General features: G+C 35.7%; 1 protein-coding gene across 1 annotated transcript; it reads right to left on the bottom strand.

The window, feature by feature from the left end:
- On the bottom strand, positions 24,785–127,276 carry BMT2 (base methyltransferase of 25S rRNA 2 homolog). Its single transcript, XM_021079235.1, has 5 exons — positions 127,020–127,276; positions 110,366–110,507; positions 85,537–85,707; positions 47,138–47,252; positions 24,785–28,000 (listed from the first exon to the last, which is right to left on the bottom strand). The coding sequence occupies exons 1-5, from the start codon at positions 127,177–127,179 to the stop codon at positions 27,371–27,373; spliced, it is 1,218 nt and encodes a 405-aa protein (XP_020934894.1). The 5' UTR covers positions 127,180–127,276; the 3' UTR covers positions 24,785–27,370.

Below are 129,233 nucleotides of genomic sequence, written 5' to 3'. Positions count from 1 at the left end.
TATACTCAGGGTACCACTCTGTGACTCTGTGTCACTACTTGGATTCAAATCAACAACTTCTACAAACTAGAGAATAAAGTCTACAGGCCCTCCAGGGTATGACCTAACTCCTCCCACCACCCCCTTTGCCTGGTGCATTTCTCTTAAAATTAGAAGTATTAGGGTCAGTTCCTGACAACTGGTGCATAGACAGCCAAACACCTGGATATAAAACAGCCACCTGGGAACCATCTCAGTGACAGATTTCAAGCTGCAGTTATTGACAGTGTAATGCTCCTAAGAGCTGTACCCTCCATTCTTCAACACTTGCTTCAAAGTCTGGGTGCTCCAGGCCAGGAATTTCACCAGAGGACTTATTTCAGACTAAGAACACCTGTTGAAAATATAATCATGGAGTTCCCCCTGTGGTGCAGTGGATTAAAAACCTGACTGAAGCAGCTCAGGTTGCTGCAGAGGCATGGGTTCGATCCCTGGCCCGGGATAGTGGATTTCTTTTCTGGTGTTACTGCAGCTGCAGCTTAGATTGAAGCTGTACCTGGCCTGGAGAAATTCCATATGCCATGGGTGTGGCCATTTTAAATACATATATATATATATATATATATATATATACACACACACACACACACACACAAACAATCATGATAAAAAAACCAGGGAAAGGATGAAGGGGCAGCACCTGTGGCAAGAGAAATGGATGATCGATTTCAGTCCTCCATGGCAGGGGGTCACAGATGACTTCTACATTATTTCTTTCTAAACTCTCTTGTTTTCCTCCTACTTCTTTCCATTTTTCAGCCCACGTTCTCCATAGATGATCTGCTGGGTCAGATTCCTTGATATTTCTGCATAATACTTTGAGAATACAAAATGCTTTCACCTATATCATATAATCTATACAAAAAGACATTGATGTAAATATTTTCATCACCATTTTACACGTAAAGTAATCAAGGGTTGAGAACTACTGAGTTACTACTTCTACTAGTGCAGTGGTTCTCCAAGTGTGGGCCCTAGTCCAGACACATCAGCGTCACCTGGGAACTAGTTAGAAATGCAGCTTCTCAGGCCCTACCTCCACATCTGCTAAATCTGAAACTCAAAGTGTAGAGCCCAGATTTTAGGATGAAATTCATGTGTGTGTGTCAAAAAAATTCGTAACTGTTGCTTAACGGCAGTTATTGCTCTCTCATGTAAAAGCAATCTAGAATTAGGGGTTCCAGACCAGGTTTGGAGCTCCTTGGTGTTAGAGATCCTGATTCCTTCTGTCTCGCTGTCCTTTCACTCAGGCCATGGCTTCCTCCTCAAGTCAAAGACGGCTGCTCAGTTTTTAGCTGTCACTTCTGAATTCCTGTCAACACAAAGGAAGACAGACAAGAGGCAAAAGTTCTCCCTGCACCCTTACTTTAATGACACTTCTTGGAAGCTGTATCAGCCACTTCACATTGACTAGCATTTAGCATTTATGGAGTCTGGAAAATGTGGTGGGGTTTTGGCTGTCCATATGCCCATCTAAAAATCAGACTTCTCTTTCTGAGAAAGAAGGGAGAATAAATAATGGACAATAAGCCGTTTTTTCCAGAGTTTAACTAACTTTGCTTTTTTCCTACCTACCAAATCCTTAAGCGAAGTACTAAGCATTACTGTTTGAACCATTTTTGCTTTGGTATTGTAGTGATGCACCTTATTTCATTAGCTTTTCTACTGGATTAGTGATGGCAGATCTTTGATCATGTGGCTGAACCATGATTAGTTAACCTTTTCCTTAATTTGAAAAATTAGGATGTTTTTATTCTTGCTATTGAGAAATGCTACATTGATGAGCACTTCAGCTCATTGCCCTTGTGATATATTACATTTCTGATTATCATTTTGGGATAGATTCCTAGATAGGTTAAAGAACATGAACATTTTTAAAGGTCTTAATTCATGCTGCTGATTTTCGTGCCAGAAAGGAACCATCCCTTTTGTGCTCACACTGTCAGTGAACTGCATTTTTAGAAAGAGAAAATTTGGTCTTTTTAAGATTTTTGCTAATGTTCCTCTAACATTTTGAAAATTAATGCGGTACTCTCACAATCTAAAGATACCAATGAAGAGTTGGATAGCAATTTGATTCCCATTCCTTTGTAGGTAAACTGTCTTTTCTCTTACTTAAAAAAAAAATTGCTGGGAGTTCCCGTTGTGGCTCAGTGGTTAACGAATCTGACCAGGAACCATGAGGTTGCGGGTTTGATCCCTGGCCTCACTCAGTGGGTTAAGGATTTGGCGTTGCCATGAGTGGTGGTTAAGTCCAAGACACGGCTTGGATCCTGCACTGCTGTGGCTCTCTGGTGTAGGCTGGTGGCTACAGCTCTGATTGGACCCCTAGCCTGGGAACCTCCATATGCTGTGGGTGCGGCCCTACAAAAGACTAAATAAATAAATTAATTAATCTTAAAAAATTGCTTTTATATTAATCCTTCTGAAATTTCATTATGTTTAAGCTTAGGAAAATCCTATATTTTATTCTTGATTGATTGATTTTTTTTTTTAAAGGTCGAATTCCCAGGATAGGGGTCGCATCAGAGCTGCAGCTGCAGGCCTATGCCACAGCAACACAGGATCCAAGCCGCATCTGCGACATACACCATAACTCACGGCAATGCTGGATCCTTAACCCACTGAGTGAGACCAGGGTCAGACCCAAGTCCTCATGAATACTAGTGGGGTTCCTTACCACTGAGCCACAATGGGAACTCCTATTTATGTATTCATTTATTTATTTTTTACAGCCATACCTACGGCATATGAAAGTTCCCTGGCTAGGAGTTGAATCAGAGCTGCAGCGAGGCCTACTCCAGAGCCACAGCAATACCAGATCTGAGCCATATCTGTGACTTACTCTGCAGCTTGAGGCAATGCCAGAAACTTAACCTGCTGAGTGAGACCAGGGATCGAATCTGCATCTTCACAGAGACTACATTGGGTCCTGCTGAGCCTTAGTGGGACCTCCAGAAAAACCCTGTATTTTTAATTTATCCATCTTTTTTTTTTTAATTGAAGGATTCTAACCATTCTTAAATTCTGGAAAAATATTGGCCGTTATTTTCCTTTCTTCCATTTTCTCTTATCTGGAACTCTTATTTCTAATATATGTTAGAATTTTATCTAGACTTTATGCTTCCATCGTATTTTTTACTCTTTTTTTTTTCTTTGTGCTGTTTTCTGGAAGAATTTTTCAGTTTGATTTTATAGCTACTAATTTACTACTCAGGCTATTAAAAAAAACTTTTAGGACTCTTTTTATTTCTTTTTTTTCCCCTTGAAATACCTATTATCCTTTTAAGATCTATTTATCACTTTATGGCATTGCCCTCCTTTTAGGATTAAATGTACATATTTTTAATCCTGTTCTGACTGCTTATTTTGCTGTATTTTAGCATCTGTTCTTCCATTTGCTATATTTGTCATCTGTCTTTCACAAAGTGTTGACTTTCTTCAAGTGTAAGAAATTGTTGCTTTTCCACAGTAGCTTTCCTGCTCTGACCCCCCAAGCCTTCTTTTAATCTGATAGAGTTTTTTTGCTTGCGGTCCTCTTTTGAGAGTTACCTCCCAATTTTCAATGCAGCTATATTTATATTAAGTTATATAAAACATATTCTCTATTATTTTTCTGGACTCATTTAGGAAGGGGGTATTTTGGCATACACTAATTTTACCTTCTTGAATTTTGTTTTATACTTTTTATAGCTTTTTTTTTTTTTTTTTGGTCTTTTTAGGGCCTCATCCAAGGTATATGGAGGTTCCCAGGCTGGGGGTTGAATCATAGTTGCAGCTGCCAGTCTACACCACTGACACAGCAATGCCAGATTCAAGCCACATCTGCAAACTGCACCAGAGCTCCCAGCAATGCCTGAACCTTAACCCACTGAGCAAGGCCAAGGATCAAAACTGTGTCTTCGTGGATACTAGTCAGATTCATTTCTGCTGAGCCACTATGGGAACTCCCCCCCACCCCCTACTTTTTGTCTTTTTTAGGGCCACACCCATGGCACAGGCATATGGGAGTTCCCTGACTAGGGGTGGAATTAGAGATGCAGGGGCCGGCCTATGCCACAGCCACAGCAACGCCAGGTCCAAGCTTCATCTGTGACTTACACTGAAGCTCACTGCTTCAGTGGATCCTTAACCCACTGAGTGAAGCCAGGGATTGAACTCAAGTCCTTATGGATACTAGTGGGGTTTGTTATAGCTAAGCCACAGTGGGAACTTGTTTTAAATCTTCTAATTGAGTATTACTTTATTAGAAATATATTTCATTTTTTAAATGGGGCCATCTCACTGAACTTTTAATATTATACTTAGCATTTTTTTCTAAAAATGATGCTTACTTATTTTCTTCCCACTTTTCTTATTTTTCAATCAAAATGTAAAGCATTGTTTATTAATTTTAGTTTGACTTTAAATAGGTGGTAAAAATAGGCCATTTTTGTCATGTTCCTGACATTACTGGAAAAGCTTTTGGTAGTTTCACCATTGAACATATTCTTGACGGTTAATTTAAGAAGGATGTTTAATGAATATGTTCTTTCATTCTTCCTGAGAAATTTTTCATTGTACGTTTTAGTTCACAAACTGGTTTTGAATTCAATCAAATTCTGTTGAAGAATCTTTTGAGGAGTTCCTGTCCTGGCTCACTGGAAACAAACCTAACTAGTATCTGTGAGGATGTGAGTTCGATCTCTGGCCTTGCTCAGTGACTTAAGGATCCAGCATTGCCGTGTGCTGCAGTATTGGTCGCAGATGTGGCTCAGATCTAGAGCTGCTGTGGCTGTGGCTAGGTCGCCAGCTGCAGGCTAGATCTGATTTGACCCCTAGCCTGGGAACTATGCGGTGGGTGTGGCCCTTAAAAAAATAAAAAAGAATCTTTTGGGATGATAGATTGATCTATCATATTAATTACTATCATATTAATTACTAATATTAATATTAATCTATCCTTGCAATTCTGTAATAAACCCTCACTGGTCTTTTAATTAACCATAGGATTAAATACCCAATATTTTATTTTGGATATAATTTGAAGAGAGATTTGTACATGATTTTATCTTCTAGTATTATCTTTTAGATTTTTGTGTAAGTGGTATATCTGTTCTATTTAACAAATTTCATAGTTTTCCTTATATTTTTATATTTTGCACAACAGATTATTTGGTATGGAAATCACCTCTTAAGTTGGAAACAACTCAATCCTGAAAAATTTGGAACTAGAGTTTATTGGGGTTTGTGGGCCTTTGTTTTGTTTTGTTTTTGAGAGGTATTTCTTCATTAAAATATATATTTTGGGGTTTCGTGGGCTTTTTTTGAGAGGTAGTTCTTTATTAAAATATATATGTGTATTTTTGAGAGGTAGTTCTTTATTAAAATATGTATATATTTTTTAGAGGTAGTTCTTTATTAAAATAAATACTGGTCTTTCAAGATTTTACTCCTTTTGGGTTTCTCTTAGTAACTAATATGTTTTCATAATATTGACCATTTGATCAAGATTTTGCAATTTTTTTAGATAGTTTAAAAGTGTGTCCTATATTTAAAAATTTAATTTCTGCGAAATCACTTGATATCTTCTATTTCCTTGGTCCCCATGTACTCTCCAAAACACCTGTATTCCACTAATTTATTTACCTCACGTCTTGGCTTGGCCATTTGCTATTTATCTTGAGAAAGAGTATAGGGTAGTGGTTAGGATTAAGCATTTTGGAATGAATCTGTCTGGAACACTTAGTTCTATGAGTTTCTCCATGTGTAAAACGGAAACAGCATTTCTTCATGTGGTTATCATAAGTATTAAATGAATTAATATTTGTAAAGTATTTAGAATAATCTCCAACAATTAGTAAGCTCTCAACTGTTAGCCATTTTCATTTTAATTTAGATCGTTATAGCCTCTCAGGGCTTCTTTCCATTTTTCCCTTCTCTCATTTTTCAGATCAGCTCCTTAATACTCAGCACTCATCTATAAAGGCATAAAGCTTTTTAGGAAGCAGGTTTTAGGAAGCAGGAAGAAGGCTACAAATACTCTTAATGTCTTTTATCTTTATCACATCTAATCATAAAAAGAGACGAAATAATAACCTTTGACTTTCACATGTAAAGTGATTTAGTCCAACTTTGCTTCATCTTTTCCTCTCCCTTGTCCATTTATTACTTTCCCATATACCCTAGGAATTTAATAGCTTTCTTTCAATTTTGTGTTAGTTATGCATCATTTATATGTTATTTATGCTTTATTTATTTGTAGGTGTTCACTTTCTTTCCTTTCATACTATACCCCCAATTATATATATGGCTCAGTGGCCCCAAAACTATAAGGAACTGTCTGAATACACAGAGTTTGAGGCTGCGCAGAAAACCTACCGAATGACAAGTTCTAGAGGTGCTGCTTCCATACCTCTTTAAAGGCCTCATTTCCAGGTGATTCCAGTTTAATGCCATGTTTGGGACTCATTGCTGTAGCCAATAGAGAAATGAAACTAAAAGCCAAAACCGGTGAGGGGAGCGGTGGAGGTGAAGAGGTGGTTGTTGGATTGACCAAGACCCCTTCTCCAGTCGCTTAGAACACCAATATTCTCCTAGTTCTAATCCTACATCTCTGACTACTTTTTCTTCACTTTATTTCTTTAAATTGCTTAAAAAACTGGCCCACTTTCTCTTGAATAGATTATTCCTAATGCCATTTGGTCCTCTTTTCCTTTTTTTCGTGCCCTTGGCTAGATCTTGATGTGAATTTCACTTCAGTGCAGCTGATTCCCAAGGCCATGTGCCTCAAGTTTCTCCTGAAATCCAGGGCCTGTTTTAAACATGCCTAAATGCTATTTCTTCCAAACTGAACTCTTCCTCTCAGCTCTCCTTCATGTGTTTTCTCCTCAGAGCCCTGGTTCTGCTTTCCTCTGTTACCACTGTCTCTACCATAATTCATGTTCATTTTTTTGGAAAGGACTACATAGCCTCCCACTTCTTCAGTGCATCCTGGTATCCAATTAGCCTTCTGAAAATATCATTCTACTCTTAAAAGATTCTTAAACTCGGTCTCTTTCACTTGTTTTTCACTATTTATAGAACTCAAATACCTTAGCCTGATAATCAAGACCCACCACAATTGTTGCCTTATTATTATACTCTTATTTCCAAGTAATTTCTCTTGTGTGCCATGAGCTCAATCAAATAGAAATAGTCTCTTATTAAGAGCCCTTATTTACCCCCTTTGTGTTCTCATCTCATTTCTCTACCCGGAATACTTTTTTCCTGTTTTATTTGTCCTAACCTTAGCTTTTCCTTCAAAGTTCATTTTAAATGCCACTTTCTCTAGGAAGTTTTCTCTGATTGCCTCAGGTGAAAATATTTTCCTCCTTTGATTTCTCATAGATTTTTATCTGTTAGGTGACTGCAGACACTTTACCTTTTTTGTATTTTCCTTTTCTGTTGTTGTTTAATTACTTTTAAAATGTACGAACTACACTAATTCACACAATTCAAATAAGTTGCGCTACACAGAGTAAAAAGTGAAAGTTCTTTTCAGCACTTTGCCGGAGCCACTCCCATATGTACATGAAAACTGTATTACTTTTTCATCTACTATGTCCTTCTAAAGTCACCATTTCTCAGCATGTTGGCCGTAAACTCCACTCCGAATCTTGGGGCGGGGGGGGGGGGGGGGCTTTTAAAGATGGAGGCACCTGTGCATCAACCCAGCCCTGAATCAGAACCACATCAAAGTGGGACCTAGGAAGCTACACTTTGATCCATTCTCAGTCAAACTTAAATTTTGTGAAACATTAATCTTATCTTCTTTCCATGTGTTAATAGGAATTCTTACACAAAAGTATAATTTGGTTTTGTTTGATCGTTATATTCCTGTTACCGTTATTTGACTTGCTTTTTTACTTTTAGTAACTCATCTTAGAGATTTTCTCAAGATAGGACACAGAGATCCCTGTGGGGTTTTGTTTTTGTTTTTTTTTTTTTTCTGTTTTTGTTTTTTGTCTTTTTGCCATTTCTTGGGCCGCTTCGGTGGCATATGGAAGTTCCCAGGCTAGGGGTCCAATCAGAGCTGTAGCCTCCAGCCTACACCAGAGCCACAGCAACGAGGGATCCGAGCCGCATCTGCAACCTACACCACAGCTCACGGCAACGCCAGATCCTTAACCCCCTGAGCAAGGCCAGGGATCAAACCCACAACCTCATGGTTCCTAGTTGGATTTGTTAACCACTGAGCCACGTTGGGAACTCCCATGGTTTTTTAAAAAAGTTTTAAACAAGTATATAAGATCATTGTAATTGATTCATATTAACTGTTTTTCTATTGATGGACATTTAGTCGTTCTAGTTTTGCTGTTATTAGGAATTGTGCTTCAGTGAATACGTAAAATTTGCAGACATGGTGATATGTTTATGGATTAGAAATTGCTGGATTAAGTGCATATTCAAACTGTTGATATTGCTAAATTTTTCGCCAGACTTCCTTTTTGAATTTATACTAAATTTCTCCCAATTGTGAAAGAGAATATTCTGATTCCCCACACCCGCATCAGTACAAATTTCCATTTTCATTTTTGTCAGGCTGATGGATGAATTAGAGTATCTCTGTTGTTTTAATTTGCTCTTTTTCTCTTTATTAGTGAGTTGAGCCCTTTGTCATTTTATTTTTTCAATTTGTATTTTTTCCCGTGTGAACTGTCAGTTCCTATTTTTGTTCATATTTATTACCATTTATTCAATTGTCTACCACCAGCATTATTGTTTATTCTTTCTCTGCTGACTCGAAATGTCATGTTTGTCTTATTCTAAATTCCTATATGTACATTGAGCAGTTTCTGGAGTTTATATTCTGTTTATCTTTTTGCACCTATACCTTACCATTTATAGTATTATGACTTGTACATTTTTGTACCAGCATTTTCTTTATTCTTTGTTAAAAGATTTCTTGGTTTTTCTTGACTACTTTATCTCTCACATGGAATTTTAATCAGGTAATAAAATTGATACAAAAGTCTTATTTGGGTTTTGATCGAGATGGGGAAATTTGACATTTTCCAAATATTAATATTTCCCCAAGTCACAGATTTATCTCTGATATTTAGTCTTCCCATCAGGAACTTGACGATGCCTGCAGCTATTCAGTCTTACATTATTTGGTAAAGTTTTAGTATTTTCTTTATAAAGGTTTCAATACTTTTTAATATTATATTTATTGCTAAGTATTTTTCATTGTTTATTTTTGCAACATGAATGGGATATTTTTCTACTAGGTAATTGGTTTTTAATGATTCATAGGAAAGCTAACCTACTAAACTTTCTTATTAATTCGCATAGTTTTTTTGGTCATTTCTCTTATACTTTTTAGTCAATGATATCATGTATAATGAGCTTTATCTCTTCTTTTCTAGTATTATACCTCATTAATTTATCTCATTTTACTAAATTAAGTCTGTTTGTATTTTGAAGACATCTAGTGCCACTGGGCATCATTATTCTTCTTTCTACCCTTAATGAAAATTTCTTACTTTTTGTTCATTAATTATGAGGTATTCCTGTAGGTTTCTGGTAGATTCTTTTTGTCGTCTTAAGGAGGCTTTCTTCTATTAATCTAAGAGCTTATTCATGAATGAGTGTTGGATTTAAAATATGCTTTTCTCAGCATCCAGATGAGTATATGGTTTTTCTCCTTAATTCGTGCATATAGTGACTTCTATCATTACTTACCTGAATTCATTCTTGAAAGAAAAAGAACCCTCGTTGGTAAGAATTAATTGTGTCAATATATTACTTTCACTTGTTTTTTTCCCAGTGTTTTTTATTTATTAGTTTTGCATTAATAGTTGTAAGTAAAATGGCCTGTGAGATAGGTAGGATAATAGCATTCCAAAGATGTCCTAATTCATGGAACATGTGAATAGACTGCTTTACTTGGCAGAGACTTTACACATGTGATTTAGGTTAAAGACCCTTTGCTAAAGTGGTTTTCCTGAATGATTCTCATTGGCCCAATCTAGTCATGAGCCCTTAAAAGGGGAAAACCTTTCCTGGCTGCAGTTAGAGATAGATGGAGAGAGATACAAAGAGGTGCAGAGTTCTGAATCTAAGACAGACATGTTCTGACATCGCTGGTTCTAAAATTGGAAGAAGGGAACTGTGAGCCAAGGATTGCAGGTGGTCTCCAGCTGGAAAATGCAAGGAAAGGAATACTTTGCCAGAGCCTCCGGAAAGGAATGCAACTTTGTGAACACCTTGATTTTGGCCCAGTGACACCCCTGTCATACTTCTGACCTACTAAACTGTAAGACAATGAATTCATGTTTTTTAAGCTACTAAGTTTATGGCAATTTGTTATAGCAGCAATAGAAATTTAAATACAGTTTGTAATTATATCTATGTGCTCTCCAAATCTGAATCAACTATAGTTGAAAGTTCCCTTTTTCTTTTTGATATTTCGAGTTCTTTTTAATGCTTTGGAAGAAATTTTAGAAAAAAATCATTAGTAGATGTTTAATAAAATTCACCTGTAAAACTACTGCTTAATGTTTTCTCCTTTTTAAAGGAGAAAATATTTTACTCTTTTCAATTTTTTCAGTGATGTCTCCTTTTCCATTTAAAAATTTACTTATAGTTGATTTAGAGTGTTCTGTCAATTTCTGCTGTACAGCGAAGTGACCTAATTAAACACACACACACACACACACACACACGCACACACACTCGTTTTTCTCACATTATCCTCCATCATGTTCCATCACAGGTAATTAGATACAGTTCTCTGTGCTATACAGCAGGATCTCATTGCTTATCCACTCCAAATACAATAATTTGCACCTATTAACCCCCAAATCCCAGTCTTTCCCACTCCCTCCCCTACCCCCTTGGCAACCACAGGTTTGTTCTCCATGTCCATGAGTTTCTTTTCTATAGATAGGTTCATTTGTGCAATGTATCAGATTGCAGATATAAATGATATTGTCAAATATGGTATTTGTCTTTCTCTTTCTTATTTACCTCACTTGCTATGAGAGTCTCTAGTTCCATCTATGTTGATGCAAATGGCATTATTTTGTTCTTTCATATGGTTGAGTAGTATTTCATTGCATATATATACACCACATGTTCTTGCTCCATTCATCTGTCAACAGACACTTAGGCTGTTTCTATGCCTTGGCTCTTGTGAATAGTGCTGCAATGAACACAGAGGTGCATGTATCTTTTTCAGTGAAAATTTTGCCTGAATATATGCCTAGGGGTGGGATTGCTGGGTAGTTGTATTTTCAGTTTTCTGAGGTACCTCCATACAGTTTTCCATAGAAGTTGTAACAATTTACATTCCCATCAGCAGTGTAGGAGGGGACCCTTTTCTCCATACCCTCTCCAGCATTTGTTGTTTGTAGGCTTATTATATTCTGACCAGTACGAAGTGGTATCTCATTGTAGTTTTGATTTTTATTTCTCTAATAATTGGTGATGATGAGCATTTTTTCATGTGCCTGTTGGCCATCTGTATATCTTCTTTGGAGGAATGTCTATTCATGTCTTCTACCCATTTTTCAGTTGGGTTGTTTGTTTTCTTGTTGTTGAGTTGTACGAGTTGAAGATGAAGCCCTTGTTGGTTGTGTCATTTGAAATTATTTTCTCCTGTTCCATAGGTTGTCTCTTTTTTTTTATGGTTTCCCTTGCTGTGCAAAAGCTTGTCATTTTGATTAAGTCCCATTGGTTTATTCTTGTTTTTATTTCTATTGCTTTGGGAGAATGACTTAAGAATAGATTTGTAAGATCAACATCAGAGAATGTTTTGCTTATGTTCTCTTTAAGAAGTTCTATGGTGCATTGTCTTATGTTTAAGTCTTCAAGCCGTTTTGAGTTAAATTTTGTGCATGGTGTGAGGTGTGTTCCAGTTTCACTGATTTGCATGCAGCTGTCCAGTTTTCCCAGCACCACTTGCTGAAAGAGACTGTCTTTTTCCCGTTTCATGTTCTTGTCTCCTTTGCTAAAGATTAATTGACCACAGGTGTCTGGGTTTCATTCTGCATCCACCATCATGGTCCATTGGTCAGTATGTCTGTTTTGGTACCAGTACCACACTGTCTTGATTACTGTAGCTGTGTAATATTGTGCGAAGTCTAAGAGAGGTATGCCTCCTGCTTGGTTTTTGTTCCTCAGGATTACTTTTGGCAATTCTGGTCTTTTGTGGTTCCGTATAAACTTTTGGACTGTTCTAGTTCTGTGAAAAATGTCGTGGGAGATTTGATAGGGATTGCATTGAATCTGTAGACTGTTTTGGGTAGTATGGCCATGCTAATGACAGTAATTTTTCCAACCCAGAAGCATGGAATATCTTTCTGTTTCTTTGAATCCTCTTTAGTTTCCTTGATGAATGTTTTATAGCTCTCAGCATATAAGTCTTTCACCTCCTTGGTCAGGTTTATTCCCAGGTATTTGATTTTTTTTGGGGGGTGCACTTTTAAAAGGTACTGCATTTTTGTATTCCTTTTCTAAGATCTCATTGTTAGTATACAGAAATGCGACTGGTTTCTGAATGTTAATCTTATATCCTGCTACTTTGCTGAATTCATTGATCAGTTCGAATAGTTTTTGTGTGGAGTCCTTAGGGTTTTCTATGTATAGTACCACATCATCTGCATCGAGTGGCAATTTTACCTCTTTTCTTCCAATCTAGATACTTTTTCTTTTGTTTGTCTGATTGCTGTGGCTAGGGCTTCCAATACTATGTTGAATGAATGTGGTGAGAGTGGGCATCCTTGTCTTGTTCCAGATTTTAGTGGGAAGGCTTTCAGCTTTTCCCTGTTGGGTATTATATTGGCTGTGGGTTTGTCATAAATGGCTTTGATTATGTTAAGCTATGTTCCCTCAATACCCACTTTGGTAAGAGTTTTGATCATGAATGGACATTGAATATTGTCAATTTTTTTTTCTGTGTCTATTCAGATGTCTTGTGGTTTTTAACTTTCTTCTTTAATGTGGTGTATGATGTTGATTGATTTGCAAATGTTGAGCCATCCTTGTGACTTGGGATGAATCCCACTTGGTTGTGGTGTATAATCTTTTTTTAAATGTTGTTGGATTTGGTTGGCTAAAATTTTGTTGGGAATTTTCGTGTGTATATTAATAAAAGATATTGGCCTATAATTTTCTTTTTTGGTAGTATTCTTTGTCTGGTTTTAATATTAGAATGGTAGTGGCTCATAGATTGTCTTTGATAGTGTTCCTTCTTCAACCTTTTGGAAACTTTAAGAAGGACGGATTTAAGTTCTTCTTTCTATGTTTTGATAGAAGTCACCTGTGAAGCCATCTGGTCCTGGACTTTTGTTTGTAGGGAATGTTTTTATGATACATTCAACTTCCTTTCTAATGATTGTTCTGTTCGGTTGGTCTACGTCTTCTTAATTCAGTTTTGGTGGGCTGAATTTCTCTAGAAAGTTGTCCATTTCTTCTAGGTTGTCAAATTGTTCACAGTATTCTCTTACAGTGCTTTTTTTTTTTTTTTTTTTTTTTGTATTTCTTCAGTATCCATTGAGATTTCTACTTTTTCATTTCTATTTTATTTATTTGAGTTCTTTCCCTCCTCTTGGTGAGTCTGGCCAGAGGTTTGTCAGTTTTGTTTACCCTTTCAAGAACCAGATTTTGGTTATATATTTTTTTTTCTACTGTTTTTTTTTGAAATCTTTATTTTATTGATTTCCTCTCTGATCTTTACGATTTCCTTCCTTCTGCTGACTTTAGGTTTATTTGTTCTTCTTTTTCTAATTCTTTTAGGTGGTGGGTTACACTGTCCATTTGAGATTTTTCTTCTTTTTTGAGGAAGGCCTGTATTACTATGAACTTCCCTCTAAAAACTGGCTTTGTGCCTTCCCATTAATTTTTCGTGGTTGTGTTTTCATTGTCATTTGTCTTGACATACTTTTTAATCTCCCTTTTGATTTCCTTGTGACCCATTGATTTTTAGTAGCATGTTATTTAGTCTCCATGTAGTCAGTATTTTTTTTCATTTCCTGTGGTTGGTTTCTAGTTCTATGTCATTGTAGTCAAAGAAGATAATTGAAATAATTTCTATACTCTTGTATTTCTTGAGGTTATTTTTGTGCCCCAGTATGTGGTCAATCCTTGAGAATGTTCCATGTGCACTTGAAAAGAATGTATATCCAGATTTTTTGGCTGTAATGTCTTAAAAATGTCAATTAAGTATAACTTTTCTATTGTGTCATTTAGGGTCTCTGCCACCTTGCTGATTTTCTATCTAGAGGATCTGTCCACTGATGTGAGTGGGGTGTTAAAGTCTCCTACTATTACTGTATTCCATTGCTTTCTCCTTTTATGTTTGTTAGTACACATTTGGGTGCTCCTGTATTAGGGGCATGTATATTGACGAGTGTAATATCCTCTTCTTGAATTAACCCTTTTTTCACTAAACAGTGTCCTTCTTTGCCTTTCTTTATGGCCTTCGTATTAAAGTCTATTTTGTGTGATATGAGTATTACAACTCCTGGTTTCCTGTCTTTTCCATTCACATGAAACATCTTTTTTCATCCCCTCACTTTGAATTTATATGTGTCCTTTGTCCTAAGGTGAATCTCCTGTAGGCAGTGTATTGTAGGGTCTTGTTTTTTGTCCAATCTGCCGCTCTGTCTTTTGACTGGAGCATTCAGTCCACTGACATTTAAAATAATTATTGATAAATATATGTTTGTTGCCATTTTAAAGCTTATTTTCCAATTGATCCATGTTTCTCCTTTGTTCTTTTTTTTTTTTGGTTGGATGATTTATTTTATGCTTGTTTTGTGAATGTATCTTTTGGTTTAGACTTGTGGTTGCCTTATTTTTCAAGAATATTTGTCCCTTCCTATATCTGCTTGTTTTAGCCTGGTAGTCAGGTAGGCTCAAACACATTGTTAAAAAAAAGTCTAGATTTTCTTAATTTCTTTCCCCACATTTTATGATTTCAGTATCCTTTTTTAACATCTTCATGTTTATCCTTTTGCTGTTCCTTATGCTTATTGTTGCTTTTACAATAGGCTCCCCCCCCTTTAGGATTTGTATACTGACTCATTTAAGTGATTACTTCTCAACTGTGATTTCCTCCATCCTATTTCCTCTTACTGCTTTTTTATTTAGATGAGCCCTTTCAGGATTTCTTTTAGAGTGGGTTTAGTATTGCTGTACTCTTTTAGTTTTTGTTAGAAGGAGAAATAAAGAATTTCTCCAACAATTTTAAATGATATCCTTGCTGGGTAGAGTATATTCTAGGCTGCAGTCTTTTCTCTTTGAGAGCTTTGAATAGATCTCTCCACTCTCTTCTGACCTGTAGTGTTCTGTAGGGACAAGAGCTGATGGCCTTACGTAGGTTGCCTTGTAATTAATTACTTGTTTTTTCTCTTGGTGCTTTTAGAATCCTCTCTTTGTCTGTAACGTTTGTCATTTTTATTATACTGTGTCTTGGTGTGGGCCTGTTTGGGTTCCACTTGTTTGGGGCCCTCTGTGCTTCCTGATGTCTGTTTGCTTTAGAATTGGGAGGTTTCAGCCGTAATTTCTTCAACTATATTTTCAGTCCCCTTTTCTTTTTCTTCGCCTTCTGGAATCCCTATTATGTGTAGATTGGCCTGCTTTGTATTATCCCATAGATCTCTTATATTGCTTTCATGTTTTTTCATTTGGTTTCCTGTCTGCTGTCCAGATTGGGTCATTTCCATTATTCCGTCTTCCAAGTCACTAGTTGGTTCCTCTGCATTATTCATTCCGCTCTTCAGTGGCTTTAACTCAGTTAGCATCTCTGCAAATGAATTTTCTAATTTTTCTTGGCTCCTCCTTAGAGCGTCTAGTTCCTTTCTAAAGTAATCTGCAATATGGTCTATGTCTGCTCTTAACTCTTTCATAGTCACCCTTAATTCCTTCAGTATTTTCACTGTCTCCTTTTTGAACTCAGTGTCTGTTAGACTGCAGAGGTCCGTTTCAGTGTTTGCTCCTTCAGGTGAGTTAATTTGTTCTATTAACTGGGAAGGGTTCCCGAGCTGCTTCATTTTGCTTATATTTTTCTTATTCTGTGAGTTTAGGGAAACCAACTACTGCAGTCTTGGAGGGCTGTTTATATGCACGAGTGCCCCTGGGTATTTCGTGTGGTCTTCCTATTTATCTTTGGCATGGGAGTTTGGATGCTTGTGGGCTCTTTCCTCAGTGTGAGCAGGCTGTTGTCCCCTGGTTAGGGTGCTGTGTGTGCTTCTGGGGAGATGGAGGCAGCAGTCAGGTCTAGTAGCCAGTGCCTGGTTGCTGGGCCCTTGGCAGTAGCAGGGACCCATGGGAAGGTTGCACAGACTTCTCCTAGTTGCAGGGCTGTGGGAAGTGGCAGCTAGGTTCAGGAAGGTGTAGGCAGCACCCAGAGCGTTTGGCAGTGTCAGTGACAGGATGTGTGCATTCCCAGGGGCGTGAGAGCAACAATGGGTGGTGCTCATTTGCCCTGCTCTCCTCTGTGTTGACCTCTGCGATGACTGAGTCCACAAGTGATACTTTCTCATAGACCCCTAGTGATGGTGGGCCATACCCACCTCTGGAGTCAGAGGTGACTGCAATGGTTTGCCCAACCACCTTTAGACCATGCAAGAAGTGCCCCATTGTGCTTAGCACATGCAGGAGGCACTGCTGCCCATAGTCTATGCATGAGGTGCCTTGCCATCCATAGCCCCACCCTCTGAGAGTTCACACATGCAGAAAAAGATATTCCTATGCGGTCCACCCCTCTTCCTCTTGCCCTCTCCAACCGTGGCTCCTTGCTTCTCCTGTGGGCCCAGACCTCCTCCCTGTTTCCCTCTGTTGTAGTGCTCTGCTCCACAGCCCTTGGTGTACCACTCCCTGGCACTCAGGCTTTCTCCACACAGCCAGCCCTAGTCCTCTCCAGGACCCTATCCGGAGTCTGAGTCTCAGTGCCCAGCCTCTTCTGAACATCTCAGGCTGTGGTATCTGGGGAGGTGCTACCAAGAGACTTTGTAGCTCTCTCCCTGCTTTGCCCTCCTCAGTCCAGCTACTATGCTTTTCTCTGAGGTTTGCAGGTCTCTCCATCTCAGCTGATCCCTTCGTCAATTAGGTGGCCTCCCAGGGTGTGAGTTTCTTTCCTCTTTCTCAGCTCCCTCTAAGGAGTGCTGGTCCTGTCCTGATTCCTTTCTCTGTCTCTTTTTTCCTTTTGTTCTACCCAGTTATGTGGCGGGTATTTTGACCTTTTGAAGGTTTAAAGTCTTCTACCAGCATTCAGTAGATGTTCTGTGTGAATCATTCTACATGTAGGTGGTTTTTTTGGCGTGTTCTGGGAGATGGTGAATGACATATTACTCCTCTGCCATCTTGATCCCACCTCTATCTTGTATAATAATTTTCATGTATGTATTTTGTCTTTCCTACTAGATTGAAAGTTTCTTGAAGGCATAATCTGTCCAATTTATCTGATATCAGAACTCCTATGTAAAAGAATGCCTTGCGCAAAGTAATGAGAACACTTATATGCACATGTCATTCATCTTTGCATCCTCATAGCACTGTGTGTACAAGGCCCACTCTTTTTTTAATCATTTTTTCTTTTAAAGTTTTATTAAAGTATCATTGATTTACAATGTTGTGATAATTTCTGCTATACAACAAAGTGATTCAGTTATACACTTACACATATTAATTCTTTTTCAGATTATTTTCTCACATAAATGATCACAGAATATTGGGTAGAGTTCCCTGTTCTATACAGCAGGTCCTCATTGGCCATCCATCTGTATCCGATAGTGTGCACATACCAACCCCAAACCCCAATCCATCCCTCTCCCTCACCTGTCCCCCTTTGCTAACCATGTTTGTTTTCAAAGTCTGAGTCTGTTTCTCTTTTGTAAATAAGTTCTTTTGTATCCTTTTTTTAAAGATTCCCCATATAAGAGATATCATATGATTTTGTCTTTCTCTGTCTGACTTACTTCACTTAGTATGATAAGTTTTAGGTACATCCGTGTTCCTGCAAATGGCATTATTTCATTCCATGAGATATCTATATAGATACACCATACCTTCTTTATCCATTCGTCTGTTGATGGACATTTACATTGTTTCCATGTCTTGGCTATTGTAAATAGTGCACAATGAATATTGCAGCATGTGTATTATTATTTCCTCTGGATAGATGCCCAGGAATAGGATTGCTATATTATATTGCAGTTCTATATTTAGTTTTTGAACAAACCTCCATAATGCTCTCCACAGTGGCTGCACTAGCCTACATTCCCACCAATAGTGCAACAGGGTTTCTTTTGCTCTGCACCCTCTCTAGCATCTATTGTTTGTAGACTTTTAATGATGGCCATTCTGATTGATATGAGGTAATACCTCATTATATTTTTGATTTGCATTTCTGTAATAATGAGTGATGTTGAGCATCTTTTCGTGTATTTTTGGTCCTCTATATGTCTTCTTTTGTAGAAATGTCTATTTGGATTCTCTGCCCATTTTTGATTGGGTTGTATTTTTTTTAATATATAAAGCTGTATGAATTGTTCATATATTTTGGAGGCTAATGCCTTCTCAGTTGTTTTAGTTTGCAAAGATTTTCTCCCATTCTCTGGATTGTCATTTTGTTCTGTTGAGGTTTCATTTGCTGTACAAAAGCTTTCAAGTTTAACTAGGTGTCATTTGTCTGTTTTTGTTTTTACTTCCATTACTCTAGGAGGTGGATTCAAAAAGATATTGCTGCATTTTACATCAAAGAGTGTTCTGCCTTGTGTTTTTCTCTTAAGAGTTTTATAGTATCTGGTATTACATTTAGGTCTTTAATCCATCTATTTTTGTGTGTGGTATTAGAGAATGTTCAAATTTCATTCTTTTACATGTAACTGTTCAGTTTTCCCAGCACCATTTATTGAAAACAGTCTTTTCTCCATTGTATAGTCTTGCCTCCTTTGATGTAGATGAGTTGATCATAGATGTCTTGGTTTTGATGATTATAGCTTTGTACAGTGTCCATTCTTCATGAAGTCAGTTTCAAAAATACATAGTCATTCAAACAACTATATTGGCTAGGCAACTCAGGCAATGTGGTAAATGAACATAAACATCAAAGCTCGATAGACCCAAGTTACATTTTGTTTGAGGGTCTTTTCTAACTCCATAAATTTGGACAGTTGTTTAACATTTCAATGGTTGTTTCCTCACTAGTGCAATAATGACAATGGTACTGACTTTGTAGGCTTGCTGAGAGGATGAAAGTGCGGCACTGTTTGTGGCATGCTTACTAACCATAATACCTGATATGCAATAGTTTCTGAGTAAATGATTGTAGTTATTTTCACTATCACTGAAAGGATTTTATTTAGAACTGAGTGGTATTTTTCAAAATGTGTCTTTTCTGTTGCTCCTTGGTAATTTTCTAAGCTGTTGGAATGTCAAAATGGGATACTAAGTCTTCAATTTGTTCTTGTGTACAAGGCTTCTATAGTGCCAGAGCTAGATGGTGGATCCAAATACTCTTCATGGATGAGGTAACACCTATGATTTGGAATGTGAATAGAAGCAACAGTAGGTATGTTTAAGAGTTAGAAAAGTCAGTACTTCTGTAGCTGAACTATGTTTCAAAGATTTTATTCCCATTTAATGCTATAATGTGCCTAGTATCTTCCCCCTCAGATAAATCGGTAATTCTCCTAGTTCGTGTTAACTGCCATTGTTTATATTTATAGGAACTCCTTCATGCTTAATAATTAGATATTGTGTAACCACTTTAGTATGCTTTGCTCCTCTTGATGGTAAATATAAATCATGTTTTAAAAAGACCAAGACAATCTTGTGTTGACCTTTGTTTTGTCCTTGCCATTGAAGCTTTGCAGGGTAGGTTGTAATGAACTGAGTATCTTTAATGTCATTTGCTGGGAATTCATAAGGAAGAAAATCCCAAGATAAAATTAACACCATCTGACTTGCTCAGTTGGTTCTAAGGAGTGGATATCAGGGATTTTGAATTGGATAATGACAGTGGAGATGTCATGGTCATGATGAATGGTCAATGTGTGTAGAAGGCACCAGAACAGGCAAATCTGAGAGCAAATAACAGGGCCATTAAAGCCTCTTTGCTAAGATAAATATTAATCACTATGTGTTGTATCCATACCAAGTGACAATATTGTGTTGTTAACTTTATAGAAATTGTTTTTAAACCTATCATCAACCTTGCAAAATGTGTGGATTAAGAAATAAGTCCTGAAATAATTTGCCCAAGATGTCATTATTTAATGGCAGAAACCTATCTGGATATAAAGTTAGTGGAAAGTAGTTGGAATCATCTATCCCTTCCATGAATTAAGAAACTGCTGGAGCACTGCTTGTGGAGTTGAAGAGATCAATTCATTAAATCTTCCTTTTAAATATGGAGTAAAGCTAATGATGGCTTACAAACTTAAATTCTTTTATTGGCAGTGAGAGGGAACTGGGGATTGGATTCCACAGAGACATGGTGAGAAAATAGGATCTGAAATTAAGGTATAAGAAATCTAAATGGGTAGGAGTAAGCAGAGGGAGCAAAAAAGAAATTATCTAGTATTGATCTAAGCTCCATTGTATACAAACCAATTCAGACTTTTCTGAAGTATAAATTTAGCTATAGCATAATTCTGAGAATACATTAAGTAATTAACAATATAAAAGAGAACTAGACAACTACTGCCCACCCCACCAGCAATAAATTTATAAACTAAGCATTGGTAGTGATCCTGTGTCCTCTTGCATTCTATAAGGTAAAATGAATTCATTTGCAAGTATTTGATTACCTGTTTGTACAAGGCACTTTCTAGGCCAAAGATACAAAACAGGATGGATGAGGGCCGTGCCATCATGTATATATATGTATACACACACACAAACAAGGAAAAAAAAAACTTGGAAAAAACAATACAGAGACTACTTTAGATCATGTGGACTAGGGAGGTTCTTCTCAGGAGGTGACATGTAAGCTAAGATCTGGTGAACAAAAATGAACTAGCCATGCAAATCCAATATAAGAGCAAGAAATTCTAGTGGGAGGGACTAGGTTCTACAAAAGTGGGCACAGGCTTGTTTCCCAACCCCAAACCTCCAGGATTTTTAACATAGAAGGTGAAAGAGAATGTAGGAGGCTGAATTGGGAAAGGCAGGGAGGAGCAACTTCATTTACATTTGCTACTTTCATGTTGAAGCATACTCATATTTAAGTAAATTACATCTAGATTGTGTTTTTTTTTTTGTTTTTTTTTTTTCTTCTTATTTTTAGGGCCTCACCTGCTGCATATGGAAGTTCCCAGGTTAGGGGTTGAATCAGAGCTACAGCTGCTGGCTTACACCACAGCCACCAAAACTCTAGATTTTGCATCTGCAACCTACACCACAACTCATGGCAATGCTGGATCCTTAACCCACTGAGTGGGGCCAAGGGTCAAGCCTGTGTCCTCATGGATACTAGCTGGGTTTGTTACAACTGAGCCACAACGGGTATTCCCATCTAGATTGGTTTTGAATGGTGTGCCAAAAGATCACATGAACAGATTTCATTGATATGTACCGTCACATACTGCAGTGCAAGAATATGCTATTCTTGAATTTTAAGGATTTTCTTGCCTCATATTAATGCTAATGTATTTCTTTTTTTTTCTTAATTTACATTGTCAGCCCTGAAAAGTAAAGCAGATATCTATTGCTTATAGTACCTAGTCAAGTGTAATAGTGTGTTAATTACACTATTAACTAGTGAAGCCTCAGTTGGCGAATCAAGCATGACTAAGGAGGAGTTCCTGCTGTGGTACAGTGGGTTAAGGATCTGACTGCAGAGTCGCAGTTCTCTGTGAAGGTGTGGGTTCAATCCTAGCCTTGCTCAATAGGCTAAAGATCAGAGGTTGCTGCAGCTGTGGCTCAAATGTCCCCCTCCCCCCAAAAAAAGGCAGGGTGGGGATGGGGGCAAGACTAAGGAAATGGTTTGTGACATTCTAACTCCCATAGCAATAGACACCATTCTCCAGGCCACCAGGGTCCCTCCTACCTTAATAATACTGTTGACACAAGCTCCAGACCTTTTCATATCAAAATGTTAACTTTGAAATTTCCAGGTCTCTTGCACTCTCGTATTTTAATATGTGCTAATGCTTCAGCAGGGCTGGAAAACATATAAGCTCCTTTTACAGTTGAGCCATTAATTAGCTCCTGTTTCTGTCTCAGGTTGTTTCTCAAGTATCCTTTTACCTGCAGGAGGCTGCAAGGATTTAGCCTGCTTGTCTCTCCTCTTTCCAGCAAATCATGCATCTATTCTTACTTTCAGGCCTGGCTTTGGGAAACATGTTCTCTCATTCCTAGTGAAAAGGCCTGTGGCAATTTAAAAACTATAATTGTTTTCTTGCTGGCTTCATCTTTCCTACATATTTTAGCCTGTCCCTGCAAACTCTTAACAAACAGGGGATGAGTTATAGCACAGGAGCTTGAGGGAGAGCTAAATTAATACTGGCCATTGCCATGTCTGTATACTTTTTCCTTGGTAGAAGGCAATGGGAATAGCTAGAGTGGCACTGGTTAACTGTAAGAAAGATTGGTAGGTAGGTCTGGGGAATAAATGTAAGTGACTTAAATGTGGATTTATTAATAACCCCATGTAGAATATAACTATGACAACAAATCTTTTACTTTTATATATCTGATTTGCCACCAGCTCAAAGGTGTATGGAAAGAATGGTGACATCAGGAGACTACTAAAAGATTTACTTGGTTGTGACTGCCTTCCGTAGATAAGACATACATGCAGTAAAAAGAGGCACGTATATTCTCCTGGTTCTTCTTGTAAAGAACTGCAAATAAGCAGAGGTCCAGGAAATACTACCAGGCATTGATTGTTCTGTCTTTGTGTGTGTTGTGTGTATTTGCCATTTTCTTGGGCTGCTCCCGCGGCATATGGAGGTTCCCAGGCTAGGGGTCGAATTGGAGCTATAGTCACCGGCCTACGCCAGAGCCACAGCAACTTGGGATCCGAGCCATGTCTGCGACCTACACCACAGCTCACAGCATTGCCAGATCCTTAACCCACTGAGCAAGGAGAGGGATCGAACCTGCAACCTCATGGTTCCTAGTCGGATTCGTTAACCACTGAGCCACAACGGGAACTCCTGTTCTGTCTTTTGGGTACTGCTTCCTGCTACTTTCATGATTTACATGGGCATTCCAATACAATATTAATAAATTTGTTTTATAGTCTCGTAATTATTAGTGACGAATTCAAGAACCAGTTTTGTAGTCAATGCCCATGCCCTAATTCTATTTTCTTTTAAAAACATAGGTACCATCTTTGGTACCTGATGGGCCCAATCTTAAAAATGTTTAAAAATATATGATGCAAAATAGTTGTCATTGCTTGTCTTTAATAATGAAAAATATTGGTAAGTGTTTTATATTATTGCAAAAAGTGAAATAGCTTTCTATTAATTGAGCAAAGGTGTTTAAAAATAAAATTGAGTTGAACACTGCTTTTGAAAACTCAAATTTACCACTCGCTATTGCCATTCGTAACAGATTCTTATTTGAAAACTACATATTAAACTAGAGCTCATTCCGAAACCAATTTGGGATAAACTCAGGTTTGAATGTGTGTTTTAACAGAAATTAAGAGATTACAATTGTTACACTTTGAATTTAAGACAAAACAAGGTTTAGAAAAGCTAATACTCATCTCCTTTTTAACATTCAGAGGTCCCTAATTAAATTGTTAGCTATTGTAACATGTTTATTAGGTATCAGGTAATGTAGACCACCACTAGTAATCTTGGAGCTTTATGTTCAGTGGGTCATGGACATTAATTTTTATTGTGAATATCATGGAAGTTACTACAAATCTGGTTTTTGGGAAAAATGAAATTACTATAGTACAAAAATTCTTCATAATAAATTTTTTGATTAGTAATTTAGAGGAATTTTTCACCTTCACTAGCTAACAACTTGCAAAAGCAAGTCTACATTCGGCTTACCTAGGATGTGGACTCCGGAAGAGGGATACATACCATTGCAACACTGTGCTCAGAAAAGTGAGGGAACATGAGCAAAACGCTCTCTTCCATAAATCACAATTTATTTTTAGTTGGCTCTCTTCTAGAGGGATAAGTAGTACATTCCTTTAATCTATGTGTTTGTAATTTGCTAGTTTTTGCTGTTAAAAATTTGTTTTTGCCTCCTGTTGCATTTTTAGGAAACAAGGGACTTAGTTAAGCAGGGGCAGAGGTGCAGGATCACTAGGACATCATTCGTAGATACAGATGTTGGCTTCGTGTAGAATGTCTACTGTCATCGTTAGATCATAAGTTCCGTGAAAGCATGGGACTGTGACCACACGAAGCCCTGCTGTTTCCCCAGTATACTGACAGGGTAGAATTCAAATATATGTTCAATGAATAAAGAACTCTTTCACATCATGAGAAAGCCATCTGCTGCCCTAAAAATAACTGACATACTTAGGTAAATGATCTCAGATATAATTAGCTTTCAAGCAAAGTAGAAGATGATATGGTTGACATATAATGAACTAGAATTTATGGTGGCTGTTGTCACTCTATTTACTGGTGAACCAGGACAATGGGGAAGTTCCTTGAGCTCTCTGGATCTTAGTGGATGAATTTAAGGGAATGGACTAAGTCATTTATGTTTTTAAATTGCTTCCCAATTTTGAAATCATTTAGCAAGGTAGGTCACATACCACAAAACTTTCTCTTCATAAGTAACAGACAATGAATATTAGAAAATTTAAAATTTTTAATAAATGTGCTTTGTTCACAAAATGTGAAAAAATACAACAAACACAAACATACATTTTCAGGTAAGCCACCTCCCACCACTTGGCAACTATGATATAAACCACTTGATCTAATCATAATCCCAAAGAATACAAGCAAATGATCATTTGTTTTTGAAGCATCGAATTATTTTGGAGAATACTGTTGTGAATGTGACAGGAGGCCCTTTAACATCTTTATATCCAAACAAAATCATTCTTAAGAGTACCCATACAGTATTAGAAAGCTCTGTTAACTTCTCTTGTCATTACATATATAATCTGGCACCAAGTCACATGACTACTTATATTTTAACATTTATATTTCAAATTGGCTTTGGTGGAATACATATTAAATTCTGCGCCAACCTAATTTCAAAGAAGATGAATTTCCAGTAACAAATGAGATATATAAATCCAAACAAATTTATACTAAGTGGGATTACAGATTTTATAAAGAGATTTTTTTCTTTAAAGTACTACTTAAAATACATCATGCACACTTTGGAGCATAAGCAGAATCAACATCTGTAAACAATCAGAAGAATTTATAGCACCAACATTTTAGCTGTAACACAAAGGCTAACTCCAAGGTCATAAACTCACACCGGCCTGTCAAAAGAACTGTTTTCATTTACTTTCAAAGCGCTTTTGTTTGGTATTTGTTTTCTTTGCCCTTGAGATATTATTTACCCGAATCACAGGGAACAAACTCTATGGTAAAGGAGGTACTACCAACACGTATTTCTGTGTTAACTTGAACACTCCCCGACGACTTCTCCCCCCGCCCTTCTTTTGGGGGAGCTACAATACTTGACCTGTAGTGCTTAATTGGAAAGGAAGTCATAATTATTCCCTAATTAATTAAGGAATCTTGTGCTATTGAAAGTAAATGAAAAACTTCAAGTTACTTCTGGCATATATGAGCAACCAATATTTATTGCATTTACTCAACTGACTTTTAGGTTAATTACAATCTTGTTACTTAAATTTAGAATGTGAAATTTAATTTGAAATATCGGGTACACACACTCACCATTTATATCTTAAAGGGTAAATTTTGTATTTCTAAATAAAGTTTGACATTCAAAGTTAACTACAGCAATTCACAATAATCACAAAAACACTTTTACCAGGGTAAAGAAGTGCAGTTTATGAATTTAGGATCAACTATTGAAAATGCAAGTTTTCTTTAAAAACACACATACATAACATTAACCATGAAATCTGAAACTGTGATATTTCAGTGCAAAAACCTCAGTATGAGGTAATTTTAATGTAATAACCACTTGAAAAAAAAATCCACACAGTGGCACTCTTAAAAATGATAGTTTACATGACAATTGCTGGCTGACAAGACAATGTGGACTAGATGTTCTTAGCCATTTAAACTAATCTTGTCTTGTTGGACATATTTCTGTTATCATTTGCTTCTGATTCAGAAACACAGAAAGGCATTTATCAATGTGGAAAGGGAAAACTCCCACAGCCAACTAATGGTTTATATATTCAAAGAAATTTTCTGCTAGGATTTAGATAGAAATTAGAATACCGAAAGGTCAAAACCATTTTATGAGATTACTAGCAGGTTAATTTAAATTTTTTAATATAATTCCAGACTTGTAGTGCAGCACCTCCTTAATGGAAAGGTGAGGACCTTATTAAAGTTGGTCTAGGTAGAATATAAGCTCTCTTACAAGTGCAAACCCTTTCACAAAGGTGTTTCAGGTCAGTATTGAGTATTACATTGTTCCTTGCTTAAATAGAAAATTTTTGTAAATGAAACCTAAATTTAAAAAAGGTAAAAGTGAATTTTCATAGTTAAATGCATTTAACAACAAGGCTCAAGTCAAAAAGAAAGATATGAAAACTCTATTTTGGCAATGCTGTTTACTCTACTGTGCTAATCAACTGGAATACATACTTTGGGGGAACTCTCTCCCCCATGTCTGATGCTGCAAAATGAGCAAGAAAGAAAGAATAAGAATTATCAATTACAAAAAGTTCAGGGAATATTGGATCAAGACAAAACTGAGTCAAAATGGCTTTCTGTAACAAGTAACACGTTAGAAAAAAAGAGTAAGATAAGTGCATCACAAAACTACTAAACCATTCTATCTCTGTGTCACATTTAACTTGTGAGTCATCAAAGTGCAACTACAGCTTTCTACATGTCTTAGTTTCTCATCGCAATGGTTTGAAGTCAACACTGAAAAGATGAAAATAAGAAAAATACATAGCAAATTATGCTTCATTTTTCACAATAGCACTAGAGAGAAAAATGTACCTTTCTATGATATCTTAGTGCTAAATGCTAAAGTAACAGTGGTTTCTGCTATGACAGGAATCACTCTGCATGAAACTTTAAGCTTTCTATATAAGAATAAATTTTAAAATCCAGAAGTAGAAAAAAATAGCAAACTCTGTAAACCTTTGCATTTCCTCTATGCAAACCAGGTTTTAAGTACTGAGTTCATGTTAGTATTTCTGATTAGTGTAAGCAATTAAGTTGAGGAGTCTGGAGTGAAAGAGCCTTTTGCTTTTATACTAACTTAAAAGTAATATGGGATCTTCTAGCTCATAGAAAGGAATAGAGCTGGCTTGACTTTCTCCAGAATCTGAGTCATATGGAGCATCAGGGAGCTCTGTGAAACCATATGCTAGTTGTTCATCTTCTATATCTGATCGAACGTAGCAGGAAGGGTTAGAATATTCCTCATCTTCTATACTGTTGAAATCTTGAGGAATGTATAGCATCCCTGGGTAGTTCCTACTAACCAAGTCACTTGTGGTTTTTAGGGAGGTTTTTCTAAATGCCATCAGATGCATATGTGAAAATTTTGAATACTTGAAACGTTTAAAGCCCAGGGACTCGATAGCAATCTTCCAGCTTTTCATCATCATAGCATGACGGTTCTGATGGGAGGAATCAGGTGTGATGATGAGCAATAAACCATTTAACACTAACAGTTCATGGGCTTTCTTGCAACAAATCCATCGCTGGTAAGGTGATGGAAAATAAGAAAGAAGGAGAGAGAAAACAACCACATGGAAAAGTTCTCCAGGAAGAATATCAATAGGATTTTTTAGCTGCTTCAAAAAGGCATCTATAGCATCTTGAGCAAGCTGGAGTGGTTGCTGAAGCTGCAAGTTCAGGAAGTCACATTTATATACACTCTGCAGAAAGGGAAAAAGAAGTCATATTAAGAATTTTAAGATTATCTATACCTAATTACATAGATTTTAAACCACACTATTTCAGAGCATTTCTATATAATTCAAGCTTTAATAGTGTATCTTTCCCTTTTAAATTATTCTATTGGCACAGACTTAGTCAATCAAAACTCTTACTCAGAAAAATCTCAAAGCATAATTAAGCCTAGAGTCTTTCCAGTATTCATTTAAAAATATCTTTTTGTGTAAAAATTAATTAAAAATTAGAAATAATTTTTAAGCATATATTTTTAAAATAGTAAGTTTATTTGAAATTTAATGTGGATAAGAGCTTACAAGATGATTTGTTTCCTAACATAATCATATTTATATTCATTTAAATATTTATAGTTACTGAAACCAGGCTAACATTAAAAATAAACAAGAAATACCATGAAATAAAGATGAAACAAAGATGTACAAGAGGATAGTGAAAGTAGCATTAAAGATCTGCAAATGCAAAATACCAATTTTTTTTTGGGGGGGGGCTTTTTAGGGCCACAGATGAGGTATATGGAAGTATCCAGGCTAAGGGTTGAATCTGGGCTACTGCTGGTGTACACCACAGCCACAGCAATGTGGTATCCTAGCAGCCTCTGCAACCTACACCACAATTTACAGCACTGCCAGATTGCCAACCCACTGAATGAGGCCAGGGATTGAACCTGCATCCTCAGGGATACTAGTCATATTGGTTTTTGCTGTGCCACAATGGGAACTCAAGCAAAATACCAAAATTTTTAAGGTCATGAAAAACATCTTTTCAACCATTAACTTTATCATCTCAAAAGTAATTTTAGTAATACATTTATCCTATTAAAAAGTTAATCTCTTGAACCATATTGTATATTAAATTTATTAACTAAGTCAAATGACTGAGATAGGAATAAACAGCACTGTATAATTTGCTGATTAAAACTCATTGGAAATAATCTAGAATAAGAAAGCAGTTTAAAATTAGATAAATTAGTTACCCTTACATATAACAATAGTTAATTATCAAAGATATGAGCTAATACCTTAGTCTCTCATTCTTGTTAGTATGTAGACAACTGGTCACATACGGATCTGGACTATGTATTAGGGACGGTGATAGTCCAGATCACCGTCCCTAATAGATAGGGAAACAAAATTCTGTTATAAGAAAAAAGATTGTTTTTCTTCTACCTTTTGCTTTTTTTTTTTTTCATTGACGTATAACTGAAATATAACTAACACACAAACAGAATTAAAATGTACAGTTTGGGTAAGTTTTAACATTTATACACTCATGAAATCACCACTATAATTACTACTATAACTGAATTGTTTTTTTTGTGCCCCTTAAATAATCCTTTCCTTATATCCTTTCTGTTCTTTCCTTTCCACTAGGCAATCACTGATGTGATTTCTACTACTATAGTGTGTATTTTCCAGAATGTTTACATAAATGGAATAATACAGAATATTATACTCTTATTTTGCCTGGCTTCTTTTATACAGTACAATTATTTTGAGATTCATCTTTTTTCATGTACTGATCATTCATTCCTTTTTAGCACTGATATATATCCTACTATATCAAGGATATATCATTGTTTGTTTATCCATATACCTTTAATAGGTAGTTTGGTTGTTTCTAGTTTTTGGCTGTTAACACATAATGCTGCTATGAATGAGCATTCCTGTTTATCTTTGAATGGACATGCTTTCATTTGTCTTAGGTAAATACTGAAGAAAGGGGTGGCTGGAGCATGTAGTATATGCATATTTAACTTTTAAAGAAACTCCACAACTAGTTTCAAAAGCACTTATTCAAGGTTTTACATTGCCACCAGGAGTTTATGGGATTTCCCGTTCCTCCAAATCCTCAACAACACTTGGAATAACCAGCCTTTTAAATTAATCATAGCCATAGATGTATAGTAGTATACTGAAGTTTTAATTTGGATTTCCCTAATGAGTGGTGATATTTACCTTTTTTACATGTACTTATTTACCATCTCAGTATCTTCTCTGGTGAAAGAGCTATTAAAATCTTTGGTTGAATTAAAAATAGAATTCTTTTAAATTTTAAAAATCTATATTCTTATTGAATTTTGAGAGTTCTTTATTCTGGATACAAGTCTTTAACCAGATATATGACCTGAAAATATCTCTCTGATTATCACTTGTCTTCTCTTTCTCTAAACAATGTCTTTTTCTTTTTTACTGAAGTATGGTTGATATTTTACAATATTAGTTTCAGGTGTAGAGCATAGTGATTCAATATTTTTGTAGATTATACTCCATTAAAAATGATCACAAAATAATAGCTATATTCATTCCTCAGTGCTGTACAATATATCCTTGTTGCTTATCAATTTTATACATAGTAGTTTGTATCTCTTAAATCACATACTCCTATCTTGCCCTTCTTCTCTCTCCCCACTGGTAACCACTAGTTTGTTTTCTGTGTCTGTGAGTCTGTTTCTGTTTCACCACATATATTCACTTATTTCATCTTTTAGATTCTACATATAAGTGATACTGTACAGTATTTGTCTTTCTCTGACTTATTTTACTAAGCATAATATTCTCTATTTCCATCCAAATTGCTGCAAATGGCAGAAATTTCATTTGTTTTTTATGGCAAAGTAATACTCCTGCATGTGTGCATGTGTATTATAGCTTGATCCATCCATCTAATGATAGATACTTAGGTTGCTTCCATATCTTGGCTATTATAAATAATGCTGTTATGAATACTGGGGTACAACTATCTCTTCAAATTAGTGTTTTCATTTTCTTCAAATATATACTCAGAAGTGGAATCACTGGATCATAGAGTTTTTTTATTTTTAGTTTTCTGAGGAACCTCTGTATTATTTCCCTTAGTAGCTTCACCAGTTTACATTCCCACCAACAGTGTAGACAGGGCCCCTTTTCTCCATATCCTCTCCAACATGTGTTATTTGTAGGCTTTTTGATGATAGCCAAAAGTATAAGGTGATATTTCATTGTTACTTTGATTTGCATTTCTCTGATTATCAATATCACACACATTTTCATGTGCCTGTTGGCCATCTTTATGTCTTCTTCAGAAAAATGTCTAGCTCTTTGGCCCATTTTTAAACTTTTTTTGGTGTGTGTATTTTTTTTTTCTTTTGATATTGCATTATATGAGTTATTTACGTTTTGGATATTAACCCCTTATCAGTCATATCTCTTGCAAATATTTTCTCCCATTCTATAGGTTTTCGTTTCCTATTGCCAATGGTTTTCTTAGCTGTGCAAAAGCTTTTGAGTTTGATTAGGCCCCATTTGCTTATAATTGCTTTTATTTCTTTTGCCTTAGACGAATCTAAAAAAAAAATTGCTATGATTTATATCAAAAAGCATTCTGCTTATGTTCTTGTCCAGGAGTTTTCTAGTTTCAGGGTGTACATTCAGGTCTTTAATCTACTTTGAGTTTGTTTTTGTCAACAGTGTGAGGAAATCTTTAATCTCATTGTTTTACATGGAGCTGTCCAGTTTTCCCAGCACCACTTCTTGAACAAAATATCTTTTCTCTGTTGTATAATTCTCGCCTCTCTTGTCATACATTAATTGACCATGTGTGTGTGGGTTTATTTCTGGGCTCTCTCTTCCATTACATTGATCTGTGTCTCTGTTTTTGTGCCAGTACCATGCTGCTATGTAGCTCTGTAATATAATCCAAAGCTGGATAGGGTTATACCTCCAATTTTTTTCCCCCCTCAAGATTATTTTGGCAATTTGTGATCTTATGTGATTTCATGTGAATTTGAGGATTAATTGCTCTAGTTCTGTGAAAAATGTCATGGGTGTTTTGATAGGAATTGCATTAAATCTGTAGATTGCTTTGGGTTGTAAGACTCTTTTAACAATGATTTTAAATGAGATTTCTCTTTCTGGAAGTTCATTATTAGAGTATAGGAAAACAAAAGATGCCTATATATACTAACCATGTATCCTGGCAAATTTACTAAATTCATTTTTTAGTTCTAATAGTTTGGTGGTGGAGACTTCAGGGTTTTCTGTATAAAGTAGCATGTGATCTGCAAGAGTGACAGTTTTACTTCTTCCCTTCCAACTTAGATGCATTTCTTTTCTTTTTCTTTCTTTTTTTTTTTTTTTTTGCAAGACTGTGTGTCTAGGACTAGCAATATTATGATAAACATAAGTGGTGAGAGTTTTTATCATAAATGGATGTTGAATACTTTTTCTGTGTCTATTGAGATGATCATGTGACTTACTGTTTTATTAATGTGGTGTGCATCACATCAACCTGCAAATAATGAAATATCTGTGCATTCCTAGAATAAAGCCCACTTGATGGATGACAGTATATGATCTTTTTAACATATTGCTGAATTCAGTTATCTAATACTTTGTTGAGGATTTATGTATCTATATTCATCAAAGATACTGGCTTGTAATTTTCTTCTTTGTAGTGTCTCTATTTTTGGTATCAGGGTAATGGTGGCCTTGTAGAATGAATTTGGGAGTATTCTGTCCTTTTCAGTATTTTAGCTAGTTGGAAGAGGAAAGGTATTAGCTATTCTTTGAATGTTTGGTTGAAATCCTCTGTGAAGCTCTCCATTTCTAGGCTTTTGTCTGATGGATTTTTTTTTTTAATTACAAATTCAATTTAGTTACCAGTAATCACACTGTTCAGATTGTGTTTCTACTTGATTCAGCCTTGGCAGGCTGTATATTTCTAGAAATTTATCCATTTCTTTTAGATTGTCCAAAATGTCAGCGTATAATTATTCATAGTATTCTCATGGTTTTTTTTTTTTTTTTTGGTATCTCTATGGTATTGAGTGTTACTTTTCTCTTCTTATTTTGTTAATTTGGGTTCTTTTTTTCTTGGTGAGCCTGACTACAGGTTTATAAGTTTTGTCTTTTCATAGAACCAGCTCTTGGTCTCACTGATCTTTTCCATTATTTTTTGGTCTCTATTTTACTTCCTTCCTCTCTGATCTTTATCATTTCCTTCCTTCTGCTGACTCTGGGCTTTGTTCTTTCTCTAATTCTTTTAGGTGGTACACTAGGTTGGTTTTTTTGAGATTTTTCTAAAGGAAGGTCTGTGTTGCTAAAAACTTCCTTCTTCGAACTGCTTTTGCATCCCATAGATTTTGGAAAGTTGAGTTTTCCATTTCCATTTTCCTCAAAGAGTTCTCTGACTTCCTCTTGGATTTTTTAATTGACCCATTGGTTTTTAACCAGTATGTTGTTTAGTCTCTCCTTGTTTGTTCTTTTCTCATTTTTCTTCCTGTAACTGATTTCTAGTTTCATATATTGTGGTCAGAAAAAAATGCTTGTTATAATTTCTATACTCTTATATTTGTTGAGACTTATTTTTTGCCTAACATGTGATCTATCCTAGAGAACACTCTATGTACCTTGAAAACAACATCTATCTTGCTGGTTTTGGATATAATATCCTGCTTATATTGAGTCTAAGTGGTCCACTGTGTCATTCATGACCACTGTTATCTTACTAGTTTCCTGTCTGGATGACCTGCACATTGATGTCAGTGGGGTGTTCCTCTAATAGTATTTTATTCTTGTCAGTTTCTCTCTTTATGTTTGTCAGCATTTGCTTTTTAGGTGCTGTTGTGTTAGATATATATATGTTAATAAATGTAACTCTTAACCAGCTATAATGGAAAAAAATAAAAATCATTAAAAAAAAAGAAGTATGAGAAGGAAGAAACTAATCAATAAAAAAAAATAAATTTAACTCCTCTTCTTGTATTGATCCCTTTATCATTATATAATGTCCTTCTTTGTCCTTTGTTATAGACTTCGTTAAATTTTATTTTGTCTGATACGAATACTGCTACCCTCATTTTCTTGTCGTTTGCATGAAATATATTTTTCCATATTCCCTCACTTTCATTCTGTGTTTGTCTTTAAAGTCCTTCATTGGCAGCATCTAGATGGGTCTTATTTTTCATCCAATGAACCATCCTATGTCTTTTGATTAGAACATTTGGTCCACTGGCATTTAAAGTGATTATAGCTAGGCATGTACTTACTGCCATTTTATACTTGTTTTCTAGTTGTTTTCATAGTTCTTCTGTTTTTTTCTTTTTTCTTCTTTTGTGGTTTGATGAAATTTTAGTGTTAAGCTTCTGTTCTTCTCTTTTTAATTTCTGTATATCTACTTTAAGTCTTTTATTTATGGTTACCATAGTATTGATGTGTACTGACCTACATCTACTTAAACTGGTAGTCATTTAAGTTCACATTCTAAAAGATGTATATTTTTTAACTCCTCTCCCATACATTTGTGTTTCTGATGTTATATTTTACATCTTCACAATTCTTTAATTGTTCATTGCAGTTACTGTTGTTTTCACAATTTTGTCTTTTAACCTTCAGGCTGGCTTATTTAAGTGGTTGATCCTCCATCTTTAATATATATTTGACTTTCCTAGTGTGATTTCCCTTTCCTCTATATCCTTCTTTTCCACTTGGTGAAGACCCTTTAACATTTTTTAAAGGTACATTTAGTATTGATGAACTTCTTTATTTTTTGCTAATCTGGGAAGTTCTTTATCTTTCCATCTACTCTAAATGATAGTTTTGCTGGATATCCTAAGTTGCAGGCTTTTCCCTTTTAGCACTTTGAATATATCATGCCATTCCTTTCTGGCCTGCAAAGTTTCTGCAAAGAAATCAGCTGATAGCATTATGGGGATTCCCTTGTATATGACTCTTTGTTTTTCTCTTGATGCCTTTAAATCCTATCTTTAACTTTTGCCATTTCAGTTATGGGATGTCTTGGTATGGGTCTATTTGGGTTCAACTTCTTTGGGATCCTCTGTACTTTCTGTACCTAGATATGTTTTCTTCCTCAGGTTTGGGAAGTTTTCAGCCATGATGTTCTCAAATACATTTTTGATCCCCTCCTCTCTCTCTTTTCCCTCTGGAATTCCTCTAAGGCAAATGTTGGTATAATTAATGTTATCCCAGAGATCTCTTATACTATTTTAATTTTTAAAAATTTGTTTGTTTTGCTCATCTGATTGGGTGTTTCCATTATTTTATCTTTTAGATCAGTTATGTGTTCTTCTGTATCACTTAATCTGCAGTTCATTCCTTCTAGTGTGTTTATTTAAGTTACTGAATTCATTTCTGACTGGGTCTTTTTAATATTTTCAAGTTCCTTGTTAAAATTTCCACTGTGTTCATCTATCCTTTTCCTTAATTCAATTAAAAAAATTTTTTACCAATGTTTTGAAATAGTTAAATTGCTTCTTTTTCTTTTTTTTTATTTTTTTAAGGGTTTTCTCTAACTCATTCAATTGAGAGCACTTCCTCTTCCTTTTCATTTTGCTTAACTTTCTTTGCCCCTATGAACTTAGGTGGAACAGCTACTTATTGTGGTCCTGAAGTGGTGTTCTTATATGGGAGCATCCCTCTCCAGAATGTGCTCTGTGCTTTTGGTGGGAGAGATGGATCTGACAAGGATGGAAGTCACATCCTTCCTCAGTATGTGTCAGCAGCTATGACCTTGGTAGGGACTAAGGCTGGAGACAGAGGGGCTACAGTAAAGTCAGGTGTGAGGTGGGGCTCCACCTCTTTGCTCAGTGGCCATCACCACTGGATTAAATGTGAGCTTTCTCCTTTCCCAGCCTCAGAGTGGAGGAGTACTGAAGCAAAGGCGTGCCTGTGTGGGATCTCAACTCATGGTTACTGCAGAGATCTGAACTGTCTTCCACGTACTGCCTATGCAGGTCCCTGCCACTGTTTTTCTCATTATGCTCAGACATAGCCTTGGCTGCAAGTCCCTTTTGTCTATCACAGTTGCTCACTGCCCCTAGCTACCCCTGCCCAGCTGTGGGGTTGCACTGCAGGGCACATAGATTCTTGGCATAAGTCAGGGCATAAGCTATGGTAGGGCAGCTGCTAGAGTTGTGGGCTGCTTCTCATGTGCTGCCTGATCCAACAATGGTTGCTGTTGCCACACCTAAGCTCTGTCCTGGGAACCTCTGTAACCCATGACCAAATTTTCTCTCCAGTTTTGGCAGCTCTAGGTCCTGTGCCATGTTGCAGCATCGAGTTCATGAGGCTAGAGCATTCACTCATTTTGGGCTAGGGAATGTGCTAAGGCAGTCATGGGAAACCTGACAGGTACTAAAGTCTTTAAACCACCCTCTCTGTCCTGCCTTGGGGGCAGGCCAGCACAAATGTGTTCCTCACTAGTGTATTCCAGGCTTCCCAGCAGTCTCCAACCAGCCAAGGGAGAGGTTCAACTTCCCCGTGTAGGAACCTAGAACTGGGACACTCAAAGCTTTTTCTCTGAGCCCCCTCCTAGAGGAAAAGGTCTCAAACTGATCACTTTTCTTCCCTTCCTGTCTGATTATGTCAGAATTTTTCTTACAGACTTGGTTGTACAGGAGTCCTTGTGTCAGATTTCAATTAGTTTCAGTAAGAATTAGTCCACATGTAAATGAACTTTTGATAGGTTCATGGGGAGAAGTAAGTTCTAGGTCCTCCTATTATTCCACCATCTTGATTGATGTTTCTCTTAACAGTGCCTTCTGAACAGCACTTAAGTTTTAAGTTTTTATAAAAGCCAATTTATCAATTTGTTCTTTCATGGACTGCTTTTTGTCAAGGACAGAGTATATAAGAAATATTTTCCTTGGTAGTTCTCGTCATGGCGCAGTGGTTAACGAATCCGACTAGGAACCATGAGGTTGCGGGTTCGATCCTTGGGCCTCACTCAGTGGGTTAAGAATCCGGCATTGCCGTGAGCTGTGGTATAGGTTGCAGACGGGGCTCGGATCCCGAGTTGCTGTGGTCTGGCGTAGGCTGGCAGCTACAGCTCTGGTTAGACTGACCCCTAGCCTGGGAACATCCATGTGCCACGGGTGTGGCCCTAGGAAAGAAAAAAAAAAAAAAGTTTCCTAATCCAACATCAAAAAGATTTTCTTTGATGCTTCCTTCTAGAACTTTTACAGTTTTAGGCTTTTCACTTAGGTCTATGAGCAATTTTGAGTTCATTTTTTTTGTATATAATGTGAATTACAGGCTGAAGTATTCCCTTCTATTTATGGATATCTAGTTGTTCAAATACTATTTGCTGAAAAACTACCCTTTCCATCTTACTTAAAAACTGGTATTCCATAAGTTTAGCCCTATTTGTAGATCCTCTGTTTTACCTTAATCTTGACTCTAATACAACACTGTTTTCATTACTCTAGGTTGAAACTAAATTTCAAAATTAGGTAATGTTACTCTCCAACACTGTTCTTTTTGATCAGGTTTGCATGAATTGACAGATCAAATTTGGGAAAATGAACATGTTAATGAGTTTTTTTCCCCCACCAATAAACACTGTAAATCTCTCTACTTAAGTCTTCTTTACTTTCTCTTAATAGTTTAGTTTTCAATGTGCAAGTCTGCCGTATTTTTGTCAGCTTTATATTTCAAATAAATATATGCTCATATATTAAATACTTCATACTCCTGATGCTATAATAAATGGTACTATCTTAAATATCTACTTGATTGTGGCTAGTATATGAATTGATTTTTTTGGTACATTAGTCTTCTATCTTGCAATTTTGTTAAACTCACTACTAGTTTTCTTTTTTTAATTATTTTTATTTTTTTCCATTACAGCTGGTTTACAGTGTTCTGTGAATTTTCTACTGTACAGCAAGGTGACCCAGTCACACATAAATATATATACATTATTTTTTCTCACATTATCATGCTCTATCGTAACTGACTAGATATAGTTCCCAGTGCTATACAGCAGGATCTCATTGCTTATTCACTCCAAAGGCAACAGTTTGCATTTACTAACCCCAAATTCCCAGTCCATCCTACACCCTCTCCCTCTCGCTTGGCAACCACAAGTCTGTTCTCCATGTCCCTGATTTTCTTTTCTGTAGAAAGGTTCATTTGTGCTGTATATTAGATTCCAGATATAAGTGATATCGTACGGTATTTGTCTTTCTCTGACTTACTTCACTCAGGATGAGAGTCTCTAGTTTCATTCATGTTGCTGCAAATGGCAATATTTTGTTCTTTCTATGGTTGAGTAGTATTCCATTGTGTATCTATACACACATCTTCTTAATCTAATCATCTATCGATGGACATTTATGTTGTTTCCATGTCTTGGCTATTGTAAACAGTGCTGCAATGAACATACGGGTGCATGTGTCTTTTTCAAGGAAAGTTTTGTCTGGACATAGGCTCAAAAGTGGGATCACTGGGTCATATGGTAGTCCTATATATAGTTTTCCATACTGTTCTCCATGGTGGCTGTACCAATTTACATTCCCACGAACAGTGCAGGAGGGTTCCCTTTTCTCCACGCCCTCTCCAGCATTTGTTATTTGTGGACATATTAATGATGGATATTCTGACATGTGTGAGGTGGTGCCTCACTAGTTTTGATTTGCATTTCTCTAACAATCAGTGATGTTGAGCATTTTTTCATGTGCTTGTTGGCCATCTGTATATCTTTCCTGGAGAAATGTCTATTCATGTCTTTTGCCCATTTTTCCATTGGGTTGTTGGCTTTTCTCCTGTTGAGTTGTATAAGTTGTTTGTAAATATGAGAGATTAAGCCCTTGTCAGTTGCATCATTTGCAACTATTTTCTCCCATTCTATAAATTGTCTTTCTGTGTGTGTGTGTGTGGGTTTTTTTTTTTTTTTATGGTTTCCTTTGCTGTGCAAAACTTTGTCAGTTTGATTGGGTCTCATTGGTTTATTTTTGCTTTTATTTCTGTTGCTTTGGGAGAATGACTTAAGAATAGATTTGTAAGATCAACATCAGAGAATGTTTTGCTTATGTTCTCTTTAAGAAGTTCTATGGTGCATTGTCTTATGTTTAAGTCTTCAAGCCGTTTTGAGTTAAATTTTGTGCATGGTGTGAGGTGTGTTCCAGTTTCACTGATTTGCATGCAGCTGTCCAGTTTTCCCAGCACCACTTGCTGAAAGAGACTGTCTTTTTCCCGTTTCATGTTCTTGTCTCCTTTGCTAAAGATTAATTGACCACAGGTGTCTGGGTTTCATTCTGCATCCACCATCATGGTCCATTGGTCAGTATGTCTGTTTTGGTACCAGTACCACACTGTCTTGATTACTGTAGCTGTGTAATATTGTGCGAAGTCTAAGAGAGGTATGCCTCCTGCTTGGTTTTTGTTCCTCAGGATTACTTTTGGCAATTCTGGTCTTTTGTGGTTCCGTATAAACTTTTGGACTGTTCTAGTTCTGTGAAAAATGTCGTGGGAGATTTGATAGGGATTGCATTGAATCTGTAGACTGTTTTGGGTAGTATGGCCATGCTAATGACAGTAATTTTTCCAACCCAGAAGCATGGAATATCTTTCTGTTTCTTTGAATCCTCTTTAGTTTCCTTGATGAATGTTTTATAGCTCTCAGCATATAAGTCTTTCACCTCCTTGGTCACGTTTATTCCCAGGTATTTGATTTTTTGGGGGGTGCACTTTTAAAAGGTATTGCATTTTTTTATTCCTTTTCTAAGATCTCATTGTTAGTATACAGAAATGTGACTGGTTTCTGAATGTTAATCTTATATCCTGCTACTTTGCTGAATTCATTGATCAGTTCGAATAGTTTTTGTGTGGAGTCCTTAGGGTTTTCTATGTATAGTACCACATCATCTGCATCGAGTGGCAATTTTACCTCTTTTCTTCCAATCTAGATACTTTTTCTTTTGTTTGTCTGATTGCTGTGGCTAGGGCTTCCAATACTATGTTGAATGAATGTGGTGAGAGTGGGCATTCTTGTCTTGTTCCAGATTTTAGTGGGAAGGCTTTCAGCTTTTCCCTGTTGGGTATTATATTGGCTGTGGGTTTGTCATAAATGGCTTTGATTATGTTAAGCTATGTTCCCTCAATACCCACTTTGGTAAGAGTTTTGATCATGAATGGACATTGGACTTTGTCAAATGCTTATTCTGCATCTATTCAGATGATCATGTGGTCTTTTACTTTTCTTTTATTAATGTGGTGTATGATGTTGATTGATGTGCATATGTTGAGCCATCCTTGTGAACCTGAGATGAATCCCACTTGGTCATGGTGTATGATCTTTTTAAATGTTGTTGGATTTGGTTGGCTAAAATTTTGTTGAGAATTTTTGCTTCTATATTCATCAAAGATGTTGGCCTATAGTTTTCTTTTTTGGTGCTATCTTTGTCTGGTTTTGGTATTAGGGTGATGGTGGCATCACAGAATGTCTTTGGTAGTGTTCCTTCTTCTTCAACCTTTTGGAAAACCTTAAGAAGGATGGGTATAGTTCTTCTTTGTATTTTTGGTAGAATTTGTGTGTGAAGCCATCTGGTCCTTGACTTTTATTTGTAGGGATTGTTTTTATTGACATATTCAATTTCATTTCTAGTGATCAGTCTGTTCAGTTTATTTATTTCTTCTTGAGTTAGTTTTGGCAGGCTGTGCTTGAATTAGTTTTGGCAGGCTATAAGCGTCTAGAAAGTTGTCCGTTTCTTCTAGGTTGTCAAATTTGTTGGCATACGATTGTTCATAGTATTTATTCTCTTATGGTTTTTTATATTTCTGCAGTATCTATTGTGATTTCTTCTTTTTATTTATTTTATTTGGGTTTTTTCTTTCTTCTTGATGAGTCTGGCCAAAGGTCTGTCAATTCTATTTACCTTTTCAAAGAACCAGCTCTTGGTTTTATTGATTTTTTTTTTTTGGTATTGTTTTTTGAATCTCTATTTTATTGATTTCCTCTCTGATCTTTGATTTCCTTCCTTCTGCTCACTTTAGGTTTTTTTCGTTGTTCTTTTTCTAATTCATTTAGGTGGTGGGTTAAGTTGTTGATTTGAGATTTTTCTTCTTTTTTGAGGAATACCGGTGTTGCTATGAATTTCCCTCTAAGCACTGCTCTTGTGGCATCCCATAGATTTTGAATGGTTATGTCTTCATTATCATTTGAGGTATTTTTTTATTTCTGTCTTGATTTCCTCACTGACCCATTGGTTTTTTTTTTTTTCAGTAGCATGTTGTTTAGTTTCCATGTAAACTCACTAGTGAGTTCTAATAGCTTCTCTGTAGATTCTACAGAAGAGTCTAATAGATGATTGATATCATCTGTGAACAAAGACAGTTTTACATCTTTCTTTCCAATCTGGATACCTATCATTGCTTTTTCTTGTTTTACTGCACTGGCTAAAACCTCCAGAAAATGCTAAATAGAGGAAGTGAGAGTAAATATCTTTATCTTGTTATTATTTCATTTTTATTGAAAAAGTCTTTTTCTTTCACTATTTAGAATGATGTTAGCTGTAGGTCTCTTTCTTAATGTACTACTTCAGTTTTTGAAAATTTTAATGGTATATGTACGTTTATTTTTAACCATTTTTAAAAACAGAAGAATAGTTCATTTACAATGTTGTATTAGTTTCAGGTATAACAGCAAAGTGATTCAGTTATGTACATACCTAGGTACCTATAAATACATATATATTTCTCTTCAGTTCTTTCCCATTATAGGTTATTACAGGCCACTGAATATAGTTTCTTGTGCTAGATAGTATAAAGGTCTTTGTTTATTTTATATATAGTAGTGTGTATATATTAATCCAAAACTCCTAATTTATCCTTCTTCTCTCCCCACTGTCCCTTCTGGAAACCATAAGTGTGTTTGCTATTCCTTTCCTCTTTTTTTTTTTTTTTCCTTCTTTTTTGGCTCCCCCATGGCATATGGAGTTCCTGTGCCATGGATCAGATCCAAACTGTAGTTGCAACCTATGCCACGGATGTGGCAACACTGGATTCTTTAATCCACCGTGCTGGGCCAGGGCTCAAACCTGCATCCTGGCACTGTAGAGCCACTGCCAATCCCACTGTGCTGATCCATGTTTGCTATTTCTGTTTGTTGTCTATTTCTGTCTTGTAAATATGTTCATTTATATAACTTTTTTAGATTCCCCATACAAGTAATATCATGATTTTTTTTCTCTGACTTACTGCACTTAATATGATAATCTCTAGGTCCATTTATGTTGCCACAGATGGCATTATTGCATTCTTTTCTTACGGCTGAGTAATAGTCCACTATATGTATGTGTATATACATATATGCGTGCACACACACACACACACACACACGCCATACCTTCTTTATCCATTCATCAGTCAATGGCATCTAGGTTGCTTCTGTGTCTTGGCCTTTGAAAACAGTACTGCTTTGAACATTAGAGTGTGTGTATCATTTTTAGTTAAGAATTTTCTCCAGATATATGCCCAGGAGTAGGATTACCCGATCATCTCGTAACTCCATTTTAGTTTTTGAAGGAGCCTCCATACAGTTCTCTATAGCAGCTGCACTAATTTACATTCCCATCAACATGTAGGAGGGTCCCCTTTTCTCCACACTCTTGCCAGCATTTGCTATTTGTAGACTTTTTTTTTTTTTGGTCTTTCACGTCTTTCTTGGGAGGGGGGAACATCTGCGGCATATGGAGGTTCCCAGGCTAGTGGTCTAATCAGAGCTGTTGCTACCAGCCTACGCCAGAGACACAGCAATGCCAGATCCGAGCCGTGACCGTGACCTACACCACAGCTCACAGCAACGGTTGATCCTTAACCCACTGAGTGAGGCCAGGGAATGAACCCGCAGCCTCGTGGTTCCTAGTCATACTCATTTCTGTTGTGCCATGACGGGAACTCCTGTAGACTTTTTAATGACACGACATTCTGACTGGTGTGAGGTGATAACTCATTGTAGTTTTGATTTGCATTTCTCTAATAATTAGCAATAATGAATGTCTTTTCATACACCTATTGGCCATATGTATGATTTCCTTGGAGAAAAGTCTATTTAGGTCTTCTGCCTCTTTTTGGAATGAGTTATTGTTTTGATATTAAGCTATATGAGATATTTGTACATACTGGAAATTAATCCCTTGTTGGTAACATCATTTGCAAATATTATCTTGCAGTCCATAGGCTGTCTTTCACTTTGTTTATGGTTTCCTTGACTGTGCAAAACCTTTAAGTTTAATTAGGTCCCATTTGTTTGTTTTTATTTCCATTTCTTTGGGAGATGGATCTAAAAAAAATCTTACTGCATTTTATGTTAAAGAATGTTCTGCCTATGCTTTCTTCTAGGAGTTTTATAGTATCTGGTCATAATTTTAGGTCTTTAATCCATTTTAAGTTTATTTTTGAACAGGTGTCAGAGATTGCTTTTTGAACATTAAACCCATTTTGTACTCCTGGAATAATCCAAATTTAGCCAAGTTGTATATTAACCATTTTGAAATATTGTTGGATTCAATATGGCAAAATTTTGTAGAGAACTTTTGTGTTTATGCTCATAACGGATATGTCTCCTAAGTTTTTGTTGTTGTTGTTCAGTAAAGTCTGTCTGGTTTTGGTATCAGGATAATGGCTTCATACAATGATTTGGGAAGTGAAGCCATTTGATCCTGGAATTTTTAAACTGCCAATTCAAATTTCTTTAATACATTCAGGTTATCTATTTCTCCATGAGTAAGCTTTTGGTAGTATGTTTCTTCCAAGGAATTTGTCCATTTTGTTTAAGTTGTGGAATGCACTGGCGTAAAGTTTTCATCCTATTTATTATCCTTTCTTTTAGTATTGGTAACATATGTGATGGCACATATTTCTATTTCCTATTGGCTAGTGATTTACCTGTTTAATTGATCTTCTCAAAGAAGTAGCTTTGCTTTCTCGTCAAATTTTCCTACTGTTTTTTGAAAATTTTATATTCCAATGATTTTTGCTGTGATCTATATTATTTTCTCATACTTTGGTGTGGTTTGGGTCATTCCCACCCCCAAATGGAAGGTTGATGGCATTGCTTTGAGACCTTTCATCTTTTCTAATAAAGGTGTTTAGCACTGAAAATTTCCTCTAGGTACTACTTTCGTGATTTTGGTGGCATCCTATGAATACTTTATGTTTTTGTTATCTTATGTCTTTATTTTCATTCCAAAATATGATCTAATTTTCCTGGTGAGTTTCTTCTTTGCTGTTCTAAGTGTTCCATCAATTACTGACAGGGATAATGAAATCTTCAACTATAATTTTATAAATGTCTATTTGTCACTGCTACTTAATCAGTTTTTGGTTTATGTATTTTGAAGCTCTGTTATTAGGTGTATAAATGTTTAGGATTGTTCTATACTCTTGATGAATTGACCTTTTTGTCATTGTGAAATGACCATTTTTATTGCTGGTAATATTTTTTGCTCTGACAATTACTTTGTGAAACAGATACTATTTTTTCTTCTTTTTTTTTTTTTTCTTTTTATGGGTACACCCACAGCACAGAGAGGTTCCCAGGCTAGGAGCTGAATTGGAGCTGCAGCTGCAGGCTTATGCCACAAGCCACTGCAACAAGAGATCCAAACCACATCTGCAACCTACACTGTATCTTGTGGCAACACTGCATCCTTAACCCACTGAGTGGGCCAGGGATTGAATCTGCATCCTCATAGAGACTACATTGGCTCCTTAGCCTGCTGAGCCACAACAGGAACTCCCCACATCGTTTTTCTTTTGACGAGCCTATTTGTGTCTTTATAATTGCAAGTGCATTTTTGTTTGTTTGTTTGTCTTTTTAGGGCTGCTCCCATGGCATATGGAGTTCCCCGGCTAGGGGTCAAATTGGACCTGCAGCTGCCAGCCTAAACCATAGCTACAGCAATGCCAGATGTGAACTGCATCTGTGACTTAAACCACAGCTCATGGCAATGCTGGATTCTTAAACCACTGAGCAAGGCCAGGGATTGAACCCATGTCCTCATGGATACTAGTTTGGTTTGTTACTGCTGAGACACAATGGGAACTCGGAAGTACATTTTTTTTTATGGCCACACCTATGGCATATGGAAGTTCTTGGGCCAGGGACTGAATCCAAGCCACAGCTGAGACCTACACCACAGTTTCGGCAATGTTGGATCCTTTAACACATGGTGCAGGGCCAGGGATTGAACCTGCACCTCTGCAATAACACAAGCTGCTGCAGTCAGATTCTTAATCCACTGTACCACAGTGGGAACTCCTGAAGTGCATCTCTAATAAGCAAAGTATTTTTTTGACACTTGCTACTTTATCCAATCTGAATATCTCTATCTTTTAATTGGCATATTTAGGCATATCTATTTAATGTGATTATTGGCAAATTAGGTTTAAATCTACAATTTTGCAATTTATTTTCTATTTGTCCCATCTGTTCGTTGTTTCCCTTTTTCTCTTTTCTGCCATCTTTTGGACTAAAGAAATTTCTTTATGATTGTGTTTCATCTTCCTTTACTGGCTGATTACTTCTTTGTTGGATGCCAGACATGGTGAATTTTACTTTCTGGGTACTAGATGGCTTTATATTGTTATATTTTCTTATTTCATTAAAAAAAAATCTACTGGAGTTCTCGCTGTGGCACAACAGGATTGACAGCATCTCTGTAGCTCCAGTACACAGGTTCAATTCCTGGCCTGGCACAGTGGGTTAAAGAATCCAACACTGCTGTATCTGTGGGTCGCAACTGTGGCTAGGATCTGATCCCTGGCCCAGGAATTCCATATGCCAAAGGGCAGCCAAAATAGAAAAAAAAATAAAAAAAAAAACAAAACGAAAAAACCCCAAAAACTTAATTTCTTGAAGTATAGTTGACTAACAATATTGTATCAATTTCTACTGAACAGCAAAGTGATTTAGTTTTTTATATACATATATTTCAAAATTAGTTATAGGACTCTAGAACTGTAAAAGTCTGATTCTACTACTGAACTTAATGCATAGTAATTCTTTCACTTTAATGACTTCACAGTTGAAAATTTATTGCCCTATCCATAAACAAACAATATTTTAAGAATAATATTTAAGCCTGAGGAGATCAAATGGTCATCATGTCTTAGCAGGCCCTGAAGGACATCTCTAAGGTGTGTCTTGAGGAAGGAAGAGGACAGACTCCATATACAAAAAGCTCTACTTTAAAACTAGAGCTTCTGACTACACAGGAATTGTCTGCAGTGGTGAGCTAAGAATAGCTACTTTACTATAAAGAAAGTATGTGTCTATCTTTAAAAGTGGAGGTATTAGTGACACTGTTAGCATTTTCCTATTCATCAGTGTTACTCACATAGATTCAATACAGACAGTCAAGCTCATCAAAATTAAATAAAAATTCACATGAAAGTTGACTCTCCATGTAGCAACTTTCAATAATAATAGCAAACACTCCTTTAGTGCTCACTATAAAGCGCTTTGCTCAGTGCTTTAAATACTTTTCCTGAAGTAAACATGATACCAATTCTATAAGGTCTGGCCTATTAGCAACCCCACTGCACAGATGAGAAGACTGAGGTTCAGAGTCAAAGGTTGAAAGTAAGATCTCAATCTTTTATTCAAAAAGTACTTAATGAGTACTTAATATGCTAAGCACTCTTTTAGGTGCTGGGAATATATAGTGGGAGAGAAAAAAAAATCTCTGACTCAAAGAGTTTATACTCTAACACATAATCTCTTTGTTAACAATAAAAGTGTAATTTATAAAGGAGTTTTTGTGCCTGGTGCCCCATATTCAAAGCAAAATGGCAAACATTATGAATTAATGTCAATGAGGGAAAAAAAAATCTAAAGGTAGAAGAAACATTCTTTGTAAAAAGTTAAGTAATTTTATCTACTAAGTACAAATGGCTGGAATTTAATAAATTGTGGCTGTCTCCAAAGGCCCTGCTCTTTCCACTATTCTGTAATGTCTCTATATCACAGTGTGTTTTAGAAAGAAATGCATTAAAAAAAAAAACCCAAATAAACAGCCCAAATACTATAGCTATCTGGGAATCTTTGCAATCTACTAAGGTTTCTTGATTGTAATAACAGACGATAAACAAAGAACAAAACAAATTGAAGACAGATATGTTATTATTCAAATTAACATAGGCTAACTAAACGCTCAAATTTTGACAGAATATCCACTTAGTTTGGAATTGAAATAATCTCTTATCAACGTGTACACAGGAAATATATTTGCCTTTTCAGAAATGTAAAGACAGTGCTTTACTTAGTAAACAGACACGTAAAATATTCAAATCTCAAAAAACAAAATAGACAACTACACATACCTCTACAGCAGGTACAATGTCTATGCCAACAGTCAGAAATTCTTCAAACTTCAAAAATGGGTTAAAGCAGCTGCCAACATCAAGTAATCTGATCTTTCCTGAGGTTTGTAGCAACCTAAAAACAATTATTTTCAGTATGCTTTTATAAAGTGAAATACAGTTTAAGAGGAAATTAAAACATTTGAGAATAAAAACAATCATATTCCTTTACATGTTTAAAAATTACTGAGGGCCCTGAAGAGCTCTTTTGTGTTTGTGGGTTCTATGTATCAATAATACCATATTTGAAATTAAAAACTGAGTGGTTTAAAAACATTAACTTATACAACAATAATACTATACATTAAATCATACTTTTAAAATAAAAATCTAGATTAGCAAATAGTAAAAGTGAGTTAATGTTTTACATTTTTTTCAAGTCTCTTTAATGTCTGGCTTAAAAGAAGACATATGGATTCTCATATCTGCTTTGCATTCAAGGTAACATCTCATACCATGAAGTTTTTAGAAAATTTAACCCTATACTCACAGGAAAATGCTAGAAAAGGAAAATGACATTTTAGTATTATTTTCAAAATAATACCCACCCCCCACACACAGAGGCCACCCTTTGAAAACTGTCTTTGTAGACGAAAGAATTCATTCACAAATTAATTCTTAGTAGTCAATAAAATGATTTCTTTGGACTTTAATTTGTCTCAATGATTTTATTTTTTTCTATTATCTTGAAGTACATTGTTCTGCCAATTTCTGCTATACAGCAAAGTGACCCAGTCACTCACACACACACACACACACACACACACACACACACACACTCCATCATATTCCATTACAAGCAACTATAGTTCCCTGTGTTATACAGCCAGATCTCACTGAGTATCCATTTCAAATGCAGTAGTTTGTATTTACTAACCCCAAACTCCCAGTCGATCCCACTCCCTCCCCTCCGCAACCACATATCTGTACTCCAAGTCCATGGAGTTTGTTTCTTTTCTGTAGAAAGGTTCATTTGTGCTGTATATTAGATTTTAGTTAAGTGATATCATATGGTATTTGTCTTTCTCTTTCTGGCTTAATTCACTTAGTATAAGAGTCTCTAGCTCCATCCATGTTGCTGCAAATGGCATTATTTTGTTCTTTTTTATAGCCGAGTAGTGTTCCATTGTGTATATACACCACATCTTCTAAGTCCATTCATCTGTCAATGGACATTTAGATTGTTTCCATGTCTTGGCGATTGTGAATAGTTCTGCAATGAACATGCAGGTACATGTGTCTTTTTCAAGGAAAGTTTTGTCTGGCTATATAACCCAGGAGAGGGATTGCTAGATCATATGGTAGTTGTATATGTAGTTTTCTGAGGTACCCCCATACTGTTTTCCATAGTCATTGTACCAAATTTACATTCCCACCAACAGTGTAGGAGGGTTCCCTTTTCTCCACACCCTCTCTAGCATTTGTTATTTGTTGACTTTTAATGATGGCTATGTCTCAATGATTTTAAAAGGACCAACCAAAGAGAAAAGCAATAACAGAATAGTATTTTTTATAAAAACCAGATGTGACCATTAAAGTTAGTCAAATGCAACTAAAATGGATCTGCATAGCAAATAAGGATGAAAGAAAAGAGTGGATTTTTGCTGGTTTGAAGCCTGTAGTCCTAATGTTTAGACAGTAAAGCAATAAAGAAAACCAACTTCAGATATATGCCATTTTCATTATCTTACTATCAATTTTCTTTTAAAAATTATGAGTAGATACTGGAAACATAAAGGAAAGAAATACAGGAAAATAAGAGGGTGAAAACAGAATCTTGGTTCTATTTCTTTACACCTTGACTAACATACTGACTTATGGTCCATTAGAGAGGTGTTAAACTACAGACTGTAGGGTAAGCTCCTGGAAAAGGTACTTAAGTCAAAATAATACAATCTAATGATTTTTTTTTCAGAAAAGGAATGCAAAGAATTGGGATTATAAGAGCCTGATGTCCTACTATTTTTTATACAAGTGTCCATAATCACCATTTAATTATAAATGAACTATATATAAGACCTATTTGAATACAGTACATGACACTTTATAGTACCATAAAAACAATATAAACCAATTAAAAGATTTTTATCAATAAAATTTTAAGAACATGTCCAAAGAAGGAATTATGAGGGTATAAGGAAATATAAGGAATAGCTAGAAAATTTCTGAGCAAAAAGAACTGCTCCTAGGGCTCAAGAGGTAATTTTCTGTACTGCAGCCAAATTAGGAAGTAGATTACTATGTAGTTTAGGTGATGTATATAACAAATAATAATCTTTAAAGCTGAACTAAGTTTAGCAATATTTGAAATACCACAATATTCTAGCTCCAAGGAAGAAGGGGATCAGTGAACCTCTGTGGCACAGGTTCCAAGTTGCTAAACAGAGCAAAAGACCCAGTAGATAGGGGCAACAGAAATGTCACTCATGAACCTGACATTTGCTCCTGAATTAACAAATCTGAATACTCAAATCATAACTAGTTGAAATACATAAGAATCTATAACAATGTGTAATACTAATACATTAGTAGATTACATGTTAAGAACCAGAGTTTTGGAATCACAGAAACTAAAATCCAAACCTGATTCTGTCCTTTATCTGTGTAATAGGGAGTCAACAATGGTACCTTCACTTAAGACCTGTTTCCAGGACTAAATGAGATAATGCATTTATAATGCTTGACCCAGTATCTAGAACATGGTAAATGCTCAAAAAGTGGTAGGTATTACTGTTGGCTATTAATATCATGTTCTATGTTAAATCTTTTGTGGTTTGTCCACTAATAAGTGATCTTCCCGAACATAGTAAAAGCAGAATTTGCCTCACACTAAATTCTATACTCACAGATTCTAGTAAACTGAGTAACAAAAAATTTCTGACGGTCTTTTTAAAAAAAAGTGCTTCTTGGATCCAGCATTGCCAAGCTGTGGCTTAGGTAGCAACAGTGGGCTTGGATCTGATCCCTGGCCCCAGAGCTCCATATGCCACAGGGTGGCTGAAAAAAAAAAAAAAGTGTCTCTTATAAATAAAAACTTCCCCCTGGATGGAGCATCCCCAATTACTCAACCTAATCACCAATAACTTAATAACATGGACTAACTTAATAACATAAACTCTCAGTAATACACCTAATCCATTTCAAACTTGGTTAAGCTCTGTAATTATTTTTTTCATCAAACATTTATTTACAGTTTAGAGACGAATCACAAAATGAACAGAACATCCAAGTAATTACCACCAAGGTCAAGAAATAACACACTATCTGTATCCTAGAACCATGATTCTCCCTGACGCCAACCCACCCCATTGTAATGGTAGCTACTGTCTTGATTTTAGTGATAATCATTCCTTTGGTTTCCTTTTATAGTCTTACTACCTATGACTGAATGTTTTCTGAATAGTATAGTTTGGTTTTATACTACACATTTGCATTCATGGCTTTCTTCTTTCATTTAATATTAAGTCTGTGAGTGTCATCTGTGTTTCTATAGTTAATTCACATTTATTGCTGCATCGTAGTACCTTTATACAACACATCTCATTGTGATTTTGATTTAAGTGGCACTGAGTCTAAACATCAATTAACATCTTTACAGTATTGAGTCTTTTAATCCATGGTCATGGCACAGTTCTCCATCTACTTAGTTTTTTTCTCCACTGTCTCCTGATAGCTTTAACAGTTTCTCTTAAAAGGTTTCCATATATCTTCTGTTGGATTTACACTTCTTGTTAATTCATTTTTAATGCTATTACTGCTTTTCTTCTATGGATAAACCTTACTATTTTTTAAAATTTAATTTTTCAGTGTTGGTTACAGAAATACAATTCATTTTTTATAATGATTTTGTATCTAGTAACTCCACTAAGTTTCTGTTATTTTAACTGCTTATCTGTATACTGAGTATTCTAAGCTAAGTGCATAGTTACATAACCTATGAAAAATAATATTTGTATTTCTTCTTGGCTATCCATCTACCCACCTGTCCATTTATATTTGCGCCTCACTCCTTTGCCCACAACTTATAATACAGTATTAAACAGGACAAATACAAGCAGGCACTATTTTGTTTCCAGTCTCAGAGGGAATGTTAAGTACAATACTTACCATTAAATATAATGACTCTTGCAGGTTCTTTATAGAACCCTTTGATAAAGCTGAAGAAGCTTCTTCCATATTTTGCTATTTTCTTTTAAATAAAAATTCACACAAATATATATTGGATTTTATCAAATGCATTGTATCAAATGCTGCTGAGATACGTGTACTCTGTCACATAAACAGATTAAAGTTTTATTAATTCTGCATTGTTATATTAATCTTTAAATTATTGGGAAGAACCAAATTTGGTTATAGTAAATTATTCTCTTCATAATTTAAAGGATTTGTTTCATGTATTTATATATAGTTGGTTCTCACTATATGTGGTGGTTCTGGTTTGTAAAGTTGCCACAATCTTTGAACCATGCTCCTAAGGGCAATATAAGGTTAGGCCTCTGGTTATAACATTTACATCACCAGATCAATACAAAACTTGGATTTATGTGTATTTCTGATTAAAGATACCTTACTTATATATATTATGGTACATTAACCCTAAACTCTCAGCCAACAGAATTATAACTCATGTCTAACGGAAGCATATCTTTTCTTTAAGGCATGATTCAGACTTTCTGTGCTTAGATAGACTTGACAGCACTTTAACATTATGCTTAAGGGTCATTTAAAAAGTGACATCAGGAGTTCCTGTCATAGCTCAGTGGGAACGAATGTGACTAGTATCCATGAGGACGCAGGTTTGATCCCTGGCCTCACTCAGCCGGTTAAGGATCCAGCATTGCCATGAGCTGTGGTGCAGGTCACAGACGTGGGCTCAGATCTGGTGTTGCTGTGGCTGTGGTGTAGGCTGGCAGCTGTAGCTCTGATTCAACCCCTAGCCGGGGAACTTCCACATGCTGCGGGTGTGGCCCTAAAAAACCAAAAAAAAAAAAAAAAAAAAAAAAAAAAAAAAAAAGTGAAATCATCAACAAAAAGTTTACTGAAAAGACTGAAAAAGGAACATTTTTATACATGACAACTGAAACAATAAGGCAGAGCTTGCCTTATTTGACTTCAGCTGGGAAGGTGTGTTTGCGATGACTCAAACTTTTTGCCACTCTGCATGCCCATGAACGACTCTGAAAATGCCATGAGTACTAATCTCAGAGTTAAATTTCAGCAAGTAGATGAATTTGCAGATACTGAATTTTTGAACAATGAGGATAAACTATATGTATGTGTGTGTGTGCACATGTATATAAAAGAGTTATATATAAATTAGGGTTTTTCATCTATGTTCATAAGTGAGACTGGACCATAATTTTTTGTTCTTGTACTGTCCACAGAGGGTTTTAATATCACGGTTTATGCTAGACTCTTAAGAGCATAGAAGAATTCCTTTCATTCTATTTTTAAAGAGTATGTGTAAGAATAGAATTCATTTTTTTCCATGAATGTTTACCACAACTTGCTGGTAAAGACATTTGGGCCTGAAGTTTTATTTTTTGAAAAGATTTTTACCCACTGATTTAATGTCTTTAATAAACATAGGTCATTCTGTCAAATTTTGAGCAATAAGTTATTCATTATACTTCTGTTATCTTTTAAATGTCTTCAGTATGTATAGTTTCATTCACCTTTCTGAATCCTGAAGTTGGTTATTTGTGACTTTGGTTTTTTGTAATATGTCTCACTCAGAGCTTTCAAATTTTAATATAGCCCTTATAAAATTTCAACTTTTATAAAATTTCAACTTTTATCTGTTGACTTTTTCCATCTTCTTGCTTTTTACTATTTCCTTTTCACTTTTTTAATTTTTAACTTTTTGAGGTAGATTCTTCTTTATAATACATGTATTTAACTATAAATTTTGCTTTAAGCAATGCTATAGTTATATCCATAAGTTATAATGAAAAGCATTTTTATAACATTTTTTGAAAAAGTTTATCACAAAAAGGTGTTATTTAGTTGAAAATATATTCTAATTTTTATTACAATTTCTTTAGCTCATGGATTTTTTGGGGAGGTAAAGGTTATTTACTAATGTCAAAACTTTTGAGTATGTCCTAATTGCCATCTGGTACCCGTATCTAGCTTAATAGCATTGTCTATACAATTCAACCCTATGAGTCTGACATTTGCTTTATAAATTAGCATTTTAAATATTTGATATAATTTTTAAAATTTACAAATTTTCATTAAAATTGTATATAAATGTTATATATATAGCTGAAATGAATATTACTTTGTAGTCTGGGGGTACAATAGTTTATATATGGCTATTATTTTGTTAATTATATTGTTCAAATACTCTGTAGTCTTACTGTGAAATGCTTGTCCTCTGTTATTGAGAAGGTATGTTAAAAAAAAATCTTTCAACTTTTTTGTTGGTTCCTAGAAAAGAAGAACAAAATTGATAGAGGCTCAAAGAAAAAAGGGAGAGCGCTTAAATAAATAAACTTAGAAATGAAAAAGGAGAAGTGAGAATTGACACCACAGAAATATATAAAGGATCATAAGAGAATATATGCCAATAAAATGGACAACCTAGAAGAAATGGGCAGATTCATACAAAGGTACAACCTTCCAAGACTGAACTAGGAATAGAAAATCTGAATACACCAATTACAAGTACTCAAATTGAAAATGTGATTTAAAAACTTCCAAAAAACAGAAGACCAGGATTTTATCACTTCACAGAGGAATTCTAGCAAACATTTAGAGAAGAGTTAACACCTATTCTTCTGACATTCTTCCAAAAAATTGCAAAGGAAGGAACACTCCCAAGCTCATCACCCTGATATCAAAACCTGACAAAGATACCACAAAAAAAGAAAACTATAGACAAATATCAATGATGAACATAGATGCAAAAAAAAACCTCAGGAGAATATTAGCAAACCTAATCCAACTATATAGTAAAAGGATCATATACCATGATCAAGTGGGATTTATCCCAGGGATGTAAGAATTCTTGAGTATCCACAAATCAATCAGTGTGATACACCACATCAACAAACTGAAGAATAAAAACCATGTGATCATCTAGATAGATTCAGAAAAAGTTTCTGACAAAATTCAAAACCCATTTTTTATAAAACCTCTCCAGAAAGTGGGAATAGAGGGAAATTGCCTCAACATAATAAAAGCCATATATGACAAACTCACAGCTAACATCATTCTCACTGGTGAAAAACTGAAAGCATTTCTTCTAGGATCAGGAACAAGACAAGGATGTTCACTTTCACCATCGTTATTCACTATAGTTTTGGAAGTCCTAGCCATAGCAATCAGACAATAAAAAGGAATGAAAGAAATTCAAATTGGAAAAGAAGAGAATTCAAATTGGAAAAGAAATGAAACCATCGCTGTTAGCAGATGACATGATACTATACCTAGAAAAACCTAAAGATGCTATCAGAAAATGGTTAGACCTCATCAACGAATTTGGTAAAGATGCAGGATATGAAATCAACACACGGAAATCTACTGCATTTCCATATACTAACAGTGAAAAATCAGAAAGAAATTGGGGAAAAAAACATATCTACCACTTCATCAAAAAGAACAAAATACTTAGGAATAAACCTACCCAAAGAAACAAAATGACCTTTATTCTGAAAACTGTAAGACACTGATAAAAGAAATTAAAGATGATACAAACAGATGCAAAGAAATACCATGCTCTTAGAATGGAAAAATCAACATTGTTAAAATGACTATACTATTCAAGATAGTCTACAGATTCAGTGCAATCCCTATCAAATTACCAATGGCATTTTTCACAGAACTAGAACAAAAGTTTAAAAAATTAATATGGCTACTACTGAGTCATAAATAAGAACAAAATAATGTCATTTGCACCAACAAGGATGGAGCCAGATTATCATACTAAATGAAGTAAGTCAGAAAGAGAAAGACAAATACCATATGATACCACTTACATGTGGAATCTAAAATAACGGCACAAATGAACCTATTTACAGAACAGAAACAAATTCATGGATATAGAGAACAGATTTGGTGGCGTCAAGGGGGATGGGGAAGGGAGTGGGATGGAGTGGGAGCTGGGGGTTAGTAGATGCAAACTATTGCATCTGGAGTGGATAACCAAATGAGGTCCTGCTGTATAGCACTGGGAACTATATTCAATCATTTGTGATGGAACATGATGGAAGATAATATAAGAATATATATATATATATACACATAGATGTATAACTGGGTCACTTTGCTATATAGCAGAAATTGACAGAACATTGTAAATCAACTATAGTAAAAATGTAGAGAAAAAAATGATAACTCATAAAAAATAAATAAAAATTGTATGGAAATACAAAAGACCCCAAATAACCAAAGCAATATTGAAAAAGAAAAAAGGAAGTGGAGGAATAAGGCTTCCTGATTTCAGACTATACTACAAAGCTACAGTAATCAAAACAATATGGTACTGGCACAAAAACAGAAATATAGATCAGTGGACAGGATAGAAAGCCCAAAAATAAACCCAGACACCTATGGCCAACTGATCTATGACAAAGGAAGCAAGCACATACAGTCGAGGAAGGACATTCTCTTCATTATGCTGGGAAAACAGGGCAGCTACATGTAAAAGAATGAAATTAGAAATTCACTAACACCACACACAAAAATAAACTCAAAATGGATTGAAGACCTAAATGTAAGGCCAGATACCATAAAACTCCTAGAGGGAAACACAGGCTCTGTGACATAAATCACATCAATAGCCTGTTTGATCCAGCTCCTAGAATAATGATAATAAAAACAAAAATAAACCAATAGGACCTAATTAAACTAGCTTTTGCACAGCAAAGGAAGCCGTAAAAAAACCCAAAAAGACAACCCACAGAATGGGAGAAAAATCTCTGCAAACGATGTAACAGACTAGGGCTTAATCTCCAAAATATACAAACAACTCATACAACTCAACAACAACTAAAACAATAACCCAATCCAAAAATGGGCAGAAGACTTAAACAGACATTTCTCTAAAGAAGACATAGTTGGCCAGTAGACACATGAGGTACTACCTCACACTGTTCATAATGGCCATCACTACTAAGTCTACAAATAACATGCTGGAGAGGGTGTGGAGAAAAGGGATCCCTCTATACTGTTAATGGGAATGTGAACTAGTAGAAACCATTCTGGAGAACAGTATGGAGGTTCCTCAGAAAACTAAATATAGAACTACTATATGATCCAGCAATCCCACTCCTGGGCATCTATCTGGACAAAACTGTAACTCAAAAAGAAACACGTACCCCTATGTTCATCGTAGCACTATTCACAACAGCCAAGAGAGGGAAACAACCTGAATGTCCACTGACAGATGAATGGATTATGAAGACATGGAATACTACTTGGTCATTAAAAAAACACAACAAAACAAAACAGAATAATGCTATTTGCAGCAACATGGATGCAACTAGAGATTCTCATATAAACCAAAGCAAGCCAGAAAGAGAAAGACAAATACCATATGATATCACTTATATGTGAAATCTAAAATATGGCACAAATGAACCTATCTACATAACAGAAACAGACTCACAGGCATAGAGAATGAACTTGCGGTTGCCAGAGGGGATGGGAAAGGGAGTGGGAGTTCGGGTTAATAGACGAAAACTATTACATTTAGAATGGATAAACAAGGAGCTCTTAACTGTAAGAACTGTATAGTTCTTGATTGGGAATGATATCCAATCTCTTGCGATGGAACATGATGGAAGATAATATGATAAAAAGAATACATATATACATATGACTGGGTCACTTTGTTGTACAGCAGAAACTGGCACAACATTGTAAACTGACTATACTTTAATAAAAAAGAAATAAAAATTGTTTAACAGAGAATATTAGTAGAACAACAAAAATCTTCCAACTTTTTTTTAAAGAGGAAGAAAAAGAAAGATCTCTCTAAATTTATTTGAATGATAGTATTTTTCAGTTTTGCAAAAAAACAAAAAAACAAACCTCAGGAAGGATAAACCAGAATTAGAGGATTTGGAAATGAGGTAGATGTTTTAAGGAAGGGATGCAATATCTGAGTATACCTTTCTTTGTAATTTTAACTTTTCTAAGTTGTTAATGTTTCACATATTCAGAAAAGAAAATTAAATCACAGGAATGGGAAAAAAAAAAAAAACCCAAAACAGTAAGAAGAGAAACTAATATACCTAGTTATTATCTAGTAACATAGAAGAAAAAAAAATTCAATAACTCTGAACACAGTATTATGACTATAATAATTTCAGTGGGTGATATTTTAAGGAAAAAAACCTGCAAAGAAATACTGAATTTTACTTTGTTGTTACTGTGGTACTGGTGCAGCCATTTTAAAATTATTTTGTGTGTACTGAAGGGCTGAGCATATAGAGAAATAAACTAAAGTTGGGAGATTTGAAATCAAAATAGGGTAAAGCAGGGAAAGAACCCTTTAGTAATGAACTAGAATTAAATATATATAATATATAATAGAGTATAGATGCAATGATGTCCCAGTAGCACTGAGGATACATAATACCATAATTTGGTCCTTTGTGAAAGAAACTCACACTTCTTAAAGAAAGGCATTCCAGGATTAAAGCAGAGAAAGCAAAAGATGAGCCTATATTATCTTGTACAAGAAAGTAAGGTAATGCTCAAAATCTTATAGGGACATATTAAAAGGTCAGAGAACGTAGCTTATATAAGTTTCCAATGGCCTAATCTGGGATGACTGCAGCACTATAATAATGATAGGAATGAATTACAGTACATTGAATTTTTTAAAAAAATCTATCAGTTAATAGAACTTTAAAAAAGAACAGGAAAAGGAGAAAGATTTTTTTAAGAAGAATACTAACATTTCCTGAGTATGACAACAACTGTATTGTGGTTATGCAGGCAAATGTCCTCTATGTATCTTTGGTGATACATGCTAAAGTATTCAAGGTTGAAGTAACTCAAATGGTTCAGAAAAGAAACAAAAAGAAAAATATGTCTACACATACAGACACTGAATTATTGCACAAGTGTAGCAAAATATTAACTGTTAATGAATGTCAGGTAATAAACATATGTAAAGGTATTAGTTGTTACTACTCTTAAAATTTTCCTTAGAGTTTTGCAATTTATTAAGCTGTAATATTGGGTGAAAAAAAAACTCCCCCAAACAACTGTAGCTTGGTCTGTCAAATTTTTTTTTTTTTTTTTTTTTTTTTTTTTTGTCTTTTTGCTATTTCTTGCGCTGCTCCCGCGGCATATGGAGGTTCCCAGGCTAGGGGTCCAATCGGAGCTGTAGCCACCGGCCTACGCCAGAGCCACAGCAACGCGGGATCTGAGCCGCGTCTGCAACCTACACCACAGCTCACGGCAACGCCGGATCGTTAACCCACTGAGCAAGGGCAGGGACCGAACCCGCAACCTCATGGTTCCTAGTTGGATTCGTTAACCACTGCGCCACGACGGGAACTCCTGTTCTAAGTTTCTTTCCTCCCCTCCTTGCTCTCTTTTGAATCACCTGGGAGGTTCAAAATTACTTAAAGATTCTGATTTAACTGATATAGGATAAAGTCTGGGCATTTTCAAAAGCTTTCCAGGTGAGTGTATTGTTAAATTATTGTTAAAATTATTCTGTTTCATTTTACTGATTTGAAAAATTCATAGTTTCTGTTCTTTTAGAAAAATGTATACTTAACTACAGAAGAATCTTAGACCTCTCTCAAAACATACAAATGCCTGAGATGACAATTCTGTTAAATTGTGGGTATGTTAGTCTTTTTGTATATTTTATAAATGTTTGTCTAGATTTACCAACATATTTACCATTTTTTTTGTTTTACTTTTCATTCCTTTTTTCATTTCAGACTTTCCATCTGCGATCATTTTCGTTCTGCATGGAATGTATCTTTAGAATTTCTTTTAGTAAAGGTCTTCTGTCCCATTCTTTCCTCTGGTTCTGCAACTCTGATAGGCAGTTAAGACCTTATTTTATCTTCCATGTCTTTAACAATTTTATTTTAATTTGATTTTTTGTAAATTGTATTTTCTTGTCTATATGTAGTATTCTGGATAATTTCATTTACTCTGTCTCACCCAGTTCAATAATTTCCTCTTTAATTCAGGTCATTAGCTGAGTTATTTATTTTAATTATTTTATTTTTCATTTCTATAAGTTTTCCTTTTTTTTTTTTTTCTCTCTCTTTAGGGCTGTACCAATGGCATACGGAAGTTCCCAAGCTAGGGATCAAAATCAGAGCAGCAGCTGCCAGACCATACCATAGCAACAGCAATGTGGGATCTGAGCTGCATCTGCAACCCACACCACAGCTCACACCTCATAGCAACACAGGATCCTTAACCCACTGAGGAGGCCAGGGATCAAACCCACATCTGGGTACTATTAGGGTTCATTACCACTGAGCCACAATGGGAACTCATAGAATTTTCTTTTTAATTTTGGCTTTCCAAATGGCTTGAAGATCCTTAAAGTTTCTAGTTTTTGCAGAAACTTTCAGGCAATTTTTTTCTTTTTAAAAAGCAATTTGTGGGAACAGGATCAAGATGGTGGAGGATTAAGACATTGTACTCACCTGCTCCCACAAACACATCAAAAAAAAACCCCATCTACATGTAGAATGATTCGCACAGAACACCTACTGAATGCTGGCAGAAGACCTTAAACATCCAAGAAAGAGCAAGAAACCCTCCACATGACTGGGTAGAAAAAAAAAAAGAGAGAGAGAAAGGAATTAGGATGGGACCAACACTCCTGAGGGTGAGCTGAGAAAGAGGAAAGGAACCCATACCCTCAGAAACCACTTAACGGACAGCGAGATCAGCCAAGACGGGGGGATCTCAAAGCCACAGAGAAAAGTGCAGCAGCTGGACCAAGGAGGACAAAACAGAGAGAGAGAGCTGCAAAAAGATCATTGGTACCACTACCCCCAGACACCAGAGCCTGAAGTGCTCAGGCAGGGGCTGGGCACTGTGACCCAGGCTCCAGAGTTCATTTCTAGAGAGAGGAATACGTTGGTGGTGTGGAGAGAGCTTGAGGGAGCCAGGAAGCAGTGCACCAAGGGCTGGGGAGGAAAAAGCCACAGCTGAGGGAACCTGGGAGGTCTGGGCTCTCAGGAAAAGCAAGGCACCATTACTGGGGAGGGCAAGAGGAGGGGGATGGACTGACATAGGAATATCTTTCACTGCACATGAGTACTTTTGGAAGGTGAGGCTACGGGCAGGGAGGTGCCTCTTACATGGGCTATGGGTGATGGCCCCTCTTGCACCCACTATGGGTGGTAGCACCTCCTGAGTGGGATAAGCAGGATGGGGTGATTCTTGCATGGGCTACAGGTGGTAGGAGCAAACCACCACAGTAATCTCCCAGAGGTGGGTGTTGCCACTAGGGGTCCATGAACAGGCACCTCCTGTGGCCCCAGTCATCTCAGAGGTCGGCACTGAGGAGGGCATTGCAAACGCTCATTGTTGCTCTCACACCCCTGGGAATGCACACATCCTGTCACTGACACTGCCAAATGCTCTGGGTGCTGCCTACACCTTCCTGAACCTAGCTGCCACTTCCCACAGCTCAGCTGCCACTTCCCACAGCGCTGCAACTAGGAGAAGCCTGTGCAACCTTCCCATGGGTCCCTGCTACTGTCAAGGGCCCAGCAACCAGGAACTGGCTACTAGACCTGACCGCTGCCTCCATCTCCCCAGAAGCACACGCAGCACCCTATCCAGGGGACAACAGCCTGCTCACACTGAGGAAAGAGCCCACAAGCATCCAAACTCCCATGCCAAAGATAAATAGGAAGACCACACGAAATACCCAGGGGCACTCGTGCATATAAACAGCCCTCCAAGACTGCAGTAGTTGGTTTCCCTAAACTCACAGAATAAGAAAAATATAAGCAAAATGAAGCAGCTCGGGAACCCTTCCCAGTTAATAGAACAAATTAACTCACCTGAAGGAGCAAACACTGAAACGGACCTCTGCAGTCTAACAGACACTGAGTTCAAAAAGGAGACAGTGAAAATACTGAAGGAATTAAGGGTGACTATGAAAGAGTTAAGAGCAGACATAGACCATATTGCAGATTACTTTAGAAAGGAACTAGACGCTCTAAGGAGGAGCCAAGAAAAATTAGAAAATTCATTTGCAGAGATGCTAACTGAGTTAAAGCCACTGAAGAGCGGAATGAATAATGCAGAGGAACCAACTAGTGACTTGGAAGACGGAATAATGGAAATGACCCAATCTGGACAGCAGACAGGAAACCGAATGAAAAAACATGAAAGCAATATAAGAGATCTATGGGATAATACAAAGCAGGCCAATCTACACATAATAGGGATTCCAGAAGGCGAAGAAAAAGAAAAGGGGACTGACAATATAGTTGAAGAAATTACGGCTGAAACCTCCCAATTCTAAAGCAAACAGACATCAGGAAGCACAGAGGGCCCCAAACAAGTGGAACCCAAACAGGCCCACACCAAGACACAGTATAATAAAAATGACAAACGTTACAGACAAAGAGAGGATTCTAAAAGCACCAAGAGAAAAAACAAGTAATTAATTACAAGGCAACCTACGTAAGGCCATCAGCTCTTTTCCCTACAGAACACTACAGGTCAGAAGAGAGTGGAGAGATCTATTCAAAGCTCTCAAAGAGAAAAGACTGCAGCCTAGAATATACTCTACCCAGCAAGGATATCATTTAAAATTGTTGGAGAAATTCTTTATTTCTCCTTCTAACAAAAACTAAAAGAGTACAGCAATACTAAACCCACTCTAAAAGAAATCCTGAAAGGGCTCATCTAAATAAAAAAGCAGTAAGAGGAAATAGGATGGAGGAAATCACAGTTGAGAAGTAATCACTTAAATGAGTCAGTATACAAATCCTAAAGGGGGGGGAGCCTATTGTAAAAGCAACAATAAGCATAAGGAACAGCAAAAGGATAAACATGAAGATGTTAAAAAAGGATACTGAAATCATAAAATGTGGGGAAAGAAATTAAGAAAATCTAGACTTTTTTTTAAGAATGTGTTTGAGCCTACCTGACTACCAGGCTAAAACAAGCAGATATAGGAAGGGACAAATATTCTTGAAAAATAAGGCAACCACAAGTCTAAACCAAAAGATACATTCACAAAACAAGCATAAAATAAATCATCCAACCAAAAAAAAAAAGAACAAAGGAGAAACATGGATCAATTGGAAAATAAGCTTTAAAATGGCAACAAACATATATTTATCAATAATTATTTTAAATGTCAGTGGACTGAATGCTCCAGTCAAAAGACAGAGCGGCAGATTGGACAAAAAACAAGACCCTACAATACACTGCCTACAGGAGATTCACCTTAGGACAAAGGACACATATAAATTCAAAGTGAGGGGATGAAAAAAATTATTTCATGTGAATGGAAAAGACAGGAAAGCAGGAGTTAACAATACTGATATCACACAAAACAGACTTTAAAATGACGCCAGAAAGAAAGGACACTATTTAATGTTAAAATGATCAATTCAAGAAGATATCATACTCATCAATATATATGTCCCTAATACAGGAGCACCCAAATACAGAGAACAAATACCAACAGGTATAAAAGGAGAAATAGATGGGACACAATGGTAGTAGGATACTTTAACACCCCATTCACATCAAAGGACAGACCCTGTAGACAGAAAATCAATAAGGCAACAGAGACCCTAAAGAACACAACAGAAAAGTAAAAATAAAGAAACGGGACCTATTTAAACTTATAAGCTTCTATACAGCAAAGGAAACCATAATGAAAACCTACAGAATGGGAGAAAATACTTGCAAATGATGTGACCAACAAGGGCTTAATTTTCAAAATATACAAAGAGCTCATACAACTCAACAACAGAAAAACAACCCAATCAAAAGGTGGGCAGAAGAACTAAATTGACGTTTCTCCAAAGAAGACATAAAGATGGCCAAGAGGCATGTGAAAAGATGCTCAACATTGCTAATTATTGCAGAAATGCAAATCAAAACTACTGAGTTACCACCTTGCACCACTCAGAATGGCCATCATTAATAAGTCTACAAATAACAAATGCTGGAGAAGGTGTAGAGAAAAGGGAACCACCCTACATTATTAGTGGGAATATAAGCTGGGTGAAGCCACTACAGAAAAAGGTATGGAGGCTAATTCAAAAACTAAAAATAGAGTTGCCATGATTCAGAATTTCATTCCTGGCCACATATCCGGACAAAACTATAATTCAGAAAGATATATGCACCCCTGTGTTCACAGCAGAACTATTCACAATAGCCAAGACATAGAAACAACCTAAATATCCATAGACAGAGGAATTGATAACGAAGATGTGGTACATACATACAATGGAATACTATTCAGCCACAAAAAATGAAATAATGCCATTTGCAGCAACATGGATACAACTAAGTGAAGTTAAGTGAGAAAGACAAATACCATATAATATTACTTATATGCAAAATCTAAGATAGGACACAAATGAACTCACCTACAGACAGAAACAGATTCACAGACACAGAAAACAATCTTGTGGTTGCCAGGGGCGGGGGGGAGAAGGAATGGAGTAGGGATAGACTGGGAGTTGCAGGTTAGCAGATGCAAACTATTACATATAGAATGTATAAACAGTTGCTAAAATGCAAATAATAACACCTTCTTCATAGTGTATAATGATTAAATGTGTTAACTTCATACCATAGATGGGGACAAGGAGTAAATAATAACAGTTATCGAAAGTTTGATACAGTTAAAAAAAAAAAAAAAAGCTCTGGAGACAGATAATCAACAGGATTCTATCTTTACTTGTGCTTTACTACCAAGTAACCTTAGAAATTTTACTTAAACTATTTGCATCTCAGTTTCCTCATCTGTAAAATGAAAGGACTGGAGTAGATGGCCTCCAAAGGCCATTCTAATTCTAAAATTCTAGGATCAGTTCTTGATAGAATAAAATACCACTCTTTACCATTTGAAACCTGTCTATGTCAATATCCAGCTGAAAATAATCAAATTAATAAAAACCAAGACTCATTAAAAAATTATTACCTAGTGAATTTTGCTGAGGGCCAAATTTCATGAAAATCTATTCTGTCAGATTATTAGTAGACACCCAATAACAGCAAAGCTCTAAGGGGCACTTTTTCAGTGTGCCATATACAAGATAAAAATTGGCATAATTATGGCATGGTCAGATGCAACAAAAATGAATCAAAATCCTTCGCTGCCCCAACATGGAGGCAGAATGGAAAGGGGCACTACACTTAGGCAGTAAGAGACTCAGCATTAGGTTCTCTACCAATGGTTCTTAATCTTTTCAGGTACCAAACTTCTTAGAGTAGCTGATGATATCTATGATCTTTTCCCCTAGAAAGCAATGTACATATGATACACAGATCATCTGAATTTCTATGCATAGGCAGTGATGATGAAGACCAGGCCTTACAGAATCATTATCTTGGCCTGGTATAGTTTAGTTGCAAGGAACCACTTAAACTAGATTTAAGTAAAAGGCAGGGTTTTTTTTTTTTTTTTTTTTTTTTTTTTTTTTTCTTTTTTTGTCTTTTCAGGGCCACACCTGTGGCATATGGAAATTCCCAGGCTAGGGGTCAAATCGGAGCTACAGCCACAGCAACTTGGGATCCGAGCCGTGTCTGTGACCTACAACACAGATCATGGCAAGGCCAGATCCTTAACCCACGGAGTGATGCAAGGGATCGAACCTGCATCTCCTGGATACTAGTTGGATTCGTTACAGCTGGCCCACGATGAGAACTCCAAGGCCAATTAACTTTATTTATTTATTTATTTATTATTTTCCCACTGTACAGCAAGGGGATCAAGTTATCCCTACATGTATTCTCCGATTAACTTTAAATATGAAAAGACATCTTGAATGCAACTTTAAGAAGCAGAGTTGGTCTTCATGGGAACAGAAAAGTTACCAAGTAGATATTCTTCTGTCTCTTTCTTTCCTGAAAGCTGCCTCAGTTAATCACAAAAAATCCTGAACTTAATGACTAAAAAAAGACATGGTCCTTTATCCCTAGACTATACTATTAAAGTATAATTATTTCTCACTTCAGCTTAGAGTACTTAGTATTCACAAACACAGGATATGAGATAGAACTATTGAGTAAATCTGTGAACTCCTCTCTAAGTTAATTCTGAGCTTTCTTTATTAGGATATATGCTCTTTAAATTCCCTTCTAAAACACCTATAACCCTCAGATAGCCCTTCTCAGGGGTTCTTATAGCTGTATCATTGTCTCCTGAAACATACCTTCAAAAATTAACACCAAACTCAACCAATGTAGACAATCTGCTATCATTAAGAATGTTTAAAAGGAATGTGATGCATACATTGTAATTTCATTAAACAGTTGTGATAAATGTTGTGGTCTATGGCAGCATTGTTGGCATACGTTAATGCTCTCTGGAGTCTACCTTGGGGCACCGGTACACATTTTTCTAAATGTGCACTAGGCTGTATGTAAACCCTATACTTGAAAGCCATTTTCTTTTTGGACATACAAAATATGATCCCAAAGAGACTGAGAAAAAAATATATTATACTTTATGAGAATCAAAACAAAAAAGGAATGGCTGAATTTACTAATGTTGTTGAAGCAAATATTTGGAAAAATTAGTTTCTGATAAGGAAAATCTATATAACAGGTCAAAAGTCTGATTAGTTAGGAAACAACTGATTTTCTAAAGGACAGCTAATTGAAATACAGTTAGACTGGTTCCTAATTTCAGCAAATATGCAGTCTCTTCATTTACATTCTGTGAAGTAAATGTACTGATTAGAAAACAAAGTTTGGCTAGAAAGTTTGTTATGTTTCCTCTACATTTTAATGCCTCTTTGAAATGTTTATTTACATTCCTTAGTAAATTTTCATTTTGCTTCTTTGGACAGAAAAACTTAAATAATACAGAATCTTAAAACTGTATTATTTGAAAACATTTTTAAAACTTGAGATTTTATAGTCTTCTAACTTCATTTGCCAGTTTTTCAAAAGTGTTAAGAAAAATCTTATTATATGTAAAAATGTATAGGCTTGTTCAAATGATAACTTTCTATTTAAATTTCCTATGCTGGAGTTCCTGTCATGGCTCACCGGAAACGAATCTGACTAGCATCCATGAGGACGCGGGTTCTATCCCTGGCCTTGCTCAGGGGGTTAATAAGGATCTGGTGTTGCTGTGAGTTGTGGTGTAAGTCACAGACAGGGCTCGGATCCCACGTTTCTGTGGCTGTGGTGTAGGTCAGCAGATATAGCTCCAATTCAATCCCTAGCTTGGGAACCTCCATATGCCACATGTGCGACCCAAAAAAGAAAAAAATTTCCTATGCTGTTTTTTACTCAATACTGTCTTTGTTCTTTTTTCTAAAACAGTTAAAATACAAGATCATATTTCTTTACTCTCTCAATTCCCACTCTGTTGGTTAAGCAGTTTAAAAGAATTTCCTACAAAGTTTTGTCTGGCATGCTGCCAGTGTCAACAACAGCATCTTGAACTTCTTAAGACATATTAAGAGGGAGCTGTAAACCATAGTTTTTTTTTTTCTCATTACTTAAGAAAACCTGGCAATATTTACCTAAGTATGCAGTTTACAACATTTTTTTTTTTTTTTTCCAAGTGCTCTCTCCAAGTCTGTAGGTATTTTCCAGAGTCCATTCAGGAGACAGCAAAAGTAGATATGTGAGATATCAGAAGTCTTCAACTTCTATACTCTTTGACCAGGTTGTAAACTGTTTCCTCTGAAGAGAAGATTCTATGGTTTAAGTGGTTGAAATCATTGACCTATTTTCTTGAGCAGAAAAAATAAGTAAATGTTTTTTTGAGAGTCAGTATGTAAACAGCACTGTCACTCCTTGAATTCATGACAGTCATATGCATGAGAAACTTTGCTAAAGCCAACTTTTGGGGCTAATAGATGACAAATAAATGGGTAGAATTTATTACTAGATACCTTGGATCACATAAAAATCATTAGTTCCACCTGCCCTCTTGTCTCAATCACTTCTTAAAGGAACAGAAAAATTGGTTAAAAAAGAAAACTACTGACTCTGATTAAAGACTTGGCTTATTATTATTTATTTAGCAAGTCATTCTTAGAATTTTGTACAATCCATTTCATTTCTATATATATCACAAATCCTTGGAATTATGACTGCTAGAGATTATTGCTTTTGATGGCAATGTGTAAGGCCAGACTTCAGCTTCCCCTCCATATTTTGGTAGCAAAGAGCAAAAAACGTATTGGAGGGAGATTAAGTGTGTGAGTAAAGGTTGTTTATGGGCTAAATAATCCACACTAAGTAGATGAAGTCAGGCTTAACAAGGAAAAGAGAAGACAAGCGTTGGCTTATGGCATTAATATTTCATAGCTGAAGGGACAATTTTTCCTGAAGTGCATTTCATCAAATAGTCATGCAAGATGCTCCTCTGTCAATAGGTCAATGAATGTGGAAAATATGCAGCTCTTTTTTAAAGAGCTATAGGCATATGACTATATAATAGCTCTATAACTAAGAAATAATTTTAGCTTAATGTCCAAATTAATTTTGTTAATAGACTCCTCTTTTAATTATGTATTACTTATTTTACAAAACTGCTCTGGGAAACTTTTGAGATCAGAGATAGGGGATTCATGAAAAAAGTATAAATACCTACTTTTTAAGCAAAAAATCTGAAAAACAAAAACAACCAAAAAGATAACCCAGAAAATCCATATACAGAGATCAGAGAAGGGCATGATCATTGTAATTACAGAATAATGGCTGTTACACATGAGTAATGTAAAGTTCTTATATCTCATGTATTAGCTTTTTATCACTGTGATTAACTACCACAAGCTTAACTTTAAAACACAACCTAATTCTATGAGTTAGAAGTTCAGGCATGCCTAGGGTGTAATAAAGTTGAAACCTAGATTTTAGCAGGTCTAGGCTCTTATTTGAGGGTTCTGTGAGAGGAGAATCCACTTCTAGGCTCATTTAGGTTGTTGGCAGAATCCAGTTCCATGGGGATGTAGGACTGAGAGCCCTGTTTTCTTGTTATCTGCTCAGCTTCTAGAAGCTACCTGTATATCAAGGCTCACAGCCCACCCCATATTTAAAGCTAATAACAGAATGCTGAATCCTTTTTATACTTTAAATCTTCCCCTCCTCTTCTGTTACATTTGGGAAAAGTTCTCTGATTTTAAGGGCTCACATAATTAGATTAGGGCCACCAAAATAATCTTCCTATCTTCGCCAACTGATTAGTAACCTTAATTACATCTGTAAAGTCTCCTGACAGCAGTACCTAGATTATTATTTGACTGAACAAACAAGAAATGAAAATTTTGGCAGCAAGAGGTGGGTGGGCATCTTCAGAATTATGCCTACCCCATCATACTTGGGGAAAAAAGCCTTTATATTAGCCACTAATAATTTTAGAAGTTTATTCAGAATATTTGCTTGTGCAGTTAGATAGAGGCAGGAAAAGAACTGAGAGCTTTCTGTGCATATATATATGTACACACTAGCTCCTTATAGATCACTTTGAATCCTATATTGCTTATTTTGAAGCCATAAATATAGACAAGTATACAATTAACTTGGAAATTCAGTTAAAATGAAGAACTTCATTTCATGTTAAAAATGAAGAAAAATCACAATGGCAGTAGAAATTAATACCTGAACTACAAGTTAAAAAAAAAAAAAAGAAATTGGAGTTTATTATAAGGATTAAAAGGAGCAAATATGAGCCAAGTAATACTGGCATCTCTGCACAACATATTTTTTGTTAAAGGACAGTTTTAAAGTTATTTGAAAAAGTTGCATTCAATATAAACTAATTTTGTATATAACTGCCCAGAGAGGTTTTCCAAAGCCAAGAGAAGCAACCTGGCTGTGCAAATGCATGGGTCACACATGTTGTAAATCCTGAAGTACACACACTGTTAGCAACCTATTACAACCACGATGGCACCTCCAATAAGATAAGCATGTCAGTGTCAGGGTGGGATGTGAGCAAATGTTGGGCCTCTAATAGCAGCAAATGGGCAGGGGAGGTGACTATTGAGATGCCAGCATAGCTGGGACAGAACAAGCCATGTTTTGAATGTGTGGGTACTGTTTTATGAATAATGGTGTTCTCTCCCACTGCTCCAAGGTAGGGCAGGAGGCAAGACCACCCCACTCTCAATTAAGTCAGTATATATGCCTACCACGTGAATAGCTTCTCCTTGGATGTGGTGAGCTTTTATGTTATACAACCTGAATACTATTTGTGGCAACTTTTGTAACTCATTTAGTAAAACAAAATAGAAATGTTTAGCAAGAGCACTGAAATATTCATACCTTTAATTTGCAACGTCATTATAAATTTTATCTTAAGGGCAAGAGGGCAGAAGATATCAAACATGAGTTTTATGAATTATTATTACAACTATTAAAAATAAATAAATATAAAGACCACAGAAGACATGTATGTTTACTGTGCTGGTGAAAACGGAACAGAATTTTGAAAGCAACAATGTAAAAATAACATATACGTGGAAGGTAACAATAATTTTGAGATGGTAAAATTACTAAAGAATGTTTTTTAAATGTCTATAATGATTTTTTAGTCTGAAAATTTATCTATCTTTTTTAGTCTGAAAATTTATTTATCTTTGCAAAAAGATAAATTTTTGATGAGTCATTAATAATCATGACATTCAAATTAGTGAAGTTTTACTATATGTCAGTCATTTACTTCTGAAAGCTCATTTTTTAATTAAATATTTGTAAATATTTTCTTTGAGTTCTAACAAGTAAGGCTATTTGTAAAGGGCATCCATTACATGTTCCTAAAAATGGGGAATATATAAACTCATCTCTTAGTATGGGAAGCCAATATTAGAACTTACACTAATCTGTGATTTTCATTTCTGTAATAAATTAAGCTTCACTGATATAGGAATTGACACTGACGCCCTATAATGGTTAATTTTATGTTAACTTGACTAGACTACAGTACCCAGAGATATTTGATAAAACATCAGTCTAGGTATTACTGTTAAGGTATTTTTTAGATGAGACTAACACTTAAATTGGAAGACTCTGAGTAGAGAAGGCACCCTCTATAAAAGTGCATGATCCTCATCCAGTTGAAGGCCTTACCAGAAAAAGACTGAGGTCACCTGAGGACGTGGGAATTCTGCCTCCAGATTACCTTTAGATTCCAAGTGCAACATCACCTCTTCCCTGGGTGTCTAGCCTGCTCTCTTGCCCTACAGATTTTGGACCTGCCAGCCCCCACAATCATGTGAGCCAATTCCTTAAAATAAATCTCTCTACACAAAACCACTGACTATATTGGTTCTATTCCTCTGCAGAACACTGACTAATACACATACCCCCAGAGTCCCTGTATCTGGTGGTCAAGCTTCCTGTTTTTGCATAGGGTTACCTGAATTCTAGATGAGAGTGAGTTCCAAAACATGGAGGAGTATCAGTGGCATATCCCTACTATTCCCTAGCAGCATACCACAACATATTGAGTTTCCTTGCCCCCAGGTAAGTCAATAGATAGACTGAATTATTAGTTTTAATTAAACGAAGCCTCATGAAACAGTAGCTTATCAAGATTCCTGGTAAAGAAACTTAAAATTGAAGATAACCTAAAAATGCAAATACGAGGGAGTTACAAAAAAACAGATCTGACACTTTTATTCCTAATAAAACACTTTTTTTTTTTTTTTTTTGTCTTTTTGCTATTTCTTGGGCCGCTCCCGTGGCATATGGAGGTTCCCAGGCTAGGAGTCGAATCGGAGCTGTAGCCACCGGCCTATGCCAGAGCCACAGCAACGCGGGATCCAAGCCGCGTCTGTAACCTACACCGCAGCTCACGGCAATGCCAGATCATTAACCCACTGAGCAAGGGCAGGGACCAAACCTGCAACCTCATGGTTCCTAGTTGGATTCTTTAACCACTGCGCCACGACCGGAGCTCCCCTAATAAAACACTTTTTAGCTACTGAAGCAAAAAAAAAAAAAAAAAAGACTAAATCAGATCTGGCAAGAAATTGGATAAATTCAAAATTATAAATAAAGTTAACTGAAATGCATATTTATATTCACTCATGACCTTGTCCTAAAGTGATATTTTTTTTCTAAGTGATATTTTAAAATACTTTTTATTTCAATTATCTCATCTATTATTTATGAAATAAACATTTTTTTTGGTAATCTACACTTCAGTATTTTTTAACAACACAAAATTTTATGATAGGGCATGATTCTTTAAAGGCAAGGGTCTAGTGTATGAGTGAGAATATATTTTATATGGAATGGAAATCTTCTAAGAGTTAACAGAGTCTTATCTGTCTCCTTAAAAGTGACTTAAATGAACATAATCTTTTCTTGACATTAGGGGTATTTATCATAACTACCAATCATTTTAAAAGATATACAAGGGCTCTGCCCCTACCAAAAAAAATACTTACGTCTCTAGAATAATCCTGCTGCTTTTCTCTAAGACAGTTGGTCTTTTCTCTCACTGTCACATTTTGTTATATATCTGACTCTTCTATTTTTTTTTTTTTTTAGGTTTCTAATCTGTGACACTGAAAAATTCTCCCTTTCTCCTTCTTCATTTTTGTGTATGAAGGCGCATTCCATGGCAATTACTTGAACTGATCTCATCTTTACTCAGAGTGGTTAAATACAAGTCTGCTAAAACTAGATATAACAGTTTTTTATTAACTAGGTAAGAAGCCAAATAGTACAGATATTAGACTACCACCATTGTTTTCTAAAGATATAAAGTGTCATATACACCTGCCACCCCCATCTTTTAAAAACATTTTCTTAGTCTACTGCTAACATTTTAGTCCTTTGTTTTACTCCTCGAGATCAGCCATAATCTGCTGTATTTATCGCTCCATTCTACTCAAAATGTTTGGGGCCAAAATTGCCTTACTCAATGGTACACAGAACTGAAAAGATCTCATAGGGATAAAAAGAAAATAAGCAGAGTACTACTAATGTTCCATTTCTAACCTCATTAAATTATCTTTGTTCTAAAGCCACAGTTAATCATGAAATTGGCACTACTTGAGATTTTGGTTAAAATGAATTCTACAGTCCCTTCTAACAGAATCCATTCATTCACTGATTTATTGTGTTTGTTTATGTGCAAGGTTACTGTATTAAGCCCCCAAATCATAGCAGAAAATAACAGCGTTCAAACATTTGTCCTTATGAAGTTTTACACACTAGTACAATGATTTGGAAAATTATAATGATTAGGAATATTATAATGACCCTGGGGCAGTTACTAAGTGAATAACTTCACTCTTCTATAATTCTCTAATCCTTTTTTAAAGTTCTCAACTACTACTAAAGCCTAAAGAAAGCTTGTCCTTTAGACAGACACAGGTTCTCTTCTGATTGTATGACACAGTAATTTACTTAGAATACTATGAATTCTGTCACACAAACATACCTTCCCAGGTTTTCAAAATTGTTTCTACCTCTTGTGAACAGGTATTCAATCTACAGTTAATCCATGGCAGTACAGAGATCTTGGGAGGAATACACTTTTCCTCTTAAATGGTTTTTAAAGCAAATAAATATTGCCTAAAGCCTTAGACAATGTAATTCTGAAATATCTTGCTACTCTACACTCATATTTATAGTTTAAAAGTTCTATGCTTTGACTATCTTTATTGGATTAGGTAGAAATTAACACAGGTAACAACATTTTTTTGAAACCCAACCACCACTGCTTTGGAAAACTGAGGTAGAAAAGAATGCAGCTATTTAAGGTTCTTTATCAACTGACATATTTCAAAAAAGGCTTCCACCTGAGGTTCACATTTCTTCTCTGGTCATGTTCTTAAGGCCACACTCTTAATTTTAAAATACTCTCCTAAAGTAAAGCAATTCCCTTGTACTTTCTGTATTAGATTACTCAAATGTTTCCATATTTTTCTTTCACTTATTCAGATATATACTGTACTTGTTATGTGCTAGGTATTCCATAGGTGTTGATGATACAGTAGTATTGTTCTTAAATTTACACAGTGGGAAAATAATTTAGGTAACTGCTGCATAAATAAAGTATCATGAATGTCATATATTATTTAAGTAGGGCTGAACTGAGGGAGAATGGGAAATATACACAATAAATAAATACAAAGTACTACATGAGGACTACCACTTTTAAAAAAAAAACATAAATAATACATGATTTAGCAACTGAAGCATCTATTCCCTCTTCCATATACAGTTACCACCCAATACAACTAATTTGGGCATTATCAATATTTTAAGAATAAACTTAGTAATAATGCGTTATTAAATTTGGTACAGGGAAACACTTTGGAGTTTTGTGCAACACTGTGACTAATCTAAATATTCCAGCTCTGATTTTGGCAGATCTTCAGGTACTCAGTCTCCATAAGCCAAGTGAGGCAGTAAGTTCCAGTGATCAGCAGCCTGTGGCTAATAGCTGCTGCCTGGTGAAACATAAGAGGTCAGGAGGGAGTGGGCTGAAACCCAGGAAGGTAGGTGTTTATTGATTACAGAGTTTCAGTTCCTATATTATCTCTTTAAATAGCAGTTTCCCCTTTAGTTTCATGGCAGAAGGTTTAAAAAGCCAAAGACTCTAACCCTACAGGTCTCGAACTACAGATCCTGTCCAGGCATAAGTACTAGATCTCAGAAGAGTATTATATTTCCTTTCTTTGTTTTATTTAACAACAGTCTTCAAATTTATCCATACTTTTATTTTTTCCTTCTTAAACATGCCTTTAAACAATGTTACAACTACACTTTCTTAAAAGAATGAGACTGTAAGCAAAGTGGGAAACTGTTAATAACACCAGATGAAGGTATTTAACAACTGGGCTTCATGTTTTCCCCTGCATATGCCATCAATATTTATACTACTTACTGCACTGTCCATTATTTCACACAAATAATTGGAAAATTAAAATGACACCATAATAAGAAGCTTAGTTATCAGTTTTAGTACAACTGAGACAGAGATAAAATTCATTAAGCCTGCTTAAAGCAGTGAATTTTCAACCTCCCAGTTTCATGCTTACCAGGTATGTGAGAGGCTAAAATTAAACTGTGTCCTCAATTTTATCATTATTAAAGAACATGTATAACATACTGGAAATATATTGTAATATATTGATGTATAATGCTGATTAAAGCATGAGATATAATTAAGAATTTTCTTTTATCTTTTAAGGGAATGGGAATAATAGACCTTTTACAACTGTCCAACTATCTTATATGAATCCATCTGACTCTTTTAAATATTTTCTAAGGAACTTTCAATGTATGAAGAGTACCTGTCCACAAAGAGGTTAAAGTGTCTACAGGTCCAATGCCATTTAGTACACCGAGACGGCAAATGAAATCAGTCTGTTTCGCATTTTTTTCCTTGCTACCGTATATTATCTGGACGTATAAAAATATTTTTAGAATAATATTCCTGGTTGGATAAATCATAAAACATGGCCTAATAATTCTGAAAAGCACAAGATCTATTTTTCCTATACTTACCATAAAAGAACTACATTTAAATTAAAATGCAAATGAGTCAATTTGTTTGACTATATAATATTGTTAATATTCAAAAGCAAAACATGGAAAATAATGGCTTTGCTCTAGGAACACTCTATTCTTGCAAACTACTAAGTAAGCAACCAAGAGTAACAAATATAGAAATATGAAGTTGAAGTAAATGTAAACTAAGCCACCTAATACTTTTACATACATTTATCTCCCTTGGTATTATGCTGTGTTTTCAAAAATCTTACCTTCTTCTATTTTCCATGTTAACTAGCCTAGAAATAGAACAGAATTCAGTAAATATTATTTTTTGAATGACTGAAAATACACCTGCCTAAGTGTTTTGGTTGCTGGGGCTACTTAACACTTCACCCTGCTAGTCACTGCTTCTGTCATTCAATTACAGACTTTCAGACTCAATGTTTTCAATTCCAATAGTCTCAATCTTTTTTGTTTGCTTGCTCTTTTAGGCCATTAAAAAAATTACCCAGTTTTTATTGTTGGGGGAAGTGGAGCAATCTGAAAGGTTGTATGTTTACTTATTTATATCTCCTTTGTCTACTCTCTAAATCTGTCTTTTCTTATTGTACATTCTAACTGAGCTACGGTTATACTGTGTTTTTACAGAAAGGGTCATCATATAGTTTATAGTGCAAACTGCAATGCTTCTTAAAATAAAAGGAAGCGCTATTAACAAGCATAAACCAATACCGTTTAAGACAATCCATGGCATATGATCACTGTATTTAGTGTAACAAATTAAAATTATAGAAATTAGCATTCCACCAGTTAAAATTTGTCTCAATTGATTTTCCCTCTTAATAAGTGTTAGGACACTTCAAAATAAGACAATGAAGAACCCATGTATGTTCAATAATACTCTAGCATGAAATATACTTTCTCTGAATTCTCTGAAAACCATTACTACATGTACAGCATAAATAGTTAAAATCTGCATAGTACTATCCTTAACCATAACAGCTATCACAGGAATATTTTGACACTTTCATATCAAAATGACAAAGTGACAAATAATTAATTATACTTAGCAAAATGCAAGTAATTTAAGGAAAATGGCAAAGAAAACATAAGTATCATCACTCTTCAACACTCCATATAAAATCAGTAAATGTTTTCTAAGGTTCAATACCAAAAACCAAATTATCCCAGTGAACTAGGAACTATGGAATTAACTAATGGAAAATGTATTCTGAGTGTAATGAGTGATTTTAAAAATTAATAAAACTATGGAGCAGAAAGACTTATTATCTATAGATGGGGAGATAAGAATAAAACTTTTGAATAAAGTATTTCTTTGGAGAAGTACAAAACAAGAGATTTTTTACTAAGAAAGTGATTCTCCTCAGGATAAGGAGGTGACAATTTCAAGTTGCAGCAAGAACAACACAATTTGCTTTCAACCCACCCAATTCTATACATACACATACATCTTCTGTTCCCTGACTTTAGCCAACTGCTAGTATCTTTCCATCCCCTAATTTAGTAAATGCTGTTGTATAGCAGTAAAAATAAATTCAGTTATATTCTTATTTAAGTCATTCAAGATAATAAAAAGTTTACTCTATAGACATACAAAATAACATGTGTGTTGTAGTCACTTGGGGATAACTCTTCAATTTCCCTAAAGACATTATCCTATTTTTCCTTTTCACTTGTTACTATGCTTCTCCTAACAGTACCATTACTATAAGCCCTGAAGGACTTCTCTCAATGTGTATCCAATGAATGATTATCCTTCTGAACTCTTATGTCTATTAAAGTTTCCTTTTCATTCTAATTACCCAAAAGCATTCCCTAAAGTCTCATAATTGAGGTTTCTCTCTTTCCACTCTATAGTCCTTCTCCAGACTGATTAGGTAATAATCTGTATATTCATATGATATCATGTAGTTCCAACAATCAAAATAAACAGCAAATGCAGATAATTCTAAATATATTTTTGATTAATTTTTTTCTTAGCTCTAGACTTACATTTGCAACCATATGCAACAATAATAATAAACATATGCTACTGAATTCATTAATTTGCCAAATATCTATTAGGTGCCTTGTACATGCTGACACTGTGCTAGGAGCCGAGTTACCCACAAAGTAGATGTGGACCTTTTCTTCAGAGTTCACAATGTGAAGAGGAAAGACAAACCATAAACAGAATAAGGAAAATACACTGTGTTAGAGCATGGATTTTCAAACTTTTTGTTCTATGAATCCTTTTTTACTCTCAAAAACTACTGAAGACCTCAAAGAACTTTTGCTTATGTGGGTTATATCAATTGAAATTCACTGTATAAATATTACGGCTGAGAAAAATTTTTTAAATTCATAAAAACAGCAACAATAATATCATCATAAGCTACCAAAATTACATTTTTTGAAAAAGAATTACATTTTCCAAAATAAAGAGATTAATGAGATGTGTGTCATTTTTGGCAAATCTCTAATGTCTGGCTAAGGTAGATAATAGGTGAAAAATCATGACATCATGCTTTAGTATGTTTTTGTATACTTCTCATTTCATCACATGACATTAAAAAGATAACTACTTAAAAGTTAAATTTAATAAAATCTGTAAATTTTAAGCTTTATCACCGACAAAAGTTGAAAGTGCCCTTTTTAAAAAAAATATGTGGTTCATGGTGAAGAATACAATGACTATTAATATAACTTGGTTTCACTGCCATAATTTGTGCTAAGTTGATAGCAACTTTATCCATCATTGCTTCTGAACTAGCAATACAAACAGCAACATGATTAAAAAAAAGGAAGTCATATTTTAATACTGACATGGAATACTTTGAATCCATAGACCTCCCCAAAAGGGCCTCAGAAACTCTTAGAGATCCATGAATCATACTTTGAGAGAGAAGGAGTGTTAGAGGAGTATATAACCTTATTGATGACACCAAGCCTGGGAGTAAAGAAGTTCTTCCTTGCAGTGTTAAATGTTTACGACTACATGTAAGGATTAATGGGAAATTATCCAGGTGAAGGACTGAATAATGGGCTCGGAAAGAATGTTCTAGGCACAAGGAAAAACAACAGGCATGTGCTGGAATTCTATATGAATGAAAGGAAGATCAGTATTATTGAGTCATACAGTTAAAAAGAAAAGGTACTAAGAAAATGAGGGACACAAAAGTTAATAATGAAGGATTTTTAAATGTTGTATTAAGGAGCCTATATTTTATCTCAAAAGCAAAAGAAAATACCGTAACAGTAACACTGTAAGAGAGTTGGCATTATCAAGTTTATGTTTCAGAAAAAACTCTCAAGTTGAACTGTGGAGAATGAACTGGAATTAGACTGGAAATAGAAGCCTATTGTAATTGCCCTGGTGAGCAATAAGGAAGTGGTACCAAGAACTTGGAACTGATGGTGATTTAACTAGATGTGGGAAGTGAGATGGGGAAGGAGTCAAGAAACTTAAAAGTTTCTAGGAGTTCCCTTTGTGGCTCAGTGGTTAACAAAGCCGACTAGGAACCATGAAGATGTGGGTTCCATCCCTGGCCTCACTCAGTGGGTTGAGGATCTGGCATTGCCGTGGGCTGTGGTGTAGGTTGCGGATGCGGCTCGGATCCTGCATTGCTATGGCTGTGGTGTAGGCTGGCAGCTGTAGCTCTGATTGAACACATAGTCTGGGAACTTCCACATGCCACAGGTACAGCCCTAAAAAGTGAAAAAAAAAAAAAAAAAAAAGCTTCTAGGTAGGCACACAGGTGCATTTAATGAAACAGGAAACAATGGAAGAGGAACAGATTGGGGTGGTTCAGAGAGAAAGAAAGGAGAAAATTAGCTTGGTCATGACACAAGGATATCTCATGCTATTAACACAGAGAAGTTTAGTAGGCACCTAGATAATATAAAGGTCATTTCAGAGCTCTTAACTGGAGATACAGATTTGGTATCTTCAGCCTTCACCTGGTGAGCTAAACTATCTATGTAAATTAAGCCGCCATGAGAGGATATGAAAATGAAGAGTAGTGAGCCCAGGACTAGCATTTAAGAGGCAAGATGGGGGATATACTGCTATTAAGAAAGGACAAGTAAATGGACTGATAAAAGGATGTGGCCTTATAGCACATGTACTAAGATGAAGATTGAGTGACTGATTTTTGTCTTTTTATCTTTCCTAGGGCCACTCCTGTGGCATATGGAGGTTCCCAGGCCAGTGTCCAATAGGAGCTGTAGCTGCTGGCCTATGCCACAGCCACGCGGGATCTGAGCCACGTCTGCCACCTACAGCACAGCTCACGGCAACACCAGATCCTTAACCCACTGAGCAAGGCCAGGGATCAAACCCAAAATCTCATGGTTCCTAATCGGATTCGTTAACCACTGAGCCACGATGGGAACTCCTGATTTATTTTTTAAAGATAACACTGCAGTGATAAGGAGAACACAGAAGTTGATGGTCAATAACCAATAAATTACCCATAAGACTTATAAAATAGGTAATAGCACATGACTCTGCCACCCCCATTAAATGAGTAACATTCACTGATATTTGCTTAAGGAAGAATTTTATTAGGCTTTAAATAATTCATTAGAAAATGGTAATTTGTTAGTTCAAATACCAAAGTCTATTTCCTAAGTTATCTTTCTCTAATTTCACATAAGTCTAATTAGCTTTATATTTTTATTAGATCAATTTAGGTTCAATTCCAGTTACTAAAAATAATAATTTCTTTTAGGTAGCAATCTTTACTGGCATTTTCCTTTATAAACAGATCATAGAGGTCTGGATCATGGTATTCTTCTCAAGACAATTTGCCAATAGTGCTGCTGTTACTGAAATTATGTTTTGAACCAATATAATTATCATTACTTTCATTTTCAACATTCAATAGTTTGGGTCATTACCTGAAAGCTTTGGGGTTTCTATACATAGTTCTTCCTATTTTTTAATATAAGACCCTACAGCATTATTTTACTTTTATAAAGAAAAGAAGACTCAGGTATGTTAGATATTCTCTGAGCCAGCGCTTTGGGAAAGTAACTAACTTCTTAAAAAGGAAGAACTAATAACCATGAATTATTAGCATTTAGCTTATTCATAACCTCCGATATATAGAGATATATATAGCTTTAAAATATTATAGCATATATGGCTTTAAATGGGACTTAATATAACTAAAATTTCAAATTTGATGTTTGTAATCATTTTAACCATCTGGTGTGACAGTAAAATAGATGAATTTTACTTCCAGGTTCAAATCTGTATTTGATTAATACATAATGCATTTTAAACTAAAAGCAAAATATCTGAAAAGCACTACTGAAACAAATTTTTCATCTATATACTGAATTATGTTCAAAAGATATGTAGCTTCCTCATTTACTATGCTGATTATCTTTTAGTTATTAGGATACACTTCAACATTAAAAGCCAAAGAATATAAAAAATGCTAAAACTGAATAGAAATCAAGTGCTAAAACTTGAAAAAAAGAACATATAGTATTAAAAACTAGTGTTTCATTATTATAAACCAAACTCTCAAAACCAGCGTTAATATGTCTAATCAGGTCCTCTTTATAAGATATTACCTATCATCATGTATTATATTCTCTCTGTGGCCCAAAACTTTTAAGAATATGTCCAATTATCTTACTACTTTAGGCAGAATAGAGATAAGACCTATAGTAAGACTCCTGGATTGGCAATGACCATCTAATACATAGTCTTTCTCTTTGCTCAATGCCCCCTCATCCTTCCCCCTTTTCTCCACCAATTACCTAATATCAAGTAGATAATTAAAAACACCTGATTGTACTGTCCTACCATTGTCCTTTCTTCTTACATTTTCCTGTCCATCTGTCTGTTTTACCCATGAAGCATGTGTTAAGCTCCCACTCTGATAACTATAAATATCAAGTAATATTCTGATTACTAAAGAGTTCAAACAGATTGATATACTAAAGACTGCCATACTTAACTGAACAAATGACATAAACAATTCTCACAAAAAAGGAAATACTAAAATGATCTTATTCAAAGCTTTGGCTTAGCTGCTAAGAGACTTAAGAGTCAAAATTGTGGGTCCTACAACAGCAACAATGCAATGGACATAAATGGAAGATGAGTTTTTTCTCTTATACTGACTGATTAATTGGTAACAGTTTCTCAGAGTGCCATGTAAAAACGTTTCTGAAGCTAAGTCCATGCTCTGTAAGAAAGATCCAACTAACTATGATTATCATGGATTTTGGAAGGTATTATGAAAGATATATGCCATATTTCTACCTTGGCAAATAAAAGAATATCACAGAATGAATCTCATTTTTCTGATTTTATATGATTTTCCTTTATTTTAAAATTTTCTTTTTTATGTTAGTTTGGGAAAGGGGAAGACTGGTTCAGCATCTTAAACTATATTTTGCTGGCCTCACAGAATGAATTAAGAAATACTCCTTCTGATTCTATATTCAGAAATATACTATAGTGAATTGGTGTCATTCTTTTTTTAACAGTAGATTTCATCAGTGCAACCAATTGGGCCTGGTGCTTTCTGTTTTGGAAGACTATTCATTATTAATTTAACTTAATAAATACAGACCTATCCAGATGATCTATTTCTCTTCGTGTGAGTTTTGGTAGATTGCATCTTTCAAGGAACTGGTCCATTTCATCTAAGTTACCAAATTTGTGCATATAGAGTTATTCATAATATTCTTATATTATCCTTTTACTGTCCATGGGATCAGTAGTGATAGCCCTTCCTTCATTTCTAACATGAGTAATTTGTTTCTTTTTTCTCGGTTAGCTTGACCAGAGGTTTACCAATTTTACTGACCTTCAAAGAACCAGCTTTCAGTTTCACTGATTTTTTCTATGGTTTTCCTGTTTTCAATTTCATTAATTTCTGCCCTAATTTTTATTATTTCTTTTTCCCTGCTTACTTTGGATCTAATTTGCTCTTGTTTTTCTGGTTTCCTAAGTTAGAAGCTTCTATTATTGATTTTACATTTTCCTTCTTTTCTAATATATGTCCAGAATATGGTATATTTGATAAATGTTTTGAAAAAAAAACTATACTTTTTAAAAGGCAGCAAAGTAAGTACTTATACATAGTAAAGACTCAAAAAAATTACATCTCAATTTTGAGAGATAGATGACTTTAAAAAGTGTTTCTAGTAGTAAAATATTTTTGGTTTTCATAAAATGTAAATTAAAAAAAAACCCAAGATATTTTTGCTATATGAGCCCTCACCATCTGAGCCCAGAAATCAAAATGATTTTGAGATAAAACTGGGAAAAAGATAACCTTTGCTATCTAAACTTGTTATCCAAAGTCAGAAGTCAAGCAGATTTCAATAGTAATGGATACAATCTTCTATATAATAATATCTATAAATAAAGAGAGTAAACATCTGACCTTTGACTATTTCATCTACTTCTCTAAAAGGGTGTCTGCATAAGAGAACAAGAGGTTCTCTTTGGGAAAACTGCGTATTATTTTGTATTGAGGAATACTTAATATAGACACACATGGTGGTAGATATAATATAATGCAGGAGCTCCTGCTGTGGCATAATGGGATCGGCAGCATTTTGGGAATGCTGGGACGCAGGTTTGATCCCCAGCCCAGCACAGTGGGTTAAGGATCTGGCATTGCCATGATTGTGGCTTAGGTCACAACTGCAGCTCAGATCTGATCCCTGGCCCGGGGAGCTCCATATGCCATGGGGTGGCCAAAATTGAAAAATAAATAAATTAATTAAATAACATGAAGAATGAGTAATGAGTGTTTTAACACATTGGAAGATCAGTTTACACAAAAATTTTTAAACTACATGATCCCTATTGTGTAAGAAAACAATTAAAAAGACTGGAAAGAAATGCACTTAAATGTAACCAGTATTGAGCAATAATTTTTCCACATCTATAATCTTCTCTACATGTGAAATATTTTATACTGTGGTATTATTTCACTTGTGATCAGAAAAATATACAATACTGATTTTAATACAATATAAGTACTATAATTAGAGGTATAAAAAGGTTTGATATTGGTACCAGAGTATAAATTCTTTTGAGAAGCTCAAGTTAAGTTCAAGAAGGGAAGGAAGATGTATCAAATATAGCCTAATATTATATAGCAATAGTTGATCAGAAAGAGGATATAATGCATTTGCAACTGCCAGAAAATGAGAACAAACATGTACTACTAGGGGAATTTAAATTGTTTTAAGAGATTAGAATACAGGCTACAATATGGTAGGAGGAGTGGGAAGAATGAGTCTATATACACATGTTGGGGCCAAACGCTACAGTTTCTGAAATGAAGACCTTCTAAACCTAGCCATCCTAGGCTATGATGTTTCAATGTTTAATTTCAATACTAAGGAAATCCTGACCTATAACAATTATATTTGCTTTAAACGCTTAAAACTAATTTTTTCTCTTTTAAAATTAAACCAGTGGCAGGAGAGAAGACGGCAAATCCATTCTTCAAGAAACAGCTACAACGAAACACAATCATCAAAACAACCAACCATTAGGGCTCAAACAAAGGCAAACACTATTAAGACGTGTTTATTCAGGAAAACCAGCTGAACCTAGGTTAACAACAGTGGGGATCTGTGGTGTCTTTGCCTGAAGCCACTCTCATTACCCATCCCTTGCTGAGTTGGTATGGAGTTTGTTTGAGGATACGGCTGGCTATGAAAAAACAGTAGCTTCACTGCTGAAATGGGCCAAGTGGATTTAACAAAAGATGAAAAACCCAGAGAGCACTGTCAATAAAAGAATCAAACTTGGTAAGAAACAAACAGGAAAAGTCAGCAGCTATGAGAGCGTCAGGCTACAGTTGGGCTGAACTGCAGACTGGAAGACTGGTCAGAAATTTAGGAATTTCACAATGATCCTGGAAATGAGAGGAGCATAAAGGGGCTAGATAAGCTTTCCACACAGCCTTAGCTGATTGGGAAGCTAAATGAATACACATGGGAGATACATGAGGGCCCGGTGAAAAGCAAAAGATGAGGCCAACTTGAAAGCTGCCTGAATTTTAAATGTACTCCCAAATCAACACACATTCACTGGCAGAGGGTGGAAGCCAGATAGGCTGGAGAGGTTTGAACACAATCTTGGGCCTATCATTGACTACCAGTCTACGCAGACACAGGTGCAAACCCTAGGAAACCAGCCTAAAAAAATAAAAATAACAGTAATGTACAAACTATTACGGAAACAGATCCCACAGATTGATTGCTAGCAGATTACTAAAAACTACTACCACTACCGTCTCTGGGGAAAAAACCCAAAATGGGAGTTTTTAAAATATATTATCAAAAATATACTGGAGAATTTTCAACAAAAAATTATGAGACATGAATTAAAAAAACAGGCAAGTGTAGCTCACATTCAAGAAAAAGAACAGTAGGAGTTCCCACTGTGGCTCAGTGGTAACGAACCCGACTAGAATCCATGAGGATGAAGGTTCAATCCCTGGCATTGCTCAGGGATTAAGGATCTGGCATTGCCATGAGCTGTGCTGTATGTAGGTTGGAAATGTGGCTCAGATCCTGAGTTGCTGAGGCTGTGGTGCAGGCAGCTATGGCTCTGATTGGACCCCTAGCCCGGGAACTTCCATATGCTGCGGATATGGCGCTATAAAGACCAAAGAAAGAAAGAAAGAACAAGAGCAGTAAATAAACAGACTCTGAGTGAGCCCAAATGTTGAAAGACTTCATGTTGAAAAAATATAAAATTTTTATATTTTTTAGCAAAGTTTTTAGCAAAGACTTCAAATCAGCTATTATAAAAAAGGTTCATAGGGTTCAAAGAAACCATGTTTAAAGAATTAAAGGAAAATATAACAATGAGTCAACAAACAAGGTATTCTCAACAATGAAACAGAGACTATAAAGCATAATAAAATAAGAACGATACGGAAATTCAAGGGTTGATATTTTCCAGTGTTTTTGATAGCGCTGTAACTATATAATTTCTTAAACTGGTCAATATTTTTAAAATATTTATAAGGTTCATAACACCTGAGTTATAAGATGCTTAGTAACCCATTATGCTTTGTAAGCTTTGTAGTAACCTTTAAATAAAGGTAAAGATCCTTTCCTTCAGAACTAATCAAAGGTGTTTAAGTTTTAAATTAAACTGCTTATACCTAACTAGGTAATATTTCAACATGGTATAAAATCAAAGTAACTAAAGATAATGTTATGTTGATATCTACAGGTTTGTATCTGTTTTGAGAGGTTAATTTCATTTTATTTTCATGGTTATACTTCAGTGTCTATCAGGAATATTTCTAGAATTATTCAAGTTTAACATTTTCAAGAGGTTAACGAAATATTACTTGATTCCACAAATTTATTCTGATACTAGGGTATACAAATAATTTTAATACTATTAATAATTACTTGGGTTATAATAACACACACGTTGAAATACTATTTATCCACAAAAAAATGCAAAATCCTGACATTTACAACATGGGTGGACTTTGAGGTCGTTACACTAAGTCAGACATGAAAAGGCAAATACCATATGATCTTACAGTATTTATATTTTTTCCAAAAACATTTACCAAATAGCCATGTTCCAGACATAAAACACACCTTAACAAATTTAGAAATATTTAAATTATAGAAAGTATTCTCTCAGACTGCAATAGAATAAACATTATCCTAGATAATGTTAATCATCTAAGTAGGAAAAATGTACTTACTCAGTTATAAATTCAGGGTTTGTAAAGCTGAGGTTAGTTAAATGACCTTCAAGTTTAGAAGAATCATGCATATTTAAGGCTGGAGTGGTCTTAGTGGCGAGTACTGCTCTTTTTTCATCTTTTTCAAGCGCTTTTCTCTTCCCACCATTTTGGAAATATTCTCTGCACACACTACAAGGCAAAATGAAGTTATATTTTAAAATAATAGGTATGAATGTAAAATAAAACAGCAAAACATTAGCTTTATTAAACAAAATGGGAAACTTCTAAATTAGTTTCCTATTTTAAAAGTGTCATACAGAGGTAAGTTTTAGCATCTGTAGCACTTTCAATTTTTTTAAGTTACCACATGATATAGCATGATCATATATTATGTTTAATAAATTAAAAGTGTTTTTTCAGAACTACAATGTGCCTGTATGTTCTGCTGAACTTTATTCTTAGCTAAAACAGAAAAGTTTACTTAGTTACTCCAGAAAAGTTTAAATAACTCTGCTATTCATTGACAGCATCCCAAAAGAATAGCAGACACAGTTAATTCTGTGCCAGCTTTGCTGGTAGTATACAGTTGTTCTTCAGATCCCTCTTGGTTTATAAAAACAGAGTCATAAAGTCAGGTTGCCAAATAATAAGAATCCTGCTATTTGCTCTGAAAGAAGGACATAAAAATCTAGTTCAGGTAAAACTGATATCATATTATAAAGGTATCCATTCAGGGAGAACAAAGGTTTGAATATAACGGTGGTTTTTATAATGCTTGGAAATTATTCCCATCCAACAACAAACCATTCCCTGCTTGTCCCAATTCTTATAATATAAATGAATATTAAAATGCAAACTTTTCAAGAAGTATTATTTTAAGTTCATATAGTTTAACCTGTATCAGGTTGCTATTCAGAATCAGAAATTAATGACTGGCATAATGTTAAAAATTTTTATTCATACCTAGTATAATTTTAGGGTGAATATAGAAGGGTGCCAAGTCCACATGTGTAGCAAACATGAACCACAGAATCAACTCAAAACACTTATTAGCTACTAAAACCAAGAAACTCAAAGGAAAAAAAAACAAAGATGGTAAGATCTGCCTCTGGCCCATGAGCTTACAGTATGACAGGAGATACACACTTAAAGAATTAAGTGATATACTTTATCAAGGCTTAAAGTGTATGTAAATGGAAGCAAAACAAATTTCCTTTCTTTTTAGATTCTTAAAACAAGCCACATTATTATTCCATATAGCTCATGCTCTGATCAAAGCTAGACTAATTTTCTCCATAGACACTGCTTGGTGCAATTCCAAAAACACATGGCTAGAGAAGAGCTAAAAAATTAAAACTTATTTCTGCAAGTAGAACTATGGTGTCCATGAAACAATGCCCATTTCTCCTCACACTTAAAAGACACCATTAGTTCAATTTCAGTTTTGTTAAGTATCTATAATTTAAGACTTCTTTAACTTATCCTCTGGAAATTTAATTTTAAACTCAAATTATATACAGTTGTTGAAACTCGTTTAAGATTAATTAAACATTTATTAAGTACCTATCATGTACCAGGCACAATGATGGGAAGACAAACTGAAGAAGGCATCATTACCCTCAAGGAGCTCAGACTAGGTAAGGAGCAAATAATTATGTAAAAAAAAAATACGACCAATAAATAACTAATCCAATCTAAAATCAGTAACATAAGCTGATTTTATAAAGATGAATAGGAATAAATCAGTCTAGGAAGAATGTTCATTAAGGAGGAAAGTGCTCTCTTGGCAGAGAGAATAACCATGATCAAAGGCATGGAAGAGAAAAAGTATCATGGGTCCTAGAGAGATGAACATCAGTTCAGGGTATGGGAATTTAAAATGTCAGGCAGAAAATGGATGGATGGCCTCATAAGTGAAAAGGCCCCGAGGCCAGCACATATATAGAAAGGAATAATAGATAGATGACACTGGAGAGATAAGCAAATTTCAGATCATGCAAGACTGACAGGACAATTTAGTAATGTGGCCTTTAGAAATCTAATCGAATGATAGAAACAGTTCAGTGGTTTCCTGGAGTGGGAGGTGGGGCTGGCTACAAAGGTGTACACTAGAGGTTTTAGAATGATGGAAATGTTCTATATACATTTAAAAAACTTTATTATAATGTTGATTTACAATGTTTTGTCAACTTCTGCTGTATAGCAAAGTGATCCAGTTATACACACACACACACACACACACACATTTTTTCTCATAGTATCTTCTATCATGTTCTATCACAAGTGATTGGAAATAGTTCCCTGTGTTATACAGCAGATGTTCTATATACTGATAGTGGTGGTGGTTACCTAAGTATAAACAACTGTCAATACTCACTGAACTGTACACTAGGATGAGTGTATTTTATTGCATATAAAAAATGCAGCCCTAATCACCTTGGAATTAATACTAAAAATAATACCCCTATCATATAACATTTCACTAAGGCTTGAATCACTAGGATAAAGAGATTGCCTACCTTTCTATTAGGTGGAATCATACAGAACTGCTGATATTCAACAGTTCTTGAGCCACAGAAATCGCAATTTTATATGGCTTGATCACATAGTTACCTAGAAACCTGGCAGCAAAATATTTAAAGAGCTGGAATTCTAGATACTCATAGGGTAGTAACAACCATATAAATCCCAATCTCTCTACACAACTTGCAAAAAATATACAAATGATTAGGAAGAGCAAATAAAAACACACACAGTTCACACCTAAGGCTTAAGTAGGAAATAGAAAAAGAAAAAGAATCTCCTTTTACACATAATTGGGGAAGTAAAAATCTGAGACCAACTGAGTTGTCTCTGGAGTTACCCAAAGTACACTGTGTAGAAAGAAATGTATGATGAGGTCCTGAGTTGGCACACACAAAAAAATCACCCATAAAAAACACAAGCAAACAAACATGTAATACCAGCTAAAGTTCACCACCAACAGGGAGTTCAACACTGAGTAGAAAACTCTTAGGAAGAGATTTGGGATCTAGTGTATCAAAGCATTAGACACAAAAGGGCAAAAATAAAGTTTGTCAAATATATGTCAAAATATATCAAAGCATTAGACACAAAAGGACCAAAAGAAAGTTTGTCAAATATATGGGTGTGTGTGTCTATATTTGCCAAAGGTAAGAGCCTCGAAAAAATATTTTTTCTGAGGGAGAAAGGAGGCATCTTGAGAAAAGGGGATATTTCTAGAGATGTGTTGACAAAAGGGAAGAATGAAGATGTTAAGAGTAAAGAGCATACTGAGATATTATAAGCTATACCAATTAAGAAATAATAAATCAGCCAAAAGATAATATTTATTAAAGGAACTCCACTTCTGTATTTGCAGCAATCAAGCAAGGTTCTTTGGAATTAAGAAACAAAGTAAGCTATCCAAACTCATACCTATACAGATAAAACACATAAAAGAAATATCCAATGAAACCAGCAGCCCAACATGTTTCTATTAGAAGAGAAGAGAAAGATTATCAAAACATTTCAATGGATGAAAATTCTCAAGAACACAGAAAACAAAGACAGCTATAAAAAGGAATGTAACATAACATTTGAATATTAATTAGAATTAAGCAATTACAGATATGAAAAATTTTTAAATTTTAAATTAAAAAACAGAACTAAATAAATGGACAGATATTCCATGAACATGGATAGGAAGACTCAGTACTGTCACTGGTAGTTCTTCCTAAATGGATTTATACATTCAACACAATCCCAATCAAAATCAGGGCAAACAATTTTATAGATGGAACAAAACAGATTCTAAAGTTTATATGGATAAGCAAAAGACCCAGAATAGCCGGCACAATATTGAGGGAGAAGAACAAAGTTGGGGAACAGACACTATCTGATTTTAAGACTTAAAATAAAGCTATTACTATACTATTACTATTAGTAATCAAGACAGTGTGTTATACAGACAAAGACCAATGGAACAGAAAAGAGAGCCCAGATATAGATCCACATAAATATACTCAATTGATCTTTGACAAAGGAGAAAAAGCAATACAGTGGAGTAAAGACAGTCCTTTTAACAAGTAGCACTAGAACAAATAGATACCAACATGCCAAAAAATGAAGCTGAATACAGGCATTACATCCTTCACAAAAATTAACACCAAATGAGTCATGGACCTAAATGTAAAACATAACACTTTAAAAGTCTTGGACAGTTTTATAAATTTCCTAGGAGAAAATCTAGATGATCTTGTATCTGAAAAGCCACTGCCTGAGAATTCCTGTTGTGGCTCAGCAGGTTAAGAACTCAACTTGTATCCATGAGGATGTGGGTTTGATCCCTGGCCTCGCTCAGTGGATTAAGGATCTGGTGTTGCCACAGGCTGCCATATTGGTCAAAGATGTGACTTGGATCCAGTGTTGCTGCTGCTGTGGTATAGGCCAGTAGCTACCGCTTGGATCTGACTCTTAGCCCTGGAACTTCCATATGCCACAGATGTGGCTGTTTAAAAAAAAAAAAAAAAAAAAAATCACCACCTGTACAGATTCAATGTAATTGCTATTAATTTACCAATTGCATTTTTCAAAGAACTAGAATAAAATACTTTAAAATTTGTACAGAAACTCAAGACACTAAAAAGCAAAAGCAATCCTAAAACAGGAAAATGGAGCTGGAGGAATTAAGGCTCCCAAACTGCAGATTAACTACAAAGCTACAGTCATCAAAATAGTATGGTACTGGCAGAAAAACAGAGATATACATCAACGGAACAGGGTAGAAAGCCCAAAAATAAACCCACACACTTATGGTTAACTAATCTATGATACAGGAGGCAAGAATATACAACTGAGAAAAGAGTCTCTTTAATAACTGGTGCTGGAGGAAGTAAGATGGAGAAATAGAAGGACTGGAGCTCACCTTCTCTCATAAAAACAAAACAATTACAACCAAATGCTGACAACCTTCAAGCAAATGGACTGGAAACTTTCAAAAAGATAACCTACTCCAGAAGACAAAGAGGAGGCCACATCAAGAGGTAGGAGGGGCGATTATGTGATATAAGCATCCCCATACCTGCTGGGTGGGAAGCCTACAGACTGGAAAGTAACTACCACAGAGACTCACCTACAGGAGTGAGGGTTCCGAGCCCCACATCAGGTCCCCATGCCTGGGGATCTGGCATTGGGAGAAAGAGCCCCAGAAGCATCTCGGCATTGAAGGCCAGTGGGGCTTGTGGACAGGAACTCCAGGGGACTGGGGTAAATGGAGACCCCATTCTTGAAAAGCACACACAGGCTTGCACATGCACTGGGTCCCAGGGCAAAGCAGAGGCTCCACAGGAATGGGTCAGAACTGAATGCAGTTCTTGGAGGATTTCCTGGGAAAACAGGGGGTGACTATGACTCATTGTGGGGGAAGGACATTGGAGGCAAGATCTCAGGAATATTCATTAGCATGTGTTCCTCTAGAGGTGGCCATTTTGGGAAAATCTGGCCCCACCCATCAGTGCTGACAAGCCCCAGGCCAAACAATAATCCATGTGGGATCATAGACCTACCCACCAGTAAACAGGGTGTCTAAAGACTCCCCCCCCCAGACACACAGCCACATCTAATCTCACCTAGAGACAAAGCCCTACCCACCAGTGGGCAGGCACAAGTCCCTTCCATAAAGAAGCCTAGAACAAGCCCCCATACCAACTTTAGCCACAAAGGGGGCAGAAACCAGAAGTAAGAGAGGCTACAACTCTATTATCTGCAAAAAGGAGACCACACCAAAAACCTATAAAAATGAAAAGGCAGCGAACTATAACTCAGATAAGTGAGAAAGAAAAAAACCCAGAAAGACAGCTAATGATATGGAGATTCTCAGCCTCCAGGAAAAAGACTTTAGACTGATGATGCTGAACATGATGCAAGACACTGGAAATAAACTGGAGGCAAAGACTGATAATTTAAAGTAAACACTGAGCAAAGAAATACAAGATTAAAACTTAAGCAAGCAGAGATGCAAAATGAAATAAAAAATTCAATAGAAGCAACAACAGCAGATGAACAAATAAGCGAGGTGGAGGACAGAGTAGTGGAAAGCCCTGATGCAGAACATAAAAGAGAAAAAAGACTGAAAAATGAAGAGATTATAAGAGAACTCTGGGACAACATTAAACGCACCAACGCCTATAATATTGGGGTGCGAGAAGGAGACGAGAGAGAGAAAGGGACAGAAAAAATATCTGAAGAGATAATAGCTGAAAATTTCCCTAAGGTGGGAAAGGAAACACTCACTCAAAACCAGGAAGCACAACGAGTACCATATAAAATAAACCCAAGGAGGAATACCCTGAGACACATATTAATCAAACTGAACAAAATTAAAGACAAAGAGAAAATATTGAAAGCAGCCAGGGAAAAGAAACAAGTAACATACAAGAGAACTCCGATAAGGTTATCAGCAGATTTTTCAGTAGGAACTCTGCAGGCCAGAAGTGAAGGCATGATATACTCAATGTGATGAAAGGGAAAAAAACCCCTCTAACCAAGATTACTTTATCCAGCAAGGCTCTCATTCAGATTTGAAGGAGAAATCAAAAGCTTTACAGATAAGCAAAAGCTAAGAGAATTCAGCAACACTAAACCAGCTTTACAATAAATACTAAAGGAATTTCTCTAGGCAGAAAAGAAAAGGCCACAACTAGAAACAAAAAGTCCACAAATGACAAGGCTCACCAGGAAAGGCATATATACAGTAAAGGTAGGAAATCATCCACACATGAATATGCTACAAAATCAGAAATCATGAGAAGAGGAAGTTACAAATGCAGGACACTGGAGATGCAGTTGCAATTGAGAGACCAACAACTGAAAACAATGTCATACACACATATATATATATAGATACATATAGATATATTCCTATATAAAAACTTCAGGGTAGCTGCAAACCAAAAATCCACAACTGATACACAAATAAGAAAAATCAATTCAAATACAACACTAAAGATAGTCATCAAACCACAAGAGAAGAAGGGAAGAAAAAAGAGCAACAAAAACAAATCCAAAACAGTTCATAAAATGGCAATAAGAACATACATATCAATAATTACCATAAATGTACATGGACTAAATGGTCCAACCAAAAGACCTAGACTGGCTGAGTGGATACAAAAACAAGATCCACATATATGCTGTCTTCAAGAGACCCACTTCACTTCTAGGGACACATACAAATTGAAAGTAAGAGGATGGAAGAAAATATTCCATGCAAATGGGAATCAAAAGAAAGTTGGAGTAGCAATACTCCTATCAGATAAAATAGACCATAAACTAAATATTACAAGAGACAAAGAAGGACATGATGTAATGATCAAAGGATCAATCCAAGAAAAAGAAATAACAATTGTAAATATATATGCAACTGCTAACAACCTTAAAAGGAGAAGTTGACAATAACACAATAACAGCAGGGCACTTTAACACCCCATATACAGCAATGGACAGATCATTCAGACAGAAAATTAGCAAGAAAACACAGGCCCTAAATGAAGCATTAGACCAGATGGACTTAATAGATAGTTATAGGACATTCCATCCCAAAGCAGCAGAATATACATTCTTCTCAAGTGCACATGGGACATTCTCTAAGACTGATCACATCCTGGGCTACAAATCCAACCTCAGTAACTTTTAGAAAATTGAAATCATATCAAGCAAGCATCTTTTCCCACCACAACGCTATACGACTAGAAATCAACAACAAGAAAAAAACTGCAAAAAACACAAACGTGGAGACTAAACAACATACTACTAAACGGCCAATGGAACACTGAAGAAATCAAAGTGGAAATGAAAAAATACCTAGAAGCAAATGACAACAAAGATACAACACTCCAAAACCTATGGGATGCAACAAAAGCAGTTCTAAGAGGAAAGTTTATAGCAATAAAAGCCTACCTTGGGAAACAAGAAAAAGCTCAAATAAACAACCTAACTTTACAGCTAAAGCAACTAGAGAAACAAGAACAAACAAAACCCAACATTAGGAGAAGAAAAGAAATCATAAATATCAGAGCAGAAATTAATGAAATAGAAATGAAGAAAATCACAGAAAAGATCAATGAAACTAAAAGCTGATTCTTTGAAAAGATCAAAGAAATTGATAAACCTTTAGCCAGACTTATCAAGAAAAAGAGAGGGCTCAAATCAATAAAATTAGAAATGAAAAAAGAGAAGTTACAATGGACATCACAGAAATACAAAGTGTCCTAAGAGACTACTACATGCAACTATATGCCAGTAAAACAGAAAACACAGAAGAAATGGACAAATTCTTTAGAAAAGTACAATCTTCTAAGACTAAACCAAGACAGAAAAGATGAATGGACCAATCACAAGTATTGAAATTGAAACTGTGATTAAAAAACTTCCAACAAACAAAAAATTCAGGACCAGATGGTTTCACAGGTGAATTCTCTCAAACATTTAAAGAAGAGCTGATACCTATCCTTCTGAAACTCGTCCAAGAAACTGCAGAGGAAAGAACACTCCCAAACTCTTTTATGAGGCCACCCTGATACCAAAACCAGACAAAGATACCACAAAAAAAGAAAACTGCAGGCCAATTTCTCTGATGCAAAAATCCTCAACAAAATACTAGCAAGCCAAATCCAACAGTACATTAAAAGGATTGTACATCATGATCAAGTGGGCTTTATCCCAGGGACGCAAGGATTCTTCAATATCTGCAAATCAATCAGTGTGATAAACCTGAAAAAGCTGAAGAATAAAAGCCATACGATCCTCTCAATAGCTGCATAAAAAGCCTTTGACAAAATCCAACATCCATTTCTGATAAAAACCCTTCAGAAGGTGTGCATGGAGGGAACCTACCACAACATAATAAAGGCCATATATGACCAACCCACAGCTAACATCATTCTCAATGGTGAAAAGCTGAAAGAATTCCCAATGAGATCAGAAACAAGACAAGGATGTCCGCTCTCACCACTACCATTCAACATAGTTTTGGAAGTCCTAGCCATGGCAATCAGAGAAGAAAAACAAATAAAAGAAATCCAAATTGGAAACAAAGAAGTAAAACTATCACTATTTGAGGATGACATGATATTATACCTAGAAAATCCTAAAGATGCTACCAGAAAACTGTTAGAGCTCATCAGTGAATTTATTAGCAAAGTCACAAGATACAAAATTAATACACAGAAATTGACTTAATTTCTATATACTAACAATGAAAGATCAGAAAGAGAAATCAGGGAAACAATACCATTTACCATTGCATCAAAAAGAATAAAAATACTTAGGAATAAACCTACCTAAAGAGACAAAAGACCTGTACTCTGAAAACTATAAGACGCTAATGAAAGAAATCAAAGATGATACAAATAGATGGAAAGACATACTATGCTCTTGGATTGGACGAATCTACATTATCAAGATGTCTGTACTACCCAAGGCAATCTACAGATTCAATGCAATCCCTATCAAATTACCAAGGACATTCTTCACAGAACTTGAACAAAATATTTTAAAGTTTGTTTGGAAGCACAAAAGACCAAGAATAGCCAAAGACATCCTGAAAAGGAAAAATGGAGCTGGAGGAATCAGGCTCCCTGACATCAGACTTTAGTACAAAGCTACGGTAATCAAATCCGTAGGATACTGGCACAAAGACAGAAATATAGATCAGTGGAACACGATAGAAAGCTCAGAATTAAACCCACGCACCTACAGTCAAGTAATCTATGACAAAGGAGGCAGGAATATACAATGGAGAAAAGACAGCCCCTTCAATAAGTGGTGCTGGGAAAACTGGACAGCTACATGGAAAAGAATGAAATTAGAACACTTCTTTTGTGTATGTAACACCATACACAAAAATAAACTCGAAATAGGTTAAAGACCTAAATATAAGACCAATACTATAAAATTCTTAGAAAACATAGGCCAAACACTCTCTGACATAAACCACAGCAACATCCTCTCAGATCCACCTCCTAGAGTAATGACAATAAAAACAAAAATAAACAAATGGGACTTAATTAAACTTAAAAGTTTCTGCACAGCAAAGGAAACCCTACAAAAACCGAAAAGATAACACACAGAATGGGAAAAAATAGTTGCAAATGAAGTGACTGAAAAGGGATTAATCTTCAAAATTTATAAACACCTCCTGCAGCTCAATACCAAAAAAAAAAAAAAAAAAAACCAAGCCCCATCAAAAAATGGACAATTCTCCAAAGAAGACATACTGATGGCCAAAAAACACATGAAAAGATGTTCATCATCACTAATTATTAGAGAAATGAAAATTAAAACCACTATGAGGTACCACCTTACACCAGCCAGAATGGCATTCATCAAAAAGTCTATGAACAGTAAGTACTGGAGGGTGTGGAGAAAAAGGAACACTATTACACTGTTGGTGGGAATGTAAATTGGTGCAACCACTGTGGAAAACAGTATGGAGATGCCTCAGAAAACTAAACATAGAATTACCATTTGATCCAGCAATCCCACTCCTGGGCATCTATCCAGAGAAAACCACGACTCGAAAAGACACATGTACTCCAATGTTCACTGCAGCACTATTTTCAATAGCCAAGACATGGAAACAACCTAAATGCCCACTGACAGAGGAGTGGATAAAGAGGACATGGTACATATACACAATGGAATATTACTCATCCATTAAAAGGAAAGAATGGCATTTGCAGCAACATGGATGGACCTAGAAATTATCATGATAGTAAGCAATGTCAGTCAGACAGACACCAACATCATATGCTACCACTTACATGTGTAATCTAAAAAAGGACAGAATAAATTTCTTTGCAGAACAGGTACTGACCCACAGACTTTGAAAAACTTACGGTTTCCAAATGAGACAGGTTGCAGGGTGGGGGGATGCACTGGGGGTTTGGGTTGGAAATGCTATAAAATTTGGTTGCGATGATCACTGTACAACTATAAATGTAATAAAATTCCCTGAGTAGTAATAATAGTAATAAAAAAACCAATACCTTAAGAAAAATAAGTGGTGCTGGAAAACTGGACAGTCATATGTAAAAGAACGAAATTAGAACATTCTCCAACACCATACACAAAAATAAATTCAAAACAGATTAAAGATCTAAATATAGGACTAGATACTATAAAACTCTTAGAGGAAAACATAGGCTGAACACACCCTGACATAAACTGCAGCAGTATCTTTTTGTAGCCACCTCCTAGAGTAATGAAAATAAAAACAAAAATAAACAAATGAGACCTAATTAAACTTAAAAGGTTTTTGCACAGCAAAGGAAACCACTGGAAAAGAAAAGAAAATACTCCCACATAATGGAAGAAAATATTTGCAAATGATACAACTGACAAGGCATTAATCTCTGAAATATACAAACAGCTCCTTGTAGTTCATTACCAAACAAACAAACAAGCCAATCAAAAATAGGCAGAAGATCTAAGCAGGCATTTCTCAAAAATAGACATAAGAGATGGCCAAAAAACACATGAGAAGATGATCAATATCACTAATTATTAGAGAAATGCAAGTCAAAGCTACAGTGAGGTGCCACCTCACACCAGCCAATAAATGCTGAAGAGGGTGCAGGGGAAAGGGAACCCTCTTAAACTGATGCTGGGAATGTACACTGGTGCAACCACTATGAAAACAGTACAGGTTTTCTCAGAAAACTGAAAACAGAACTACCATATGATGCAGCTATTCCACTCCTGGGCATCTATCCAGACAAAACTGTAATTCAAAAAGATACACAAACTCCAGTGTTCACTGCTAAGCTATTTATAATAGCCAAGACATGGAAGCAACCTAAATATCCATGAACAGAGGAATGGTTAAAAAAGTGGTGCATATATATGATGGAATAGTACTCAGTCATAAAAAACAATGAAATAATGCCCTTTGCAGAAACATGGTTGCAACTAGAGATTATCATACTAAATGAAGTTAGACAGTGAAAGCCAAGCACCATATGATGTAGCTTACATGTGGAATCTAAAAAAAAAAGGAAGCAAATGAATTTATTTCAAAACAAAAACAGACTCACAAACTTTGAAAACTTAATGATTACCAACGGGACAGGTGAGGGGGAAGGGATGGACTGGGGATTTGGGACTGGCACATGCACATGGAGGTATACAGAATGACTGGCCAACAGGGACCTTCTGTATAACACAGAGAACTACCCAATATCCTGTGATAATCTATATGGGAAAAGAATCTGAAAGACTATGGATGTGTATACATATATAACTGAATCACTTTGCTGTACAATCACAACATTGTAAAGCAACTACATTTCAATAAAACCTTAAAAAATGAAACAGGAGTTCCCATCGTGGTGCAGTGGTTAATGAACCCGGCTAGGAGCCATGAGGTTGCGGGTTTGATCCCTGGCCTTGCTCAGTGGATTAAGGATCTGGCGTTGCCGCAAGGTGTGGTGTAGGTCGCAGATGCGGCTTGGATCCCAGGTTACTGTGGCTCTGGTGTAGGCCAGCAGCTATGGCTCTGATTAGACCCCTAGCCTGGGAACCTCCATATGCCATGGGTGCGGCCCTAGAAAAGACAAAAAACAATAAATAAATAAATAAATAATGAAACAAAAGAAAAAAGAAAAAAATTTAAATGAGCAAAAGTCCTGAACAGATACCTTACCAAAGAAGTTATAGGTGTCAAATAAGCATAAAAAACAATGATCTAAATCATGTCGCTGGAGAAATACAAACTAAAACAGCAATGAGATACTATTACACACTATTAGAATGATCAAAATTCATTAACACTAACAACGCCAAATATTGGTGAAGATGTGAAGCAAGAAGGACTTTCATTCACTGCTGGTGGAAATGCAAAATGGTAGTCACTTTGGAAGAGAGTCTGGCAGTTTCTTACAAAATTAAATATACTCTTACCATATAATTTAGCAATCCAGCACATTGGTCTTTACTAAAAGAGTTGAAAACTTACTTCCACATAAAAATCTGGATATGTATGTTTATAGAAGTTTTATTCACAACTACCAAATCTGGAGGTAACCAAGATATCCTTCAGTAGGTGAATGGATAGATAAGCTAGGTAATGGAGTATTATTACCACTAAAATAAAATAAGCTATCAAGCCAAAAAAGACACGGTGGAAACTTAAATGCACAGTATTCAGTGAAAGATGTCAAAATGAAGAGGCTAACTATTGCAATTCCATCTATATACATTTTAGAAAAGGCAGAACTATGGAGGCATTAAAAAAAAGTCAGTGGTTGCTGGGGGAGGGGGTTTGGGAGGAAGGGGTCAACAGCTGGAGCACAAAAGATTTTTAGGCAGTGAAACTATTCTGTATGATACAATAATGGTGGATAGTTGTCATTATACATTTGTCAACACCTGTAAAATACATAACACCAAAAGTGAACCCTAATGTAAACTATGGACTTTGGATGATAATGATGTATCAGTGTGAGTTCATCAACTGTGACAAATGAAGCACTATAGATGGATGCTGATTGTGGCATGACTGTCCATGTGTGGGGATAGGGTGTATATGTGAACTACTGCATTTTATGCTTAATTTTGCTATGAACCTAAAACTGCACTAAAAAAATATGAAGACTTTTTGAAGAGGGAAACAAAAAGAACCCAGAATAGACATCATGTGCCTCCTGATGTAGTACACTAAGAAGGATACAATATCCTATGTAATACTGCTGCTAATAATATGCTTAACTTGAATCTAATCACAAAGAAAAACCACACAAATCCAAACTTTGACTTTTGACAAAATAAAATGTCCATGTCAAAAAAGACCAAAATATAAATAAATAAGCTAGAAAAACTCCTTGGATTAAAGAAGATCAGAGAGGGATAATAACTAAGTGCCATGATACACTCTGAAGTACCCAAGAGCAAAACCTTGTAATTTCTGCAACGTCCTTACAAATGGTTCAGTAGAGAGTGAAGGGAAAAGGCAAGGTGGATGGTAGTGGTGAGGGTGTGGAGACAAAGGGAAAACAAGATACAATATAAGACTAAAATAGACCAACATTTTTTTCAAAACCAAAGGACATAAAGTGTGAATTAAGGATTTCATAACTAGCCAAGTTGTACATCTTGTAACAAAACTACAGAAAAACAGCTTTTGATATGTAAGAACTCAGAATATTATAGTTGCAAGCTTTTTCAAAGTATGAACTTCATCTATGAGATGACTAGGAAATGTTGGTGAAGAGGCTGGTAGTGAATAAAAAACATTAAATGAATTTAAAAAGGATACTTTATAATGCTGAAGGCCACAATTCCCAAGGAAGACATAATAGTTATGGGTATAGTATGTGCCATCTACTGTCCTCACAAAGCAGGAACTCCATGAGATGCACGGAAAAATAGAGAACTTTAAATACCACTCTCCATCAAGTCAATGAATAAGTAGGGTTACAGAAGCCCTCAAGAGCATAATAAAGTTTATCACTACATAACAAACTTGGCCTTAGTAGAGAGAGTGTAGGATCTTTTTCAAATGCACACAGAATATTTATAAAATTCCATAATAGATATGGTACTAAGTGGTGAAGAAAAGCACTGTAAGAGCCATAGGAAAAATAATAGACAAAATCATCCAATCTCAATGCAATAAAGCTATAACAACAAAATAAAACAAAAAATCCATTTCACCTGCAAATTTTTTAAATTAAATAACTGCGGAGTTAAAAGCAAAGTACTAATAAAAGTCACAGGACTTCTAAAAAAACAGTAAAATTACCACGTCAGAATCTTAGAAATGCACTAAAATAGTGACCTGAGGTAATTCAGACCCTGTAATATTTATATCAATACAAATAAAAGAATAAAAATAAATAAAATTAACATCAAAATCAAAGGATTGGGGGAAAAGTAAATCAAAAGAAAGGAGTTAAGATATTAATGTTAGGAAAATAAATATGCAAGCTGGTTCTTTAATTTGCATTACTTTATGCAAATAAAGCTGAAAATTTAGATGAAACATAACTTTCTTAGGTAAGTATACTAAATATAGGATACAGGAATATAGGAAAATTTATCAAACTTGATTCAATTACTGGTAGAGTTAATTCACTGTAATTAATTTTGCATTTAAACTGCAAAGTTTAAACAAAACCAAAATTCATAATAAATACGAGAAAGTTTGAGTTACATCACCAAAAAGCACTAGTCTCCAATGAAGAATTCTACCAAGAGCCACCAGACCAGATAACCTGTGTACAAATCATGTTTTTAATTTTGTTTCTTATCATGTTTTGCTATCTTGGAGAGAGCCTTACAGACCCAGAGAGAAACTGCCTCTCCCAAGGCTAGCTGATTCCTAAAGGTAATAAACAACTTACTTGGGAGCACACTGCTCATATGCAAGCTAACCATGTCCTCTATTTAACTCTCACACAAGTCAATATTTCCCCTGCTCTAAATTAACCCAGGTCTAGGTACCAGACAGTTAGGGACAGTGACTATACCCTAAAGCCTACCAAAATTATTCAAACTAGCCAATCCTATACTGTTTACTCTACGCTGCTTTGCCTTTCCCATGGAAACACCACAAAGGATGAGACCTAGTCTCTTTCCTCACTCCTGTTTGGCCTCCTGACCAAATATGGTGCTTCCCCTGTGGCTCCAAGTGACATGTATATCCCCTTCTCTTAGGAAGTGTAATCAGTAAATTCTTCCAATGGCAATGATCTCTCCAGCCATCACTCAGTCACCTCTATAAATAAAACCCCCAAATACAAATTAGACAACACCAAAACTATTTAAACAGTTCCAGACCATATAAACAGAGGAAAAATTTCTAAAGTTATTTTGAGAGCAAATAATAATGGAAATTAGGTCTGAAAATATCTACAAAAAATACAGACCATTATCAATAACTTATAAATATCAATGTAAAAATATGAAATATAATTTTAGCAAAAAGAATCAAATACAACCAAGGAGTATGTTATTTTAGGACTACAAGGATGATTCAATACAAAAAAGTCCATTCATATCATTCACTGTATTCATAAATCTAAGGAGAAAACATATTCATTTCCATAGATGCTGAAAGGACATTCAACAAAATCCAACACATAGTTCTAATAAAATCAATCGATCAATCAGAGCTTGGTAAATAATCCCTAACAGTAAAATTGTATTTATATATGAGCCAAAAAGCCCACAACTTATTAATGGGGACATGCCACACACATCAGTAAAAAAGACACAGCTAATGCAAAAGATAAAACTAGTTAGGCAAATGAATTAGGAAGAAATAAAACTCCATGTATACACATATGATAATATACCTAGACAATCCAAAAAAAAAAAAAAATCATAAATACAAACAAGAGAACTCAGTAAGATGTAAAACATACAAAAATCAAAAGCCTCCACATATATCCAAACAGTAACCTGTTAGAATATACAACAGAAGGGAAGATTACATTTAAAACAGCAACAAACTCAAATACCTAAGAATAAACATAAGAACTATGCATAATCACTTAGAGAAAACCTTTTTAAAACACCAGTGAAAGACTCAAAAAGAAACTTGAACAAATGGAAGGATATATGACTTTTTCATACAATTATTCAATATTATAAAGATGCCACTTTTTCCAATTAGTAAAAAATTTAATCCTAATAAAAGTCAAAACTTTAAAAAATTTAGTTACATTAGGTGATTCTAAAGTACATATGGGAGAAAAACCCAAAAGCAAGAACAACCAAAAAAATCCTAAGAAAGTAATAGTGGGAGGGGAGAGGGAGAAGATGTTATAGAATAGCATGGATTATAAGTTACAGACAATATTGATAACAGAAAGTGCTAAAAAGAATCAACTATGTGGGGAAAACTGGTGTATAAGTATCAAGCGAAATCACTGCAGAAAAGGCAAACATTTTCATAAATTATGTTGGAAAAACAGAAAAATCTTTTTGGGGGGGAAGAGTTCAAGCTATACTTCACAACAAACACTACACTGAATTTCAAAAAGGTCAAAGATCATGAGTGAATTTCTAATAGGAATTCTTACAGTCTGGGAATCAGAAAAGCTTTTCAAAGACAACTGAAATCTGGAAGCAATAAAAGAAGAGACAGATATATCTGATTATGCAAAAACAAAAATCTTGTGAATGGCAAAAGATACAAACTCAAAGAAAAAGGGCACGTATCTCTAAATCATACACAGAACTCTTGAAAAAAAAAAAGTCAAGATGGAACCAAAAACCCTTATTGAAAACAGTGTCAAAAACATAAACACATAATTCAAAGAAAAAAGGCAAATAATTCCTCAATATATGAAACTTAACCTCATTCATAAGAGAAATATAAATTAAAATCACAGATATCAATTCCCACCTACCAGACTGGCAAAAATTCAACAGGTGGGCAACATACTCTGTTGGCGAGATTGTGGAGAAACAGGTATTCTCACTTTTGCTGATAGAATTGGAAATTATTATAACTTCTACGGAGCATGATTTGGCAATACCCAACAAAATGACATATGCATTTACTCTTTTACCCTGCAATTCCATGTCTACAAAGATACAATGCCAAAAATATAAAATGAATATGTAGTTATTCATCACAGCACTATTTGTAACAGAAAAAGCTTATAATTTAACAAAATGAGGAAGTGATCTAAAAACTCATGATAGTTAATTTATATGTCCACTCGACTAGGCTATGGGGCGCCCATACATCTGGTCAAACATTTTGGGTGTTTCTGTGAAGATGTTTCTGAATGAGGATAACATTTAAATGGGTAGATTGAGTAAAGCAGATTGTCCTTGGGAAAAAAAAATTATTCCCTTGACTGAGCAGTTTAATCAGTTTTCTTTTTTTTATACAAAATTTTTTATATTCTTTTCCATTATGGTTTATCATAGGATACTGAATATTGTTCCCTGTGCTATACAGTATGACCCTGTTGTTTATTTATTCTATATATAATAGCTTATATCTGCTAACCCCAACCTACATTTTCCTGCATCCTCCAACCCTCTCCCCTTTGGAAATCACAAGTTTGTTTTCTATGTCCATGAATTTGTTTCAGTTTTGTAGATAGGGCCATTTGTGTCATATTTTAGATTGCACATATAAGTGATATCATACGGTATTTGTCTTACTCTTCCTAACTTACTTTACTTAGTTATGAAAACCTCTAGTTGCTGCTAATGGCATTATTCCATTCTTTTTTATGGCTGAGTAGTACTCCATCATACACATGTACCAAATCTTTTTTATCCATTCATCTGTCAATGGGCATTTAGATTGTTTTCGTGTCTTGGCTATTTTGAATAATACTGCTATGAACATAGGGGTGCATGCATTTTCATTTTGAATTACATTTTTTGTCTGGATAGATGCCCAGGAGTAGGATTGTTGGATCATATGATAATTCTGTTTTTAATTTTCTGAGGAACTTCCCTACTGTTTTCCGTAGTGGCTGTACCAATTTACATTCCCACTGACAGTGTAGAAGGGTTCCCTTTTCTCCATGCCCTCTCTGGCATTTGTTATTTGTAGACTTATTAATGATGGCCATTCTGACCAGTGTGAAGCAGTGCCTACCCAATTGTAGTTTTGATTTGCATTTCTCTAATAATTAGCAATGTTGAGCATCTTTTCATGTGCCCACTGGCCATTGGTATATCTTCTTTGGAGAAATGTCTATTTAGGTATTCTGTCCAGACTGTTCTTAATGAAGTAAGGCCATATCCAATTACTTGAAAGTCTGCATGAAATGAAAAAGTTGACCCTCCCCAGAGTATGAGAGATTCTTCCTGTCTGACTGCCTTTGAAGTGCAACACTGAATTTTTCCTGCCTTCAGACTCAAACTGAAATAGCAGCTGTTCCAGAGTCCTGAGCCTGCTGGCCTTAATACTAGAAGGATACCATTTGTGGTTCTCCAACCTGTCAATTCATCCTGTACATCTTGGGATTTGTCAGCCTTCACAAACAAATGAGCTCATTCTCTGGAGAACCCTCACAAATACAATACCAAATAGAATGATCTCTATGACATATTATTAAGTAAAAAAAGAAAAGTACAAAAGAGAGTGTATGTATGCACCACTTGAAGAGATTAAGAAAGGGTAGGTATGTATGTGAATTTGTTTATTTCTGCTAAAAAGAAAAGTGAGAAAGAAATTAAGAAAATGGAAGGGATTCTTTCCTAAATATACAATTTTGGAGTTCCCGTCGTGGCGCAGTGGTTAACGAATCCGACTAGGAACCATGAGGTTGCGGGTTCGGTCCCTGCCCCTGCTCAGTGGGTCAAGGTTCCGGCGTTGCCGTGAGCTGTGGTGTAGGTCGCAGACGCGGCTCGGATCCTGCGTTGCTGTGGCTCTGGCGTAGGCTGGCAGCTCCAGCTCTGATTAGACCCCTAGCCTGGGAACCTCCATATGCCGCGGGAGCGGCCCAAGAAATGGCAAAAAAAGACAAAAAAACAAAAACAAAACAAAACAAAAAAACAAAGAATTTAGGCAAAAAAGACCCTAATGTTACATTTGAATAGAAAATATCAATTATGAATTTAAGACTACATATACATAATTTTTCTCACTCTGTTCACTGAAAAATTCTAGAAGAAAGGATACCCCGGAAGCATATGTAGTACCCAGATCTTAATTTCTAATTGCTATTTCTCACTACAAGAAATCAAGGTGCCTTTATTCTAGGTCTTGACAGGGAAAGTAAAGGCTTATCTCATAACAAATAGCAAGAAAGTGTTTGAATGAGATGTCAGAACACAGAAGCCTGTTTTGAAGAGATTCCCATTAGCTAAACATGGAATAATTTGAATATAAACACACAAATCGAAGACTAATGGAAAAAGTAAATAAATCCCATCAAAAAAAAATCACTTGTCACAACTTAAATTGACTATTACACCAGTTTCTTACTCAGAAAACAGGTAATTAAACAGAATTATGTACATATGTATAGTTTTTCCTAGCCTTTCTGGAAAACATGTAATCATTCCCTGTTCATAAAGAAAATTTTTATTTACAGAATTACTGCTAATAAATGCAAGGAATGATACAATTTAAAAAATCATTTTGCAGCCACAAATGAAGTAATTAACTTAATAAATAGGGAAACCTGTTAGTTGAAGGATTACTGGGAGACAGAATCGATCCACCAGTCAAAAATGTCACCCCAGGAGGTCCCCTCGTGGCGCAGTGGAAACGAATCTGACTAGGAACCATGAGGTTGAGGGTTCAATCTCTGGCCTCGCTCAGTGGGTTAAGGATTGAGCGTTGCCGTGAGCTGTGGTGAAGGTTCCAGATGTGGCTCAGATCTGGCATTGCTGTGGCTGTGGTGTAGGCCAGCAGCTGTAGCTCTGATTAGACCCTGATTAGACCCCTAGCCTGGGAACCTCCATATGCCACAGGTGTGGCCCTAAAAAGACAAAAAAAAAAAAAAAAAAAAAAAAAAAAAAATCAATCCACACACTACTTGCTAATTGCAAAGGGAAAACAAGTTTACAATGGAAGGATCCAGTAGCTACCACCTTAACCAAATGGCAAAATTTATTATCTGTAATAGTGGAATAACTTGACAGTAAGGACTTGCTAACATGATGCAATATGACATATGCAATTTCACCTAATAAATATTTTGGCAAAAATATGGGTCCTAAATCAATGCTTTTGACTCACCTTCCAGTTTATAAGAAGCAAAGGAGATTGAGGAAGTAAATGGCACCAGACAAAAACAATCAAATAAATCCAAAATAAAAACCCAAAGCTAGCTTTGGATTAGGATACAGATAATCACAACACACCCCTAGTTGTGCTATGACTAGAAAAAAATTAATCTATACAATCTAAAAAGTAATTTGTTAAAAAGAACTCGAGAGAACTGAGGATGCAAAGAGGTCTAATGGAACTAAATTCTAGACAGAGACAAGCCCTTCTGAGGTGAAAATGGATCACAGGCACTTTGTGTATATGCTGAAAGTGCCTGAATAGCGGTAGAGGAATAAGCCTTCTATAGTAGGAGGAATTTTATTACATTAAAGGGAAACTAGCAGAGCTTTCAATGGCTGCTTAGAAGGATGTAACAGACTGGAAAGTTTAAGAATTCACAATTGTTCTCCCCATTCCCCTTCTTTGTCCTATACATCTTTTTTAAGTAAGAAAAAGGTAGGGGATAAAGGGAGCACTGGATGCTTGAAGTGGGATTAAAAAAACAAAGAAAATTCTCCGCACTCTTCCATGGGCTTAGGCCCCAAAGTCCTGCCAAAGGGTGGTACCTACAATAAACACAGAACAAGAGTCACCCTAAAAGCACCTTAAGCCAGAGGTGAACTGAAACTATCTAAAGAGGTTATCCACTTGGAACTAGTTTAACGTCTCATGAGGTCAAAGTGTTCAGTGTCTCATCTCAGCTACCTATCATAAAAAAAAGTATGCCCTCTCTAGGGAAAAAATAATATTTACCCCAGTCTCTTCTAAACATAATGCCAGTATATATATTTTTTAAAATTACCAGATACACAAGGAAGCAGGAAAAAATGATCTATAACTAAGAGAAAAAACAGCCCAAAGAAACAGATTCTACATATTAACTTTATGTTGAAATAAGCAGATAACTTAAAATAACTATTACAAATTTTTAATGGAGAAAAATATTAACCAAACAGATGAACTTCAATAGAAAAATGAAATTTTTAAAGAGCCATATTATTATAGAAAAATCAAGAAAAATGATATTCTGAAAATATCTCTCTTGGTAATTAGAGTAAAAAGTCAACAAGAAAAATCAGTAGGGAAATATAGAATACTTGAACAATACTATTAACCTTGAGCCAACAATCCAAACTACAAAATGTTGAATATTTTACAAATCAACTGACGTTTCTCTAAAACCTCAATGTTAGGGAAAACAAAAATAAGAACCTAAAGAAACGTAATCACCAATGCATGTGCCTTGTTTTAGAAAAAAAAAAAAAATCTTATGTTTTGCGGACAGTATCAAAAATCAGAATTTATGAACTAGATATTTTAAGAAATTAGGAAATTACTGTTAATGGTCTTGATGATAGTACTGTGGTTATATAGAAGACTATCCATATTCTTAGGAGATGCAAGGAGATGAACTGTCATGTTATCTGCAATTTACTTTCAAATGGTTCAGGAAAGAGTATTCTGTGCGTAGAGTTAGAAAAGGCATATTCTTTTACTAAACATACAACTAAAACTTCATATTGCATTTTGTTTCTAATTTAAATATTTCATATTACACATAAATTTTTATTAATTTTTTGAGGAAATAAAAAAATAATTATTCTGTATAATTCTTCAAGCTAAAGAGTCAACAAAATCTTAGCAGGGTAATGTCAGTAAGACTTATTTTATATACCAAATTCCTATAAAATTTTAAGTGTAACTACTGGAAGCAAACTTTTGTCAAACCCTTTTTTTAAGACCATTTTAGCTTTCAGAGTGACACTACTCTCTTAGAACTGCCAACAGAGAAAGGAATTACATATAACCCAAGTTTGAATTACAGATGACTCGTTTCAAAATTTAATATTGTTTTGAAGCCTTTTTTCCCCAATCTAGTTTTAAATTTAAAGTAAAGACATTATAAAACTTCTCTTGGGATTACTTCCCACAGGAAAATCTTTTTACCATACTTTGCCACTGTTCTTTCTCAACATTTTGACCTAAATTCTTATTAATGTTCTTTTTCAGCAGTTTGACCTAAAAATGACCTCTTTCAGAACACATTTAGATATAATAACTATTGATAAAAACACATATCTGAGGAAAAACAAAGAGGAGTGAAGTGTGAGGCAGATTCATTATTCAAGTGGAAGGTATAAGGAAATGCTCCTAAGAGAACACCACATAACAAAGTGATATTTGAAATCAAGTCTGAAGTCTGTCTAATGTATGGAGTACTAATTTAAAAGCAGTGCTGCTAAAAGCAAAGAATGATGGTCTTAAATAGTGATGGTACTGATTTCCTGATTGGATTACATTATTACTTTGTGTCACAAGGGAAATATTTGGCTCAGTAGCATGCCTCATTTTGTGTTTTTTAGCTTGAATGAGAAAAAGTACACTCTGTAGAATAATAAAATTTATAACCATTTTCTCTCCAGAACAAGCAAAAAAAACCGCTTTAATTCCAAGCATCTCATTTTTTATTACTCCAGCTCTTTTCTTCAGTTCCCCAACTCCTCAATTCTTTGACTCCACAATGATGATACCAATCTTTTCACTGCTCCTTACCTACCTCACATTTTCAGCTCACTTCTCCCATGTCATCAAAATCACCACAATGTACACATCGGCATCCCTCTGCTCCTCTCTTCAGTCACCACAGCCTTTGACCGTTAATCCTACCACACTATCCTGTCTATTTGCTTTCTCCTTCTCCAAGAAAACTGTTTCACTATAACCTCATGCTTGATTACTGTAGTAGCTTCCTAACTGGTTTCCTTATTTAGACCCTTGCCCTTTCTATAGTCTATCTTCACTTTACAGCAATTAATTCTTTAAAATTATTGACACATTTTAAAAAGTTAATAAACTTAATGACTTCTCATCTAATGCAGAATAAAGGCCAATGTCTTCACAGTGATCCACAAGAGTCTACAAACTCTGTTATCTTATTTTCTACCACTCTCCTCCTACCACTCCGCTCTCGCCAAATTGGTCTCCTTGCTCCTTCTGAAACATGTCAGCAACCTCCCGCCTCAAGACCTCTGGACTTGTTAAGGCACGCTCTCTCACTTCCTTCGTGTCTTTTACACATCACTTCAGTGAGAGCTTCTTTGTCTACCCTATTTTAAATGGTTTTATTTTTCCTTGCTTTATTTTTCTCATTGCACTTATCATTAGCTGACCTAATATATATTTAATTTATGTGTTTTTCTTGCTTCTAACTCCCACTGGCATGTAAGTTCCATGAGAGCAAGGGTTTTATCTGTTTGGTTGATTGTTGTACTCACAGTGACTATGATATGGCTGGTACACAGTGGACAATTATTTAAAATTATTAAATGAATAAGTTAAAAACATATTTTTCGCTGGATTATTTGTTAAACGAATGAAATATGCATTATTACATAATTTTTAAATGAGATTAAAACAGAAACTTAGAATAAAAAATAATCTTAATGAAATATAAACCTAAAGTTGCCATAAACTTATTGTCCAAGCAGAAAAATGTTTTGTTTTCTGAGAATTCATTTTTTAAATTCAGTCAATATACACATCCATTCTTATAATTCTACCACTTGAGAGAAATGATCAGCATACTCCATTTTCTGATTTTTTTTTTAACATTAGAAGCTTTGCTACAGGAAAAAAAACAATATCCAAAGTCGACATAAGTGCTGGAATACCCTCAATCACATATGAAAATTTAGGATTTGAAAACTTTTAAGATATTTTCGGTTTTAAAGAATGGAAAAGTATTTATTTTTACTTGAACTCAAATATCTGAAAAAATTTCCATAACTTAATGATTAGCCAAGTGCTAAATCTCATATTTTAAATATACCATTGCATAAACACATTAAATGTATTTAAAGTTATACTTTTAAAGAGTTGAAAAAGAATTTAAATTATATCAAAGAAAAATGTTTTGATTAAACAAAGATAAATGAAACAAACCTAGAGAAAGTGAGGCAGTGGGGAGAGTTGTTTAAAAGACATCCCTTGTTTTAAAACATTTCTATTTTGCTACAAGGAATCATATACAGCATTACTTAGACTTAAGAGTTTAATACATTAGAAACCAAAATATTAGTTCATAAAAATACTCACCTACAACACCATTCAATACGACCTTCACCCTCACAAGTTTTTGCCCAATGATTATCTGCCAAATTTTTCATTGCAACAGCATATTCACAAAGTGTTTCCTCATCCTCACAATGTTCTCTCCAGATCTTATCAAAATCTCCCACTAAAAATAAGGAAAAAAAATTAAGTTAACTTTACTTAAAAATAGAGTCAGGCTCTTAAAAGTGTCATCATAATCTAAAATTATTTAAAGATGAATAAGAAAAATTATGAAGTAAAATTTCATGAAGTTTATACTCTATAATTTTTGAAGATCCTTTATGCAAATAGATTTCATCATTTTTTAACCACAATGATTCAACAACTAAATAAACTATGATATTAAACAAATAGATCTGTGAAACTGAATAAAACTAGTAAATATAAGTAGACACACATGAGTTATCAGTTTATAAACCAAAAACATTCTGGTAGGGGGGCAAACATGGCTGGGCATACAAACACTGACTGTTCTGCTACCAATGGGCAATATGACTCTGCAGTAACAGAAAAACCACTTAAACCTGCTTTTGCTTGTTATTTTCTTGGACCTCTACATATTTATCAGTCTCCTATATTACAAGGAGTTGATAAGTGAGATGGCAACATAAATTATCAAGCAAGTTAAATATTTGTATTGTTACACTTGAACCTGTTATAGCCACAATACACTTAAAAACAATTATAAATCCTAGGGCAAAAATGTTGTTAGAGAAATTACTTTGGAAACCTCTCCAAATTTTTGAGTCTTTTCAAAATGAATAAAAATTATAAGCTAACTACATAATCTGGTCACAGCATTATTTCCAGCTACTACCTTTTTTCTTTTTTATTTAAATCAGTTATCACATTTAATACGAAATCTAAAAAAACAATGTGAATTCTGATTTTAAAAAAAAAAGGCATGAGAATGCCATGGCCAAATAAATAACACTAACATAATTTCATGGGTAAAAAAGTAAACAGAAATTATCAAAGCAGCCTCATTCAATAATCTTAGAAGATTTAGGTTCCCTTGCCACATGCTCAAATGTAGGCAATTGTTTAGTCACAGAACAAACTTAAAAATATAAATAGAACAACCAAATTTCCAGATAGTAATTATAATCAAATACTTTTCCCAGGTGAGACAATTAGATTCTAGTATTTAAGAATTGGAGTTTTTAAAATAGAAAATGAATTATAATAGTTCAAATTTAACAACACTTATCTACTCAAAATCTGAAAAGTTTTACTGGTTATTTTTAACACTCAGTCCAGTAGGTACTGAGTTGGAAACAAAACTATTAGCCTTCTAGTTAACCAATACAAGAAAGAGCAGTAAGGGTACAAATATGTATCAGTCTCAGTCTTGGTCTGAATACCGATTTTAAACCCAGAAAGGATGAAAAGTTTTCTCTTTTTTTGTAGTTATATTCCTATACAACAGTATTTTCATTTATCACTACTACTTGTGTAGTGACAGGGCTCTCAATTTGTTATAGAGCATAATGGAAGCAACTGTCCACTAAAAACAAGCAAACAGATTTTTCTAAATTCTCAAAGAAAAACTTAGTAACATCTTTTAGTAGTTATTTATCAAGTCTCTAAATAGAACTAGAGGAAGTAAAGTCTTTTTAAAAAAGTATTTTGATTAACAATACTTTAATAAACCTATAATGGCCCCCAAACTATTTCTGACTTTACTCATCAGACTTGATACCATATGGTTCATTAAGGTACAGTATCCTTTTAAAGGTAATTTACCATTTTTTTATGTGTGATTTACCATTTTTTGAGATGGAGAACACCAACTCTAAAAGATCCTTTGTGTGAACATTAAGTTTCACTGCCCTATGTAATATACATTATTATAAATACATAAATTTATAAGATTTTCTGGTAATAGAACTCATTCAAACAAAAGTTCTATGATCAAATACATTTGGGAAAAGCTATGTTTAATATATCTAAACACATTTCCTTTCTTTAAGATTTCTTAGTTTAGAGCCTATAGAAGGTACAATATAAGACAAGGATGTAGGTTCAAGTAGTTTATTTAGGAGAGAACTGGAGGAAACAGGAGTAAGGAAACGGGAAGAACAAGTTAAGGAAGGGTGCTGCTGTGGGCAACAGAGAAGCATAGAGAATGCCTCTGAAGTTGTGCACCAAAAGAATGGGGGCCTGGAACACTTATCTAACAGTTACTATCCCTCATTAACTTGAGGGTTGTTTTTTATAGCCTGTACTTTTAGGCACTGAAAAGGGGGATGCCTTCAGTGGCCTCCAGCAGTGGAGAAAGGTGGAAAGTAGAAGAGAAAGTGGCATACATTTAAAATGGAAATCTGTCAGGGTTAGGTGCTTCTGAGTTCACAGTCTGTCCCCCACACCTGAGGACCAACAGTGTGTTATATGAAACACCAAAGGCATCTACTATAAATCCTCAGAGTCCTTACTAGCCATTGTATACTGAAAAACTTGGTTTATTCTAGAATTATTCTACTAGCTTGATTTGCAAAGACAAATACATACATATCTATGGAAACCCATTGTCTTTCTGCTTGAGAGGACGTCTAGCTTGTCACACTCAAAATTCTCTCTAAATACTTTGAATTTAAGAAGTTTTCTTCTTTTTGCTTTTTTTTAATCTTAGAAAGTTTGAAGGCTTACTATCTGCTCTACTGGAGTTTTAAAGATAGATTCAAATTTTGGAAGCTGTTCAACTCAAACTGAATGTAAGCTTCAATTTAATGTTTTCATTAATATTTAAGAGTCTCCAGACTCCCTCCAAATTTGCTGATACTTAAATTAATATGATTAATGAAGTCAGTACACTTAATATATTATTGAGACTAATGCAATTGTATATATTTTTCATTCTTTCAACAGATTTGCTGAAAAAATACTGTATGTCAAACACTACAAGAGAATAATAAATTTAATGGCATCAAAGGAAAGACATATAATAAAATGTAATAGCTGATCTCATAGAGATATGAACCTGATATATTCCCTATGGACCATGTAAGACATTCTAGACCCCAAACTTTTATTATTATTTATTTACTTATTTTTTTTTAGGGCCACACCTGCGGCATATGGAAGTTCCCAGGCTAGGGGCTGAATTGGAGCTACAGCTGCTGGCCAATGCCACAGCCACAGCAATACCAGATCCAAGCCAAGTCTTCGACCTACACACCACAGCTTGCGGCAACACCTGATCTTTAACTCAATGAGTGGGGCCAGGAATGGAACCCGCATCCTCATGGATACTAGATGGGTTCCTTTCCGCTGAGCCGAAATGGGAACTCCTGGACCCCAAACTTTTAAATCACTATTTACTCAACAAAAAAGTATCAACCCCCAACTACTTAGGTGTATGCTACAATACATGTCTGGTGGTTACAAAGCTGAAGAAAAAACAGTTCACCTTCAGGTATAAGAAAATTCCACTCTCTAGAATATAAGTTTTTTCCAGAATACAACTTCAATCTCTTTCTTGAAAGCGTACTTTTAAAATAAATAAATTTATTAGACAGAGTGAGAAAATTCAGCTTTTTTCACAATAGCCCATTATTTTGTTTTTACTGTACGCAAAATAATATTATCTACCCTTGAAACAGCGTATTTTCAAAATAATTGATGATGTGGATTCTAAAAGTCAAAAAAAGTTATGGTTGACCACTGCACAGTGTATATATTCAAAACCCTCTTGCTAAATTGGTCAAATGGAAAATACAAAAAATACAAGATTGGGATGTGTGCATAGTGTTTTGTATGCCTGCATTCATAGTCATGAGCAGTATATCTAGTAAGCCAATATAATGTTTTTACCAAAGGAAAAACATATAGAAATTTGGCTAATATTGGCAGGACAAATGAATGCTTTCATTTTTTTTTTTTTTCCAGAATGAGATTTCAGCTGTACTGCTGCAAAAAAAGTTTGTTACTATGAATGATTAGTTTGAAGTTAAAAACCACAGTTTTCAATTACAGCTTGAGTCTATGTACTTTGTGAGATTTTTCATGAGTAAGAATGTAGTTGCCTAAGGCTATTTCGAAACCATGTAATCACTCCATTAAGATGTAGAACTCTGAATGAATTTACTGACATTTATATCATTCTATAATGTATTAAACTGAAAAAAATTATTAAAGATTTAAGATATGTTTTAAAATATTTTAAACATTTTAAAAAGGTTTAAATTATGCTAAAACTCATCTGGGGATTTTTGTTATCATTTAGATATTAGGTCAACCAATATTTAAAAGATTGTCATATTTAAAAAGGATAATACTTTTTCATTATCAAAAGGCAAATCAAGAACTAAGAGGAGTTCCCGTCATGGCGCAATGGAAATGAATCTGACTAGAAACCATGAGGTTGATCCCTGGCCTCGCTCAGTAGGTTAAGAATCTGGCGTTACCATGAGGTTGATCCCTGGCCCCACTCATTGAGTTAAAGATCAGGTGTTGCCGCAAGCACAGATCAGGTTGCAGACCTGGCACAGATCTGTTGCTGTGGCTCTGGTGTAGGCTGGCAGCTACAGCTCCAGTTAGACCCCTAGCCTGGGAACCTCCATAAGCCGTAGGTGTAGCCCTGAAAAGCAAAAAAATTTAAAAAAATTAAAAAATTTTAAAAAATAAAGAACTAAGAACTTCATGAGGTATGTATCAAAGATCTACTTAAGAGAATAAGAAATAAGTATTCATGTTTAATCAATCAGAGCTCTCAATGAATTAATGATCAGTCTTATAATTTTTATATATTGACATTTGTGATGACTCAAAATCATTGTGATTAATAATCTGCTTTCTTCTTAATTTCTTACAGGCATCCTATAAAAATATGAATGTGTCAAAGTTAAAAGAGAAAGAGAGCAAGGAGGGAGGAGGAGAGAAGGAAAGAAGAGGGAAAGAAGGGAGAGAAGAAAATCTCCAATACATATATTTCGCTTTGCCCAAATACAGAAAAATTTGTACAATTCAGAAATTATATTTAGAAGTCACAACCAGGTTCAGTATTGAAATCAATGAACCAAATTATTCTGAATCTTAGGCCTACTATCAGGAGAATACCATAATTACTGACTGAATTCACTTTCACAAACATATGCCACAAATAAAGGATAAATATAATCTATTTCCTATGAAAAGACAATAACTAAGAAAAAAAAAAGCATTCATTAATTGATTAAAAAGATAGAGTTTCATGGAATCCAAGAAGAAAAAAAAGAGTTCCTGCTGTGATGCAACAGGATCAGGCGGCGTCTGCAATGCCAGGTCCCAGGTTTGATCCCTGGCACGGGGTTAAAGGATCCAACATTGCCACAGCTCTGGCACAGGTTGCAACAGTGGCTTGGATCTGATCCCTGGCTGGAGAACTCCATATACCATGGGGCGGCCAAAAAAGAAAATAATAGTAATAATAATAATAACCACCAAGCTCAGACACAGAGAACAGACTGGTAGTTGCCAAAGGCAGGGAGTAGGGGAGTGGGCAAAATAGGTGAGAAGGGTCAAAAGGCATAAACTTAAAGTTATAAAATAAATATGTCATATGAATGTTAAAAAGACAGAGTTCCATTTTTAATAATTTTTGTGACTAGTTTAAAATATTACTTTTATTGTAACTGTCTTTGTAAGAACCAAGTACAATAAGTTAAAGAGTTACTTAATTTTGCTCTTACTCAGTAACCTCAAAACAGCTGTATTATAGGTCCAAACTCAAGTAAACCAGTGGAACCCCTAACCTGTTCTTTAGAATTGATACTCCTCTTCTTTTGAATTAACCTCTCTCATGCCATCTGGTATAGCAGATTTCTTTCCTTCAAAATATAACTGAATTCCCATAATCTTTGAGGGGGTTCATCTGGCTCCTATTTGATCATCTTAGAACTGCCCCATACATGCATCTGCCATCCTCATGGTACTTTGTCACTTGTTTATATACAGAATTGTTTACTAAAACTAGGTGTGATTTTCCCTTTAGAAAGTATAAATTGAAAACCAAAGACTACTTTTGACTTATAAAAACTACAGATGCTAACCATGGTGCCCCATTAATGGAGAAGTAAATACTTAAATTTTCACCATGGTCAAAAATTACAAATTAAATTAGTTGTTAGAATAAAATTCAGACAGTTGATAACCGTCAACAGATTACAATGAGGAATAAGCAGAATTTGAATACTTCAAAATAATGTTCTCAAAATATGAGTTATAAGAGGTTTAGAAAAGCTATAGGTTCAAAGTCAACTTTCTAGAGACTCTCTCCACTGTTTTAAACTAATTTATAATTTCTTTTCACTTCTCATTATTATTAAAAAAAAAACTTGCATGTGAAATATAGCCACATCCATTAAGTTCTTTGATAACAGTACATGGGTCTTTTTGGAAAAATCTGTAAGACTATGTAGAAACTATTGGTTACACACTCAATAAAGAATTACTTCTATATGAAAAAAATTAATAAAAGATGCCAAAGTTCATGCATTTTTACATGCCAGGGCCGTTGGATGTTGAGAACTACATTAGAAATAATCTTTTGGAGTTCCTGTTGTGGCTCAGTGGTAACGAATCTGACTAGTATCCATGAGGATGCAGGTTCGATCTCTGGCCTCACTCAGTGGGTTAGTAAAGATCTAGCGCTGCCGGAAGCTATGGTGTAGGTCGAAGATGCGGGTCGGATCTTGCGTTGCTGTGGCTGTGGCATAGGCCAGCAAATGTAGCTCAATTTGACCTTTTGTCTAGAAACTTCCATATGCCACGGGTGCAGTCCTAAAAAAAAAAAAAAAGTAGAATAAAAAGCACAGGAGATAAATTTATGAAGCCTAAATCTGAGACCAATTTATGATAAGAATAGTATATCGGAGTTCCCGTCGTGGCGCAGTGGTTAACGAATCCGACTAGGAACCATGAGGTTGCGGGTTCGGTCCCTGCCCTTGCTCAGTGGGTTAACGATCCGGCGTTGCCGTGAGCTGTGGTGTAGGTTGCAGACGCGGCTCCGATCCCGCGTTGCTGTGGCTCTGGCGTAGGCCGGTGGCTACAGCTCCGATTCAACCCCTAGCCTGGGAACCTCCATATGCCGCGGGAGCGGCCCAAGAAATAGCAACAACAACAACAACAAAAGACAAAAAAAAGACAAAAAAGACAAAAAAAAAAGAATAGTATATCATTATTCTCACTAGTTTAGCCTTGTGAGTCAGGATACCAAAAATTAACACTGTAGTACAGTGGTCCTGAAATGACATACAATGCAAAGAAGGTATCACATGATTCTGTGTATATAAAATTGCACAAATTTATAGCACAAGAGATCAGTGGGGTCAAGAGTAGAAAGAGAGCAGGTTAAGGAACTGGTGTTGTCACTGCAGTGGCTTGGGTCAGGATCACTGCTGTGGCACAGGTTTGATCCATGGCCTGGGAACTTACTCACGCTATGGGTGTGGCCAAAAAAAAAAGGGAGAGTAGAAAAAGGGAATGACTGCAAAGAGCACACGAAAATTTGGGGGAACAAGAGATATATTCTATGACTTAATTGTGGTAAAGTTTTCATACAATATATATACATCTGTCAAAACCTACTGAGTTATACACTTTAACTGGGTGTAGCTTATTATACATAAATTGTACCTCAATAAATCTCATTTTAAAATATGATGCACTATGAACAAAGCAAAAGTTACAAAATAAAAATTGTACTTCATTAACTTTGAAGATCATCAAATACTCTAAAAAAAACCAATAACTTTAAGTATCACAAACAAGTCTTAAACATTTAGAAATTCAGAAAAATTTGATTTTTTCTTGGGTATATTACCAAATATGGGCTATAAGAGGCATTGTCTGTAGACGACCAAATGACCAAATTCAAGTTCAAAGAGCATTTAAAGGTCATTTCCTCTACTATGAGGTAAGCAGAGAAACTCATGACCAAGTAGAAACAAGTTTAGTAGCCTTTCCAGGACATTAAAACAAAGTGATCAGGACCAGACTGTTGCACAACATAGTTAAACCACACACAGACCAGCCTTCTTAGCATTCTTGAGCATTAGATACAGCGACACACCTAAAGGTGGGACAAAAACATTCAAGGCATTTGGTGTTGAAGTAGCTCTGATAATCAAACAAAGGAACCACCTGAAAACCTGCATCTTATACCTCTCTTTTTCTGCGACTAGCCATTTCTCTGATAAGGGAAAAACTCAATATTCTAATCTACTAGAAAAGTTGGACCTTTCACATAAAAAGTCAGAAATATAAGAAGCAAAGGGGGGGAAACAAAGCTATGGCCAACCTAATACTGAAGAAGAGAGACACTATAGCACAGTCTAGGTAGAAAATCCAGGAACCATTCAACCTTCAATATCCTTAAATGCATTTAGGCATTAGCTACAGATACACCTATTATTTTTAAAATTATGTATTTAACACATGTAATGTGTCTTATGTGTCAGATACTGTTTTAAGTACTTTACAATATTAACTCATTTAATTCTAGTATCGACCTGCTGAGGCAGATATTTTACTTTACAAATAAGGAAACTGAGGTATAGAGAGATTAAGCACCTTCTCAAGGGTACACATCAAACCTGGCGGTCAAGTGCCAAAATCCATGTCCATAACCACTGCACCACCTTGCCTTTAGTTATGAGTTTTTAATTTATGAACTTTCATGGATATGGACAAAGCTTTGCACTAAAGCAAAGTACACTGACTCTACTAGCCTCAAACAAATGGTCTTTTGTCAGTCAAATGCAGTTATTTAGTCTCTGCAACTGCATTATCTGTTAGATTTGTGGCAGTGATTTCAACTCCGACTGCACACTGGAATCACCTAGAAGTTTCATTCAATTGGTCTGAAGTGGGAACTGGTCATTTATTTCACTGTTTTCTAAATGAATCCACTGTGCAGGCCTATGACAAGGTTGTAAACTCAAATTCCTGGTGAAATAATACACAGAGCAATTAAGACTTAAGGCAAGCTGAAAAGTCAAATTTAATTAAAAAACAAAACAATACAGGGATAAAATTTCCCATTTATAAACATAATTTGGCCCATGTTGCAACTTCTGCACTTGGAACACTCTCTTATTATAAACATACTTATGATAAAAAGTTAATCTAAAATGTAAAACTCTTTGAATACACCCTGTTCAAGAGATGGAAAGAATCAAGAAAAGTCAGAATCCTGTGAAACAAGTTTATTGGTATGTGTACAACCACAGGGATCACTTGTTTAGTGTAAACAAAGGACTTCTGGAGAACCAACTGGGATGTAATTTCTATATAAGTGGGAAGAGGAATTTCTATATAAGTAGAGGAATTTCTGCATAAATGAGAGTAAGGGATACTCAGATATCCCTCTAAAGGTATGGGGATTCTAATATAACACTTGCAATAAGCATCAATATATCTACACTTAAAGCACAATAAACTAGTACGGTTTAGATGAACAGTTCTCAGATGTCTGGATTTATAACCAGTATAAATTTCACCACCAAAATTTAAGAAATTGATATTAGGGCTGCTAAGTTTTTGTGTGAGAAGTTAGAGTACATAAGTAAATATACATAAATACATACACAAAATTATCTTCTAATACCAACACACACAGACACACATTACATCATTATAATATCCTTATTAGTTTTCATTTTTTTGAGAACAAAAATGTTTTTTTAATCTTAGACTGACACTGCTATCTGGGAACCAATGGCTACAGAAGGGGGAGTAGCAGATAAGAGGAGAAACAGAATTCATAGTAAACAGTAAAATAAGGCAAGTTGATTCAAAAAACATTTATCAAATGTTAGAACAAGGTACTTTACTGTGTTTATATTCCCCAATATTTACAGGTTTTTTTAAATAGAAAACTAGAATTATGTAATAATGATAATTTGGACCATTACCAAAAGGTTAAATTAATCTAGTATACTCATTTAGAAGCTATGACCATAAATTCATTACAAAAAAAGTGTATCCAAACTCTACTCAATATTCTGTAATAACCTATATGGGGAAAGAATCTGAAAAAGAATGGCTATGTGTATAACTGAATCGTTGTTGTACACCTGAAACTAACACAACATTGTAAATCAACTATATTCCTAAAATGTTTTCTTTAAATCTGTATCCGAAAGTTCGAATTTAAAAGTTATGATACAAAAAGGCTAGACTCAAACTATCTGGAAATATCTGTATAAGTTTCTTTCTGCTGTGTGTGTGTGTGCCTTAAATCTACAAGGCAAGGTGCTAGGTAATATGGATACAAATATAAAAGGCAGAGTCCTACTCAAAGGACTTAGTTTAGTGTGAAAGACAGACAAGTGAACTGCTAAGTGATAACTACAATAAGAGCAAGAAAAGTGTGCTATGGGAGCATAAGGTAGAGTGGGGAGCACTTACTTATGTAAAACTGGACACTACTGGATCTTCCAAGGATCTGTCCTCAGTTACATATTAACATCACTCTATTGGGCAGTTCATCTGACCTCATTTTCAACTTCAAGAGAGAGCTTCCAATCCTTCACTTCCAAGGGATACATTTCAAACTAAATCATTATGGCTATCTCTATTACAAGGCAACCTGCCTATCTACTCTTTCCTCCCTGCCCCCATCCCAAAAACACACATTTCCAAACTGGATGGATGCAAATGGCTACTTATATTTTCCTAGGCAAGAAATCTTGGCATTATCTTTGACTCTTCCCCTTTACTTTCATTAAAACTGCTCGCTCCAATCTTTAAAAAATATTTAACCTATGTTTCTCTATTTTCATGATCACTACTGTTATTTATGCTATTATTATCCTTTTTTTTTTTTTTTTTTTTCTTTTTATGGCTACACCTGTGGCATATGTTAAGTTCCTGGGTTGGGGGTCCAATTGGAGCCACAGCTGGGGCCTATGCCATAACTTGCAGCAACAATGGATCCTTAACCCACTGAGCAAGGCCAGGGTTCAAACCCACATCCTCACAGAGACAACATCGGGTGCTTAGCTGGCTGAGCCACGATGGGTACTCTTTATTATTAACCTTTAAAAGTAGATTAGTGTGACTCTCCTAGCTGATCTACTTTCTTCTGGATTCCTTCTTACTCTAATCTATAGTACTTTAGCTATGCGTTCCTCAACCCCTTTGTCCACTGCATAATCTATGGCAATTCAAATAACATAGATGTCTGTGTTCCACAAAGTTCAATAGATGATACTGATGTGGAATCAAGGCTAATACCCACTGCATTTGTCATTATTTTTTTTTCTCAAAAATCAATCAAAGGATCTATATCAATACTTTTGATTTTTATTGTATCTTTTGAAGTGTAAAACACTCCTAAAAAGATACCTTACTACAAAGATGACTAAAAGTAATAAAATTAAATAGTTAACACACTATGTGCTCCTCAGTGAGTTGACTATTTACCAGTCAATGTTCCTCTTACCTTTTAATAAATATTACTGATTATCAAACTCTTTTTATTTTTCCCCCTGCTAAAGTAGCAATTCAAACTCCCCTGGGGCAAAGTTAACAAGCCCTTCTGTGGATAGTTTTTACCTAACTTACTTTGTTGATTGAGCAAAGATTCTATCACAAAAAGCAGCACTTTCTGATATCAGAACCAGAAAAGAACATGTAAAGACAACAGAGTAAAACTTCCCTTGAAAAAAAAGTAAAACAAAGAATCCATTAAAAATATCTTAGGGTCATGGAGTTGGAATTTTAAAATAATATTGAAAGCCATCAAAGGGAAAAAAAAATTAGGAAATTTCAATTAAAAACAGTCTGCTGTCCTAATTTTAAAAACAATTTCCAAACTTTGTGTCAGAAATAACTCTCACATTACATTTATTCTTTCATTTTTAGACCTTTTGATTTTAGTTTAAAATTATTCTAATTCAGGAGTTCCCGTCGTGGCGCAGTGGTTAACGAATCCGACTAGGAACCATGAGGTTGCGGGTTTGGTCCCTGCCCTTGCTCAGTGGGTTAACGATCCGGCGTTGCCGTGAGCTGTGGTGTAGGTTGCAGACGCGGCTCGGATCCTGCGTTGCTGTGGCTCTGGCGTAGGCCGGTGGCTACCGCTCCGATTCGACCCCTAGCCTGGGAACCTCCGTATGCCGCAGGAGCGGCCCAAGAAATAGCAACAACAACAACAACAAAGACAAAAAGACAAAAAGACAAAAAAAAAAAAAAAAAAAAAAAATTATTCTAATTCAAAAGGTTTTTTTCCCTTCCCCTCTACAATTCTATTTTAGATATACTAAAGAACAATCAATCCCAAATGTATTTTTCAGCTTATCCTAAACTATTCTAGCTCACCCTCCACCTCAAACAAGGAGAATATTTTGAATAATCAATAAGAATTAAACATCTAAACGAGGCTATTTTAGTAGCTGACTCTTAATATGCTGCTCACAGCCGTTAACCTTTGTGACACAATTTTTCAAGATTTAGTCTACAGAACCCACATATCTTGTGTTCTTCTTTTCTGTTTCAATATTAGTAATCTCTAGTTATTTATTCTAAAACTCTTATAATATTACCATCACTACTATTAACAATGATTTTTAATATAGAAATGTATAATAAAGATCAGCTATTAACCCATAATCTTTAGGATATCACTGTTAACAGGTTAAGAGGAATTTTTTTTTTTCTGGCTGATAGATAACCTGCATGGGTTTATATGACAAACTGTTTTAACATATAAAATAAGTAAATTCAGAGACTGAATTAAACTGATGAAAATTGCTAAAGTAAAGACATTCACAAGACAGGTTAAAAAATCAAAACTAAATGGAATATATAAAGATCATACTTTTATTCCTAACACCTGTAGCCTTTAATTTTTCCTGCAGTTTTTACGTGAATACTTTCAGTTTGAAAAGAGATGACAAGCATAATAATAATAATTATAGGAATGGGATTATGTGACTAGGATTATGGGAAAAAAAATCACACAAAGACAACTGAAAATACACTTGGCTCTACTTTGGTTTTCAATTAGATATGTACTTATCAGGCAGATTTGATTAAACAATGAACTCCCTGTTTGGAAAGCAAAACTAGCTGTTTCTTATTAAAAAACTGTCTACAGCTCTATGGTATATTTTAAATATTGTTGGCTTACATGGGAGGCCATATTTTGAAAATTCTGTATAGCAAAGACAGAAAACACCTACAACTGAAAGCGTATTTCCATCTATATAAACTCAACCTAAAAGACTGTCCCTTATCTATTAATGGCTGACACCAGAAACACCCCTTCTCATCACCACTGCTAAACATTTCCAGACCATTTCCTTTTGGTAACTACTTCAGTTATCAGCACTGCCTGGAACACTAACCTTTATCTCCAATTCTCACTTTACTCTTATACAAATAGGCAAAGGATCTCTAAGTGGTGACATAGGACAGGCAGTAAAATGGAGCAGAGAGGGGAAAAGCAGCAAAAGAAAAGAGTGTATTATACCTATCCGCTAGTCTTTACGATCCTGTCCACTACCCCCTACTCCAAGCCTGCTCATTGCCACAAGCATCGGGTGGACAAATGGATTGGGAAAGGTAGAGAGAAACCATTTTCTACTATGGCAGAAAATTCTTATTTTCGTTCTTTGTCCTGCTTCATTTTCAATTCCACTACCAGAAATAAGAGGAAACTACATTATTCAACCCTACACTCATCATCCAGTTCTCACTCCTGTCCTCACTACCCAGTGAATTTTTTGCCTCCTTCTTCATTCTACCCTCAACTTATTTCCTTCTCTGCCATCACTCCCCAGGAAGCCCACACTTCACATAGCCCTAACTCAGCTAATCATACCTATCCCATGGAATGCCCCATTCCCATCAATTTACATCCTTTTACCGAACACAAATTCTAGGGCTACTTTCTGCTTTCCATTTTCTCTCCCATTCCAACAACATTCGGAGTCACCATGAAGCTTCGAATTGGGAAGAAAAAAATATTACTCCCATGAAATGTGTTTGGTGCTAATGATGAACTATTCAACTACCACCAAGTTATTTTACTAGTTTTGGGATTCAGCTCACTCATATGTAAAAAGGAAGGAACTAGTTTGGATCACCACGCCAAAACAGGGCTGACAAAATTTCCAAGCACTATTGATAGGGATTCTGAAACTTTATACCTGAGGTGGAATGCAGGAATTTTCTGAACGGTACCCATATGAGTCTACTGTTCATCCATGTTTGGGAATCACTGATAAATGCTAAATTTCCTTCCAGTTTAACATTTCAAGAATCTAAGCTGGAATTTTCACTGCATTTTCTGATAGGATTATTGTTATAAAAGCATTATAGAATCCATGGTTATTGGTATTACAGCTCAGGTATGTTACTGACTTTTGTAACCTGACCTACTGCCTAAGCACCATTTATATTAACTTATGACCAGAGCTGACTGGCAAATGAACTTGTAAAATATGTATCACACACTGGGAACCATCAGTATTATAACAATACTAAGACTTCAAAGGAAAGCACTAAAAATCATTTCTTTGGTATTATGTGCATAATCAGACTTTTTCACAGATGGCTTTTTCATGGATTTTTGTCAAACCACAACTAAGATCTGACCTACATGTCAGAAATAAAGATAGAAAGGGCATGCTCTTTAGGATCTTTTACCTTGCTATTTCACTAATGGGGCTCTATATCACTGGAGTAAAGCCTAGAGAAGCCTGGATCACTGGTGGAATTCAGGGCATTAAAAATGCCTATAGAGCAGCTTCATTCATACGTTTAAACCGCCAGGACTTTACCCCCCCAGAAGCACACGAGATCATTCACTTATGATATACATGTACCTATTCTACCTCTGGTAACTTTCAACTACTAAATTCCATTACAAATAAGTGTTCCCTCAGTTAATATTCAGGCTTAAAGACATGTTTCAACATGTGGCAACAAAGCAAGTATAAACAGCACTCAAATGTACGATGAAACATTAGTAGTGTTATTAGGTAGAACCTATTCATTTATGAATAAATTAAAAATGAATAATAATGGAATTATAACAAAAAGATAAAAAATGGAATTGAATTATATGCTACCGTCTTTCTTTAAAAAGACATACTTGCTTAAATTTGTACAAACTAGCATGCTAAATTAAAGGAAAGCATGTCCATTTATTTCCTCATTTCTCCAAACAACACAGGAACCTACAGTGAATGCCATTATGTAAGTGCATTCTCTGAATATGAAGAATGATGCAATGGTTTCCATGGTAACTACTCATTTTATTGAATAAATTGTGGGGTTTAAAGCATTCTTTTAAAAAACAAATCTCAACATCTCAGTGTGCCCGGTAAGTCTCCTTCTATTGATACCTATTAAATAATAACTATAGGCTACCTTTGAGGGTGGCTAAAAAATCGAGGCTTGAGTTGCCAAGGGAAAAAAAACCTTGAATTTAAAGTTTGAAAAATGAATCACATAACTACACTCAGAACAAAAGACACTTAGCTTTAATCTTCTAGACTAAATGCAAAGTGTTTGTAATTCAAATGTAACCTGATTTTACCTGCCTGTTCCTTCACTCATAATTTTGCTTCTAATCCTAACTTAACTAAGTATAAGAGTAACACAAGAAGGCTCCCACTTTTCAGTCTTCTATTATTGCAATTAAACTAAAGCCAGTGCAAAAAAGAAAGTTATTCCTCATTTTGATCCTTAGAAGAAATATCTACTGAGCACATAAAAAATTTGAGAATTTTCACTGTCGATTTCCTATTAAAAAAAGCTCTGTAAAAAAAGCCTACATTTTAAAATACTAAGGATACCTGTAGATCCCAACTATAAACACTCCTCAGGCCCAACGAAAAGCTACTACAGCTTCTTCTTTTGCTCAAGATCTTCCATAAGAGAGGTCCCCAGCAATGGCAACCGGAATCTGTCCCCTTAGGAGAGTTAGTAGTTACACAGACCATTCGAAAATAAACAGTATTTCGAGCACCTGACCCAGATCTCTTCCTCTCCCACCTGAATAATAAGATCCAGAATTTGAAGAATGGGGGAGGGGGGCAAGGATGGAGCCCCTCCCCCTTTTAACAAGGTGAAGTCCAGTCAGCTAAAAGGCCTGCTGACTTGGCAGCCCTGGAAGCCAAAGCGAGGAAGCTCTTGCCCGGGCTAAACCCGCTGGAATGAGGTACTAGGTAGGGGGTCTGACGGGGCAGCAAATCAAACAGGCAGGTCAAATGCGAGGGAGTGCTTCTTTCAGTCCGTCTTTCTCGAATGGATTCTACCTGCCTTCGTGTTTCAGCTTCAGGTCTCTTGCAACAAGAGACCTCCACCTCCTGGGTGAGGGTCTATGTGTTGTATGTGTGGTGACAACAATCTCAGCACCCCAGCTGGGGACAGGGATGGGAGGAGGTGGGGACTCGGCTCCTCCAAAGGCCTGGAACGCTCCTGAAGGGCCCTCGAAGAAAAGGGGGCGGGAGGAGCGCGCCTGACGCCTACAGAGGACTCGACCAAGAAGGGGGCGTCCAGGCCTGGGTGAGCGGCCCTGGCAGGGGCTGACGTGCAGCTCCTTCAGGTTGTAATGGTGGCCTCGGGGGGGGGGGGAGGGGAGAGGTTGACAAGGGGCTGGGGGCGACGAGGCCGCCGCTTCCCCCCCGCTCAGCTCGCTGTTTACCTTCCCGGTACTTCTTGCGGAGCCGCCGGTGGACGCTCTTCACCACCCCGGAGAGCTTCTCCTGCTCCAGCTTCCGCTCTTGCTCCCGGGGCGGCGGGGTGCTTAGGGGCCCGGCCCCGTGCCCGCGAGCAGCGCTTCGGCCGCCGGCCCCCGGCTCCATATCGCTGCCGCCGCCGCCCCTCGGGCCCCCGCGGACGCCCGCCTGACGGAGGAGGTGGGGAAGGAGGAGGCAGCAGCGGAGGCAGCAGCGGGAGGAGGCAGCGGAGGCGGAGCGACGGCCTTGGAGGTGGACCCTTGCTCAAACACCCAAGCTGATTGGCGAACTCTGGAGGGCTGGGCGGAAACGGAAAAGGCCAAGGGCCAATGGACAGAGAGCGCTAGGGGCGCACCCGCTTGTTTGGGAAGGCGAGCAGCTGGAGGAGGCGGGGCTTGCAGGCTACGTTGTCGAGGCGGTGGCACTAGGCCAGACGCTTCTCTCCTTTCCCCGCCGCTCCTGGGATCCTGTGCGCAGGCGCTGTGGTGAAGCCACGGGAGACGCGCTGTGAGCCACGCGCTTGCGCGTCTGAGTTTGCTTAGGTTGGATTTTGTTCTCCCGCCCAGCTCTTTCACATTTTTCAGCCATTACCCTTCCTGCGAGTTATATTCTGGCATGATGTGATCAGGGTCCTCTACCTGAGCTCCCGCTGCACCTGGTCAGTTGTAGGTTCCCTTTAGCTGCATAGCGCTGAGAAGGGCTTTAGAAATGAAGGCAGCACTGGAATTTTGTACTTTAAGGAACCCAGGCATGGATGCTTTGTTAGGTGCAAGAAGAGGTCTAGCTAACAAGTACTGGTTTAATTCACGGGCCAGCAGTGGTTAATGCCTCTAGTTCCAGTGCTGAGCAAAAGACATAGAAATTGGAGAAAGGAGAGGGTCAAGAAAAACAATAGAAGATGGTGGAAAAGGGAGAATGGGTAGTTAAGAATCCACAACAGATGCACTCAAGAACTTTTATGGTGGTCCTCCCGGGTGTCAGAGAAAGACTGCTTTGGTCTAATTCGCAACAGAACTTGAAACAGTTTTATTTAAAGATGACCTGGATGACCTCCCACCCTTTAATTTGGTGGGTTAATCTATGCGGAGTGTGCCTAGGGGGTTTGGCAACTTGTTCTACCTCCTTAACTCCTGATTTCATGGGAAGCTTATGGGGAATGTGGTTACAAACTTCTGTCCCAGAAAGGTGGAAAGCTCTTTTCCAAAGAAAAGACTGCATTAGCTTGGAAAGTGGTACTTGGGCTGCTGGAGTGTCAGAGATTCAACCGGCTGAGAGCCCTTAATGAATTGTGCTAGGTTGTAGTTTTCAACTCTCCAGAGTTTATAACTCTCCAGAACATAGGGGGAATAACAGGGAGGAAGTAAAGGGAGAAATTGGTGAAATTTAAGATGGAAGATGTGTCCCTACCTGCCCAATGAAGAAGCAGATCAGACACAAATAAACTTCATAAGAACTAATTGTAATTATGAAGAGAAATTAAACGCACATGCCTAACAAGATGAAGATAGGAGATTTTATTTGGGAGGGGATTTCATTTGGAAAAAGGGGAATTTGATAAAGATACCTCTTTTGGTTCTTTCCGTATTTTAATATGAGGCAGACAGATATAATGGAATTTATAATACGGAAGATTTAAGATGGGAGTTATAATTATAGTAAAGAGAGCATTAAAATTTTGTTTGTACTCAACTGTAGTTAAAAATTGTTTCTTCTCCATACTACTACCAGCAAATGAACTTTTAAGTCCTTTTAAAAAGTAGAGATGTACACTGAAGGCCATCTGGGAAATACAGAAGGGTAAAGAGAGTAAAAGTGCTAAGAGAGTAGATCTTAAGTTTTCTCATCACCAAAAAGAAGTGATGACTATATAATGGGATGGAGGTGGTAGCTCATACCATGGTAGTAATCATTTTGCAATTTATAAGAGTATAAAGTCAATTGTACACCTTAAACTTACACAATGCTATGTGTCAATTGCATCTCAGTAAGGCAATTTACTTTACTGAGGGGGGAAAAGTAAACATTACCTGGAAACCCACCACTGAAAGATAAAAGCTGTTAATATTTTTTAATTCTCTTTTATATATACTTATCTCAAATGGGATATATCTTGATGGCTGTGTGGTTATCTATCATGAATAGCCCATGATTTTAATGTGTTCCCAACTATTGTATATTTA

This window comes from Sus scrofa, chromosome 18, assembly GCF_000003025.6.
Source record: "Sus scrofa isolate TJ Tabasco breed Duroc chromosome 18, Sscrofa11.1, whole genome shotgun sequence".
Taxonomy (NCBI): Eukaryota; Metazoa; Chordata; class Mammalia; order Artiodactyla; family Suidae; genus Sus; species Sus scrofa.
The sequence above is the reverse complement of the archived record's forward strand: the minus strand, read 5'-3'. Positions and strand labels throughout refer to the sequence as shown.

Coding starts and splice junctions, on each gene's coding strand:
- BMT2 (XM_021079235.1), bottom strand. CDS start 127,179: ATGGAGCCGGGGGCCGGCGGCCGAAGCGCTGCTCGCGGGCACGGGGCC. Junction 110,508..127,019: donor CCGCAAGAAGTACCGGGAAG/GTAAACAGCGAG, acceptor CCTTATTTTTAG/TGGGAGATTTTGATAAGATC. Junction 28,001..47,137: donor ACATTGTACCTGCTGTAGAG/GTATGTGTAGTT, acceptor CCCTTTCTGCAG/AGTGTATATAAATGTGACTT.